This window comes from Parasteatoda tepidariorum, chromosome 3, assembly GCF_982258835.1.
Source record: "Parasteatoda tepidariorum strain Cologne lab strain chromosome 3, Ptep-v5.0, whole genome shotgun sequence".
NCBI lineage: Eukaryota > Metazoa > Arthropoda > Arachnida > Araneae > Theridiidae > Parasteatoda > Parasteatoda tepidariorum.
The window spans coordinates 14,685,520-14,829,698 of record NC_141757.1 but is presented as its reverse complement, the minus strand read 5'-3'; the positions used below and the strand labels follow the sequence as shown (position 1 = coordinate 14,829,698).

General features: G+C 30.4%; 5 protein-coding genes across 10 annotated transcripts in view; 2 read left to right on the top strand and 3 right to left on the bottom strand.

Annotated features, from left to right (window-relative positions):
• Positions 1-3,123, bottom strand: part of LOC147812970 (very long chain fatty acid elongase AAEL008004-like) — a 21,729-nt gene extending 18,606 nt beyond the window's left edge. The window contains exon 1 of one of the 2 annotated variants that reach the window (XM_087158843.1): positions 2,966-3,123. The gene's annotated coding sequence lies outside the window, so the exon portion shown is untranslated. The remainder of the gene's footprint in view (positions 1-2,965) is intronic. The other variant, XM_087158845.1, reaches the window with a different exon arrangement.
• Positions 3,124-31,616: 28,493 nt separating this feature from the next.
• LOC107439040 (very long chain fatty acid elongase AAEL008004) lies at positions 31,617-84,147 on the bottom strand. Of its 4 annotated transcripts, none has more exons than XM_087158839.1 (9): positions 83,913-84,123; positions 70,082-70,184; positions 61,108-61,174; positions 56,847-57,037; positions 54,256-54,336; positions 52,771-52,827; positions 50,108-50,213; positions 47,659-47,795; positions 31,617-31,867 (listed from the first exon to the last, which is right to left on the bottom strand). In XM_087158839.1, the coding sequence occupies exons 3-9, from the start codon at positions 61,157-61,159 to the stop codon at positions 31,634-31,636; spliced, it is 858 nt and encodes a 285-aa protein (XP_087014965.1). In that variant the 5' UTR covers positions 61,160-61,174; positions 70,082-70,184; positions 83,913-84,123; the 3' UTR covers positions 31,617-31,633. The 4 variants fall into 4 exon arrangements, with proteins under 4 accessions (XP_087014965.1, XP_087014966.1, XP_087014968.1 ...); XM_087158840.1 differs by having other exon boundaries at positions 70,082-70,180; positions 83,913-84,111; XM_087158842.1 differs by lacking the exon at positions 83,913-84,123 and adding an exon at positions 62,199-62,237 and having other exon boundaries at positions 70,082-70,107.
• LOC107439041 (Golgi-associated plant pathogenesis-related protein 1) lies at positions 63,426-82,164 on the top strand. The gene is made up of 5 exons (XM_043053628.3): positions 63,426-63,654; positions 68,272-68,367; positions 74,860-74,992; positions 75,131-75,217; positions 81,917-82,164. Exons 1-5 carry the CDS (start codon positions 63,574-63,576, stop codon positions 82,138-82,140), a joined length of 621 nt encoding a protein of 206 aa, XP_042909562.1. The 5' UTR covers positions 63,426-63,573; the 3' UTR covers positions 82,141-82,164.
• Positions 84,148-97,617: 13,470 nt separating the features above from the next.
• On the bottom strand, positions 97,618-125,594 carry LOC107439042 (solute carrier family 53 member 1). The gene is made up of 16 exons (XM_087158838.1): positions 125,360-125,594; positions 118,573-118,624; positions 118,389-118,490; positions 114,378-114,477; positions 113,557-113,716; positions 113,362-113,463; positions 112,335-112,415; positions 110,786-110,864; positions 110,509-110,696; positions 109,649-109,828; positions 107,319-107,466; positions 106,201-106,398; positions 104,862-105,031; positions 103,713-103,846; positions 101,370-101,552; positions 97,618-98,361 (listed from the first exon to the last, which is right to left on the bottom strand). The coding sequence occupies exons 1-16, from the start codon at positions 125,426-125,428 to the stop codon at positions 98,295-98,297; spliced, it is 2,013 nt and encodes a 670-aa protein (XP_087014964.1). The 5' UTR covers positions 125,429-125,594; the 3' UTR covers positions 97,618-98,294.
• Positions 125,595-125,802: 208 nt separating this feature from the next.
• On the top strand, positions 125,803-141,398 carry Pym (partner of Y14 and mago). 2 transcript variants are annotated; one of them, XM_043053626.2, is made up of 3 exons: positions 125,803-125,920; positions 136,103-136,196; positions 138,394-141,398. In XM_043053626.2, the coding sequence occupies exons 1-3, from the start codon at positions 125,869-125,871 to the stop codon at positions 138,863-138,865; spliced, it is 618 nt and encodes a 205-aa protein (XP_042909560.1). In that variant the 5' UTR covers positions 125,803-125,868; the 3' UTR covers positions 138,866-141,398. The 2 variants fall into 2 exon arrangements, with proteins under 2 accessions (XP_042909560.1, XP_042909561.1); XM_043053627.2 differs by lacking the exon at positions 125,803-125,920 and adding an exon at positions 125,980-126,040.
• The last annotated feature ends 2,781 nt before the right edge of the window (positions 141,399-144,179 follow it).

Here is a 144,179-nt window from a genome sequence, read left to right as displayed (position 1 = left end):
AAAAAAAAAAATTATTACCCCCATATACAAGATCAAGGGCGCCGGCAGCGGGGTGCACTTGCACCCCCCTGTTTTTTTTTTAAAAACAATTAAAGCGATACAGAAAAATAATTTTGTTATAAAAAAAATATTTTTTAAATTTTTTTATTCAAAAACAAACAATTAAATAATTGATACATAACAATTAAAAAATTGTTTAATCGAACAAGAATTGTAATCGTCTTGTTTGCTGTCCAAATCTGCTTATAACTTTTTAAATGAATTCTGAGTCATCTTTGATTCTTTTCTTATGCACACTGAGCATGCACTAACTTAGCAGATATCTAAGCTATATTTCTAAATTTCATTTAATAAAATATAAATTCTCAACTCAGACTCAGTTTCACGACAGCCCAAAGAGAGCCAAGGCCTACTGTGCCCATCTCAGTTTTCTAGACCTTGGGCTCCAGGATGCAGGAGCAGATGTTCCGTTTAGGTGGTCAGCCGAACGCGAAACTCCCAGTGTTTAGTTCCCAAGCATGCTTGGTACTCATTTATCGACCCACTGAAGGGATGAAAGGCTGAGTCAACCTTGCCCGGTCCGAGGATCGAACCCAGGACCTGTGGCACGGGAGTGCGAAGCGCTTCAACTCAGCCATCGGGCGTCTAAAATATAAATAATATTATGTTTTCTATTTATTATATAGTTTAACAAAGGTGTATAACACAAACTGATTTCTCACAACTGTAAAACTTCATCAACGCAATAAATACCAATCTTAAGCGTGCACAAACACGTTAGTATACGAAACTACTGTTTGTAGTTATTTGTGTTTCAAAATCAGTAGCTATGCCAGCGCTATCAGTACAGTTTCTCGTGGCAAAATTTGCAAGTACAATAAATTCGTACTTTTTTTTAAATATCTTCTATACGATGAAGAAATATATCTTGAAAAAAAATTAACAAATGAAAGTATATGTAATAACAAACCAAAATGCAATAACAGAACATTTGAATATTTTTTTTTTTGGTGGGTTGCATCACCTTTTACATTATTCTGCCGGCGCCCTTGTACAAGGTTAACATTAACTATGCAATCTACCGTAAATTCTATTTTGGACTTTTAAATAAGGAATTAATGAATTGTAAACATTTTAAGTTTAGTAATTTAAATAACAATATTATCATTAAAAAAATTTGTTTTCGTTTAGAGGTTAAAAATTTAAAATTAATTCCATATTTAATAATAACAATAACAGCAACAATTCAACAATTTTTTTTCTAAAACTGATCGAGCATTTAAGCATTCACAAAAAAAAAAAAACTTTTATTACCCCCGTATAAAAAGCTAACAATAATTACGCAATCTCTTGATTTTCAAGATTTCTTTTCCTTTTGATGTCATTTTGAGTTACTACTATGATTATAAACGTATCCTTAATTGCATCTCTGATTATTGGGAAATTCTAATTATATATGTCTTTTTAATAATTTTCCTTACAATGGAAAACATTTTTTTGTTCAAATAGATAGAATACAACAGGAATCTAATTTTTCGTCGCATCTAGCTTGCATATTTTTTCACTTTAATGAGAGAGAAAATAAATTATACTCTTAATATTAAATATGTTTTTAGATTTATTTATGATTTAATTAACCTTAATTTTCAAATTTATACAATTTTGTTAAATAATCTTTACCCCGAAGAAATAATCCCATTTTGTAATCGTGAAGATAATATTATTTTTACTATTTTGGATTGAAGTAATAAAAAAGAGGAAAATATATACACTGTAGACTTATTAGATAAAAGAAATGAATTATTAAATTTAATATAAATTAACTAATTGCATGAAATTCTAATGTTTCTATAAACATTCATTCAAGTACTATTTTTAATCAAATAAAGAGAATTAAAATAATTTGCAATAAGTGTAACATATCGACAAACTCTTCAAAAATTTATTTAAAGGCAATGGATATCCAACTATTGTAATTAAATTCTATATAAAATCATTGAGTTATTTGTGAGTTGTAATTATTAATGAATTCATTAACACAAAAAATTGCTATCTAAATTGATATTTTTCCCATGTGCAAATTCAATTCGGACAAATCCGTTGTTAAAAATTTTCAAATATTTAATAAAGGATTTTTTGAATAAATGTTGAACGTTAATAATTTCTTCAAATTTAGAATGTTGTAACCTTTTATTAGTCATGTTTTTACTTTTATTAGTCACTAACTTCGAATTTTCCAGTGTAATATAATTGCCTTGCGCAAATCCAGCTTCGGGCTGATCCAAGGTAACAGACAAATCAAATACGTTTCTCTACTTCAGTAAAAACGAGCTGCAAAATATATCCCTCTATTCCCTATTTACGTTCTAATTTCATAGTTTGGAATCTGGTTTTTCATATTTTATAATCTAGTTACGAATATATTTTTATCAAGTATTCAGTAAGTAAATGGATGTCTGACCTCGCTACTTGCTTTATTTATCAAATTTTGAGTTATATTCTGTAGTTTTCTTTAATGTTTGTTTTATTTTGTATTTTTTGCTTCATATGTTTTATTCCATTTCGATTTTTTTTGGTGCACTTCACACTATTATAATGATATATTTTGCTTTGGCTATATTAATGCTATATTAGAAAGCATACTAATTTACGTGTGAGTCGACCACAAATTACATCTTTTTGTTCGAAATTGTATTTTTTTTCAGAGGACAATAAATTTGGTAAATAATTACCTAATTCTACTCTTATCACAAATCATTTTTATGCATAAATGATATATTCTATAATGAAAATAAATAAATGCAAATACATTTTTTTTCATTATATCCCAGTCAATTTTTTATAAGAATCTTAACAATGTAACTCATATTGTCACGCTTGTCACATTAAGAAAGGGTTTAAACAGATATAATTGCATTTTTGCACAAGAAATAACGTCGAACATTGAAAATAAAAATCTAAATACCTTTCTGAATGCTTGTCCTAGCAAATATTGTTCTTTCTATTGAAAAAAAGATAACTTTCGACTGTTTTCAAGTAGGCCTTCACTGTTTCTTCAGTACATCGCTATTCTATTTTTACAAGTAAATGCTCGGATCCAAGCATTTCCGCCATAATTATGGCATCATAATCTTTAAGGTCATGCGCTTGATAAATATCAGCCCATCGTATAACAGAGGAAATAATTAATTTGAAAGGGAGAATGATTAAATACCTTAACAGAAGTAGTGATAGAAATCTAAAACTGACTTTGACTAACTAATTGATCGAAATGTAATACAAGTCCTCAGCTTGGAAAAATAATGTGTGTGTATTTCAGTAAATTTACAAATACTATTTTACAGTTTTTAAAGATAATTATAAGCAAAATATTTGACTTAACTAATTATTACTTTTATGCAAGAGCTAAAATATTCATATATATATATATATATATATATATATATATATATATATATATATATATATATATATATATATATATATATATATATATATATATATATATATATATATATATATATATATATATATATATATATATATATATATATATATATAGCACAATAAAAACAAATCCGAACAAAAACGGAAACAAAAAGAAAACGGAAGTAAGGTAATAGTAGATAATATCAAGCGCTAAAGCTGCTTTATTTTGCAGTAAGAACGTGCCATAAGATATCACTTTATTTATGCTTCTGTTTTCATATATTGTAATCTGGCAATCTTATTACGAAAATATTATAAATCATTCTTGAAAGATTCCGGTACGGGTAAGTTCATTTAATTCGTTCCTCACTATGTAGATTTCCTTTCGTGTACTGTTCTCTAAAGTCTTTACATTTTATTTTCAGTTTTTTGTTTGATATATTTGTTTGTTTTTCCGTACATATTTTTTACTTAATGTGTTCCAATTTCGTTTAAATTTTTTTGAGTGCTCCTCACACTGTTGTAGATCCTTGTGATATTCAATCAATTTGAAGAAAAATATCTTTTCCATTGTAATATATATATATATATATATATATATATATATATATATATATATATATATATATATATATATATATATATATATATATATATATATATATACATATATATATATATATATATATATTTATATATATAAGTTCAAAATGAAGAGTAAAACAATGAAAAATTATAGACATATGAAAAAAGGTGGGGGGGGGGGGAAATAATAGGTAAAAAAATAACAAACAACAGTTAAAAAAAAGGATGAAATTTTATTTAAAAAACCGGAAAAAAAAGATATAATCTTTTCATTAGCCCACACGATTATATCCGCAAAACAGAGTGCGTTCTGATATTGTATCAATAAAGCCAAAGTAAAATATATTAATACAATAGTGTGAGGAGCACTCAAAAAATTTTTTTATAAAAGTTACAACAAATAAAAAAGAACACAAAAAGTAAAAATAAGTAAAAATAACATGTAAAAACAGAAAATAAAGTAAAATAAAAAGAAAAAACAGTATAAAAATGGATTATAAAGCGAGTAGCGAAATCAAATCAACTTACATGGACGGGAAATTTTTCAAGAACGATTTAAAAATGTTTTCGCAGAAAGATTGCGAAACAATTGAATTAACATGTTATTTTTACATGTTATTTTTAGTTTTTGTGATTTTTTTTATTTGTTGTAATTTTTATAAAAAAATTTTTGAGTGCTCCTCACAGTATTGTATCAATATATTTTGCTTTGGCTTTATTGATACAATATCAGAAAGCACTCTGTTTTGCGGATATAATCGTGTGGGCTGATGAAAAGAGTATATCTTTTTTTCCGGTTTTCCTTCCGGTTTTTTAAATAAAATTTCATCTATTCAAACCTATTATTTCCCCCCCCCTTTTTTTTTCATATGTCTATGATTTTTCTTTGTTTTATTCTTCATTTTGAAATTATCTAATGAGTTATCTAATGAAATTATCTAATTATCTAATGCTTAAGCGGAATAAATGAAACTTATTGTTTTTCTTAACTTTCTTCGTGTTTTCTTGTATTTATTTATGTATATATATATATATATATATATATATATATATATATATATATATATATATGTATATATATATATATATATATATATATATATATATATATATATATATATATATATATATATATATATATATATATATATATATATATATATATATATATATATATATACACAAATTAACATGAAAAACATGAATAAAATAAAAAACTAAATGGTAGAGAAACAAGAATGGTAAAAGCAAATAGTCGTTATCAAGACACATCTATTGCTATAAATGCGATATTTCTGAATAAAGAATAATTATCCTAAGATAAAAATTATTCTTTATATGTGTCGATATCGCAAATAACCTAATGTTGTAAAAAATCATGAAATAAAAGAAAAATGTAAAAAGAAATCAAACTTACCGGCGTGAATTAAAACGCGGTTTAGGTTTAAAAGTACAATAATAAAACAGTTAACAAAAATCGCGAAGATGTGAAATATTGGAAGTTGTGCTTATAGCTTGAATCGAATAAAATAAAATTAAAAAATATATTTGATCGAAGAAGAAGAAAAAAAGTTTCTATCCGAAATATTAGTGCTGCCATCTATGAGAAACATTCAGTAAAAATGTAATAAAATTGAAATAATAATAAAAAATGTTAAACGGATTGATTAAATTAGCAGCTAAAAAAAATAAATAAATAAATAAAATAAAAATCATTTATAGGGAAATTAATTTAAAAATCAGTCAGTCAGGATAGAAAGCCGTTTATAGACTTATCCTTCATTCATAAATCATTACATAATTTTACAGAATACACATATCCATCTTTCATAGGGTGACTTATTTAAAAATCAGAGCCTGCATACAGGAATAGAAAACCGTTTATAGGTTTTATCCTTCATTCATACAACCTTACATAATTTTAAAGAATACACGTATCACCTGCATTCATTTGGGGTGGTTCTTTACGAACCAGAGCCCATTCCACTTATACAAAAATAATAAATAAATAAATAAATAAACTGTTTATTATACTGGACAATTAAAATTAAATTAATTTTAAGAGGCTACAAATATTAAAAAGTAACTAAAAAATATTTAACTAATCCAGTATAAAAGGTCATACATCCAAACTATTCCGTCCAGTGGCTTTAGGAATAGTTTATCATAGTTAGTTCCTACCTTGAAAAAATCAGAGCTTATTCTTAAAACAGAAAAATTAAATAAAAATTAAAAATTAATGTACCAAGTTTTTTAAGATATTTTTAAAATAGAATTTAAGAAATGAACTAGGAAAATGGCTATTAATTAAATCGTTTTTATATATATCAGTATCTAATAAAAACTCGTTATAGTTAGAATTATTCCTGTAAAATCTATGAATTTGATTGGCAATAATATTAGAAAAAACCTTATTGGCTAAGTTAGAGTTAAAATCTAATATATATATATATATATATATATATATATATATATATATATATATATATATATATATATATATATATATATATATATATATATATATATATATATATATATATATATATATATATATATATATATATATATATATATATATATATATATATATATATATATATATATATATATGTATATATATATATATATATATATAAATGTTAGAAAAAGAGTTTTTCTTTTAGTCCCAGAATTGTTAATGCATGACACATAACATATGTTTTCTGTAGAATTATTTCATTTGTTTTGAGTTTGAAAGAAAATTGCTTCAAAACGCTTTCCTTTGTAAATGTATTAAAACCATTGAATTTGGATAGTTCCCCAGAAAGTATGACATTTATTTCTCCTGCATTATTTAATTTATTTCTGTATTTTTATAAACTATTATAGCTGTCCAATTGCTTGTTTAAAAAGTAATTTTTTTTTAACTGTCCTATATTTTATGACTAACAACAGAATTCGAATATGTAAACTGTCACTTCTGTTTTTAGTCCTTATCCTTGTAGTCAGATATTCAAAACGAATTTTCAAAACAAATACAAAGCACCATGAATGCATATTATACAATGTCAGCATAACCCTTAAAATATGGGGGGGGTGGACGTAAAATATTTCAACCCTAAAAATGAGGGGGGTAACTATGGTCCCAATAGTTCGGTCAGGAAAGAGGTCAAAAATTTAGACCCCTTAATGTTAATTTTACTTTTTGCTTATTTCGTCAAATTTCAAGAACTTTTTGAGCTCATCCAAACATTTTTGCACACAATTATAAAATTCGTTTATAGAGAGATAATTCCATGCGAAAAACAATTTTTAATAATTATTTATTATTATCTTTTTAATAATAGTCGGAAAAATTTTGAATAGTGTGACGCTTATCGTCACTTAATTCAGAATCACGATAAAACATTTAAAATACATTTATCGTAAATTGCAAAACGTGACGCTTATCGTCACTTAATTCAGAATCACAATAAAACGTTTAAAATAGATTTATCGTAAATTGCAAAACGTGACGCTTATCGTCACTCAATTCAGAATCACAATAAAACGTTTAAAATAGATTTATCGTAAATTGCAAAACGTGACGCTTATCGTCACTCAATTCAGAATCACAATAAAACGTTTAAAATAGATTTATCGTAAATTGCAAAACGTGGCGCTTATCGTCACCTAATTCAGAATCACAATAAAACATTTAAAATAGATTTATCGTAAATTGCAAAACGTGACGCTTATCGTCACTTAATTCAGAATCACAATAAAACATTTAAAATAGATTTATCGTAAATTGCAAAACGTGACGCTTATCGTCACTCAATTCAAAATCACAATAAAACATTTAAAATAGATTTATCGTAAATTGCAAAACGTGACGCTTATCGTCACTTAATTCAGAATCACAATAAAACATTTAAAATAGATTTATCGTAAATTGCAAAATAATTGATTAGATCTAAAATACTGTGTACATTAGTACATAGAACCTTAGCAAATACAAATAAACACTCTTGATTAAAGTTAAGAAATACGTGTCGAAAAGGGTTAATCACAAGTCTATGGTCCAAGTTTGATCTCTTATGTGATATTTCCAGAATTTAGCAATAGTTTTTATAGAACTAATAGGGTAAGTTCTCGCCGTGCCAATTAGTTTGTTTTAAATCAAAGTATATTAAATTAATTTAATTTGTTATTTTAATTTGTTATTGATTAAATTATTATTAATCTGAGTATTTTAAATAGTTAAAGTACGTAAATTAATTCGACAATATATGCATAAAATAAACGATCACTGGTTAAAAATGATTAGTAGTAGTTTGTGTCTTTAAACCACCGTAAGAATAGCGAGATATACAAATTTATACATCATTTTAAAGAATGCAATTTTATATGGCAAAGTACAAAATTTGAACGAAATCGATTAAATAGCTCCTGAAAAAAAATCGAATTTTGAAATGCCACTTTTTTAAAATTATATAACTCGAGATTCTGCATGAATGATTTTAACTCTATTTCAGGCTTAAAATAGGGAGCTTTTTGCAAAAATGCAGTGTGTTGCATTAGCAAGTGCAGGGATACTTTTCAACGAATCCAACTCAGTGCATGCTCATGCAAACCAGCAGATATTAGGGGGACCGGAAAGTAATGCAGTTTCGGAGCATTTGATCTTTTTTTACCGAGATTTAATTTTTCATCAATAATGTATTCACCCTAGTTAGCAACAACCGGATCGAAAATGAATCGAAATGGATCGAAAAATATGAATTAGTTTTCAAGACTAACGAATATTTAATGAGCCGAAACGACTTCCTTTCCTTTCTTTCTTTTCTCCCTAATAGTTTACCCAAAATAAAGTACGATTGACGTTTTCTTTTGATACGGAAAATGACAGAAAAAAATGGACTGTGTTTTAATGACACCGCAGAGAAAACGACGTGTTTTGCATAATTAATGAAGACAGTCGTCATAAGAAAGTAAAAAAAAAACTCATTCTGGATTTTTTTTAAAAAAAAGAAACTAAGCACTTTTTTACTAACACTGATTGAAAAATAAACGCCCTTATTAGCTTTTAAAAAACGTAAACTAAAAATAAACCCTTTTAATCACTTCTTAAAAACCCTACGCGTCCTGTAATTAATCGACCAACGACCTTTTTGCATATTAATTTTTTTCTGATGTTACGTAACAGTTTTTCCTTTAACCTATGTTACTAATCTCATTTAATATCTAACGCCGTAGAAATTCACTAATTAAAATTTTAAAGCTTTTTATTTTTTATATATAGGTATTTAGCATCAGATCTTAGTAAATTCGTTAACCTCTTTAATTAGGAAGCACTGTCCCTTTATCAAAAGTTTCAAACCAGTACTCAAAACAAATTCAAAAGATTCTCATTGTTGTTCCTTTGTCGTTGGTGAGTCATTCGTGCTGACTTGTATTTCGGGAAATCATTCTTCATTCATATAACCATTACATATTCATTCACCTTATCATTCCAATCCATATATGATAATCAATCATTTAGAACTTTTGTGGAAAAATCAGAAACCACCACTAGATGGCATTGTAGATGGTAATTGTCAATTGTAACCGTAACTGCCATAAAAGATTCTTGTGAAAAGGCATCTACATCTTTTGTAGTAGTAGTAGTAGTAGTATCTATTGTCCTGTATTCATCATGTTGATATAATATATTCTTTTTTGGCACTTGCCCCTCTGACTAGTTAGTTTTCATTTGAGTAGTTTTCCTAAATTTCAAGAAAACGATAAACGATCCACTAATAATAGTTTAACAAATCTTCAGGGCAATTATAAACCCGATCGAAATAATTTGAAGTCAAAGTTTGTCTTTCGAATTCAGTTATTTCTATCGGGTTAACACTGAATATTGGTTAAACTATTGTTAAATACATCTCGTTTTCTTGAAATACAAGTTTCTGATTTTTCCGCAAATCAGAAACCACCACTTGATGGCATCATTAATTTTCAATTGTAACCGTAACCGTCATAAAAGATTCTTGTAAAAAGACATCTACATCTTTTGTAATAGTAGTAGTAATAGTTTATATTGTTCTGCATTCATCATGTTGATACAATATATTCTTTTTTGGTACTTGCCCCTCTGACTTTTTATTTTTCATTTCAGTAGTTTTCCTGTATTTCAAGAAAACGAGATGCATTTAATAATAGTTCAACCAATCTGCAGTGTAATTATAAATCCGATGGAAATAATTGAAGTCGAAAGACAAAACATTTTCTGTATTCCTTTTTTTTCTCTCAAAAGTTCGATAACATTCTAATTTTTATTTCCTCTTTCTTCGGTTCTTACTCTAAACTTCTCTTCAAACTTTCTTTTACCTCACAATTTTAAACTCCAATTCACAGTCGGGAAACTAAAGATATAATTGAGAAACGATTGGTAGATTCACAAATGATTTTAAAGCACTAAAGACAAATGTCACGCACTAAAGTTTTGATCGCTTTATTATATCGTCCCTGCAGTCACACTCGTAATTTTTACACTTTCCCTTTTCGGTATGTCCGTGTGGCACTCTCCCCTTTTCTTCGAAAGTGCAGGGACTGCAGCTGCATCGGCGCCTTTGAGGTTCAATGTGAGTTCTCTATTTCTACTTTTTCCTAACCGTAACTACTCTCAATTTTTAAAACACATTAACTTTTACTTTACTTACGGATTAATTTAATGTATAGTCCCTTAACGTTCTGATGCTGGAGATCCTGTTTTGATGCCGCTAGATGTATGTTCAACTACTGGTCAGAGATGGCCACTGCTGGCTCCGAAACATCACTTCTTCACGAGTATCGCTGTCTTAAAATAATATATATATATATATATATATATATATATATATATATATATATATATATATATATATATATATATATATATATATATATGTGTGTGTGTGTGTGTGTGTGTGTGTGTGTGTGTGTGACTGTTGGAAACACCTACATTTTTGGACTGATTTTTTATTTAATTGTTTTCTTTAATATTCGACGCAAAAAGTTACGTTTTTTAAATTTTTTTTTATCCTTTTTAGATTGTTGTAGCTCGCTGGATTATAATGATAGAGAACCATTTAAGGAGCGTCCGGCATCCTCTAAGACCAACAATGATTTGAGTTAGGCTCTACCACGCGTGCTTCGGATGCGGAGATTAATCTCCGACTAATGTCCTATAGTAATGTGTTAAATAATATTGCTTCCTCGCTTTATCTACCAATCGTTTTTCAATTATATCTTTTACTTCCCGATTGTGAATTGTAGTTTAAAATCGAGAGGTAAAAGAAAGTTTGATGAGAAGTTTAGAGTAAGAACCGAAGAAAGAGGAAATGAAAATTAGAATGTTATCGAACTTTTGAAAAAAAAAAAGGAATACAGAAAATGCTCTAAATGATTGATTATCATATATGGATTGGAATGATAAGGCGAATGATTATGTAATGGTTATATGAATAAGGAGATTTCCGGAAATACACGTCAACAAAAGTAACTCATCCACGACAATGGAACAACAATGAGAATATTTTGAATTGTTTTGAGTACTAGCTTGAAACTTTTGATAAAGGGACTGTGCTTCTTAATTAAAGTGGTTAAAGAATTTACTAAGATATGATGATAAATACCTATATATATATATATATATATATATATATATATATATATATATATATATATATATATATATATATATATATATATATATATATATATATATATATATATATATATATATATATATATATATATGTAAAAAAGCTTTAACATTTTAATTAGTGAACTTCTACGGCTTTAGATATTGAGATTAGGAAAAACGGTTAAAGGAAAAAATGTTTCGTAACTTCAGACAGAAATTAATACGGAAAAAGGTAATTGGTAGATTAATTATCGGGTGCGTAGTGTAATTAAAAAGCGATTAAAAGAGTTTATTTTTAGTTTACGTTTTTTAAAAGCTATTAAGGGTGTTCACTTTTCAATCAGTGTTAGTAAAAAAGCGCTTTGTTTAAAATTCAATAAGCTTTTTTTTTAATCCAAAAAGAGTTTTGTTTTCTTCCTTCCTATGACGACTGTCAGATTAACTACGCAAAAAACGTCGTTTTAGTAACGATGTCATTAAAACACCATCCATTTTTATTTTACGATAATCCTTCATATTTTACATGCTGACTTTGATTCAAGGAAAGTCACAAAAAATGCGTTTTAGTGTTTGATTTCTTAGCTTAAAGTATTGTCTGCGCAAATTAATTAGCATACTTGAGGTCATATCTTGAGTCCTAGAACGTGAAGATCCGATTATTAAATCAAAAGTTATTCAGTGTTCCGTTTATGTTTTGTACACCACAGATACACGAAGAACTTACAATAATAGGGAAAAATATTTATTGGTGAACTATTTTTTTTAATAGTTTAAAAGTATTTTTAGTGTTTGAAATGTGCTCATTTTTCAATTTAAGATTTGGGTTCACACCCTGAATTTGTCTATTTTAGAATACCGAAAAATTCCCAGAAATATGTGCCAAAAAATTTCATAGAGTGTGAACAATTTTAGCATTTCTTTCCATAAATCACTGATGGGAAACTTTTAATTTAGTAAAACTATTGCGATTTATAATAGATAAGTGTAGTCAAAGAATGCACTAAAACTTGAAACTATACAATAATTTATAATATTTATCATTTTCAATGAGTAATTTCAATGTGTTTATATATATATATATATATATATATATATATATATATATATATATATATATATATATATATATATATATATATATATATATATATATACATATATATATATATATATATATATATATATATATATATATATATAAACACAAATAATAATAATAAAATAGGAAACTATTAAGGGGAAAAAGAAAAAGTCTTCCTCAGAACACATCTTTTGCTATAATTTAATGTGACATTTCTGAATAAAGAATAATTATTCTAAGATAAAAATTATTCTTTATAATGTGCCGATATCGCTAAAACATTCAGTTGAAAAAGAGTATGAAATGATTGATTGATTTGATTTGTTCATTTACGTCGCACTAGAGCTGCACAATGGGCTATTGGCGACGGTCTGGGAAACATCCCTGAGGATGATCCGAAGACATGCCTTCACAATTTTGATCCTCAGCAGAGGGGATGGCACCCCCGCTCCGGTAGCCCGACAACCTACACGCGAAGTCAAGCACTTTACGGTAGAACAGTTTAACGAGTACCAATACCGCACACCCTCGGTCCCTACGCTGACTGATCCAAGTGGTCACCCACCCGCACACTGACAGCAGCCAGTGATTCTTGACTTCGGTGATCTGCTGGGAACCGTGTCTTAACGATCAGTCCACTGCGGGGCGAGTATGAAATAAGAGAAAGCAGAAACCAAACTCACCGGCTCGTAGCAAAATAAAATGAGGTTTAAAAGTAAGACACTAATTTAACCGTTAACAAATTTCGCGATGAAGAAAAATCTTTAAAGTTGTGCTTATAGCTTGAATCGTACAAAATAAAATTAAAAAATATATTTGGTCGGGGAAAAAAAATGAAGCAAGTAACATTTCAGTGCTGCCATCTATGAGAAAAACAAGTAAAAAAATTTGTTCGGAAAAATTATTTAACAAAACCCATAATAAGAAGAAATTTTTTTTATTTTTTTTATTACAATAATATAAATTTAATTTCAAACAAAAACATTCAAAATAGGTAATCGTTGTAATTTCAATAACAGATTTAAATAAGGAATAAAACATTCGTTGGTATCCCATCTTTCATAGGGTGACTTATTTAAAAGTCAGAGCCTGCAGATATGGATAGAAAGCCGATTATAGACTTAATCCTTTATTCATACATCCTTACATAATTTTAGAGCTACAGAATTTCAAATTTTTATCAAATATAACAGATATTGATTTTCAAATATTTTAAAATGAAGTCTGAAAGTTGCTACTTTATGATTATTAACTGTTATTTGTGTCTTAAACTTACAAGAAATCACAGATGATAGCATATACATCCAGTTGAATGTTTTGAAATGTGAGGTTCAGTTTCATTTATCAACTTATCTGAAATACAAATATGTTTTGAATGACCATTTTTATTTGAGTAAGGGACGGAGTGCAATCAACTGAATCACAACTTGGAGAAAGTCTATCGTTCGAATTTACTGTAACCGTATCTAAGCATCTGTGCCATCGTTATTACTGACCAAGTATAAACCAAGTATAATAAAATAAATTAATTAAAAAAATAAATTAATAAAAAAAGGTAAAAGGGGGCTCATGATACAAATTTTAAAAGAAAGTTTTCAGATTTAGTTTTAGTTTCTTTTTTTGTTTTAACCATTGAAATTATCAGCAAATGCATTAATAAAGCAAGCGTCTCAGGAACGTTAGCTTGTAATCTTTTTTTCTTCAGAATATACATATATATACATATACATACATATATATACATTCTCCTGCTACTTCGACAGCAGACGACTATAAGCGAATATACCGGTTGTGTTTTAAGAAAGAGCCATTCCTTCCTATAAACTTTCCCCTTTGGCGATCATCATTTGGCATATACTGGGGCGAAAAAGAGTGCCAATCTAGTAGGTAATAAAACCTAGACTTGTTTGAGAGTATGGTGATTGATCATCCCCACGCCCATAAAAAGGGGGAAGCAGAGACATTCGGTGAAACACCCCTGACACGTTTGTTACATTTGTGAAACAAGCGGATGAGCTTTCTGTGGAAAAAAAAAACACTATTGCTGCGAGGATGCGCGTGTAGTTGCTTTGTACATAATCACAAATAATTTTTATTCTGTGTCGCATAAAGAAAAGTTCAAAGCTTCGGTAGACAAATATTGCATAGAAGTACAGAAAAAATTTTAAATAATCATAGGAATTTTAAAAAAAAAGCCTCCATCTCAACTTCTATTGTTTTATTCTGCTCAATATAGTGCAAAGCTGGTATTCAGCGTCAAAATCTCATAGATAAAAAAAAATCTTATTTCTGATTCCTCTATTGCAAGTTTATTTGTTTATAGTCGCAGATGATACTTAGAACAATCAAACCCCGCTGTTGTGAACCTTCAAAGGACCGAAATTTCGGTTCACTATAACCATAGTAAAGGAACTATATTGCTGTCGTCGACCAATGAGGCAGAAAGGGGGCGACTGTTCCTGTTTACCAGTGTCGCCATCTATGGTCAAGAATTCGACTTCTGCCGCACCCTTACGTCACACCTGTAGATAGGGCTCACCCATTTATACATTCGTGCACAGATCTAAATTTTGATCTGAACCAGAGAAGGATCAATATAAAATTCAGTACCCCAGAAGTATTGATTTGTCATGGGAACATGGAGGACTTTGTGACCAGACGGATTTAACGTGCACCAGTCACCATTTACAACACAACGTCTTCGGCCGGCTGGATTCGAACTCCTGTTCTCACAAACGGGGGTCCAGCTCCCTGCCGATCTGACTATCCCTGCTAGCAAAGAAATTCTTCTAGGCAGATTAGGAAGCCCACAACGAGACAATATGTATATATATATATATATATATATATATATATATATATATATATATATATATATATATATATATATTTCTGTGTGTTAAATAAGACCTTCCTCATAGCAACTAAATAGGTGATTTACGCACGTGGATGATGGGAAATTCCACTTTATAACTATTAGTCTCTTAGCAACACCCCATTAGAGTCTCATTGGTTTTCGGTCATAGCACATGGAAGTTCTATGTTTCGGTGCTAATGACAAGAGCTTTTAAAATGAGGAAATTATAACCTTGCATATTGTTGGAATCACGAAACTGGAGATGAAGAATATCATTTTGTTGAATAAAGTATGTTTTCATGCAATTATCGAGTTATCCACAAAAAGCTAATGAATTAAACTGTATAAATGCGTGATTTACAATATTTAAAACTTATTTATAAAAAAAAAATTTGGAGACTGATTTCAACACAACCATATTTAACGTAATACCAAGTTGTAACAGATATGACTGAATGATGAAATGTATATAAAAATGTGATTGCAGAATTGAGTTCCGAGAACAAAACATATCAGCAAATTTAGGTTAAAATTGAAAGTTAAGAATTAAAGACAAATTACACAATTCCAGGGATTTTACAAATAAATGTATACATTTTAGTATATATTAGTATATATATATATGTGTGTGTGCTACGGTGAAACACCGAAATCTGGAGAATGTCGACATTCACGTAGTCGCTTGGTGTATGTCCGAAATATTTGCTAAATACCCTTATTTCTGACTCTCACCGGTGAATGTCAACAATCACATAGTCGCTTTGGTGAATGTCCGAAATATTTGTTATATCCAATTTTATATTATTCGTTAATATTATTATATATATTTGATATATTTATTCTATATTTTAATACTTACTGACGTTAGATTAGAAGAAACATCAGTGTTTGAAGTATCGGGGAAATATATACCGGGCAATGGCACTTGACCTTAAAAAATATCAGTGTAGGGTATACCGGGCAAATGTATACCGTGCAGTGGCACTTAACCTTAAAAAAACATCAGTGTAGGGTATACCGGGCAGTGGCATTTATTCTTAAAAAAAATTAGTGTAGGGTATACCGGGCAGTGGCACTTAACCTTAAAAAAACATCAGTGAAGGGTTAAAATATCGAATAAGTGTAACTATATCCACGAATAAATTCATATCAAATCGAATGTAATAAATATTTCGGACATTCACCAAAGCATATCTGTGATTGTCGACATATACCGGTGAGCGTCCGAATGTACAAGAATGTAATGAAATATTCGATCTTTCACCGACGTATTTGGTGTTAGTCGACATTCACCGGTAAAAGTCAACAACCACCGATTTCGGTCTTTCGACGTGACATATATATATATATACATACAGACATAATAGTCAACTAAACATATATAAAATGGTATTCAAAGTCTGAACTGAGAGAAATACCGTTTATTAACTACTTTCATATAATACGGTTAAGCAACCTGAATTTTACCGCACCAAATAGACCCACTTAAGGAGGCCTTTTAGTTCCTAAGAGATGAGAGCATATTATAGCCGAGAGGACTACTCTGTCAATCTCAGGGTCGACAGAGCGGGGGTTCGAATCCCTGCCTCGACACCACAATATTTCCTCGATTTCTCTCAACATAAGAAGTGTTCTGCATTCCCCAATTTGTGACGTACTTCCAGTGTCAGCAGAATTCTTTATGATTTTGAAACTAGGCTAGTTGTAAATCGTTAAAAAATGGTATAGATTCATGATTTTCCAATGGTATAGATTAATGTTTTCATGATTTTTTAACCATACTAGTTGTAAACGGTTTCAAAATCCTAACGGTTAAAATTTTATTTACTGTGAACTTTATGGTTGTTGTTGTTCATTTACGTCGCACTAGAGCTGCACAATGGGGTATTGGCGACGGTCTGGGAGACATCCCTGAGGATGATCCGAAGACATTCCATCACAATTTTGATCCTCTACGGAGGGAATGGCTCCCCCGCTTCGGTATCCCGACGACCTGCGCGCGAAGTCGAGCACTTTACGGTAGAACAGTTTAACGAGGACCAATACCGCACACCCTCGGTCCCTACGCAGGCTGATCCAAGTGGTCACCCACCCGCACACTGACCGCAGCCAGTGATGCTTGACTTCGGTGATCTGCTGAGAACCGTGTCTTAACAATCAGTCCACTGCGGGACTGAACTTTATGGTTAATTGGATAGACAGAATGCTGCCATGCCATTTTATCGTAATTTTAGAACGAAAATTCTAACAATCTGTGTGTGCATAAAGACACAATAAATACAATAAAGACAATAAGGATAAAAATGAGAGAAAAACGAGGAAAATTAATAAGCTTTAATAACTGTGCTTAAGCTGCTAGTTTATAAAATAAGTTTAAATATTGAGAAAACATTGAAAATAATAAATAATAATGAAAAAAAAGAAAAACTATTAAAATACAATTATTTTTTTTAAAAAAAACATTAGAACTTTTTTACGCAGCTTAAAAAAAGGAACATTTTAAAAATCCGGAAAACAAAATAGAGGGAAAGTGTTATAATCTTTTCATCAGTTCACACGAAAAAGCTCACACGATCCACGAAAAAAAGAGTGCTTACTGTTTATTGTTTTCTCAATATTTATATATATATATATATATATATATATATATATATATATATATATATATATATATATATATATATATATATATATATATATATATATATATATATATAATATATATATATATATATATATATATAATATATATATATATATATATATATATATATATATATATATATATATATATATATATATATATATATATAATATATATATATATATATATATATATATATATATATATATATATATATATATATATATATATATATATATATATATATATATATATATATATATATATATATATATATATATATATATATATATATATATATATATATATATATATATATATATATATATATATATATATATCTTTGTTTCTTTTGCTTTATTGTGTGGGCAACAAAAAATTTAAACATCAAGCAATGAGTCATAAAGGCCTGGGTTTCTTAGAACAAGCGCCATCTCTGGGCGTCAGCGGGAAGTTGACGTAAAGTGACGTCAACAAAATATTGTTTTGTAAACTCAGCGTGAGCAATCGTTCCAACTCAGACATTATCTCGCATTGCGCAAGCGTTAATGACGTAAACAAATATTTATTTTGATTTTGTAGCTAGTTACTGTAACTTTATGTGTTATTGCCGACCGGTGCTTTAGAGGGGAAAAAATGACCTTTTAATCTGTAACCGCAAATTGTTTTAAGCACGGAATCTTTGTATGATTTATGTCTTACATTATACAAATTAGATCATTTTTTTAAATTTCAGAAATTAATTTCTCCTCGAAATCAAAATCTTGCCCGATTTCGATGCTCTGTTGGTTGTTGTCCGCCATTGCTTCTGCCGTTAACGCTACGTCGTAATCCAATTACAGTTGATTCGGACTGCAGTTGTCGTTCAAGCTGACAGTTCGATGACGTATGCTATCTAAAGCACATATTGACCAATCAGAGGTTAGCTTTCGCTTCAAGCTAACGTTTTGTAACTCCGACCTGTCCTAAGAAACCAGGCCTTAAGCTTGAAAGCAGCGTGAACGTACATGTTTGCAAATTTCTGAATGATTTGATTTGTTCATTTACGTAGCACTAGAGCTGCACAATGGGCTATTGGCGACGGTCAGGGAAACATTCTTGAGAATGATCCGAAGACATGCCATCACGATTTTGATCCTCTGCAGAGGGGATGGCAACCCCGCTTCGGTAACCCGACGATCTGCACGTGAAATCGAGCACTTTACGGTAGAACAGTGTAACGAGGACTCATACCGCACACCCTATATCCTCTTTAATGAGACAGAGTGCTGCTCAGTTGTCACGAGTCGTAACGCTTAAATCACATCTTAATATTTCATCTATAGTAGCATTGGATTAATGTGAGATCATAGCATTTGCTCACACTTTGCAGTTTCAACCGTTCTCAGCCTTTTTCCCTGTGTTTCTCAATAAACTGAAAGCATTCAACTATGAATCACATTTACCTTCTTCCACTAAAATTATTGCCCCTGTACATTGTCAACCCTAGAATGTTACCTCAACTTTACCATAATTTTAACACTTCCATCGCAGCAATAGCGCACCTTTTAGCAGAGCTGATATTGGAACAAAACGCAGATTCCTTTAAAACTTATTTATTTTACTTCAAAAAAATCAGTTTCAATCAATAGCAACGCAATAACAACTTCTTTGTGTTTATAGACATAAAAATAATAATTAATAATGCGCATTAATTGAAATTAAAAGAAAATAACCGCTGTGCTAAAAAGCGAAGTTAATAAAGAAAAGATACTTAGATAAAAAGAAAAGATAAAGAAAGTTAATAAAGAAAAAAATAACCGTTGTACTAAAAAGCAAAGTTAATAAAGAAAAGATACTTAGATAAAAAGAAAAGATAAAGAAAGTTAATAAAGAAAAAAATAACCGTTGTACTAAAAAGCAAAGTTAATAAAGAAAAGATACTTAGATAAAAAGAAAAGATAAAGAAAGTTAATAAAGAAAAAAATAACCGTTGTACTAAAAAGCAAAGTTAATAAAGAAAAGATACTTAGATAAAAAGAAAAGATAAAGAAAGTTAATAAAGAAAAAAATAACCGTTGTACTAAAAAGCAAAGTTAATTAAGAAAAGATACTTATTCGCTTTGGAAAACAGTGAAAAATTGTTTTATTATTTGTGACAGCAATGCTAATTAATATTGGTAATATGTATTAATTGGAATTTAAAAAAAATTATACTAAAAAGCAAAGTTAGTGGTGAAAAGGTACCTATTCGTTCAGGGGAACTGTAGAAAACCACCATGCGCATAACTATGAACCATGAGTTGCTCACGAGCAATAGCATCAGGCCAAGTGGGGCTAAATACAGTTCATCTCTTTTCTTCTAGCATGAACTACAAAAAACGTGTTTTTCTTAATTTGATAACGTAAAGCTACCGGGAAGGGCAACAAATAATAAAATTTTTTAAACTTATTTTACCTTTTTTAATTGTGTCTGTATATGCCGTCCAGTTTTGCGCATGATTTTGTACAGTACTCATTGAATGTGAAACATGATTTCGTAGTGTTGTTCAGTACTGTTAACTATTGGTTATCTTATTTTATTTTCGTTCATACTGCACGAAGAACGGGTGTACATATATCTAGTGATAAAATAAAAGTACGATTACAAAAATTCTAGAAATCATGCTACTGTTGACGATGGGGGTAATAAATTGTCGGAAGTAAGAAAATATTGTGGACAAGATAACTCTTAAAATATTTATAAACAAATCCTTAGACACGTTGCAATAATATAAAAAAAATCTTGTGTTGAGGCCGAGTTATCTCGTTCCCCTAGCGCTCAGTGAATATTCCTGGAGGCCGAGTTATCTCGTTCCCCTAGCGCTCAGTGAATGTTCCTGGAGGACGAGTTATCTCGTTCCCCTAGTGCTCAGTGAATGTTCCTGGAGGACGAGTTATCTCGTTCCCCTAGCGCTCAGTGAATGCTCCTGGAGGACGAGTTATCTCGTCCCTCACGACTTAAGTTCTCTCAGATGATCTAGTTAATTAATTATAACTCAATTTACGATGCACTTCTCTTACATAAATTTATTAATGGAAATCTCCGCTAGCTCTACTGTATTTCTGTCACTGTCGCGCATGCGCACTTTTTATTCGGACTACTCTGATGCCATCAACTTGTAGCTTTTTGTTAAAAAAAAACCCGTCTACCTTCCTGTTTTGTTTCATTCAATGCATCATGGAAAAATAGATAAGGCACATTGCCTCATTTGTTTAGACGTCAGTATTAGTGATCAGTACGATCACAAAATTGTAAATTTTTGTACTTTTTTAACCCTTAACAACTTCTAAACAAATAGTCCGATCGTTTCAAAAGTGGTCTCATTCAACTTAGTGTGAAAAAATAGCTTGGAAGCAATGCATCCCTTTCACCTGTCTAAAATAAATTCAATTCTCCTTCTTAAATCCCATCATTTCCCCCCAAAAAAAGGAAGAGATGCGTACAGAGAAGAATAAGATATAAGATTGTTTTCGGATAACATTTTTAAAGACATAAAAATTTTAACGAAAAGATATCTTGGGGGGGTCGCGAAATTTCCACACGCCAGCACGCCATGGACGGTCGAAACTTAGGTGAGTAAGTTTTGTCTTAAAAAATGCCGTGTTTCAAATTAAACTGACAGAGCCGCGATGGCTCAGGGGATAGAGCCTTCACCTTCCAATGAGGCGAACCGGGTTCGAATCCAGCGATGGCTGGTCGATACGAATCCACAACCGGCTTGGACCGACCACAGTGCTGACGTGAAATATCCTCAGTGGTAGACGGATCATGGGTTACAGTTCCCTTGCCGTAAGGCTAACCGTGGGAGGTTCTCTTGGTCTTCCCCTCAATGCAACGCAAATGCGGGTTAGCTCCCTCAAAAAGTCCTCCACGAGGGCAAATTTTTCCCAATACTCGATCCAGGAGTTTCCTTTTCCTTCTGGATTGGGTTCAAAATTACAAGGCTACAGAGTTGAACATTAGTAGTCGTAAACCCATAAAACTAAGTCGGTTGTTCAACGACGGTTATAAAATATTAAAATTAAACTGACAAGAGCCGTTATGAAAGGGTATTGGGTTCAGAATTACGAAGCTACGGAGTTGAGCATTGGTAGTCGTATACTCAAAATTAGGCATGTTATTCAACGATGGTTATAAAATTAAAATTACACTCATGTCCATAAATTAAGGATAATTCAGAATCACACGGAAATCAAACTCTAAAATTATAATTTCACCTCTAGAATTATCACACACATCCTGAAGAAGAATATGCAAATTACTGGAAATCATTAGATGACGCTGGTAGTACGTCACAATGATGAGAGTGTAAGGGAGGGGTTTATAAGGAATGGTGGCAAAGAAGTAAAATTGTTCACAAGTGCTTTAAAAGCCTTTCAGTGCAATAATCGCATAGTTATGGCACAAAGGAAGCATTTGGATGATTTTTTACGTGGCAGAATCATCGGACGACAGGAATGTGAACGTACCCAGCTGGAAGTATCCGAGGAACTTGGAATCCCCCAGAGTGTCATCTCCAGGCTTTGGCAACGATTCCAAGGTGATGGTAATGTAAGTAGACGTTACAGCACAGGTCGCCCCCGAGTTACAACGCTGAATGAAGACCGGTATTTGGGAGTTACTGCCAAAAGAAACAGACGGAGCACAGCATCAGACCTGTCTCGTCAGCTCTCTTCACTACCGGTACGACAGTTTCAAGGCAGACCGTGTACAGACGCTTTGGGCAAATTGGTCTATATACTCGTAGGCTTGTCAGATGTGTTCCACTTACCGCAACTCACTGTCGCCTGCGATTAACCTGGAGTAGAGAGCATGCATTGTGGACACCGCAACAGTGGTCTTGTGTGATGTTTTCCGGCGAGTCCAGGTTTAGTTTGCAGTCTGATTCTCGCCGGACTTCCAGATGGAGAGCGCCAGGTACCCGTTACCACCAAGACAACACCATTGAACGACACAGTTACGGTGGTGCAGGATGGCTCGTTTGGGGAGGAATTATTCTTAGTTCCAGAACTGTCCTGCATGTTCAGAGTGTAACGATGACAGGCCACATCTATAGGGATGTCATTCTGGAGCAACATGTACGTTTGTTTCGGGGCGCCATGGGTGCTGAATTTCTGTTTATGGACGACAACGCCCGTCCTCACCGTGCAAACATTGTAGACGAATGCCTTCAATCGGAGGATATCACCTGCATGGATTGGCCAGCATACTCACCGGACTTGAATCCAATTGAGCATGTGTAGGATATGCTTGGCCGACGAATTGCAGCCCGTCAATCCCCTCCCACCTGTCTACCGGACTTTCGGAGGGCATTGCTTGATAAGTGGTGTAATATTCCCCAAGATCAGATTGATAATTTGATACTCAGCATGCCTAGGCATTGTACGGCCTGTATTGCATCGTCCGGGAGACATACTCCGTATTAACCATCATACAAACCATGTTATACTGTTTTTTTGTAAATAGGTTCTTTTTTGAAATTTGCTCCAGGGAGTAAAAATCGCAATTTTTATTAATTATGTCAAACATATAGCATCTTTTTTGCTCTTTACCTTTTGTTTAATACATAGACTTTACAAATAACACAAATTTGTCTGCCTTCTGTCTCTTTCTGTGCCTGAACTTCATTATCCTTAATTTATGGACATGAGTGTAAATCAAAATGCCCCATATTTTTCATAGAGTTTTGATTTTTCTGTCAACAAACAATAAAAAAAAACGTGTTTTAGAATTTAAGAGGGAGATTAATCAATATGCAAAGATGTGCACCACAGAAATATTAGGTGGGCCGGAAAGTAATGTCGTTTCGGCTCATTAAATATCCATTAGTCTTAAAAAACAATTCATTTTTTTTCGATCCGATATTGAAAAGTTGTTGCTATTAAGGTTGAATACATTATTGATTAAAAATAAAATCTTGATAAGAAATATCAAATACACCGAAACGACATTACTTTCCGGGCAACCTAATATTTCAGTAGATATGCTCACATCTCTGCCTGTTTAGGACGCCTTGTTTTGTCCTTCCAACGAAAGAAACTGTTAAATTCGAGATTGAGTCGATAAAATAAATTCCTAACGTATTTAAAGCCCAATCTTTTAAATGAACAAGTGGATGAAATTGCGCGAAATTAAAGTTTATGTTCATTTCATTGAGTTAGGAGATGTTTAACAGTAGGAGAATGTTAGGTGTTGGAGATGTTTAACAGTAGGAGAATGTTAGGTGTTAGAGATGTTTAACAATAGGAGAATGTTCAGAGAGATTCCCGCATGTGCTCCGGTTTAAAACATTTTCGTGCTATTGTATAGTTCGTTCACCAGGAGTTGGTACTTTGCTCCACCTACATCACGTGATATCCTGAACAAGGTTGCTATTTGGCGATCGTATGACAAAAAATATTTATTTCGCAATCTTGTTGCGCATTTTTTAACATTAAATACTTTATAAATTTGATGATATTTCTCTCTTTTGAGTGAATAGTTTGTCCTTTTTTCAGACATTTTGTTGCAATATATTTAATTACGAGTAGCTAGAGTAACGAAAGGTATACTAGCAGATGATAAAGTGAAGTAAGTGACTGAAAAAGAAATCACTGTTTGCGTTTGGGGCGTATTAAGGGTTGTCTCAATTTCAGGCTCGGAGACGTTTCTCATCTTACTCTCTCTCTGAAATGCACCGAGGAGGTGGAGCCAAGTGCCAACTGCTGGTGAACTAGCTATGCCAGTGATCGCAGCTATCAGTGAGAGAGACTTATTCTGTAACTGAATATGACAACTTACAGAAACTCTTTGAAAAGTGGAGTTCGACAGTTTACAAGAGGTGCTCGAAAGAGCAGCCACCAACATCGATACAAGATTCACAGCGACGGCGTATGGATCGGCGTACATTAGAAAAGACGTTAGGCATGTCGAGCACATGTAAAGCAGCAACACACAAGCGGGCAACAAGATCTTCTTGATGGGACTCTCGTACACCAGGCTTTTAATATGACCCCAAAAGAAAAAACCCAAGCAGGTTAAATCAGGAGAACGCGGTGGCCGGGGAACTTGACCACCCCGTCCTATCCAATGCTGGCCGTAGACAGCGTCCAGTTGATTTCTGACGCTCCCTGTACAGTCCGCAAAAAAAAAAAAAGATATCACCCTGAATAACTTTTGTTCTAATGATCGGATTTTCACGATCTAAGTGTCAATCTTAATGGTTCCCGGGGGTGACCTCAAATATGCTAATTAATTAGTGCTAACTATTAATTAAGTTACGAAATCAGACACAAAAACGTACTTTCTCTGAATAAACATGTATTTTTTTTTACATATTTGGAATCCTGACCCTTAAAATAGGGGGGGTAGACAAAATTTCGAAAAAAATGGATTGTAAATTAGGTCGCAATAGGGATTTATATATCTGGCGATGGTTTAAAAATATGCCAAATTACCTCGCCATAGAAGGGGAAATAATTTATAACAACCATAAAGAAACTGAATGAATGACAAGATGGGAAAAGATAGTGCTTCTCGTTGCTAAGCAACCAAAAGAATTTTTCACGTTGCTTTCTGGGCTTTTTTTTTTTTTTTTTTTAAATCTCCTTTAAAAAGGAAATTTAAATAAATTAATAAATTATTTTTGATTCTCCAAGATTATAGAATCTTTGAATTTTTATCTGACATTATTTATTTTTGTAAAGCTGTTTTAATGTAATTTGTATGACAGTTTTGAATTAAAACCAAATTTTCATAAGTTATCATAAATTTATGAAGAGCTGTAGGGTTAAATGCTTTTGCCCCGCACTTTGAGTTTCTTAGGAAAGGAAAAAAAAGTGATCAAGCAAAGGTGGACCTGAAAAAAGATAGCTATTCTGATGCATAATCGCAAAATTTTATAGAAATCACGGTATTTATTTTCGATAAAATTGTAAAACTTAATAAATGTTATAAGGCATTTTAAAAGCATTTTGATATATATATATATATATATATATATATATATATATATATATATATATATATATATCATAATAAATAAAAACAAAAAAAACACGAAGAAAATTACGAAAAATAATAAGTTTTATTTATTGCGCATAAGCTGCAAGTAAATAGAACTCATAAAATAAGTAAATAAGTTCAAAATGTAGAAAAAACTTGGGAAAAATTACGGAACAATAAAAAAGGGGGGAAGAAAAATAATAATAAAAAATAAAACAGCAAGAAACCGGAAAAAAAATTCTAAAAATATCCGGAAAATAAAAGATATAATCTTTTCATCAGCTTACACGATTATATCAGCAAAAAAATAGTACTTTCTATTATTGTATCAATATAGCCAAAGTAAAATATATCAATGCAATAGTTTGAGAAGCACTCAAAAAAATTTTACAGAAAAATTACAAACATAATGGAACACAATAAGTAAAAATATCAAGCGAAATCAGAAAATTAAGTATAAAGAAGAAACAGAATAAAACATGAAACGAAATCTATAAAGCGAGCTGCGAATTCAAATGAACTTATTACATGAACGTGAAATTTTTAAAGAATTATTTAAAATATTTTCGAAAAAGATAGCCACGTTACAAAATATGAAACCAAAAGCGGAAATTGAGCTAAAAGTTTAAATAGAGGGGTTTTGTATTAAAGTGCGTTCTTACTGCAGTGTTTTGGTTATACCTATTTCATATAATGTGATTATAATGCTTTTTGAATTTATTATTCTGTTTTTATCGGAGAAAATAGTAACTTCGTTAAATCATGAAAATTCTTGGAATTAGACATGAAAAGTTATGAATTTGAAAATCTAAAATGTAACAGATACCCTGTATTAAGGAAAATAAAATATTTCATTTGAAATCTATTTTTTTATTCAACATTATTTCATTTTATGCTTTACAGAATATTAAAACGGTGCGGAGATCAAGGAGGTATGTAATTAGGAAAATATATTAAAATCCATATCTTAAGTTCAGAACCTTTTTTCATGGCACTTGTTAACCAAAATGCTGTAATGATATTGTCAGCATTTCAGCATTTCAACAACAGAAAACATTGAAAACTTTAACAAAACAAATTATTTTAACACTTTAAAATTTATTCTGTTATTACTACGCATACAAGCCTATTTGCTCACTATTGCAACTGGAAGAGCAACTTTTCAACTAACACACCTGTTTTCAATGAATGAATGAAAGAAATGGTCAAAAGCTGACTCCCTACAGTTTCCCCAGATGGTCAACTCACAAAAAGGTTTAGATTAGCTTTTTACACTATTTCACCAAACAAGTGAAATATTAACATACATTGCGAAATGACAGAAAATTTTCTGAATTTTTTTTTTCTGGTCAATTTATGAGGGTTTTGGAATAGAATTTCATAATACTCCTAGACAAAATTAACTTATTTCAGTGGTCAACATACAAGATAGACAGGTGGTCAAGTTACAAAGGTTTTGCTTCTTTATTATGTAGAAAAATTTCCGTTCTTGATAATTGAGGTCAACTTATTCAGGTGTAAAACTTACAAGTGTGGTCAACTTGGCAGGTTTCACTGTATAAATAAATCATTAATATTCTTGTTTTTTTATTACGAAATATTAGGAGAAATTTGTATACATAATTTCTTCAAAACGTGTGTTAAAACTATGATTATAAGTTATTTAAGAAGAAAAAAGTCAAATGGAGTAAAAGAACAATTTTTGAGATGATGATTCTAAAAATAACATATTTTTCAAATCTTTTTGCAATTTTTTATTTTAGTAGTTGTTTAACAAAACAAGGCATATCGAACATTTTCCTGATATAGCAATATTTTTTTGAACTGTGCAAAAGTTGAGAAATTATACAAACAACTTTTAAAGAAAATATTTTCGACTTTTTAAGACAAAAGGGTAACTTAAAAGGGTTAGCGCACAAGATTAACTTTGAATGTTGAATTAAAATTGCATGCCCATAGTTTTTTGTTCATTTAAAAAACAAAACAATCTGTTAAATTTTTCCCCTGTGCGCACATACGCATTTACTTTTCATTAATCGAATAAATAAGAAGTAATAAAAAAAATAAAATTAATAATTTATCTTCATTTTTCGTAAACAATAGTATTTTTAGTAAATAGTCAGCTGTTCTGCTTCGAATGATATTGAGTGTGATCAGTAGAATATTTTTAATTTCTTAACAAGATTTAATTCTCAGATAGCTGGCAATAATTTTAAGTTTTCTTTCAATAAGAACTTAGCAATAATTTAAAAAGTAATTTTATTTTAAAGAAAAACATAAATTAAAGTACTTAAACAATTGATTAGTATATTATTGGAAAAAAATATACATAATAGAATTTTAAAAAAAATTGCATTAAAATTCAATAAAAAAGTTAGAAAAATAATTCTGCGAAACACGCATAGACAGGTAATTTACAAATTTATTTTAAGATTAAGGCGATATATAAGATGTAAAGAAGTTTTAAAAAACTCTACTCTAAACTCAGCTGCACGACAGCCCATGGAGGGCCAAGGCCTAATATGCCCATCTCAGTTTTCTGGACCTAGGGCTCTAGGTGCAGGAGCAGATGTTCCGGTCAGGTGGTCAGCCGAACGCGGAACCCCCAGTGTTTAGTTCCCAATCATGCTTGGTACTTATTTATCGACCCACTGAAGGGATGAAAGGCTGAGTCAGCCTTGCCCGGCCCGAGGAACGACAGGGCGAAGCGCTACCGCTCAGCCACCGGGGGAAGTTTTAAGATGATTAAAAATGTTGACTACGCATTCGTATTAATAATTATAAAATATATATTCAAGAAATTGATAAATATATTATTCCAAATCTATGCATACGTGTGTGTATTATTGAAATTGTATCAGTTATTGAAAAAGAAAATCAAAAATTAAAAAATAATCACATTAAGTAAGCACAATCTGGTGCGTAATCATATTCTATCAGAAGCACGCCTTTATAAAACTAGACATTCGTTGAATAAAGTGTTTTTTATTCAAAATGTTTTATTCATAATTTCTTTACTAAATTACAAATACATTATTAAATGACTAAAAAGAAACATCGTATTTTATAGTTTGAAAGAAATAAAAATAAAAAGATTAGCAAACGATTATTAGCGAAAAAAATATGAATGAAATTTTACACTACGCGCGCGAAGTCAAGTTCCTCGCAAGTTTATCACATTTTAATATTAATCGCCCCATTTAATCATTTTTTTATTGTCGCCAAATTATTTTTTTAAAAATAATTAATTTTAATTTTTTTCAGCTTCTAATAAATAAAAACAGTTGAAACTTTAGATTTTTCTATTGAAAAATATGTAGATTATTATGGTATAAAAAAATTCATACCTTATAATTCAAAATTTTTTCATCCTCAATTTAATTAAATAATAAAAAATAATTAATAATTATTAAAAATTATTTTTTTCATGAAATTATCTTTGGGTAAATGAGTTTTATGAGTGGGTGCAATTTTTTTTGAATTGCTTCATTAGTTTTGAAAATATGACTGAAAACGCAAAAAGCGAAATTAACATTAAGGGGTACGAACTTTGGATAGCTCTCCTGACCAAACTATGGGGACCACATTTCCCAGATTGCGGCTACCCCCTATATTTTGAAGGTTAGGAATCCAAATATGTAAAAAAAAATACATGTTTATTCAGAGAAAGTACGTTTTTGTGTCAGATTTCGTAACTTAATTAATAGTTAGCACTAATTAATTAGCATATTTGAGGTCACCCCCGGGAACCATTAAGATTGACACTTAGATCGTGAAAATCCGATCATTATAACAAAAGTTATTCAGGGTGATATCTTTTTTTTTTTTGCTGACTGTACATCCTCTGAGCAGCTAATTCGTTTCCTTGTGCAGCCCCATACATGAAATGCACGTCGGCAAGCTCCACATTGGTGAAACGATGCATGCTGTTTGAGATCCGTGCGGGAATCCAGCTAGTAAGCGCTCTTATACGCCGCAGTCGTCAGCGCTCCCTACCGGCTCAAGGCGGCATTACCGCACACACAATCCTATACGAAATATGCTTATTTAAGTCCCCTCTACCTACCTTTACATTTTTGACATATATTTTAAGACCACCCTGTATATTTTTAGGCTTACTGAGAATAAAATTTAACTGAGACTGCTAAAAAAATATTTATTTTAAACCCATCCGGATACCTTAACAATACATGCAATATCATTTAAAACGTGATATTTACTACAACTTTTCAATGGCTTAATAGATAACTTCAGTTTATCAATTTATTAGTTCTTGTTGAGTTTTCAATTATCAAGTTTGCAGAAATGCGCCTTTAAAGTCTCTGTATCAATATAATAATCACGTTGCTTCATATACCTCATAAAATACGAGTTTAGACACGTCACTCATACGTTGCGTAGTTACTACTTTTGATTTCATCTCCACTTTTTTTTTCATTTATACTTTCACTTATACTTTTACATGGAGAAAACCATGGACTTGATATCTGCCCTCTAATGTGTGAGAAATTGATTACTATGGCATAGAATTTTTGATAGAATGCACAGGTTGGATAGCCGGGCACTCATCCATGCATTTGAAAGAGGGTTTATGAGGGTTAAGGTCTAGGAACCCTATCTTATAGTCTTTTATGTGATACATTAGGTTACGATTCCTTTCAAATGAACGACAGCGAAGAATTGGGTGACTATTTTCTGGTAATCCATTCGTTTGCAGGGGTTTCCAACTTACATGAGACCGGGGTCCACAATTAAAAACACCAGTCAATTGACGGGCCGCAACTTTGTCAAAATTTTATATAGGACTCTTTTATGTTTGAAGGAACATTAAATATTACTGTCAGATTTTTATCAAATTGTTTAAAACAAAAGTATTGAATTACAAATAATAATAAATATTTTCTTGGATGTAAAACCTGAGAAATTAAATTTTTTTTCGCACCGTCGGTAAGTTAAATTTCACAGAAACGAAGAAATTAGTTTTTTTTTCTTCTTTTTTTTTAAGAAAAAAAAAGTATTTTAAACTTATATAGATTTTTTACGAAAATTGTCCGAGAAAATGTCAACTAATATCTTTTAGTTCGCGGGCCACAAAAAAAGCTTTACGGGCCGGATGCGGCCCACGGGTCGCCAGTTGGTAACCACTGGCTTAAAGGATTGGCCAGTCAGATCATTAGACCTGCTATCAGTTTTGCACCTACTAATTCTGCACCTACTACCTAAGTATTTAACACCTTCACCCTGGATAGAGTTTTTTTTTTTTGGGGGGGGGGGATGTTGACAATTTCTGAGTCATCTTTACTGTACTCTATGGGATCCTAATGAATATTTTGGCTGTGCCATGCAGAAGTTATGTCGGAAACATCAAAAATCAAGACATAACCAATAGATTAAATTTATTCCAGTTTCTGCAGCTCTTTCATTATTCTCTCCATATGAGAATTACAGTCTTGAACTATATTTTCCAAAGAGGTCGCCTTTCGACGATAGGAGACCAAGTAAAAATTCCAAAACATGAGAAAAAATATAGTGGCTTTGAATAAATTAATCATGATGAGAGTTTTTGACACGTGGCATGTCGGATACACATAGAGTTGAATCATATAAACAAACACAATAATGAACTGCACCTGAAAAAAATAATATTTTACTATTTAAAAAAGAAAAGGAGACATACAAGCAGTGATTAAAGTTAGATCTTACTCTCGTTTACCAACACATGTTCAAGTGGGCGGGTTTTATAAAACTTTAAAGCATAATTTGGTATATGGGTAATAATAAAACAAAACATTTCTGCGTCTAACAAGGGAAAGGGTGCCATCTAGACTAAAGCAAATAAAAATTTTAATAAAGCAACAATGAAAGTGCATGAATTGACTATAGTTTCAGTTCTGCAAACAAGAACCTTCCTCAGTCTCTAAACGTCTCAGTATCTAAACGTCTCTAGGGCTGTCGCGCCGCTGAGTTTTGTTTAATGCTAATCTTACTCTAACCGTATTTCACCATATCTCAAGAGCTCTTAAAGCGAATTTTAAAAAAATTTGCACACAATTAGAAAATTCGTTTATCCACAGACATTTTTAGAGAAAATATAAAGTTTAGTAAATTTTACTATTTTTTGGATGAAATTATCTTCGGACAAATGAATTTTATTAATTAAGAGCAAAAATCTTCCAATTCTCTTTAAAAGTTCTCGAGAAACTGAGAAATACGCAAAAAGTAAAATTGACAATAAGGGGTTCAAACTTTGGACCGCTCTTCTGACTGAACTATTGGGACCCTATTCCCCCCCCCCTATATTTTGGGGGGGTCAGAAATCCAAATCCGTCGGGGGAAAAAAGTATGTTTATTCAGAGAAAGTACGTTTTTGTGTCTGACTTAGTGATATAAAATAGCGTTTGAACTAATTAATTTGCATGTTTGAGGCCACCCCTACGTCATTAGGTCCGGTTTTTCGTAAATTATATTCATAATGTACCGCACTGTAACTTTTTCAAGAGATTAAACGTAATCACCAGTCTTGAATATTTAATTACCACTGGCCAGTGATAATTTTGTGCTCCGGAATAGACTAAGCACAGAATGTGAATATATATATATATATATATATATATATATATATATATATATATATATATATATATATATATATATATATATATATATATATATATATATATATAGGAAAAAAGGGGGAAAAGTAAAATAATAAATAAATAAAAATATTTTATAATTTTTACTTTTTATTTTTATTTATTTATTCATTTTTTTATTATTTCGTTTATAAAATAGAACGCAATAAGTGTTCTATTTTATTTGTTGCAATTTTTGTAAAAAATTATTTTTGAGTGCTCCTCACACTATTGTATTAATATATTTTGCTTTGGCTATATTGATACAATATCAGAAAGCACTCTTTTTTGCTGATATAATCGTGTGGGCTGATGAAAAGATTATATCTTTTATTTTCCTTTTTTTTTAAAAACAATTTCATACTTTTTTTTTATTTATTTTAATCAGCTGTTTTTTTTTTTTCATTATTATTTCCCTCCCCCTTTTTTTTCATATGTCTATAATTTTCTTTTGTTTTATCCTTCATTTTGAACTTATCTAATGAGTTCTGTTTACTTGCAGTTTATGCGCAATAAATGAAAGTTATTGTTTTTCTTGACTTTCTTCGTGTTTCTCGTGTTCACTTTTCTATCTGTGTAACACCAAACTGAAATTAGCAGCAAATGAAATTATAACGTAGGAGTCTAAAAACATTCTAAAACCAAAATATTTCCTCATTACTTAAGCACGCATGTTTCATTTAGTCACGCCTTCAAGTCATGCTGCTGTCTGAAAAAAAAAATGACATAAAAAACATTCTAGAGGAAAACTAGAGTATTATGTTTGATTTTCAATTTCCCCTAAGTTTAAATCACTAATTAATTTTTTCCTTGAAAACCGTCCTTCGCAAAACAATCCTTATAATAAATCAGCGAGAAATATAAGAGGAGAGTGATGTGCATTGCAGGAAGAAAAAAACCCAACACATTGAATAACTTTTGATCAAATAATCGGATTTTCACGTTCTAGAACTCATGAATCTCATTAGTTCGAGGAACTGACCTCAAATATGGCAATTAATTAGTACAGACGATACTGGTGCAAAACAGCAGAACCATGGTTAATATCGGGTTTCAGTTTTGGGAAACGTTAAAAAAAACATAATACTTAATTTAATTTAAATAATTTTGTGGATAGAATTTGAAAAAACTTACATAACTTATTAAAAAATATGCTTATAAGCATCTATTGGAAACTTAAATAAAATAAAAACTAATCAAAGTTTTATTATTAGAAAATAAAAGACATGATATTATTATTTTTTCAGGTTTTAACTTTCAAAGACGTGAAGAAAAAAACCCCGCCTAAATGGAATAATTGAGTGAACTAATTGTTATCTAATCCTTTACGATCTCAACAATACACTTTTACGCAGTTATTCGAAAATGAATGAAAATTATATATTTAGGTCAAAAATTGTGCTGGATAATTGCAACCAAGTTTTTAACTGAGGTATCAATTATTTAATTTTTTTGTTATTTTTTTAACTAAGTAAAACAATATTCGAAAATTGCACAGGCATCGCTAATATCGGATTTCAATTTTGAAAAACATTAAAAATATACAACAATTGAAATAATTTAGGGAACAGGATTGTTATCTAATCCTCTATAATCTTAACGATGCTATTCAAATACGAATAAAAATTAGATTATTAGGTCAAAAACTGTACAGGATAATTACCGCCAAGTTTTTAACTGATGTATCATTTATTTATGTTTTTAATATTCTTTAAGCAACTAAAACAATGGTCGCAAATTGCACAGGCATCGTTAATGTCAGGTTTCAATTTTGCGAAACATAAAAAATTTACAATAATTGGAATAATTGAGTTAACAAGATTGTTATCTAATCCTTTATAATCTCAACAAAACACTTTTATGCAGCTATCGAAAATGAATGAAAATTAGATTATTAGGTCAAAAATTGTACTGGATAATTACTGCCAAGTTTTTAACCGAGGTATCAATTACTTAATTTTTTTACTATTTTTTTAAGTAACTAAAACAATAGCCGAAAATTGCACAAGCATCGTAAATATCGAGTTTCAATTTTGAGAAACATTAACGAATCTATACAATAAGCGGAATAATTGAGTGAACACTATTATTATCTAATCCTTTACAATCTGAACGATACAATTTTGCGCAGCCATTCAAAAATGAATGAAAATTAGATTATTAGGTCAAAAATTTTACTGGATAATTACTGCCAAGCTTTTAACCGAGGTATAATTTATTTAATTTTTTTATTACTTTTTTAAGTAAAGCTAACAATGTTTTTTCTTAATCCCATAAATAGTATATCTTATAATCCAAGATACAAGTACAATTAATTTGGAAAACCTCATCAAAAGTGAACATAAAAAATTCATCTACATACTGATGTCACTTTTGGGCGTTCCATTGGAGAGAAAGAATCAAAACGCATTGTGTGCCAAGAACGACCGAACTTCGTGCCAATATATATCAAACACGCCCTGCTTTCACGTGCCAACGTTCTACAGAACAATGTAATGTGTGCTATAAATATATAATACCCCCTAACTGCATAATTTTCACCAATGATATGTTTCATGTAATAATTTAGCTTTCTGCGTAATAAGTCTACAAAGATATTCTTATTTAGATAAAAAGCCGAACAAAGGTGTGAAATGAATTAATTCTGTTTTAATGTCATTCCGTAATATTATCTATTCTATAATAATGTTATTGTACTTTCTAGTGATGTTGTTTAATTTTAGGAATATTAATACAATATTTTGACTTTTGCTAGAAATGTTGAGAGCACAAAATATTTACATTTAGATCAGATTTAGATAAAAAGCCAAACAAAGATGTGAAATTAATTAATTAATTCTAATAATGTTATTATAATCTATAGTATTGTAGCTTAGTTTTAGGAATATTATTAAAATATTTCAACATTTGCCAAAAAAGTTGAGAGCACAAAATATTTACATTTAGATTAGATTTAGATAAAAAGCCAAACGAAGATGTGAAATTAATTAATTCTAGTGATGTTATTATTATTTATAGTAATGTTACTTAATTTTAGGAATATTAATACAATATTTTTACCTCTGCTAGAAAGGCAGAGAGCACAAAATACGAAACGGTTCCATCTGAATAACTTTTGATCTAATGATTGGATTTTCACGTACCAGAACTCAGTCTTATTGGTTCGAGGACCTGGCCTCAAATAAGCGAATTAACTGGTACAAATGATGCTTTAAGTCAGGGATCTCAAACTGGGTTCCACTGAACCCTAGAGTTCCGTAGATATTCTACAGGGGTTCCCCGAAATTACTGCATTTTTGAAAATTTAAAACTCAATTTCAGCAAATTCTAATTTTTATATTGTTTATTCCCTCAGAATTTACTGTAGTGCGTGAAAAAACGGCATGTTAACTTTTTGATTAAAAATTCGTTCCGCATTTTCAGTTGCCCATCTTAGTGACCAAAGAAACTTATATACTTATATTAATACCTACATTAAAGGATATAAAATATTAAAGGATATATACTTATTTTAAAGTATACAAAAAATTTTAAATTTGGTTTATTTATTCTAGAACGAAATTCTTTGTTTAAAATTTAGCTACTTCGCATATGATGAATATTTAAATGTGAATCATTTTAAGAGATGCTAAACGTATTATAATTATGGAAATGTTATTATTAAATTATGATCTTTAATTATAATATAATTGGTGGAATCTGTGCCTAATATACGTAAAAAGTGATAGCGTTCCATTTTTTAGACATGAAATTTCTCAAATTAACAATTCATTCGTAAATACTAAATTATATTAAACTCATCAGGAATGAAAATATGTCTAGTTCAAAAAAATTTTTGAGCATATGTTATTTATCACATAATATTTTCATAAAATTTATATAATATTTTTTCGGGTAGTGACAAAATTCCAAGGGCAATTGGACTTACCGATTGTATACACTCGATAACAAAAAAATCGACGCACCAAGAGGCAATCATCCCATTGCTTTGATATTTCGTATGCATGAATGTTTTGAACAGATCAGGCTGGAATGATGCCGACTGGGGACGTATAGTCTTTAGTGACGAATCCCGCTTCCAACTGTGTCCTGACGATCATCGAAGACGTGTTTGGAGACGCACAGGGCAGAGGGGGGATCCTGCCTTCACTATTGCACGCCACACCGGCCCTCAACAAGGCATTATGGTCTGCAATAAATTATTCAACTGTTCTGAAATTTTAATCATTTACTATTCTGTACATTGTCTTCCTATCCACCAATTTTCGTTTCAATCGGACAACTCCTTCTTGGTGCGTCGATTTTTTTGTTATAGAGTGTATATATGTTCAAAAGACCGAAATTTTTTAATGGTTTCCCCTCCCTTAAATATTTTAACAGGAAGAAAATAAAGAAAAAGAAAATGATGTGCAGGACAATATTGTTGAAAATTCATCTCAACGTAACTGATAGAATAGGTTGACGTTCAGTTCACAAGTCAGATATTTAAAAGTTTGACTTCTCAGGAACTATTCGACCGACTTACTTTTTTTTTTTTTTCTTTTCTCCAAGCTTTGGACATGTACCTAGGTCATTATGGACCCTTTACCATATAGCCCAAAGCTTGGCTACTGGTCCGGCTCCACTCCAGCCTAGGAACGAGCCCATTCAGCAAGAATTTATTAAGAATTTAGATCAGTACAAAGTCACAATATTTTAAAAAAATACAAAGATTAAATATGGTGCAAGTTAATAACACATAATAACAAAAATAATAAAAGAAGTATAAAAGGAAAAAAAACTTAAAGGCCATAAACTATTTGTTATTGCCTTAACTAAATAAACAAATTTGAAAAAGATCCCCCCCCCTTCTCTTTTTCTTTGCTTTTTTGTATACAGAAACTGAGGTTGAATGCTATATCAAAAAAGTTTAAGAGGTTATAAACACTATCAAGATTACTTAAAAAGTCCGATTTGATTAAAATTTTAATAAGGAGTCATTTTCTGCTAGAAAGTTCATTACGTTAATTAATTTAGATTTTAATGTTTTATTTGTAAGAAAGTTTTTTTGCCAAATATATAAATTATTAATGTTTGGAAGGCGTGTATGCCAAGATATTGTGTAAAGACAAGTTGATAAATAATGCTCTGGTGTACCTGGATGACCACAGGTACAAAGGTTTGTATCCGAGATTTGCAGGTAATGAAAAAAAGAAGGGAAGGGACCGTGACCTGTTAGGAACCAGATGACTTGCTTAATTGGAATTGATTTGAAGAAGTTTACATTATTGATGATGCTAAACAGACGTCGTCCTCTATCGGAATTATTCCATTGGTTTTGCCAATTACTTGATAAAGATTTTTTAAGAGATTGTTTTAGGTGTGAAACAGGGAGAGGAAAGGAGTAATTTTTAATGTTTTCTGTTGCTTTTTTGGCCAATTCATCCGCTCTCTCATTACCTTCTCTATTGTTATGCGCTTTAATCCAAGAGATTTGAATGGCGGTGTCCATTAGTGCATGTTGAATGTCTTTGGTTATGAGGTTGGTTGATCCTGCGTCTTTAATTGATGTTATTGAGGCTTTAGAATCTGACCAGATTATGTATTTTATTTGTCTATTAAAGTTTAAGTTATTTTTGATGTGTTTTACACATTCTAATATTGCCAATTGTTCGGCTTGGAAAATAGAATTGTTAATATCCAAGGTGAAAGTTTTTGAATGGACTTTGTTAAGAAATGCGAATGCAGTGCCTGTTTTAGTTTTGGAACCGTCAGTGAAGTAGTTAGTTTCTTTTCTAAAATCATAGTTACCTTGTTCAGTTAAAGAGATTTTGTTTTTAATATAATAAGATGGGTGATAAATTGGCCTTTTTAATTTATTTTCATAGTCCTGATGATTATAACTAATATGATTGAAGATTGCGTTTTTTTTTATTTGAGTTAATGTTGTTGAGCATGACAAGAGCATAATCTGGTCTGGAAGAGGGGGAATATTTGTTAAAACATGAAGAGCTGCGGTGGGGGTAGAGTGGTAAGCTCTGGTAATATTCAAAAGGAATTTGCGTTGAATCGAAATTAATGTTCTAGATATACGAGGTGAGATGTTTTTTGCCCAAATATTGCAACCGTGTGCCAGAGAAGGGACTATTACTGTGTTATAAATGAGTTTTCTTGCTTTTTGATTTATTCCCCAAGATTTATTATTGATTTTGTAAAGAGATTTGAGAAGAGAGTTTGCTTTTTCTTTGAGGATATTGACATGAGGACCCCAATTTAATTTCTTATCGATTACAACACCAAGGTACCTAAAATGATTTGTTTGCTTAATTTTTTCGTTGTTAATTTTGAAGATTGCTCCCCTTTTGGTGTTGTAAAAATGTATATAGGCTGTTTTATCAATTGAGAGAGTTAAAGAATTGTTGGTGAGCCAATTGTGAATACGATTTAGAGTTAGATTCGATACTTGTTCTAATTGCCTCCTAGAGTTGGCATATGAAAGAATTATCAAGTCGTCTGCAAAGGCTTGTATTATGGAATCTTCAAACTGAATTTTCAAAAGGTTATTAATTACTAAATTCCACGCAGTCGGTCCTATGCAAGACCCTTGGGGACAGCCTTTTTTAATTGTTTTTGTTACATATCCCTGATTTGTTGCTAAGATGGCTTGCCTGTTCATATTGATGCTCTCTATTATAAAACAAAGATTGGATGGGATTTGGTACATTGATAATTCTCTATTAATTAGATCGTACTGGATATTGTCAAACGCCCCTTTGATGTCGAGCGAGATTGCGGCGACGTGTTTGTGATTATTTTTTAGATGAGTTAGGTTATCTTTGAAATTTTCTAGTGCAATATTGACTGATTTACCAAATCTAAAACCGTATTGTAAATCAGACAGTGCGTTGAGTTTCTCTAAATGAAAAGTTAGTCTCTTAATGATTAATTTCTCTAAGAATTTGCCCAAGCAAGGGAGTAAAGTTATAGGACGATAAGAGGTCAAGACATTGGGATTTTTGCCTTTTTTAAGAAAAAGTATAACTTGCCCTTTTTTGAAATGGTCAGGGAAGACTTCTAGGGTGAGGCATTTGTTGAAAAAATTTAGGATGAGTGGACCGAAAAATATGAATAAGTTTTTCACTATTATATAATCAATGCCATCTATGCCTGGTGCTTTTTTGTTGTTTAGTGTATTAAGTAGACGTTGAAGTTCGTTGTGGTTGAAGGGAGGATCTGGACTTTTATTTTGATAGTTGTATTTATTTTGTTGGATGACATTGTCATCCGGAAAAAGATTTTGAAGAACATTCTTGGCCTCTTCTATTGGACAGTTCGTGTCATAAATCTGAGTTAAGATGGTCGGATAGGAGTTAGTTTTAAAGGAAGATTTATAATGAGCTCCATGGGGGTTTTTAGTACTTTCACAGAGATATTGCCAACTGTCGTACTTTGCTTTGATAATTAGTTTTTTGTATTGTGCTCTTTTTTGCCTGTAAATAGTTTTGTATTTTTTTATTTCTTCATCAATATTTGATCTCTGAAAACGTCTTTTAATTGCTTGTAATTCTTTTTTGTGGATTGAAAGCTGTGCTGTCCACCAGGAAGTGTTTGTAGGACGATTGAAAAGTTTAAGTTTGTAGGAGTTTTTGCAGCTTAAGAAAATTTTACTTATGAGATTATTTGTGAAAATGTTAAGATCCATAGGATTTTGTACGTTGTTTAGCTCAATGTTTAGATCTGGAATGAAGTTCGAGAAATGTTTTTTAAATTTATTATGATTTCCAAACTTAGTTTTAAACCTTGTGAAAGAGGAGAACGTATACTTGTTATTAATTTGTAATAAGATATATTTGTGGTCTGAATTACTTTCTATATCCAGTACATTCCAATTAGAAAAAGTTAAAATATCTAGGTTATTAGTAAGAGTAAGATCTGGAAAAGATGAGCATAAAGTTGTTACGAAAGTCGGTAATGCTGGTTGTGAATTTAAAATTTTCAAGTTGTTGGATAGAATAAAATCTAATAATACATCTCCTCTTGCGTTGTTGTTGGAATAACCCCAAAAACTGTGATGCGAATTGAAGTCGCCACAAATTATTGTTGGATAATTGTAGAAGTTTTTATTACTGTAGTAAATTAGATCTTTCATTAGATTCAAGTCTGTATCTGTTGGAGAATTATAAAATGAGATTAGAATCAAGGGGGAATTATTTGAAGAGTTTATTGAAATCGAAACTGAATCCTGAAGAGAATCTATCTGTAGAGGGCTTATTGATTTATTGGGTATAAAAATGCCAGATTTTCCGTTTACTGATGAAAATAATTTCCAGGAACTTGGATATCCAATTATGGGGCCTTTTGGTTTGTATGGTTCCTGAAAACAGATTATGTCAATGTCATGATCAACAACAGTTTTTTGCAATAAAAAAATGGCGGCTTTGCTCCTTTGAAGATTTATTTGTAATATGTTAAGTTTATAAAGATCGGTAGAGATTGTAAATTGTTTAATTTCATTAACGTATGGATTATCCATTAACTAAATTTAAAAAGGAATTCACAAATAATATAAAGATTATAAAAAAAAAAAATAAAAAAAAACAGTACAGAAACATATTTTGAAAAAAAAAAATGAAAAAAATATTATTGACTTATGATGAGAGAAAAGAAAAGTATAATAGAATGGGAATAGCATTTTGAGTTATGAAAGTATGTGAGAAGTTATAAGGAGATGTTAAATATTAAGGCTCAAGGGAGAAATTGGAAAAGGAAAAAATAGAGTTAGAATAATAAAGAAAAAAGAAAAAAGAAAAAGAAAATGAAAGTAAAGTTAAAAAATAATTTGCTTGAAAGAACAAGAGATAAGATTGTACTTCTGAAAATATGAACTTTTAAAGAAAAGAATGTTAGAAGGAAAGGATTTCATCTCTTCCAGAGGATTAAATATAAATATGAACTTAGAAAATGGACTTAAAATATCAAGAAAGGTAAAAGAAAAGAATTTTTAAGGAGATTGCAGTTAATTAAACTATAAAGTCTAAAAAGAGAGAGTTTTTGTTGTTGACAAACTAATACAGATAATTACTAGATTTGTATTTCCGATGCTGTTGAACTTCGTGGATGTAAGTGGGGCATGCTGAGCTGGAGGCTTTATGGTTACAGTTGAAGTTCTGGTGATGATTTTTGTTGCTGAAGAAGCAGTTTATGCAGAATTCTGTATCTCGCGTGCATTGATGTATAGAGTGACCTTCATGACCGCATTTCTCACAGTATTTGATATCGTTGCAGTTGCTTTCATGATGTCCAAAATTTTGGCAGTTGCGACATCTGTGGATTGTCGTCGATGGGAGACTAGAATTTTCTTTCCGAAGTTGTTGTAGTTTTTGGAGGTAGGTAGGGCAAGTGGCACTGGAAGCTTTGTGGTTGCAATCTATGTTTAGGTTGTGCTTGTCGTTGCTTTCATGACAATTGATGCAGTAATCGAAATGTTCTTGACATTGTTGGATAGAGTGGCCCACATAGCCACATTTCTCGCACATTTCTTCGTTGGGGCAGTCATCCTGATGATGTTCTAAACGTTGACATTTGCGACATCTTAAGAGAATAAGCCTTTTTTTAATTATACATTTGAACATTCCAATGAAGATGGTGTGTTGTTTGAGCAGATTTAATGATAGTAGTCTGCTAGCTTTGAGAACTATGTGTCTTTTGTTTGCGTTCTGTCTGTGCTGAATATCTTTTACATATGTTAGATTGTCAGAAGTTTCATCGAAGTTTGTTGAGTCTTTGATTATCAGTAGGATCTCTTCGTTAGTGAAAGATTGAGGTGCATTCAACAGAATCAACGAGTATTGTCTTTGCTCTTTACTTTTGACTGGAAAACCTGAGGTCTGGAGGCTTGAGTAAGCTTGTTCTCTATTTTGTACGTTATGGAATTTAAGTTCAAGGTAGTTTTTGTTTTTGTATACACGCTTGACTTTGAGTTTAGGTTGATTTTTCTGTAGTTCTTCTAGCATTGAGTCTGTGGTTATTTCTGGTGTCTCTTCAATGATTAGTGGGGTTGGTGATTTCGGATTGTTATTCGTGGATATATTCATTGTTTCCAAAGTTTTTAGTCTGTTGTCAATGGTTTGTAATTTGTCTTCTATTATGGTTACTATATCTGGAATTTCTGCGTTTGGATGTTGATGACTGTCGTGTTCGATTTTCTGCAACCTTTTGTCTATATTTGATAATTTTTCCACTATCGAGATTAATAAGGACGATATTTGATTTGGATCTGTCGTGACATTAGATGATGGAACATTATCTCTAGGAATAAGGTTAGTCGTTGTCGATGCTATGTTAGGAAGATCGTATGTTGTCTGAGGGCATGTAGTATTCATCAATGTCCTTAGGTTGTTCAAGGCGTTTTTGCATTCATTACGAGTTTCAAATGGAAGGTCATATTTGGTTTGAGTTTTCCGCTCTATGAGTGTTTCCAATAAAATGATGTTGTCAATAAATGCTTGGTTCGATGATGGAGGTATGGAACAATGCTCTTGTTCTGGCTCAGGTGGTGATTCATCTGTTGAGTCGAGGTTTTGAGATTGTTGTTGGAAAAGTTTCATGATCGCTCCTGTTGGATTGTTTCCAGTTTGATGGTTTTGAAGTTGGTTAATTAGTCTAGATAAACTTGGTATTTTTGATGCGTTTTTCGTTGTAGTAGATGTCGATTGTTGAGTGCTCTCCTTATCGAGATGGGATTTTCTTTGTGACATTTGTGACGTAGTATGTGAGCGTGTAGATTTTGCTGGTGTAGAGTTTATATCGAATTCTGGTGTGTTGTCCATGATTTAGTTGATTGAGGAAAGATGAGTTCAATGGCAATAAAGAAGTGCCAGAAGTTTAAGTAATTTATTTACTAAAGAGAGGCTGTGGTGAGTCCACTCCGGGTCCCGTGAAAGAAACCATGTGTATTACGTTGAGTTTGTTGGAAGTGAATTGGAAATTAGGATGTTTGTTAAAGGTTGAATATTTAGTTGTGACCACAATATGACGTCCCATTGATTTGAGTGTAACCATCGTCAGTATTAGAAAAGAAGAAATTATTTAAAGAAGTTGTAGAATATTGAAGGAGAATGAATTGAGTTTTTTGATGGTTATTTTGATATAATCAAGAAAGTAATTTAATGGCGATAAAAGAAGTACCAGGAGGTGTTTTGGGTTTGGGGGTGTGAAAAAGTGTTAGTTTGGGTTATTTTTGGGGGGGGAGTGGGGGGTTAAGTGGGGGGTGGGGGGAATGAGGGTGAAGTTATATCGGTGGGGGTTTTTGGTTAATTCTTAAGAGTGGCAAAATTAAAAAAGTGAGTTGATCTATTTTTGGCAAGGAGACAAGTGCCGATTTGCATTATGATAGATATTTTGATAAGTAGTATTTTTTTTGGGGGGGGGGGGAGTGGGGGTTAAGTGGGGGTGGGGGGTGTGAGGGTGAAGTTATATCCGTGGGAGTTTTTGGTTTATTCCTTAAAATGGCAATAATTACAAAATATGTTGTTCTATTTTTGGCGAGAAAACTAGTACCGGTTTACATTAAGTTAAAGATTTTGATGGTTAGATTTACAGAATTTGATCAGTAGATTTTTTAGGGGGGGGGGAGTGGGGGTGAGGTGGGGGGTTTGAGGGTGAAGTAATAACCATGAGGGTTTTTGGTTTATTCCTTAAAATAGCAATAATTTAAAAAAAAAAAAAAAAAAAAAAAAAAATGTTGTTCTATTTTTGGCGAGAAAACTAGTACCGGTTTACATTAAGTTAAAGGTTTTGTTGGTTAGATTTACAGATTTTGATCGGTAGAGTTTTTTTTTTTTTTTTGGGGGGGGGGGAGAGTGGGGGGTGAAGTGGGGGGTGGGGGTGTGAGGGTGAAGTTATATCCGTGAGGGTTTTTGGATTATTCCTTAAAATAGCAATAATTAAAAAAAAAGTTGTTCTATTTTGGCGAGAAAACTAGTACCGGGTGGGGGGTTTGGGGGTGAAGTTATGTCAGTGAGGGTTTTTATTTATTCCTAAAAATAGCAATAATTAAAAAGAAATGTTGTACTGTTTTTGGCGAGAAAACTAGTACCGGTTTACATTAAGTTTAAGATATAAAAATGAGTTGAATAAATGTTGAAAGCAATGAAAGAGTAAAATCCCTTATAAAATCATGGTTCTATTAAAATCTATTGGTAAAGAAAATGGGGACTGACGATGGTTAAGAATTGTATGGTTATAAAAGAAAAAATAAACAAGAATAAATATTAGTACTGGTTAAATAAGAAATGACCATCTTTATAAGATTGCCATTGAGTATAAACAAGCATATTATGTAAAGTGATTATTTTCAGAGAAAAATTAACAAGACAGCTTATTGAAAAAAAAAGAGGTGAAGAATGGCGATAAAACAAGTACCACAGTCTGTTACTATATATTGATTAATACAGACATATGGAAAAAGCAATAAGGCTTGGAATAGCAAGGTAAGAAACTGGTGATGGTTACTAGAGAAAATTTTAAAATGGCGACAAAAGTAGTACTAAAAACATTATGAACATAATAAAGTAATTTAAATATTATACTTTTAACTCTGGGTGGCCAACGCTATGTAAGTATACAATAGAAAAATAATAAGCAAACCATTAGATGATAGTTGTGAATACTCTAAGATGATGACTTGGTACGATGTGGTCCACAGATGGTTGATGTTCAATAACCTAAGATTGTCTATTTGTTAAAGCAACCAGGAGATGTTTTTATTTATTGTTGATAATCGTGTAAATAAGTAAGACACAACAGTACACAAGTAAAAGATTTTAATAAATAAGACAAGCTTTTAATGATAAATGCATATAAATAAACAAGAGAAAGATATATAGAATGAAATGCTTAAAAATACTTAAAAATATGTTTATACTCTGACTCTGAGAAGATCGATTTTACCCATAGGAAGAAAAGCTAATAAATTTAACAATTGGTTAATTGAAATGAATAATAATTATTGAAAGCTGGGCGTAGCGTGATTGTAATAGCTTAACTGATACTGTAATCATTACTTAGGTTTGTTTACATAAAAATGGCTAAATTATGCATTGAAAAAGAACGCCGAAATTGTGAAAAAAGATGTTTATTAGAAAATCGATAATAAATCGAGTATTGGGTTAAAAATTTTGAAACATGTATTTGTACATTGAGCATGAGTTGGGGCATAACATATAAAAAAGTTAGAACACACAGTAACAATTAAGTCTAAATTAAAGTCACTCAAAGTCAGAGTACAAAATAAAAATGTTCAACATAGCGATGGCCTATACCCAGAAATGACTATAAAATTTAAAGTTGCTGAAAAATATTATTACGATCGTCTAAAATTAAAAAAAGTATAATGGCATTAAGAGAATCGCTTTTAGCATTGAAATGAACAAGCGTGATTAAGTTTAGACACATTAAAAAAATTTATAAATGCTGAAAGTTAGCGATAGAAATTTTTTGCATAGGAATACATGCTAAAATGGCGATCATATACATTAAGCCTGAATCAATGGAACGTCAATTTTAAAATATCAAAACATTAAAAATTGGGCTCCCAGGGCCCGGAAAAGACTCACCAGAGATGCCTTGAGGAGTTACATGATGGTTTTGATGATATTTTTTAGAAGAAGATGGATATTTGTTGCTTTTTTAGTTGGAAAAAAAACTCTGTTCAATTAGCACAACAACATGGGTAGTAGCTAGATCAGTTTTTCGACCGACTTACTTCTATTTTTTTTTTTTTTTTTTTTTTTTTTTTTTTTTTTTTTTACTTTGTTACATAAATTGCATTATTTTAAATGATGTAAAAATTTGCATACCTTACGATTCATAGTTTTTTTCGGCCATTATTAAATAAAATAATAAAACAATTAATAAACATTCATAAAAAATTAAAAAATTTCATGGAATTTTCTTTCGATAAAAAAAAAAATTTGTAACGGTGTGAAAATTTTTTCAATTCACTTAAAAAGTTCTCGAAATACGCAAAAAGTAAAATTAACATTAAGGAGTGCAAACTTTGAGCTGCTCTCCTGACCGAACTATGGGGACCATGCCTCCCAGATTGCAGTTTTTAGTTTATATTTTGGGGGGGGGGGGTCAGAAATTCATCGAAAAAATTAATGTTTTTTCAGAGAAAGTATACGTTTTTGTGTCTGATTCCGTAACTTAAAATTTTTAGAATAAATGTCGTCTGCACTACTTAGCATATTTGACCTTACCGTTTTGAACCATTACGATTCAGTCCTAATTCGTGAAAATGCGATCATTATTTGGCCGGGATAGCCTGGTCGGTAGGGCGCTAGGCCCATGTCCGAAAGTTCGTGGGTTCGAACCCCGCCGGCCGAAGACTCCCTATGTAGTAAATGGTGACTGATGCACGTTAAATCTGTCGAGTCGCAAAGTCCTCCATGTTCCCATAACAAATCAATACCTCTGGGAGTACTGGATTGGAGACCGATCGTTCTCTGATCCAGGTCAAAAATTACGATCTGTGGATGAATGAATGGATGTATGAATGGATCCGCCCTATAAACGGGTGTGACGTGTGCGTGGCTGAAAGCTAATTCTTGGCCGTAGATGGCGCCACTAAAAACAAGAAGCGCACCCTCTGCCTTAAATTTGCTCGGTTTCGCCAAGCAGGCTTGCTGTGTGGCAAGTGGCATTAGAAACAACAACAACAATCATTACATTAAAAGCTATCCAGAATTCTTTCTTTTTTTACTTTCTCCCTCTTTTTACCTTTTTTGTTAAAAAAAACTACAACTTACCATTTGTAACTTTGTCAAGTATTTCTTCCACCATAAATACTTCTGAAGTGAGGGTCCGAAAGCGGCTAACCCATAATATAAATACATCCAAACATGCACAAATGAATTCAACAAAGGAAAGATTGTGTTGTATCCTCCTGAAATAATATTTAACAATCAATAACATAATGAATTAAAGAAAAAGAGAATCTTTTACTATAGAGAGAAATTCTTAGAAAATTTAAGAAAATAGAGTACACTCAAGATCAAAATTTGTACACACTGTTAAAATTTTCATTCTAAAATTATGGTAAAATAACTGGCACCTGTCTGTCCATCCGATTAACCGTAAAGTTTACGGTAAAGAACATTTTTTTCCTCTTATCGTTTTGAAACCATTTATGAAAAGTATGGTTACAAAACCACGAATACTATACGGTTTTTTAACCATTCCCAACTAGCATTTTTTCAAAACGTAAATAAAAATTTAATTATTTAACTAGACATAGAAGCTCGGCTTTTCGTAAAGTAATGGGCATTGGAGAGTGTCGGACACTGGAAATTCTTCATGTGAAGGGAATGGAGAAAACATTGTAGTGTGAACACTAGGACTAGAACTCCAGTTCTGCCGATATTATGAGATTGACAGATAAGCCCGCTCGGCTATGATATATACGCAGTTGCAAAGAACTAAGTAGCTTTATTATGTGGTTCTAGTTGTTGCGATAAAATTCTGGTTGTTTAACCGTATTAGGTAAAAGCAGTTAATAAACAATTTTTCTCAAACTTTACAGTTTGATTACCATTTCATTTCTGGTTATTGGACTGTTTCGATTAAGTATGGTAAAATAACCATTCAATAAATTGTTATTTAACCATTTTTCACCGATGAATATCTAACAATGCAGAATTACGTGAAACACAGGGCCACTAAATTTTCCTACAGCGTAATCCACAGGAATCCTGCCATAAACTACATATTTGCACTTTAAACAATATTTCAGTATTTGACACTCCATGGTTTACTATAAGTTTACCTGAATTCACTTTAAGTTTTAAATTGGTTTTGAACCTTGTACCTGAATTTAGAATGAATCTGCAGTCAGCCAGTCATAATGGTTTGGCCTGGGTGCCTGAGGCGGAAGTGACCCTTTATCCATTCTTCATGAAATACAAGGACATGAGGTGACATAAAGAAGTGAAATTTGGAAGAAATAAGCACATTGCTCAGTAAAGTCTAAAGGATAGAAAGAAAATCTAGAAAAGCATGGGATGGGTGGCAGAGGAGAAAGAGTTTTGAGTAGTCAACAATACTGTGCTTGGTACAATACTGTACAGCTATACTTTGCTAGAAGAAAACATCTCGCTTTTTCCGGAGCTGTGCCTTACCGGAGTTTGAGCTCTCAATTTTTTCATGCTTCAAAACTATTTCAGTTTTTGAACAATCATTTAAAAAAAATTTCAGTCTTCTAAACTTTTCCGGCGTAGAATAAAATAATGAAATATTTTATGTGCTTTTAGTTTCTGATAATGATTCTACAAATGCAGATCATTTGAGTCTGGCTCTTTTGTCGTTAATTATGGGTTATGGAGCGTTTCATTTTTTTCAATCTAATATCAAATAATTATGGCTTACTAATCATACTATCGTGTGAGTAATATTATACAATTTTGTAAAAATGAGTAAACAATCTGCAGACCCAAAAAATTTCGGGTCTACAGATGGTGTTATAATTCTCCAAATGAAGATAAGGTACAAATTGTTTTAATTGGAGGTAGCTCGAAAATTTCAAGCCAGAACGAAAATATTAAAAGACACGTGTTTGTTATCTTGAGAAAGCCTGTTTAATCATACTAAACTCAAAATAAGCAAATAAATTAGTGATAGCCATATTTAAAGTTACGAAATCAGACGAACTATTTTATCACAATAATTAATTTCAATCATTTCTGAAAAAAGTAAAACGAAGAATGAATTGGAAACCCAATGAAGTGGAAATTTTTACAATAGTAATAATAATTTAAAGAACTTCTTCTTCGTCAGCGCAACAGCCCCTTGCAGATCTTGGCTGCCTCAACAGCTGACAAACGCCAGCTCCATCTATCCATGGCAACTCTCTTCCAATTTCTAATCTTTAGGGTTTTCAAATCATTTTCGATGTAGTTGAGCCATCTATTAGGGGGTCTGCCTCAGGTACGTGGCCCCTATGAGTTCTTAAAGGTGACTATTCTCGTGGCTTTCAAGAACGGCATTTTTAATAAAAGAGAACAAAAAAAAATCTAAAAAAAGTATTTTAAATCCCAAAAATTTCATATTAACATGAATCAAAGAAAGTAGTAAAAATTTAAAGGTAAATTTTTACACGGTTTTAGGAAAACTGAAGTTTTAATCACAAATATCAATTTAAATAGAGGATTGAAATTCTTTTCCTGTATGAAAAACCAATATGTAAGTTTAAATGATGATTACCTGCTCCATATTTAATGCCAATCCATACTGTTATAGGAACTAACGAATGATGAAACACGTGGAGCACACTAATATGAGAGTTCTTCTTTCTGAGCACAAAAAATACCTGCAAATTATTATCGAAACTGTTAAACATGTTAATACAAAAACCAATTCCTTAACTATTACTCACTTAATTATCATAAAATTAAATTTAAAATTTAAAATAAGATGTAGCACATAAGATATCAATTTTGTTAAACAACCTCTAAATGAGTAACCCATATTTTCCAAAATATAAATAAATAATAAAAATAAGCACACCACAATTTCTTTATGCTTCTAAAAATATTTATACGATGGAATCTTGAACATTTTCTGAATGAAATATTTTTTTTTAGATTTTTTATTTCACATTTACTGTTTTAGTAGCGAATATTTCCTTTTTCATGTTTTTCAAGTTTCTAGTTTTTGGGCAACAAACCAAAGCATGGCGGGAAGCAAGCCAGCTGAGAAAAATTTGCAAATAAAGCATTTAAAATTTAAATAACTATCGAATAAATTGGAATTTAAAGAAAAAAGCTCGTGTTACGAAAATCGCCGTATCTGCATGTCAAATTTCAATTCTATAGTTGCATTCTTGCTGTGAATTGAGCAGCTGACAGCGGGGTATTTTTTCCCGCAAGTTTAACAATTTACTAGGAGGCTTCGCTCCCTGCTCACTGGCGCTCGCCAATCCCCGGAACTGCTTTCGCAGTTCATTTCGGATTGCTTCGCAATCCGATGCTCGCTTTGCTCGCTCATTGGATACGTTCTTAACGTCTAGCTTTTGTATACTTTTTTGAACGCTGAAGTTCCGAAAACCTTTCACTGTAGAAAATTCTAAACCTGTGCATTTCAATATTAATTTGAAATTGCAAACAGTTCACATATTTTTCTTAATCACACTATTCTAAATTTCAGTTGTTGAGAAAAGTAACTGTTGTAAGTTTTGTTTTAAAGTCTTTCCCACCAGAAGGCTAAAACCATGTGTTGTAAACAATATGAAATAGTACTGAACGCCTGATGTAAAGCATTGGCTTCGATGAAGATAATTTTGTGAGAATTGTTTTGATAATTCGGTGAGAATTCACCCGATTAGACATATGATGCTCACTACGTGCTCTTGCGCGCCGAAGCCTATCAATTAAAAATGAAAACTGTTGCCAACGCGAGAAAAGAAATATCATCGGTTTTATTGATACATACGTATTAGCGTTTTATATAATATAAATCATTTTTGAGCAAAATATCGAAAATAAAATTTTTTTATTTTATCTATTTTTAATAAATGTAAATTTTATTTTATTTTATTATTTTTATTAATTTTTTTGTATTTTTTTGCGCAAGAGAATAAAATGAAATATTAAGTGCACCCAAAATAATTGCGGAGACACTTATGATTTTTTTTTATACCGAGACATGCGAAAAATTCTGTTATTTTTTTCTTATGTACTCTAATATATGACGAAACCATTATCGAACTAATACTCCGTCAATGTATAGATAAAAGTTCATAAGAGAATCTGCCATTCAGATGAAATTAAACTATAAATTCTGTGATTTTTTTTTCCTTTCAAAATTGAAATTTACTTTTCATTTTCCCATTGCTGCTAAGAAACAATTTCCCTGAACTCCGTATACAGGAATTTAATTTCTAGTACAAAATTTTAAAAAATGGTGTTAAAATTATTTGAAATAATTAATAATAGACAAATTAATTTAATTGCAAAATATTTCCCGTAAATCATCCTATTTCCCCCAAAATAGGGAGAAGTGTGCAGAGGAATGTTGGGAAGTTTTCAAAAATCACTAATAATGGCATAACAAGGCTTTCTATGACAAAAAACTTTGGGTAGTAAATTCTGGATTTATATTTATTTAATAATTACTCCCCGATACCACTTAGAACAATTTGAAATCTTTTTACACATTTTCAAGCAGTTTCAATTGAGTAAAAACCGGCATTTTCGAGGTTTTCATCAGAGAAAGCGTTTTTTTTTTCACATTGGCAAAATGGGTCTTGGTTTAGATTTGATGGCGTGCACACACTTTTCAGCTGTGTTCAAAAGTAATAGTAAACAGTGCGCATGCGTAGTCATTGCAAGCGTTGCTATGGCGACCACTGCTGTTTTTCTTTTTATTTTCGCTAACAGGCATTTTTAATGTATTTACATAATAATAATTTCAAGTATTTTTACATTCTTTTTATTATTTTATTAACGTATAATGACTGGCTTGACGGTGATTTCAATATAAATAGGAAAACTGAAGAAGGAGAAGTATTTTGTGACGTCTTGAAACACGTACATAGGCAGGATGTGAAAACCAATCCGATGACAAACATCAATTGAGACAGTTTTTGCAACCCATGATATTGAAATGTTTAACTGAGTCAATCCAGAAAGAAAAAAACATTTGACCAATGGGTATCCAGTGACCGTAATAAGACGATCACAACTTTTTTAGTTAACTTCACGTCGATGCAATATAGTACTGCCGTGCAAAAAAACACTAGACACTTTTTTAGAAGACATTTTACATTTTGTGTTGCGCGGAATTTGCAACACATCAACAATTTAAAAATCGAAGTTAAAAATTCAAATAAAAACTTGAAATTATTCAAAGCGAAAGCTTTCACTTACAGTGTCTAAGAATTCCAGAAACTTGACAAGGAAACATATCCAACACACTTCAGCAATCTATGGTAAAAACAATAAATAAAATAAGACTTTTTTCATAATATTTTAATTCAAATATATTATTATTGCAAAAATATGTTAATCAGCTTTTATTTTTATGGGTTTATTCAAAATAAAATAATTGCATTTATGCTTATTAAATTAAAATGCTCTCATATGCAAAATTTAAGGAACAAACACATTTTTTGCTAAAAACTCAAGATATTGTGAACCAAGTCAAGTGAATGAATAAACATATGTCAAAAACGATAATAACTAAAACTTAATTGCACGAACTCAAGATCATCAGTTCATGACCTCAAAGTAACATTGTTAAAAATTGATGTAATAAAATTAAACTAGTTTAGGGGCATTATGACAATACTGCCCTGTAATTGAAAAAATCAACGTAGGGGCAAAAAATTCAAAATTGAGATTTTTGCATATTTGATATCCTCATATTATAAGCTACATATGACAACAAAAAAAGTCATGAATAAATGTTGCTTTCTTTTTTTTATTTTCTATTTTAGCGTTCATTCATTAGCAATCGAAGGAGAGAAGATGTCAAGCCACTTTTCTCGGAATCAATCGTAAAGCACTTACGTTGTTTTTCGAGTTTTTTTCCACGTTGTTACGCACGGCAGAATACAAGTCCTATAAGTAACTTTCAGATTTACGTTTCGGTTAAATTGTCCATAATTTTAAAATTGTGTTATATCTCTTAGACTCTTAGAATACTATGTAACCATAATTTGATAAAATATGTGAAATAAATGAGAAAATAGCAATTTTCATAGCTATTAATTTTTTTTAAAAAAGCTTTACAACTCTTTAACCCTCTGAGCGTTAGTTACTACTTTTTCCGAACTTTGAGCTGCAAGCTTTGTTGCTTCAAAAAACCAGTTTCCTCTTTGCTATTCAATAATGTAATTCAGCGGTGAACTAATTATCCAGAAGGTAAACTTTATTAAATTTTATAACCGCCGTTGAGCAGACGACCCAATTTTGAGTTTACAACTACCGATGTTCACCACTATAGCCCTGTAATTTTGGACCCTATCCAGAAGACAAGCGAACTCCTGGATCAAGTATTGGGAGAAGTTTGCTTTCGGGGGGGGAGAGAGACATTTTGATGGAACTAACCAGCATTTGCGTTACATAGAGAGGAAAACCACGAAGACCTCCCATAGTTAGGTTAATGGCAAGAGGACTCTGTCCCATGATCCGTCTACCACTGAGGATATTTTACCAATGAGGATGCAGAATTTGAATCGACCAACCGTCGCTGGGATTCAAACCCGGTTCACCTCATTGGGAGGCGAGCACTCCATCCCCTGAACCACCACGGCCCCCCTCAATAAGTGTATTCTAAATGTTTTAACAGTAGAAGTGGCTAATAAATAAAAAAGAAATTGTTGTTAAAAAGTTTATAAAGATGTAACTTACCCTTACAGCTTCGTATCTGTTTGAATAATCAATAGACTCACATCTCCAATTATATTTCGTAAACCAACCTAATCTACCTAACTGAAATGTTTTTAAAAAAAAACAGTTGTTAAAGCATTACGCAACACAACTCATGCATTAGCAAAAGGTACACCGAAAAGATACATCGAAAAAGGTCAGTTTTAGCATTATTGTTATACACTATCTACCAATAAGTATTTGGACACCTATGAAAATGACTATATCTGTAGTCTTGAGATACGCCGCCGCGCCCTCCGCCGTTATACATCGTGTAGGGCAGTGGTGCGCAAACTTTTTTCGACCGCGACCCCTTTTGTAGAGAGAAAATTTTTGGCGACCCCTAGAGATAAATGTTCACAAATACGATGTATATTTCGAGCATTTCTTTCGTTTCATCGAATAAAAACATCATCATATTTTACTCATATTAATTTTATTTATAATTTTAAGAAAATACTTTTTGTATAACACAAAAATCAGTAAATTGCCCTTTAATGAGATGTATGTGGCTGCAAGTTTCTAATTATCTCATCGATGTTTGGATGTATGTTGCTAATTGCAATTCGCATATCATCTTCAGGTTTTAAATGCGAGTGGGATTTAGTTTTTATTGAAACTAGTTTGCTAAATCCAGTTTCACATAAATACGTTGATGCAAATTGTATTAACACTCTGATGACATTCTTGCATAAAACGGGATATTGTTTTTCCACGGATAGCCAAAATGTTTGGCAAGGCTGAGTCTTAAATTGATTTCCAAGAGTATAATCACTAATCAAATCTATCAATTGCTCTTTCTCAATAATTTGAAGCGTTGAACTGCATATGTCAAAGGAAAATGGATCTCGAATCCAGCCAAGATCGTTTTCAGGAAAATCCTCGAATCTTCTCGAAAAATTTTTCTTTAACTTTTCAATGTGATTGGAAATGATGTTTTTAAACGTAAATATATCTATATTATTTTCCTTGATAAAATCGTTAAAGCAAGGGAACATGTTGGTGTTGTTTTTATTCAGTTCAGTTTGCCAGAGACTAAACTTATTCTTAAAAGCTTGAATTTTACTGGCTGTAGTTATGATAGTTGAATTCTCACTCTGCAAGCTCAAATTTAAGTCGTTAAGTTTTTCGAAAATATCAACTAAATAGCTCAGCTTCCCTAGCCAAACTTCATTGATATAATAACTTGCCAATCTATGTTTCTTTTCGATTTAGAACATGTACACTTCATTTCTCAAATCAAATATCCGTCGTAGTATTTTCCCACGTGAAAGCCATCTGACTTCGATGTGTAACAGTAATTTCTCATACGTTGAGCCCATCTCATTGCAAAGTATTGAAAAGAGACGGCTGTTGTGGCTGTTGCATTTAATGTAGTTAATTGAACTAACAGCGTCTTGTAATACGTTGTGCAACTCTTCATCCATATCTTTTGCAACAAGAGCTTTCCGATGAATCATACAGTGATTAAATACCATATGAGGTGCCACCTTCTGAATTAAGCCTCTGAGCCCTTTATTCGAACCTGTTAATGCTGCAGCACCATCAGTACAAACCGCAACACAGTTTGCCCAGGTAAGGAACTTTGTTTCAAAATATTCATTTATTACTTCGAATATTTTTTCTCCAGTTGTTTTTCCTTCCAAATTTTTGCAACATAAAAACGTTTCTGTTATATCTTCATTAAAAATAAACCTAACGTAAATAATTAGTTGTAACATTTTAGTAATATCGGTAGTCTCGTCCAGTTGTAAAGCAAATAGAGATGAATTTTGTATGCGTTTTATGACTTCTGACTCGATATTTCGTGACATTTCGGAAATCCAATTGCAATTAAACAGTGAGTGATGGCGCTTCACTCTTTATATGTACACTGTATGGTATGCAGCATGCAGGGATAATGCATTTCATAAAAATTTGGCGACCCCCAAAAAACTTCTGGCGACCCCTAGTTTGCGCACCACTGGTGTAGGGAACAACATTGGCATTAGTCCCATGCAAGATGCCTACTGCACTATTTTGGATGACAATGTGCTTCCTACCTTGAGGCAGTTTTACGGGGTGGACCCCTGTTACTTCCAGGACGACAATGCCAGCTGTCATGTTACGAGGATCACCAAGGCTTGGTATGGTGCCAATGGGGTTAATCGAATGGACTGGCCTGCCCAGAGCCCAGACCTGAATCCTATCGAGAACCTCTGGGACGTGTTAGATGGCCGAATTAAGGGGTGTACTACCCGTCCAAAATCGGAGAAGGAACCTACGTGTCTTCTCCAAGCCGAGTGGAAGAAAATGCCACTAGCCGTCACACAAGGACTTGTGGAAAGTATTTCCCCGGAGGGTTCACGCTGTAATTGCCACTCGTGGAGGCTCTGCCCACTGCTGATTATGAAAAAAAGTTTGTTTTTCTTTTCAATCACACGCGTCCAAATAAATACTTATTGGTAGGTAGTGTATACCCTACCGACTCCCCTTAAGTGTAACAGTAGAGTCTAAAAATTTTTAATAGTGTTAAAAACTTTATTAAATTTGTAAAATTTAATAACGGACTGTAAATTTGCTGAAAAACTCACTTGTATAAATATCCATGAACTTATGATGACCTGAAAAAAATTGTATACAATCATAAGAGATTTCAGGTCAAACGGTTGTCTGTTTCTCATCCATGAGGGTCCAATGACTTTCACAAAGATAATGTACCCAGCTACTAAAGACACCGTCTTCCATGGTGAATCCATTAAAGGCCATTGCGCTACTCTGGGATCTGTAATGGGGAAAAAAGTAGCCTTCATATATACAGTAGGACTACTATTTAACGAACTTCCATTTTGCAAACTGCTCTATTTTGAGATTTTTTCGAGGAACGAAGAGCAATTAGGAAATTTCTTCGTTAAATAACTACCAAATAGCGAAGTGAATTTCCATTGCGCTACTCTGGGATCTGTAATGGGGAAAAAAGTAGCTTTCATATATACAGTAGGACTACTATTTAACGAACTTCCATTTTGCAAACTGCTCTATTTTGAGATTTTTTCGAGGAACCAAGAGCAATTAGGAAATTTCTTCGTTAAATAACTACCAAATAGCGAAGTGAATTTCCATTGCGCTACTCTGGGATCTGTAATGGGGAAAAAATTAGCCTTCATATATACAGTAGGACTACTATTTAACGAATTTCCATTTTGCAAACTGCTCTATTTTCAGATTTTTTCGAGGAACCAAGAGCAATTAGGAAATTTCTTCGTTAAATAACTACCAAATAGCGAAGTGAATTTCCATTGCGCTACTCTGGGATCTGTAATGGGGAAAAAAGTAGCTTTCATATATACAGTAGGACTACTATTTAACGAATTTCCATTTTGCAAACTGCTCTATTTTGAGATTTTTTCGAGGAACCAAGAGCAATTAGGAAATTTCTTCGTTAAATAACTACCAAATAGCGAAGTGAATTTCCATTGCGCTACTCTGGGATCTGTAATGGGGAAAAAAGTAGCTTTCATATATACAGTAGGACTACTATTTAACGAATTTCCATTTTGCAAACTGCTCTATTTTCAGATTTTTTCGAGGAACCAAGAGCAATTAGGAAATTTCTTCGTTAAATAACTACCAAATAGCGAAGAGAATTTCCATTGCGCTACTCTGGGATCTGTAATGGGGGAAAAATTAGCCTTCATATATACAGTAGGACTACTATTTAACGAACTTCCATTTTGCAAACTGCTCTATTTTGAGATTTTTTCGAGGAACCAAGAGCAATTAGGAAATTTCTTCGTTAAATAACTACCAAATAGCGAAGAGAATTTCCATTGCGCTACTCTGGGATCTGTAATGGGGAAAAAATTAGCCTTCATATATACAGTAGGACTACTATTTAACGAACTTCCATTTTGCAAACTGCTCTATTTTGAGATTTTTTCGAGGAACCAAGAGCAATTAGGAAATTTCTTCGTTATATAACTACCAAATAGCGAAGTGAATTTCCTATTTAACGAACTTTTCTTTGAAATCCGCTTTCCCTATTTCCCAAAATATTTCCAAACATTTCGAACTTGTTTACGCATTTTATGGCGGAAATAACCTCGAATTGATTTTTCGGAGCTACCTAACTTTTAGAGAAAACAGTCAAATCTCTTTCCCTTTTTGTTTGCGTCTCAAACGAGAAACTCAAACAAAATTAACAGATCTTATCAGTAACAATTAAACTCAAGAACGCATGAGGTAAAGCATGTTTAAAATTACTAGACCACTAGCATGATAGTATAACACTGAGTAATGTTTCGCTCTATTTTTATATTCCATGCAGATTTCTTCCATGGTTAAGATTTATAAAATAAATATTAGATTCTAGTTCGCAAGACAATTGCTATTTTAATTATGCCCAGTGTTCATGAATTTAAAACCTGTTTTGTATTGTTTAAGTATTTCAAAAGGTGATTTTCTATTTAACGAATTTTCCATATAACGAACTTATTATCAGGATTTAGGGACTTCGTTACATAGAGGTCAGACTGTATGTATAAAAAAATACCATATAAATCCAGTTATGCTTAAAAATCTAAAAGATAATCAACTGAAAACAGACGAAAATATTTTTACTCTGAAATAATATTTTTGAGATTATGTTTCGATCAAATTAATTAGCAATAATTCGAAATGCTGAATGTCCAAAATTGACCTACTTTTTATTAAAAAAAAAAAAAAATTTTAAGGGAGTTAACTGCATTTAAAAATACCGTTTCTTTTAAATATCTAATAATAATAAATAATTAATAAATTTTCTTATCACTTTAAGAATATTACTTGTACACCTCTAAAACTCAAAAATTTAATTTCTTTCATATGGAATACGATTCGCCCATCTCTAGAATATCTAGCCTATGTATTTAAACTATAATTTGTTAAATTTTCCCAGCTCTACAATATCCAGATTACATGCCTAACATATTATTTGCCCACATCTAGAGTCTCTAGAATGCATTTTTCTCGTCCTCTACAAAGAAATTTATCCACATCTAGAATCTCTAGATATCATAATAAATAGTGAAAGTGAAATGTACATAATAGAAAATGTATTAGTTAAGTTTATCTCTAGAATGCAAAATGTATTAATTGCTTGAGGTAAGCAATTAATACAAAATGTATTACTTTTGTTTACCTCTAGAATACATAATGTATTAATTGCTAGAGGTAAACAATTAATACAAAATATATTACTTTTGCTTATCTCTAGAATACAAAATGTATTAATTGCTAGAGGTAAGCAATTAATACAAAATGTATTACCTTTGTTCATCTCCAGAATAAAAAATTTATTAATTGCTACAGGTAAGCAATTAATACAAAATGTATTACTTTTGTTTATCTCAAGAATACAAAATGTAGTAATTGCTAGAGGTAAGCAATTAATACAAAACTTATTAATTGCTTACCTCTAGTATGTCTAAAGCATAATTTGTCTACCAATAAAATCTCTACAATACATCTTTAAAGTACAGTGTGCCAAAAAAAAAAAAAAAAAACGGACCACCATGAATAACTTTTGATCTAATGATCGGATCTTCACGTTCTAGGACTCAAACTTATTGGTTCGAGAGGGTGACCTCAAATGTGGAAATTAATTAGTGCAGACGATATTTTAAGTTACGAAGTCAGACACAAAAACGTACTTTCTCTGAATAAACATACCTTTTTTCAATATTCGAATTTCCGAACTCAAAATATAGGGAGAAGCCGAAATCTGGGAAATATAGCCCCCATAGTTTGGTCAGAAGAACAATCCAAAGTTTGGACCCCATAATACTAAATATACTTTTTGCTTATTTTGCCATATCTCAAGAACTCTTAAAGCATATTCAATTTTTTTTCCACGCGATTATAAAATTCGTTTATCTAAAGATGATTCCAAATGAAAAATAAATTTTGGTATATATTTATTATTTTTTATTATTTTATTTTGCAATAGTAGAAAAATTTTCAATTGCAAGTTATATAATTTTTTAAAGGCCGGGATAGCCTCGTTGGTAGAGCGTTGGGTCCATGCCTAAGGAGTCGTGAGTTTGATTCCCGCTTTGAAATTGGTAACTGGTGCACGTTAAATCTGTCGGGTCACAAAATCCTCTGTGTCTCCATAACAAATCAGCACCTTTGGGGGTACTGAATTAGAGATTAATCGTTTTTCAAAATACGCCTATTTAAAAAAATCGATTTCTCAGAAACTTTTCAACCTATTTCGCTCAAATTTTATATTTTGAAATGTAAAATTACATACTTTAAAATGATGTAAAAAATTGTATTCCTCACATCTCAAATTTATTTCGAGTATTATTAAATAAAATAATAAAAAAAATAATTACTATTTACAAAAATTTATTTTTTGCATGCATTTTAAGATGAACGAATTTTATAATTGTGAGCGAAAATATGGTCGCGAATTGCAAAATATGCAAAAAGTAAAATTAGCATTATGGGGTCCAAACTTTGGATCGTTCTCCTGACCAAACTATGGGGACCGTATTTCCCAGATTGCGTCTACCCCCTATATTTTGGAGGGTCAGAAATACGAATCCGTCGAAAAAAATATGTTAATTCAGAGAAAGAAGGTTTCCACGTCGGATTACGTTACTTAAAATATCGTCTGCACCAGTTACTTATCACATTTAAGGTCACTCCCTCTAACCATTAAGTTTAAGTCTTAGTACGTGAAAATTCGATTATTACGATCAAAAAATATTCAAGGTGGCCCATTTTTTGTTCTTTTTTTGCGCATTGTGCTCTTTAAATCTCTTCAGTAAATCTCTAGAATAAAAAAATTTGGTATGTTAAAAGATTTACCTGGCTTGCTAAGGAAATTATAAATTTCTACTTGGAAATGATCCAAACCCATGACTTACATTAAGTTCTGAAATTATAAGAAATATTACTAATCAATAATAAATAGTTAAGAGGAATAAAGCACAATATAGATTCATGTTTAAAATGCAGCAAAGAGAACATTTATTCTAATTGTCAAATTAATGTCGATTTTAAAAGTTATAAGAATTTTAAGAAGTTATACAACATTTTAAAGAAGTTATATACATTTTAGGAAGTTATACAACTTCCAGATTCAAAAACTTTTAATACTTAATGTTTAAAATTGAATAATTAGTTCAGGAGCAACCTCATATTTTTCTTAATATTGGTATTATTAATTTTACATAATTCGATAATTAATTGGTCAATTATTCTCAAAATAACTTCGGATCTAATGATTGAACTTTCACTTTACTGCGATGCAATTGTCATGTTTTGGGGGGTTGAACTAATTAGGGTGGTTATTAATTAGAGTGGACGATATTTTAAGAATAGAATTCGGACGCAAATACTTCCTCCTATAAAAAAATAAATAAATAAAAAATAAATAAATAAAAAAACTTTTCTTAACAAAAATTTCTTCCAATACTTGATCCTGGAGTTCTTGTCTGCTAGACTGGATTCAAAATTACAGGGCTACGGAGTAGAACATTAGTAGTCGTAAACTCGAAATTGGGTCGGCTGTTATAAAATAAACTAATAATTTGGCCGTGACAGCTTGGTTGGTAGGGCTATGAACTCGTGTTCGTGAGAATGGGAGTTCGAATTCAGTCGGCCGAATAATACCATGAATAAAATGGCGACTGGTGCATGTTAAATCTGTCGGGATCACAAATTCCACCAAGTTCTCATAGCAATTCAATACCTCTGGGTACTGACCCAGGAGTTCCCTTGTCTTCTGGATTGGTTTTAAAATTACAAGACTACGTAGTTAAACATTGGTAGTCGTAAACTCGAAATTGAATCAGTTTTTCAACGGTGATTATAAAAAAAAAATAATAAAAATAAAACTAATAATCAAATTGTATTTTCTTGTATTCTTTCTAACTCCTTGCATATTTTATACACACCTTCATAATTTCATGCTTCTCAGCTTTATAGATTTTGAGCTGCAAAGCGAAACGCAACGTAAAGAAAAAAAATTGAGAAAAAAGCTCATAAAAAATAACAAATACATATATTCAAAATTTATATACATACATTAAAAAAAATTCAAGCATTTCAAGCATTATTAGGCCCAGAAGAATAACTTAGGACAATTAGGCATAAATGGCATAGATAAAATAGTAAAAAACAATAATCTCTAAGATAAATTTCCGAACATTGATATTTCATTTCGAATTTTTCCGTCACACATGATAACTAATTTTAGTAGCGAACGTTCATTCTCCAGATTAAAATTAATTAAAAATGAGTTAAGAAATAGTATGACTCAAGAAAGTTTCAGTCATTTGTCAATTATGAGCATTCAATATGATGTTTTACAGGAAATTGATTTTGATGATGTGATAGAAGACTTCGCCTCTCAAAAAGCGCGAAAAGTATTGTTACCTTAAGTTTTCGATAAAAAATAATGTATATAATCTCTTATAATTAATTTATATGTTTTTACTCTTAAAATTTAATAATTTTTAAAAATTATGCAAAATTTTTTTCTCTAAATTTACTCACAAAGGGCCCTCAAATAATGACAGGCCCGGGGCCCCTGTGAACATAAAAACGGCTCTGCATGTAACTATTAAAAAACTACAGTGCGTCTAATAAATTCGACAAGGACTGTAAGTTATGATGTCCGATTTCGTAACTTAAAATATCGTCAGCACAAATTAGCATATTTAAGACGCATACCCCGGACGATGAAGATTGCGTCTTATTACGGGAAAAATCCAGTTATTAAATTAAAAGTAGATACATTCATAGTATGCATTCGCTAACATGTTTTCAAGGTATATTACACACGTTCTTGAACACCAAATGCACATGTATAAATGCGAAATTAACTAATACGAAAATTATTAGAATCGTCAAACATTAGAAATAAAAATACTCCTGAACAAAAATATTACTTTCATAAAAAAAACAACTCTTTTTAAAGTTATTTAAAACGTTAATAAGGGAAAAAAAGCAGCTGCGCTGGCGCTTAAATTATTTTAGTTGCGTTATATAGCTCCCAATGGATGAAAGATAAGCGTAAAAGATAACACCCATATTTCCAGTCAAGAGACATCTTTAAAATTTCGGTAACTTAAACACTCCATTTGGTATCATAAACAAACGATCGTGAGTAATATATGAATTTACTGATCCCTTCTGTAAAGAAAACTTGGGAAAGGTTCCAAAGAAAAGAAAAAAAGGAAAGCAACAATATTTCGACTAAAATCCTCAAACAGTGTTCGTCCCCTCTCTTTATATCAGACGATTTTTTTTTTCCTATCCTTGTTAAATATGCTAAATAAACGAAGAAAGTTCTCGAACTATTTAACTGCTGGAGAAGAATACATTTATAATGATTCTTTTATTTCTAAGGTATGAATTTATTTATTTATTTTATAAAATGTATGTATTTAGCTTTTCTGCAATGATTTGATATGATTTATCTATAAAATATAAAACGATAATTCTGTGAAACCGATTCTGGTTGTTGTTGGTGCATTCTTATGGGATAGAAAAAATTATATGATGAGATTCTTAATCAGCAATAAAGATTCGAAACTCTAAGGTTGTCATACGTGTAAAATTAGTAAAACTTATAAGGGTAAAAATATATGTTAGGATTCTTAATTACTAGATCCGAAAGTCTTCGGTTGTCAATTGACGTAAAATTAATAAAAGTTATAACGGTATTTGCTTGTTAAATTACTTATTTCGTCTTTTATTTAACGGTATTCTTGTTTTCTTCGATTTTGACAAATATATATTTTATTCATTACCTGCTCAAGTTTAAATTTAATATACCATTTATTATATTTTTTCAGCTATTTTTGTTACATATTTACTAAAAAGAAAAGTAACAACGGGGACAATTTCATTCATAATTGGGTACTTTCACTTTAAGAAGAAGATCACGAATACCCACACATGTGAACTATGACGTCAGCGCCCCAGCTGATCACTTATGAGCAAAATGGCGTGTTAAAGTTGAGTTTAGTTTCTCCACATAAGTTAGAATGTTAATTAAACGCAATGCTGTATCGCACATCAAAATTTTTTTTAAATTTAATTCTTACTCGTCTGCGTCTTTTACTTCATGGATTAGAGTCCCTTTGCCGTTAGGCTAACAGTGGGAGGTTTTTTGTGGTGTTCCTCTCCGTGTAACGCAAATTCTGGTTATTTCCATTAAAAAGTCCTCCACGAAGGCAAATTTCTCCCAATACTTGCACAGGAGTTTCCTTATCTTCTGGATTGGGTTCAAATTACAAGGCTACGGAATTGAACATTAGTAGTCGTAAACACAAAAATTGGGTCGGCTGTTCAACGACGGTTATAATATAAAATAAAATTGCTATGACAGTATGCGGCACCATCTATGGTTAAAATTTCTACAGCCATATGAGAAAGGATCAAGAATAAATCGAAATAACTATTCCGAAACTAATTGTTTATTTCTATAAAAATTAAAAATTATTTTAAATAAATTCTTAACGTATAACTAACTTTTCTACACTAATTAAACTATCACTTAAGTTTACCTAACAAAATGAATCTGAAAAAATAATTAACGCATAGCTAATTTAACGCTACTTAAACTATCATATAAGACTTCTTAAAAAGTGAATCTAATTTAATACTTTAAGTATAAGTAGTTATTTAACACTATTTAAATTAATCCGGTAGAAAATTCAGGTCATGTAAACTAAATTGCTTAAATCCACATCTCAACTATCAAGTAATTGCATATAAATATAAGATAATTTCCCAAAGTACTTTTTTTTCTTATCTTCATTCGATATTTTAAAATATGAAAAACACATTTTTTTGTAAAAATACAACAAAAAAATTAAATTTAGGGTAACTGAGTATCCCAAGTCTATACAAACAAACCCGGGACGTCAAAAAAATGAAGAAATAGTCATGTTAATCCTATGACATCAGAAGAGGACCTCAAAACTTCCGGTAGCGTATGTTTGTTTTCTTAGGATAGATGGTGAAAAACTAATTATTCAACACAATTTAAATTATTACTTAAGACAATCTGACAGAATAAATTATTATAGATGACGATAGTGTTGCCATTTTAGAAAAAGAAATACCCACGTTTTTTGTGCCACGTGAGAGAAATAAATATATAGATTACCTTATGACGCAACATTTTAAAACAAATTTACTGAATGAACGATTTACAATTATTAAACGGTAAATAAGTTACATAATTTTTGTGATATATTTTATACAAAACTGTTTGCAGTCAACGTGCACAATTAAAATAATTATTGCAAACTAAATAATTAAAATTAAAAAGAGATACTAGGTTTTGACTTTTCATTAAATATTCTTTTGCGCGAAAGACTCTAAGAAATTGTTTTAATAGTAAACAAAATTAAATATGAATATTAAAATCAAGTTTGTCAAAGAAGTTGCAATGGAAATCGAGCAAAATGAGTAGGATTAAAATTTTTCCAAATAGAATCCCTAATTAAGTTCTGAGGCACCTAATGTGTGTTAATAAAATATTTTGGAATATTTCAATTGGATAATTTTTCATTTTGATTTATAAATCAGCTTAACGTCAAGAAACAAAAACGATTGTAGAACAATCGCGGGGCTGTGAACATTAGGGCGAAATCTCTTGGTTTAACCTTATTCTTTAGTGAGCATATTTTTACAACTTATTTAGTTAGAAAGTATTCCGTAATAACCGCTTATAAAGTCTTGCATCGAGCCGCGATGGCTTAGGGGATAGAGCATTCGCCTTCCAATGGGTGAACCGGATGGCTGGGATACGAATTTCGCACCCGGCTTGCACCGACCGCAGTGCTGACGTGAAATATTCTCTGTGGTAGACGGATCATGGGTTAGAGTCCCCTTGCCGTCAGGCTCACCATGGGAGGTTCTCGTGGTTTTCCTCTCCATGTAACGCAAATGCGGGTTAGTTCCATCAAAAAGTCCTCCACGAAGGCAAATTTCTCCCAATACTTGATCCTGTCTTCTGGATTAAGTTCTAAATTACAAGGCTACGGAGTTGAACATTAACAGTCGTAAACCCGAAATTGAGTTCAACGAAGGTTATAAAAATGAAAAAAAAAATTAAAAAAAAAAGTCTTGTGAGCTGTACAATACAGTAGGCCTGTTTTGAAATCAAAATTATCAAATTACAGATCTTATTTCGCCAAACATGATATGAATATAATAAACAACGTAAGTTCTGCTCTCTATAAAGTTCATATTTTAACCCAATAAAAACGAAAACTAAATCTGCAGTTCTAAATAATCTAGTACTACAATGAAAATATTTTGGTTTATTTTATTTGGATGATTTTTAGTTTCGGCGTAAAAATTCTGTTTTAAGTATCAAAAATGATTGCAAAATAGTGGTAAGGGTTAATTTTGCAAAGCGGGTAGGGCGCAGAGAGAGAATAAGAAAAATGTCCGTAATGGCAAAAAAAAAAAGGAAGTATAACAATATTATAGTTTTTCAACTCATGGGATTTTTTTTTCTTTTTGTGTTACCCTTGAATAAACAGTTAATAATCATTGAAGGTAACTCTTAAAAAATGTATATTAAACATTCAATCGTAAAGAATACCACAAATTAAGAAGTAAAAATTTAACACTACATTGCCCAATGAAGTCATTTTGACTGCTTTTTAATTTCAATTAGAAAAACAATGATGAGACAATTTCTTAGACTTTTGTGACTTTTTGTACAACAGATAATTTTTTTAATTGTTAATATTTACTAATAACTTGTTATATAACAAAAAATAATATCAAAAATATTAAAAATTAATTTTAAACAAATTTCTTTATACATTAGTTATTCTTTCAAAATGCAGTCATTTTGACTACTTTTGGGCAATATAGATATTTCAGTCTTTCTAGTGTTAAAAAAGATTTCCTCATATACTTTGTTTGGGTACTTGCACTTCAAGAAGAAGATCGCGGATACTCACACATGTGACCTATTACGTCAGCGCCAGCTGATCGCTTATAAGCAAAACGGTGTGTTAAAGTTGAGCTAAGTTTCTATTTATAAGTTAGAATGTTAATTAAACACAGCGGCCGTATTATACATCAAATTTCTTGAAATATAATTCTCTCTCCTCTACTTATTTTACTTAAATTAGATTTATTATCTATTAATGCATTTTATTGTAACCAATTCGATGCATACTTAGTTTTTTTATGTTTTACATGTGTTAAGAACGAAATATATAGTCAAATGATTGAAATCTTTGTGAAAGAATCTTCGTGAAAAAATATAGAACATGTCATTTTAAGAGAATTGATACTTGAAGGAGTTGGCTTACTCGAAATAAAATGGAAAAAACAGTTGCTAATGTAAACAAGTACCACGTTTCCAATCAGGATCAAGATACCAACACTATGTCACTTGCAGGTATCCCATTAAGAATCCTAAGAATTTTTTTCACCCGATTGAACTCATCGACGACTCCAAAAAACGATTTACGAGAAATGGAAAAGACTATCATATTTTAACGCTTCTAATGATACTTAATATAGATATTGATAGACTTTATATAGATAGTGTTTTTTTTAGCATCATGCACTGCAAAACATTCCGGATTAAATTACAGTATAAATTTCCGACACATTGGCTGCATCATCCATTTTAACGTGAAATCAATTTTTACCGAAAAATCCATTATTATTGTAAAATATTATACGCAATTTTTAGAGTAATATTTATATTATTTGAGTGATTCAGTGATTTCAAGATAAATATTACTGTAAAAATTACGGTTTATCGGATTTTTTTGTTCCGCAACATGTTTCGATAAAAATGAATTTTGCGAAAAAAAGTAGCTGTACTTTGAGTACCAGTACCAATTGTAATTTGATTAGGAATTTTTTACAGTGCGATGAAAATTCTAAAAACGTTATAAAATAATGAAAGAATTACAAGTGCATAATTATGAGGTTTTAATGAAATTTTAGCAGTAATAAAAATACTTCTACTCATAGATTGCACACGGTGAAGATTTTAATGAAGAATGCCTCAAAAGTCATAATCATTACAGAGCTCAACATGGCTGTTCACCTTTACATCTTTCATCTCAGGTAAGTCTTACATAGAAGTTTGAATTCTAGAATAATTATAGATAAATTCTAATTAATTAGTAGGTTCCCTCGCTGACGGTCCTCAACTTCCGACGGTTTGCATTGCAAATCTTCGATGGCCCGCTTTAAGTAATACTCATTTGAAATGTGTTCTAGTGTGTAATCTGAAAAATTCGAATCTTTTATTTAAAGCTAATTCCTCTTTAAAAAACTAAAATTTCTGGTCAATAATCAGTTATTGAAATAATTAATATTTTAAATTGAAATAGAGGATAAGCAATAGAAAAAAAATGCTTTTAAGAAACAATTATTATTTATTGAAAACACAATTATGAATTTCAGAATTTAGAGCTATCATTGTAAAGCTGTCAAATAACTTAACTGTTAGGAAGTTACATTGAAATAGAAAAACAACGCAGACACTAAACATTCATTATGTTTTTAAAAAACAAAGCAGCTGGATTAATACTCATTTTTAAATAAATAACAATAATCTTGAATAAAATGAAACTGCTTAAGTATAAGTAAGACATAATGTAGAACACTATCTTTGTTGACATGAGCTATTCGATTCCAAACTTGTATTTCTTTTTGTTTTAACTTTTCTATGTTCATGAGCGAAAAAAGTAATTTTAATTCAAATTTTTTTTTATATTTACGTTTACGTTTTCATTACAGTTCACAAGATTGATATTTCAATTCTTTGTTATCAACACGAAAAAGAAATAAGGGCTTTCTTTGTATGCAGTGACACTATAGCGACTGCTGTTAGTGTACTCCGGTCTAGATTTGAAATGCCGTTGCTTAAAAATTTATGTAGCTTTAACTAAAAATGTTTTCGATATTTTACATTCCTAAAACATGACTAAATAAACCGATAATATAAGAAAAAAATTTAAACCTTATTTTAATTTCATGAAGCACACAGTTGCACCTTGGCGACTGTTGTTGGTGCAACTGGTTCTTGATATGATATGGGAGTACCTACAATAACCTTGCCTTGCCAGGTTGCACGAATAACAGTCATGGTATCATAAATGATACTTTGACTGTTGTTCGTACAACCTGGTCCTGATATGATATGGGAGTATCTGTCTAAAAAATTATACGATGCCTAACTACATTTATACTTCGTATAAACAGAGAGTACAAGAAAAAAAGTTAAATCGTATTTTAATTACAAGAGCCAGATCATGGCGCCTTGGCGACTGCTGCTGATCCAACTGATGCTTGACATGATATGGGAGTATCCACAATAACATCGCCTTGCCATGTTGGACGAATAACAGTCAAGGTATCATAGATGATACTTTGACTGTTGTTCGTACAACCTGATCCTGATATGATATGGGAGTATCTGTCTAAAAAATTATATGATGCCAAACTACATTTATTCTTCAAATAAGAGTACAAGAAAAAAAATTAAATCGCATTTTAATTACAAGAGCCAGATCATGGCGCCTTGGCGACTGCTGTTGGTTCAATTGATTCTTGATATGATATGGGAGTATCTACAATAACTTTGCCTAAATGTTTATAAAAATGTCAAAAAGCATAAGTTCTTAAAACATCGCCAAATAGACAGAGAATATCAAAAAATCTTAACGAAAAAGCGAATAAAATTATATATTCCTTCGTTATAAAATGTTCTAATAATAGACAGTAAAAACAGTTTAAGATAAAAATAAATGTTTATGAGTAAATTTTATCTTACCGTAATGACTGTATCGCATTCGAAAATACACTCCGCGAATAAATATCGAAGTGCTTTGAGTTAAGAAAAAGAAAACATTTTATCTTCAAAAGTGATAGCCTATCTGAAAAAAAAAAAAGAATTAGTTGTATAACATAGATTGATAACATCTACTGACGAAACATTTTACTCACGAAAATACTACTTACGATCAATGTTTTCTTTCTTTTCTTTTTTTTAAAAATAATTTTCAAAATATCGAATTATTTAATTACTAAGTTTTTATCAATTCGCTTTCGTCTTTGTAGATTTCGTAGATTTTTTTCAACCCCATTCCTAGTTGGGAAAAAAATGCTCAAAAACAGTCAAAATGATCGATTTTAGAGTAATTTTATTCGATTCTTGATCGAGAGAAGCAGAATTTATTGTTACTTTATTACCAAATGGAATTTATCATAAATCATAACTTCGACTAATTTAAGATTAACTAGAGCACTTAAATTTTAACTAAAGCTCTATGTTGAATGGGATTAAAAATTTCAACTGTTTTCTGATCACTGAAAATTGAATTTCTCATCAAAATATCACCAATTAGAATTATCGACAGCCGAATTCCGACCAGCTAAGGAGCTCAAATTATAAGTGATCATTTATACTTGATGAGAATATAAGTTGATATCGCCTTCACTTTCGGACTAGCTAGATTATGTCTATTTATGCTGGAGCTTTGTGGCTATACACCGTTTAAAGAGAAAGTTTCTGTTTAAAAAACTCAATTTTTTTTATCGTTTTCTAAAAATTATTTTTTCATAGCTTACAATTGGTATACTGTATCGGTATACAGTATACCATAGCTAGCAATTGGTATACTGTATTACATACATCAAGAAATACATATTTTCATCTAACAAAAGCACACGCTTATTAGAACAAATACAAAATGCATGTGTGAAATCTCAATGAATGATAATATTCACCCATCGAAGAATTTTGATCCACCAGTAACATCACTCCTTTTTAACTTATATAATTAAATATAAGGGGTGTCCAAAAATTTATGCAAGATTTTAATCAAATAGAGAACACACGTCTTGAATAGCACACCGGGCAAATGACCACCACAACTTTGCTCGCACATCGAAATTTCCCACTGAAATTTTGCATAAATGTGACTAAATTTCGCTGACGCAATGTTTAATCTTCCCTTTCAATGTACTAGAAAACGTGGGCTTGTTGACATAGACCATTCATTTTGAATAATTCCATAGAAAAAAATCCAATGGTGTCAAATCTGGTGATCTAGAGGGCCAATTCTGGTCAACGAAACGAGACAGTGAATACACGACCAGGAAATACTTCATGCAGTAACTGGATTATTTCACGGGCTATATGGCACCATCTTATTGAAATCACATGTTGTCCAATACACATGTTGAAACATTATTGGACGGCCAGTGTATTTAGCGTCCGCAGTTAATCGTTTACTTGAATTTTTCATTAACTCTCTTCACAACTGACAAGTAAAATCAATATTCCGACCTTATTTTGTGAGCCAAACTTTCATTATTTTAAAAATATTGCTCAACAATGAAAACGCTTTGTTCCTTCGCGTGTTGAATTTTTACTAACCCTAAATCGATATCGTTCTATAAGTTCTATTCGTTTCTTTTCTTGCCAATACTAAATTAATTTTCAATTTGATTCAATTCTTGCGTAAATTTTTGTACACCCTTTTATTAATTGTAATGAATAATTATACACTTGTATTGCTGTACATTTGCTGCTCCATAAGTTTTTCATCATTTAAAATACTGCTCATTTGCAATGTTCATACTGGACGTCCTAAGAATGACCAATTATTTTAACACTTTACCGACCGGCCGTCGATTAATCGACGTTTTGTTCTCAGCGCATACCGACCGGCCGTCGATTATTCGACGTTTGCTCCCCAGCGCTTACCAACCGGCCGTCGATTAATCGACGTTTTGTTCCAAGCGCTTACCGACCGGTCGTCGATTAATCGACTTTTGACCGATCTGTGGTGACTACGTTTTCCACCAATTCAGCATGCCCTGAAAAAAATTCAGCTGTCGTTTTCTCGAGTGCAGCTGGGTGCGACCAGATTTTCCTGAGAAAAGAGTCGGGATTTTTCATCGTGCAGCTGGGTGCGACTAGATTTTCCTGCCAGGAAAGTCGGGATTTTTTCATCGATATGAAGGTTGTATTATGCAAATTCCCAGCCTTGGACGGGGATAAAAGCCCACCAGCAGTTCTCCAAGCAGCGCAGTCAGCCAGCGGTTCTCAACCAGTCAAGCAGGCAGTTCCTTTAGCCCTTAGAAATGAATGGAAAGGATAGTCTCGGCGAGTGTTATCTCGACGACCTGTCAGATTGTCTTGACTGCCGTTCAGCAAGTAGTTCTGATGACGAAAGTGATAGCAGTAGTATAGTCATTCGAAAGCGACGTCCTGTACCGCTGATATACAGTGATTCAGAAGACGAGGACATGAATAATAATGTTGAAGACAACAATGATACATGGTCAACGAACGACAAGAGTATAATTTTGGAACTTTTCGAAGGCAGCTCTGGCGTAAAAATTATGCCAAGTTCCTCTGAAAGCGTAATGCATATTGTGAATTTATTCATTGGAAGTGACCTGATTGAGCACTTCGTGAGGGAGTCTAATAGATATCATTATCAAATTGTGGAAAAATATAGAATTACATCAAAAACGAAAAAATGGAAAGACGTCACGGTGACTGAAATGAAGAAATTTTTGGGCCTGATCATTCTCATGGGACAAGTAAAGAAGGACATTCTCTACGATTATTGGTCTACAGACCCATCTATAGAAACGCCGTTCTTCTCGAAGGTTATGAGCAGGAACAGATTTTTACAAATAATGCAAAGCTGGCATTTTTGTAATAATAACGATATTTCTCCCAATTCGCATAGGCTGGTGAAGGTCCAGCCTGTCATTGATTATTTCAAGGAAAAATTTAACAACGTATATAAACCAGATCAACAATTGTCTCTAGATGAATGCGTAATTCCGTGGAGAGGTAGACTGTCAATCAAAACATATAATCCGGCAAAAATTACAAAATATGGAATACTGGTTAGAGTGCTGTCTGAAGCTCGTACAGGATACGTATCCAACTTTTGTGTGTATGCCGCTGATGGAAAAAAATTAGAAGAGACAGTATTATCGGTCATTGGACCGTATAAGAACATGTGGCATCATATATATCAAGATAATTATTACAATAGTGTCAACATAGCTAAAATGTTTTTAAAAAATAAATTGCGATTGTGCGGGACGATTCGAAAGAACAGAGGTCTTCCTCAAATACTTCAAACGGTCAAGCTTTCAAGAGGCCAACATCAATTTCTTAGAAATGGCAATATTTTATTACAAGTATGGAATAATGGCAAAAGAAATGTAAACATGATATCGACAATACATTCTGCACAAATGGTGGAATCTAGAAACAGAAGCAGGACATCACATTGCCCCATACAGAAGCCTATTTCAATAATAGATTATAATAAATATATGAAGGGCGTAGATCGCGCAGATCAATATCTGTCCTATTACTCCATTTTTAGGAAAACAAAAAAATGGACGAAACGTGTCGTAATGTTCTTCATCAATTGTGCACTTTTTAACTCCTTTAAAGTATATACAACTCTGAACGGACAGAAGATTACATATAAAAATTTTCTGCACAAAGCGGCACTTTCATTGATAGAAGACTGCGAAACTGAAGAACAAGGTAAGGATCTACCTAATTCCGAACCCACAAGAACCACATCCCGATTTGATCATCCCGGAAGACTCGCAAATTTCGGGAAGCATTAACTAGTAAATATAGTGACCAGCGGTCAATGTAAAAAACCCCTACGACAATGCAGAGTTTGTGCAAGTAAAAAAAAACTAAGCAGAACAGGTTTCGCTTGTAAATACTGCAACGTCCCACTACACAAAGGTGACTGTTTCGAGCGCTATCATAGTTTAAAAAAATATTAAACAACCTCTTTTTTCGACAAATATTGTTATATGGATTATGGCATATTTTATGTAAATAATAAACTGAAAACGATTGTAATAGATAAAATAAATATTGTTTAACACTAATATGATTAAAGTAAAAGATTTTATTAAATTTCGTTACCCTACAATAACACGAAGCATACAATTTTACCAGAGTTTAAGAAAAGCACATATATTCCCGCGCGTCAGTCTAGGCCGAAACCGAGCCGGTGTCTCGGACGATCTGCAGCTGAGCGGACGGTGAAAGGGCATAGTATGTTCGAACCGCTACCGGTCGGTAAAGTGTTAAATGAAAACTTTAGAGGGTAATGGTTGGCTCAATTTCTTTAAAAGAATTAGGTATTTTATACTCGCTAAGTTATGAAGTTTTTTTAAAAAAATCGTCAACAAATTACGTTGCCATCTAGAATAAACTAAAAAAATATGTATTAAAAATATATAATGTTTTTATACTTGGCATGTTCTTTTTTAACTCTTAAAGCAGCGCCATCTGTTGAGGAGCTTTAATGACTAATTTTCAACTTTGACGGAAAAAATTCGTCGCTCTTTTTCTGAAAAGAACGCAGCAAACCTAAAACTTTTCTCTCCTTCCTTGTTCTTAAAAAAAATGTAAAAAATATTTCATCCACAAAGTATATTATCAGTTATTTGAAAAAGTTACTTCAAAAAAATATATCATCAGTTATTTTTTGTGTGCCGATACTTTGTTATATTAGTAATAATGTAATATTTTTTTCAACCTAGATTTCTTCATTTTCACAAGAATGGGCGTGCAAAATAGCTGCAGAAGATCATTTTCATCACAGTCATCACCCACAATATGGAGAAAACTTGTTTGTTGCCTATTTGAGCAATTACAGCATACCAGAGATAAAAGGTATTATTATCCATTTTCGTTTTCAGGATGTTCCATAGTCACCACCCTTATTTTATATGAAAGATTTAGTGAGAGACACGTTTTTTTTTTTTTTATAGTTATAAAAAAGTTTTTATAAAATCTGCATTTTGTTCTTAGGGAATGAAGTCGTGGAATCTTGGTATTCTGAACACATATTTTACCCTTATGATTCACACATTACCAGAGAAATTATATCTAAAGCAGGTAAGCATATAATTAAAAAAATATATTTGTGATTTTTAACCGGAATTACACTAAGTAAAGAAATAATAAATTAAAATTTTAGTTGCTAAACATATCATATAGTTCGTTCACCAGGAGTTGGCACTTGGTTCCACCTCCTGGGACGAAGAATTCATTTCAGCGCAGGAGTAGGAGGAGAAACGTCTCCGCACTTGAAATTGAGACAACCCTTAATGCGCCCCAAACGCAAACAGAGAATTCTTTTTCAGTCACTTACTTCGCTTTATCATCTGCTAGTATACCTTTCGTTGCTCTAGCTAATTAAATATATTGCAGAGAAATGTCTCAAAAAGGACAAACTATTCACTCAAAAGAGAGAAATATCATCAAATTTATGAAATATTTAATGTTTAAAAAATGTACATAGAGATAGCGAAATAAATATTTTTGTCATACGATCACCAAATAGCAATCTTGTTCAGGATTGTTCACATCCTTCCTCCAAAAATAGCGAAATAATATCGTCGAATATCACGTGATGAAGGCGGAGCCAAGTGCCAACTCCTGGTGAACGAACTATGGAATAATACAAAAATGCTATAAACCGGAGCACATGCGGGAATCTCGTTGAACATTCTCCTACTGTTAAACATCTCCAACACCTAACTCAAGGTCAATGAAGCGAACATAAACTTGAATTTCGTCCAATACATCCACTTGTTCATTAAAAAGATTTGGTTTTAAATACGTTTATCCTTGTTAACTATACCATGGTTAGTGGTCAACTGAGGATATCAATGAGATACTAAATCCGGAACAGAATCTTCAAAACTTACGGTGTATTCTTACGTTTACGTTATGTTAGGAGATGATTATTGAACAAACTTCATATTTTTAGAAGTTTTTATATAATTCGCAATTTTTTATATATAATTCATAATTTCTTTTTCCATATTTTATACGTATATTAAAGGGTAGTAAGCCATAAATCAATTTAAGGAATTTTATCTCGGTTTTTATGTTCTCAGCTCTTAAATGATTTTACATGTTGAATGAAAAAAATACCCCAAGTTATATTCCATGTAGCAGAAACACCCCGTTTGTCCGAGGAAACAGAGAAGAAGCTAAAAGGCGATTATCAAATAGTATTCAAGTAAATTTGAACCAAATTTCAATAATAGTAGTTTGAAATGACTGGAAAGGCATAAACGCCTTATTTAAATAGTTTCCGGAACAGTTTCCGGACGAAAGACGTTTTCGCGCCCCGGGCGATACTGAAAACTGCGCCATTAACTCAATCTTGGAAAATAAATCTTAATTTTAAAGGAAGAAAAAAAAAATTTTAATTTTTTTTTTTTTTTTGTAAATTGTTTTACTGACATAGTCTTAACGCTGTGGAAAATTGCTTTTGGCATTTTTAAATACAATATTTCGCCCGGAAAATTATTAAATATATATGTGCTGAGTTAAGAAACATATAAACAAAACAAATAACAATTAGAAACAGAAATTCTCAATACTTTATGCCCGAAGCCTTTTTTCACCATTATTAGAAGATCGTTTGCCAGCCCAAGTCTAAACTCCAAAAACTCAACCATACATTTATTTAGTTTTAAATTATTTTCCAAATTTTTTCTAAAATTAAAAGAGAAATGTTATTACAGGGTGCGTAGCCAAATTATTCAACAAAAAATAAGCACCTTTCAAGCACACTAATAATATTTTTAAGCACTTTAAGGAAATATCATAATTAGGCAGGGTTGAAAAGGTTTTATCTGGTTTTAACCGTTATGTCAACAAAAAAAAAACCTTTTGGCATTGTTTTTGACAATTGTCAAAATATTTTAATCATGTAAATCGAATGGCGTTTTCATATGCTACGGACTGACGATGTGCCGAAATAGATTGGGGTTGAATTAATTGTGAAAACGTTGAACAGAACAATGTGAACAGTGTCTTTCTGCATAATTCGTAGCGAAAATTAACAGGGTAAAGGAAAAATCTCATTTTTGAAAAGGGAAAATTAAGTACTTTTTAAAAACACCCAATGAAAAAAGTACCTTCAAGGGCTTTTAAAAAACGATAATCGAAAATAAGCACCTTTAAGCACTTTTTAAAAACGCTACGCACCCTGTATTAAAACGTGAATAAAAGTAGCTGTTTGCTTACATATGATGAAACTGAATATTTAACGTCCTGAGTAAAAATAAAAAAACGTAATTCACTTAATAGAAAAAAGCTCAATTGACATACCTGCACTGGAAAGAAAGCATTAGTTAAAATAGTCTGAAGTAAACAATAAAGAAAATGACAGTTTTTAAATTGAGGATGAGATTTATTTTGATATTCTAAAATAATTGTTTTTCAATTTTATAAAGTAAATTTATTAATTTAAAAACAACTTATAAAGAATATTCAGCCTCTATGCAAATAAATATAATCTCTATATTAACCAGAAGCGTGCCCCCTGTCCCACTATATAACTTACATAAATGAGAAAAATTCGGCACATTTTGACCAGCATTGCAAAATGTCCATTTAATAAGCTTCTGCAAATTTTAAGTGCTGTGTTTTTAAACAACGTTTTTCAAACTCTATAATTTAATAAATTTTCATGCGTTTTGGTTAAATTTAATAGCACTTTTGCACTCAACATAGTTTCCGCTGCACATGGGGTGTTTTAAATACTGTTTATAACTATACATACTTTAAATATTATTTTAAATGTACTTTTCATTCACCTTTTGACCACACCATGTCACCATTTTGTTAAAAATTATTTTCCTATAAAAAAATGAAAACTTTTTGTCGTTGACTACCTTAACGCAATTTATAGGTTAAAATTTTTATGCATTTATCAATTTATTCACTCATTTGACAACTCACTAAAATACCCTTTAATGACTAGCCCATAAAAAAATTCACTGCTATTTATTTTATTTTATAACCGTTCGTTGAACAGCCGACCCAATTTTGGGTTTACGACTACTACTGTTCAACTCCGTAGCCTTGTAATTTTGATACCTATCCAGAAGACAAGCGAACTCCTGGATCAAGCATTAGGAGAAGTTTGCCTTCGTGGAGACCTTTTTAGTGGAATTAACCTACATTTGCGTTACATGAAGAGGAAAACCAAAGAAAACCTCCCTGGCGGCAAGGGGACTCTAACCCATGATCCGCCTACCACTGAGGATAGTTTACGTCAGCACTGTGGTTGGTGCATGTCGGATGCGGAATTCGCATCGACCAGCCGATGTTGTGATTCGAATCCGGCTCACCTCATTGGAAGGCGAGCGCTCTATACCCTGAGCCAATCACGGCTCACTGCTATTTATTGCTGACTCGTTGTTTATACGCCTATTTTCAGATCCATTGATTGGATTTCTTTCATTCCTCATTCTCACTTTGTTCACTCGCTATTCTCTATCTAAAATTATTCATATTAACAGTTTTCACGAAGAGAACTTGCAATAAAATATTAATGAAGTATGCTATTTAAAAAATAGTTTAAAATAAACTAAAAATGATCTGAATAAAATATATCAAAAAAAGAAAGAAAGGGTATAATTATCGCTATTAAATAAATTTTGTGAATGATTATAGATATTCTCTACCCAGACTAATAAAAGGTTTATAAAACTATACACAAAAATAAAATAATTAATTAAATTGCAAAAAAAAAACTTTAAATAAATTAGACGATTTTAGTTTCCCCGAGAATATTTTAATAACTGTTTTAAAGATAAATCATGTTACAAAATATTGTAAAAGCTAATATATGTTTCTCGTTGTTAACATAAAATTTACTGAGATCTTAGCAATTATCTAATCTTTTCCAATTGTCTTGGAAACTTATAACCTTTCCTTCTTGTTTCTTAATAGTCCCGATTTCTCAAAAAATCTGCTATAACTTCGATATGAAACTTAAATTTAAAAATTACGTTTTAAGACGAAACAGGAGTACATTCTACAAGAATATTAAGATTTGTACCAGCGAATTCACGAATAAATGGTACATTTGAGACACAAGTTTGCGTGTACAGTGCTCAAATAAATAAATTAATAAAATAAAATACTAAATATGAATAATAAAATCAATAAAAAAGTAAACAAATAAATAAAAACAGGGGGGAATTAAACACCTGGACCAATTTTTGATCTAATTATCTGATTTTTACGCACTAGAACTCTCAATAATCCGAAGGGGTGAATTAAAAGATACTAATTAGATAGTACTGAGCAGACCATATTTTAAGTTACGAAATCATGTACAAAAGAGAATTTTCTTTAAATAAACACACCTTTTTTTTTTACAACGGATTATATAATTTCTTACTCCCAAAATAACCGTAATCTGGAATAATTTAGACAGGAGATAGTTTAGTCACAAGAGTGGTCAAAAGTACTTTTGCATATTTCGAGAAAGTTTTCTAAGCAAATTGAAAATTTTTTGCACAAAATAATAATCTTCCGCCGGGCCTTGTCGGGACTCCAATTAGTTCCTAATTCTTTCATGTTCATGCATGTCATTCCTAGTACACTTTAAGCTTATTTTCGCTTTCTAACAAACCAGATAAGATTGAAAAAACAAATATTCACATCATAGTTTTAAGTTCTGTATCTAAAATGAACAAAGGTGGAGTTGCTACACCGGGGAGATTTCCGTATCGTGATCTGCGGCAGAGTAATCGTCCAGTCTTGGAAACTTCCGGGCAGTGTCCCGAGAGAAACTAAAAAAAAACCTCACAGAAAGGTACTAACTCGAAAGGTATAACTCGTAGTCACCCCCCCCCCCCTGGACAAACATCTACATATCTTTTTTAAAAAACAAAATTGCAAGTTTAAAATCTATTTGGCACCTTGGCGATTGTAGTTGGCGCGACTGATCACGATACGGAAAAAATAGACTTTCATATAGAAACGCTCTTAAACGCTTAAAGACTGAAATACTTATAATGCCCAAAAGCAGTCAAAATGACTGCATTGTGAAAGAATAACTAATGCATAAAGAAATTTGTTTAAAATTAATTTCTGATATTTTTTATATCATTTACAGTTATATAACGAGCTATTAGTAAATATTAACAATTAAAAAAAATTACATATTGTATAAAAAGTCACGAAATTCTAAGAAATTGTGTCATTACATACATCATTGTTTTTCTAATTGAAATTAAAAAGCAGTCAAAATGACTTCCTTGGGCCATCTAGTGTTAAGTATTAAAAATACAGAGGGATTAGAATTAAAGTTTCATTTTCAAAAGATTTAAAAAAAAAAAAAAAAAAAAAAAAAAAAACTAGCCACTGTTCAGAATGATATGATATTTCATTTAAATGGAATTTGTATTGCTTGAAATAATAATTCAAAGATTAACCGATACATTGTTGTCGCCTTAAGATATTAATTAAATAACGTGACAGCGCATTCTACGCTACACTTGTGATAAAAAGGCGGCGAGCGTGCAATTTATGTTCTTCTGCATTTAAGAAGGTAATCATCATATCACGGATCATCGGACTTAGATTGTGCAACTATGTTACAAGAACGGTGATTGTGCATTAATGTCCCCCCCCCCCCCGCTTTATCACTAGCATTGTGCAATGCAAAGTCACGCCTTATAGCTTGCGTCTTAAAATTAGAGTATCTTTTAAAGCAATCATCTGTTAGATTTAATGAGGAGTGCATACAGCGCAATCTATCGGTTAACATTCGAACTAAATCTATCTTTAGTAAAATTAATTCCTATTGATTCGCGTACACTCAGATGAAATATCAGGTCATTCTGACCAGTGTTGATTTTTTTTTTTTTTATAACCGTCGTTGAACAGCCGACCCAATTTCATGGGTTTACGACTACTTACGTAGCCTTGTAATTTTGAACCAATCCAGAAGACAAGGATACTCCTGGATCAGTAACCCCAGAGGTATTGATTTGTTGTGGGAACATGGAGGACTTTGAGACTCGACAGATTTAACGTGCATCAGTCACCATTTACTACACGGGGAGTCTTCGGCCGGCGAGGATCGAACCCACGACCTCTTGGATATGGGCCCAGCGCCCTATTTTTTATATGAATTTCAGGGAAAGTGGCATTAATTCCTGAAGATAATTTGGTCACATACAGTCCTTGGCCAAATTATTAGACGCACTATAAGATTCTACGTAAAATCTTAATTATCAGATGATACTATACAGCTTTATTGTTTTTACGCGGCCGAAACCAGTTTGCACCTGTTTTCATTCGTGTATCAATTGGTTAACATTGTAATGCAATACGTTAAAAATAAATACAAACAGGAAGTATATAAAAAATCTCCTGAATAAAAACCTATTACATGTATGTTTTAATATAAAAGTATTGCTTATAAACTCGAAGCAAAACATGTAGTTATTAAAACACTACAGTGCGTCTAATATTTTGGTCTAATTATTATATACTAATATTATACCTCATGTAATAAATATTCTAAATTTTAATTATATATCGTCTAATTTATCAAATCGTTAAATTTATATTATATATCGTCTAATTTAACCAATACGATACACGAACGTAAACAAGTACAAACGGGTTTCAGTCTCGTAAAAACAATACAGCTGTGTAGTTTCACCTGATAGTTAAGATTTTACATAGAATCTTATAGTGCGTCTAATAATTTGGACAGGGACAGTAGTTGTTTGTAACTGAGTAATATTTGCCTTCTTTTTTATTTAACAGGTCATTTCACGCAGACTATATGGAATAAGTCGAGAGAATTAGGTGTAGGCAAAGCAGTAAGCAAGAACCATCGTGTATATGTTGTGGCTAACTATTACCCTCCTGGAAACATATTGAACAGATTTGTAGACAATGTGCCAAAGAAGATTCATGCTAACTCAATATACAAACAATACACCAAGAGAATTTCCAGCAGATCAATGTATTACCATTGCGCATTTTGAAATAAACTAGTTTTTTTCTTCTTCTTTTCCAGCTTTTAACTGCTGTTCAATATAAAATGATTATGTGCTTTGCAGCTCTTGGTCTTAAGAGCAAAAAAGTATGTATGCAAGAACCAATTGTTAGCCAAAGAGGTTGAGGTCTCACTATTTCAAGATACATGATGGTGATACTGAAGAAGCCACAGACGGGAATGATAGATATTCCGCGAACAAAGCAAGCTCATTGTCTTGACCAAGGTGCTATTGGCTGATCTCATTGTTTGAATACAACAAACAATGAGTCAAAATTGCGATAAAATTATTCTCTTAGTTTTGAATTTTCGGATAAGATTGATTCAAATAATCAATCTGAGATAATCTAAACTATATATGAGATCTAAATTTTGTTCGGATAAGCGGGATTGTATTACTTGTCAGAAATACCGCAACGATACAATAGATTGTTAGCTGGTGAACATGGTGATTGGTAAAGAGAGCTTAAATTACATACATTGCTATCGTTTTGTAATGACAGATTTTAATACATATATGATTATATTGTTTCGTAATGACAGCTTCTAATTCATCCATTGCTATTGTTTCGTAATGACTGCTTCTATTTCACACATTGCTATTGTTTCGTAATGACTGCTTCTAATTCACCCATTGCTATTGTCTCCTAATGACAGCTTTTAATACAACCATTGCTATTGTTTCGCAATGACAGCTTTTAATACATAATATTGCCAAGGTCGGTCAACAAATCCTAAGAGAGAGATGGCCTCAGCACGGATCAATTTAGTAGTCCGACGTAACGAACGTAAACTGCGTAGTAGAGGAAAAACTACTACGTTCGGGGGCTACTAAGCTGCGCAGTGGCGGAAATTACGAAAGATGTCATTACATTCATTCTACTAAAGGATCAAATTTCTTGTTTATGGTAACCCGTGCTGAGGCCTTCTCTCTTCTAGAAGGTATTGGACAGGTCAGTGCAGTAATACTTCCGGGCTACTACTTCCGAATGATTTTTACACCTTAAGTTAGAAAGAATGCCCCATCCAATATTATTATACTTGAATTTTTTCTGAACAATTAAGCATGCAGATCCCAAGAAAGGAAACAACATACCTAGGTGGAGGCTGAAACTGGACTAATATTTTATTTACAGATAAGAGATTATATTTATGACAGCACTACTGCCATCTATGTTCAAACATGTAAAACTAATATATTTAACATTTTCAATCTAAAGCGTTCTTTCAATTTAACAGTCAACGAAACAAAGAACAAATGAATTCGGAAGACTCAGCAAACTTGCTATGATACTACTCAAAAAATAACTAACGGTGTTATTTTACGCAGATATACCCAAATCAGGGCCCCCCACCAAAAGGGGGGGGAGGTGGGCGCACGATGCTCCCACTTACAGCTTTGGGGGGGGGAATTTTTACACTAAATAAAACGAATAGTTTTGGGGGGGGATGGGGGCTACTGACCCAAATAAGGGATGACATTCAGAACATGACAAACCTTACACTTTATTTATGTGGCGATGCTAATTTTTTAAAATTTGTTTTTGGCTCTCGACCTGTTAGAATTTATAAATTACAGGAAACTCTTATGAATAGTAAAATTACGCGTTAATTTAAATCACAATAATTAAACTTCTCAGAATATTAAGCCTGTTCACACATCGCCTCATAAGCGGAGGGATACACCGGGAATTTTCTAAATCTCCATTGGTAATCACGCACTTTTGTGAATAAAAGGTAGCAGAGATGAATATTGCTTACCTTTGTCTCGTGCATGTTCACTTGTGTTGTCTTCACTTTATATGTGTTGTCTTCACAGGAATACCTTTCAATGAATTGAGGCATTATTAATTCAGTAAAAAATTCGGATTGCTTTTTCGAATACGAGTTAGTTATTAAATAAACATAATTAGTAAATATAAGTGGGTGCTTCTACTAAGATGGAGGATAGATTCGTAGTGAAGTGAAACTTATTAAAAATTATACATTAAACAGCGCCATCCAGTGACTAAAATAACAGTGAATCATTGAACTGGAAGATTGATGAAATATTTATTTTAGAACAATTTCTTCCGGTTTTAAGAAATTCCGGTTATTGTTTACATTCAGTCAACCATCTATTTACTTAAATTTTTTCAATGTTTTTAAAAATATGTAATAAAAGGGAAGTCATTTCAAAAATTTTTGTTCATCAAGAACTTTAAAATAAAATTAGCAACCATTTTAAAGAATAAGTTTATTAAATTTCACAAAACAATCCAATAGAAAAATAAGATACAGATTCAATATTACAAAGGATGAAAGACAATTTACGATCTTGATTACTAAAACAAAGTTGCATGCTAAACTAAGACACAAATGTTCCAAGCAAATAAAATGCGTAAAAAGGTTAAATGACTTAGAATGAGATCATTAAAAACAAGAGTTAAAATTTTTCAAAAATATACATAACAGAATCGGGTACAAAAATCACCATTCATAAGAATCATACATTAAAAGAAAGATATATACAATCTTCAGAATCGTCAATACGAAAATATTATGTATTCATTACGATTTCTATAATTTTAAATTCACAAAATATTGCCTCTTAATAATTCGCTTTCATTCGTAATAATGTATGAAAGTTTTTTTTTTTTTTTTTTTAAACTAATTTCGTAGTTCTGTTTGAATATCAAACAGGGTATTTAAGTCATGTGCACAGCACATAACTAGAAATTAATGATTCATAATCTAATACTAATAAATAACATTTAATTTAGTAAAAGCTACTTAGGATAAAAACGACTCCACTAACTCCATAAACTCAAAATATAAATTGCACAGTTCAAATCTAGACGTTTTCGTTCAAAACTACCTCATGAAGCTTTTTTTATTATTTTTTTTTAACAAATGTTTCAATTCCTTTATTATTATTAAAAAGTTATTATTTTCAAGTAATGTGAGTAATTTTTAATCTCTTCCAAATATTCAGTAAAAAAATAGCTTCATTATTTGATTATGATTATTTTTTTCAAAAAATTGTATTGTATTAAATTTTTTTGTATTTTTTTGAGTGAATTCTTTTAAATTTAAAGTATTGGTAATTCTAACCTAACATTAAATCCTAGAGAAAACGATTTAAATATATATACAGTGGATTCTTTTTAATAAAGAAATACTAGAAATTTTAAATTAACTTTAAATCTTATAGAAAACAAATAAATTATAAATATCTGGATTCAGTTTATATTTGAAGAATTGGAAATTCAAAACTAACAGTAAATCCTAAAGAAAAAAAAATTAAAGAAAAAAAAATAACGTGGATTCTTTTATTTAAAAGAATTGAAAATTCAACGCTAACAGTAAATTTTTAAGATGATAAATTAAATATAATTAGAGTGGATTATTTTTAATTTAAAACATTGGAAATATCAAACTAACATTTAAACTTAACATTCAATTTAAAACTTCATTTTCAATTTGATTATTTTATTTTTCGAAATTTAAAGGTGAAGAAACTGAAATGTTTTCCAAACTTCAAAAGTGAAAGTTTTACAATATACGACTAGTTCAGATTAGGCTTAGTCACATATATTTTCAACATTGAACATGTGTAAAAGCTAAAATAAAGCACTTAAATTAAAATGAGTTATTGAGAATTTGTGCATAACATATTTTATAGCATAAATTGTGATTAAAACTTTTTTCTCTTGCTTGAAAAACATATTTAAATTAAATAATTAAAACTAAATTCAGTGGTGCGACAGCCCAAAGAGGGCCAAGCCCAAGATGTCCATCAGTTTTTTTGACTTTTGGCAGCTAAGGTACAGGAGCAGATGTTTCGTAAATTTAAAGGTGTTTTCGAAATTTAAAGGTGAAGAAACTGAAATGTTTTCCAAACTTCAAAAGTGAAAGTTTTACAATATACGACTAGTTCAGATTAGGCTTAGTCACATATATTTTCAACATTGAACATGTGTAAAAGCTAAAATAAAGCACTTAAATTAAAATGAGTTATTGAGAATTTGTGCATAACATATTTTATAGCATAAATTGTGATTAAAACTTTTTTCTCTTGCTTGAAAAACATATTTAAATTAAATAATTAAAACTAAATTCAGTGGTGCGACAGCCCAAAGAGGGCCAAGCCCAAGATGTCCATCAGTTTTTTTGACCTTTGGCAGCTAAGGTACAGGAGCAGATGTTTCGTTTGAGTGGTCAACTAAATATGGAACTCCCAGTGTTTAGTTACCAAGCATGCTTGGTACCACTAAAGTAATGAAAGACTGAAACAGCCATGCCTGTGGACACTCAGCCACCTGGCGTCAAATTAAATCATTAAATGCAAGTTTAAATTGAGTAAAAAATTAAAACAAAAAAATTGGATCGCAAATTAAAAATTTCTTTCACTAAAATAATTTATAAAAATTTATAAATTAACTTTTAATGAAAATCATTTAGTACAGTTCTGTTTCATTATTTTAATTTCGTTTCTTAATAATGCTAATTTTAATTTTAAATAACTTTGTTTCACTTTAAATTAGAATTAAAAAGAGTACAATGCATATTTAAAAACACTTTTAAAGAGGTATAAAAAATTTTTGTTTCTAAAAATGTAAAATTCAACTTCGAAATTTGTGATAAAAACAAATGCCATTTGTTTTTATCCTATCATAATACCATTTGCATACCGAATTCAAAATAAAAATTTCAAACAAATTAAATAGCTTTTAAATTTTGAATACTATATGAATAATTGGAAGCATATAAAATTAGTTTGGGACATATTTGTTACAAATTTCTTAAAAACATTTATAAATATTATTGTTTAATTGATCACATAATCAAGATTTACATCTAAATTTAAGTGTTCTTTTTTTCTCTCTCTCCTTTTTTTTGAAAAACTTATGCAAATGTAATGAGCTGGCTTTGAAACCAAACGTCTCAAAAGAAATCAACCATAATCCATTAATTTATAGCTCTCATAAAAAAAAGCAACAAAAATTCAGATATTAAGATTAGTATTCATTTTAAGGGTTTTAAAACATAGCTGTGAAATCAGAGATATTGACTGGACTCCAACATACTTAAATAAGTTAGGTCTGAAAACTAAAAGATCTCTAATCTAAAAGTCTTTGATCTTTTAAAAATTATGTAGGCAAATATTTTTATGATGCGAATAAATATAATTACTATTCTTTAAACTACAACTTATCACATTAGAAATTTTTGGGAATATGATTGATCAAATTATTTATTGAAAATTGTTAAATACCTAGTTATTACAGAAAATCGCAAAAAATATGAAAACGTGGAATTTTGATAAAGGGCAAAGTTTGGTAATTAAACAGAGTGCGCAGTCAAGTTTTTCAACAAAAAATAAGTACCCTTTGAGCACTCAAAAAATATGTTTAATCAATTTCCAAAAAAAAAAAAAAAAAAAAAACAATCATAATTAGGATTTGTGCAGTAATAAAAATTATTTTTTTCCCTACCGTTTAAAGTTCTTAATTTATAAACATAAAATAAATATAAAATTCAAAACCATTTTCAAAAACGTTACATAATCATGATAAAATAACTTGTTTTTGATAAATATTGCAGAGAAATTAAGTTTTTTTTCTTCGTAATTTAGAACAACAATCGACACAGCAAAGAAAAATATCTCTTTTTAAAAGACAGAAAATTAAGCACTTTATACAAACCACGAATAAAAAAAAGCACCTTTGAGGGCGTTTAAAAAACGCAAATCAACAATCAGCACCTTAAAGCACTTTTTAAAAACGTTATGCACCCTTTAAAAGTAAATGGAAATTAATCTTACATTTTGTAGAAATACGTTTCTTAAAACTAATTTCCCAGATTTTATAATACAATATATAATTTTAAATAAAATAGCTTTAATTCTTATAGAACATAAAAAATAGAAATAGATAATACTGAATTTATCTTTTACAAAGTAATAATATCAATACTATCCTAGAATTGGTAATTGTCGGAGTCAAATATTTCAACTACCTATTTCACAGCTCTGCTTATGCAAAAAAGCAAAAAAGGAGGTAAAAACTTCACAAACTAAGTACATAAATGCAAAAGGATGTAAATTTGTATTATCTTTTATTTTAAGTCTCCAAATTCTAAGCTGCTATATTTGTACTGAATGTTTTCATCAAGATAAACACACAATATTTATCCAAACTCAACTAATACAAATAAACCTATAGGATATCAATAACAAATACCATAATTAAATACACTAATAAAATATTACTACATTATGTCTAAAAATCGGGAAAAATAATGATATTAGGTAAATATTATTTTATGAAAACGAAACTATATATGAATAAGAAATAAAATTAGACTGTGACAAATGTAAATTTTAAAATATTTAAAAATAATATTTGGAAGTGCAATAAAAAAAAAGTTGATAGGTTTAGCTTAAGAACAATTTTAATTTTTAAGTAAGAAATCAGTCACATTACCTTGAATTAGAAGATTCTTTAATTTATAAATGCGTTTCCTCTAAATCTTATTGATATGAACAATTATTAAGTTAAAAAAAAAGCTGCATAGCAAGAAGTACATAAAATTTTCATGCACACACATATAAAATATTTCTTAATTAATCCTCATGAATAAACCACGTTTTTTTTTAACACTTAAAACCATTTTGAACACGGTTGTTAATTTAGTTATCCAATGAAGTTCATCTCCTAAAATATAGTGAAGTAGCGACTGCATTTTGAAAGTAGTTTGTTGTCATTACTTTTAAAAAAAAAGCAGTTGCAGGTAACTAATTTGTCATAAAGTAGCGGTGATTGTAGTTAACTACAAAAAAATTTAGTTTTTCCGACCACTGGCTTTTGCCAACCCTGCATAGTTCAGCTGCAGACTGGAATTAAAAGTACCCCACGCCACAAAAAAAAAAAAAAAAAAAAAAAAAAAAAAAAAAAAAAAAAAACAGAGATTTCAAAAGAAAGAAAAGGCCCAAATTGTTATTTGTTTTGTATAATTAATCAAAAGAGGACTTGCCTGTCTTGAGACAATCTAGTAACAGGCACAAACTGGCAAATTAACAATTTGAATTTTTGCCTTTACACTAAATGTTCAATTTAACCAAGCAAAAAAGTAATCAAAGACATTGTGAATGTCGACTGCAACTTTGAAGTGGTTAGCTAAACAACTCTATATTTACAGATGAAATTATTATTATTTTTTTGCACATGTTTCAGTTTTTCACAAGTTGTAAATAGCCCTGATCAGTTGATTGTAACAAAGCACGGTCAATTTATTTTACTGTCGTATTGATTGACCAGAATCTTTCTGGTCAATTTGCGGGGAAAAAAAAGAACTATATATATAAAAAAAAAACATCTTATAAAATAAAACAAATTTTAGATATATAGCTGAAACTGGTTCAAAAGCACATATTCTAACTGGTTATGCATATACTGATTAAGAAAGGTACTATAAAATAATATAAAAATTTAAAAAAAATATACTCTTGAGTATTGCCGCTTTTTAAAAAGAAAACTCTTTAAGATAATTTGCAGATGTGTTGTAAGTAGGAAACTAGTGTAACATATAGGTCAAAAAGAAGCGAAAAGTACTTCCTGTTTTATTAATTTATTTAATAATATTAATTCAGATGATTTGAATAAATAATAGTAAACTGATAAAGTTTTTATTTAACTCCCTAGGAGTTTCCAACCAACTTCCTCCCCCCTTCCAACGTTATTAACCATAAAATTTAAAGAGATCTGCTCAAAAACGAAAATATTATTTAAATACCTTTTTATACATTACTAATACTGATTATTATAACCAATACTGATTATTATGAAAAAAAAAATTAAATGCAATTCAAATAAATAAATGCATATAAAATAAATATTAAATGCACACTCTCCAAATATGCTATTTGCTCATGCAAGAGCACTCACACTTATGAACTACTTATACCCCATGGAGTACTGAGCTGAAACTATTATTCATATGCCTATATAACATGGGGCAGAGTTATGGCAGAGAGCCATAAGTTTCTAAGACGTTGAAGTCAAAAGCCGATTAAAATATAAATCATTGATAAGATACTAGCAACTATCATGTATTAGAATATGCATAAAATAATTTCCTGAATATTATGAATAATTCGCAAAAACACAATTTAGAAAAAGTGAAAAAAGTAATATTTTATGAAAAATTAAATATTGTAAATGCACTGCAACTGTCATCAATCCTCCTACTATTCTTAAAACAGGGAATACAAAATAATATAAACTTCTTAAAATGGTTGTAATTCCGGGAATATTTGGAATCATTTTACGTATTTTTTTGAATCATCAGCCACAAATAACGAGGAAAAAAAATTCCCTGATTTTCTAGACTGATTTTATCAAATTTAACTCAACTCTTTTAACCTTTGATGTAAATTTTATTATTTATGTTTTCAGTTATGCCCTATTCTTATAAATAAAATATAATACTAAGTACTTATACTTGTCATTAGAGTTGAACATAAATATTTTTAAAAAAATATCACAAGACTAATTTAAAGTAAAATAAAATATGGGAAACTTTGTGGGGACATACACATTTTTATGAGTTTTCTTATTTTGAAACTTTTTTAAAAAAAAATTTTAACACTTTTTTTAAACGGGTAAAAAAAAAAAGGGTTGAAAATTTCATTGAGAATAAAACTATAAAATGTGACTGACTTCATATATAAAGGACATGGAGTAAAACTTCATATTTTAATTTTGAAATTCAGCTTTTATAAGCTATAGTATGATTTTTTTAAAAATTTAATTCAGAAAATATTTCAAAATAACCAAGAAACGTTTACATGAAATGATACATAAAAATTAGCAAATAGAGAAAAAGCTCTTGTGACTGATGTTAAAATTTTTCTATCTAAAATAATTTTTTAAAAAAATTATGAAGTTTGTTAATGGAGGTATGCTGTTAATTTTTTTTTTTTTTGTTACGTTGTCTTTTGTAGCATAGTTGATAGATCAGAGTTGTCCTTATTGGACTTGTGAGTACCTCTAATTTAATTTCTTTTTCCAAATTTATTGCTAAATTAATTATAGTTTGTTCACCAGGAGTTGTCACCTGGCTCCACCTCTTAGGACGAAAAAATTAATTTCAGCGCGGGAGTAAGAGAAACGTCTCCGCGCTTGAAATTTAGACAACCCTTAATGCACGCCAAACAGTGAATTCTTTTTCAGCCACTTACTTCGCTTTATCATCTGCTATTATACCTTTCGTTACTCTAGCTAACGAAATATATTTTAAATTTAAAAGCTGCTTTTTTCCCCAGCAAAATGTCTCTAAAAAGAACAAACTATTCCCTTACAAGAGTGAAATAGTATCGTTGGATACCATGTGATGAAGGCGGAGTTAAGTGCCAACTCCTGGTGAACGAACTATACCTGACATCTCCCTGATTTTTCCAAATTTATATAATTCCCTTTTCTGTAGCTACATTAATTTTTGATCTAAGGCACAGAAACACATCTATTTTGTTTGGCAAGCATTCTTTCTACTACTTAGTTTATTTATACAGAAAAGAAAATTACTAGTTTATTTAAACAACAAAAAATTTACTAATAAGTAGACAAAATTATAAAAGATATTTTATAAGATAATACTTAATACTTAATTTAATAATATTTTCTTTAAGTAAAAATACAAATGCGAAATTAGGGTAAAAGTCACCCCAAATTGGTACTCCTAGGGTTTAATCAAAACCAGCTGATTAAAATAAAACAAAGATATTTAAGCTAACATATTTTTATATCCGCTAACACCCGTTTGTTTAATACTCCTAATTATATTGAAAATAAAAATTTATTTTGAATCTACTGGTTAAAAAATAATTACAGGCACAGTATTATCAGATTTTTTTAATATTAAAATATTAGGCTGGTTTCTATAGTGCTTGAGCAAAATTTATGAGTTGTTTCAAAAAGCTCATTAAGTTTATGTATTGCAAAGAAGATAGATATCATGAAAAGTTATAATTTTTTTTTCAATATAATCCTAATATTTTAAATCAAACAAAATTAAAATTATTTTAATTAAATTAATTGAAGTATATACACCATAAAAAAGCAAGTACTATATTATGACAAGAGAAAGAGTGATTAGTGACAAATTAACCATCATTGCATACTGCTTTCTGATAACCATTAGAATATATTAAACAATTTGTACTAATAAAAAAATTAATTCAAAAGCAGAATAAATGTGTTAACATTAGTTTACAAAAAAAAAAAACTCAATTAAAACCAAAATGGTTTTCTGTTTGAACAAATTTAATGGTATTTAATTAATATCTGTTTTAAAATATTGTCAATAAAAAATCTATAATCCAAATTTTATTTATAATTTAGTTAGTTTTTAGTTCATTACATTAGATACCCAGGTAATTGGGTAATGTAAATAACAGAAATAATTTTTTCTGCAATTAAATTTTCATGGGCTCAACCAAATAAATTCATCAAACAACCAGCACATTTCTGAGTTTCTATCTTATTGCAGTTAACATTTGATCATTAAACTTAATAAATCTTGAAAGATAGTTCAATGAATAAAAATATTTAAGGAAACAATTCGTAAAAAATTAATGATTATCAAACTTTCAATAGGAATTGAAAGTTATGAAGCAGACGGGTATATCATTGTCATTACGATTGGACAGATAAGTTAAAAAAGGTCGATAAATAAATCCAACTAATAACGGAAAATAATACACTAATATATGAGAATTAAAAAAATACATAATTATAAGTTAAGTTAAAAACCACAATAAATACAGAAATAAATAATATTAAATAGTAGAATGTATGGAAATATAAACAACCAGTCACAAAAAGTAATTAACATATTCACAAAAAAATTACTATAAAAAATTATAGCAAGTAAAAATTTAATACTGTGTATTAGAAATAAATAATAAGGCTCTAAAAAGGAAAATTAATATTGTTTCATGAACGAGAATTTTTAGCACTCACTATATCACTCAAAGATAATTACTATCAATTATTTTAGATAAGTAATTATCAGTCATTAAAATATTAATTATTACATCAGTGATAAAATATAAGTCAGTATATCAGTCAAGTATGTAATTCTGATAATAAAAAAAAAATTCAACCACCAGTCATACAATATGATGCATATTAAAATAAATTACTATAATATTAATGTACATAATGTTCGATTATGCATTGAAGCCAACTAGATATATTAAAAATAATGCTAATTGAAAATAGTATTACTTTAAAAGCAAATCAATCTTTAAGTAAATAGTAAAGAAAATCACCATTTTCCTTTAACAAAATGAAAAAATTTGATTTAAATGCTACACTTCATGATTTTAATGCGACCTAGCTTGTACTGATACCATAATAGTTATTGCCAAAACAAATTTGAAAAAGATGAAAATTGCTGATTTTTAAAATTTATTATATTCATAAAGAGCTAAAAGTATTTTGAACTCTATACGATAAGAAAAAAAAACATGCTTATTCTAAAAAATCTTTAATCATTGAATAAGAAATTAAGTACATGTGCTGCCTATGTCCTAAATACAGATAAGTAATGTAATTACAACAGTTAATCTTTAAGAATTTTTGGTAAACAAAAAAAAAAAAATTCATTTGAAATTACTTTATTGGCAAACTCTCAGTAACCATAATGTAATACACTTTAAGATCAGATTATTTATTGTTGCATTTTAATGATTATATCTTTCTAAGCTCTAGACAGAAAATTTAAGATTTTACTACGAAACAAAAGCTGTGATAATAAAAGAAAATAAGTTTAAAAAAACTATAAGACTTAAGAGAATATATGTCTTTCAGATTCAATCAAATCCTTTTAGTAAGGGTTACAATTTATTGTAAATTATTTTTAGCAAACATTTCAGAAAAGATACAGCGAATAACACTAAAATTTTTATGAGCTATATTAAAATTGTAAAAATAAATTTTACATATAATAATAATAATAAAACAAATGTTTTCTGCATATCAAATAGAATTATCAAAAAATACTACAAAGGATACTATTGATAAAGACTTTCACACAAAAAAAACGGTGGAGACAAAATCATTTTGGTATATAAATGCACATTTAATGAAGCAAATGAAAGTTTTATCATAATAAATGCTATATAAAAACATATAACAGAATAATTGAAGAACAAAGAGGGTAACGGTTTTAAAAGGAATTCAAGTAAATTAGCTTATAAGAAAAAAATTATGCCTAGACCTTATTTATTGTTTGCAATCTTTCAATTGGCAAAATGTATCAAAACACTCATAGATTGCTACTAAGTACCTTCATGAAATTTAATGAATTTGTAAAATAAATAAATGCTGTATTATTCAAAAAAAAAAGTTTTTCTTTAAAAAACTAATTTTTTTTCTTTAAATTTCACTTATAACTTTCATCCACTAATCCCCTCTCTAGATAATGTGCCACTAATATGAATTGAAGGAGCAATCAACTAAATTTTCTCAGATTTTCCCCCAACAGATTTTATAGAATTTTCCTAATTTTTGTAAAAAGTGACATACATTTTATAATTAATATTTCAACTATACCTTATTCTTATGCATAAAATATACAAGACTAAAAAAATATTGGACTTTTAGATACTTTAACTAATTAATTTTTCTTTACTTTTTGGTTATTTTAATTGAATTCTCTTGACTTTTCCAGACTTATAAAATTCCATGACTTCTCACAGGTTAGGGGCCACATAGTTTAAATAAAAACATTACTGAGTACACTAATATGAGTTTAAATACGATTAGAAACACTAATAATGTTAATAAAAAAATAAAAATACAACTTGATTATGTATGCTTCTAATAAGACAATAGAAAATTCTTTAACATAAGTTAAAACTCATTTACAAAACTTGGAAAAAAAACTTTTAATGTCTGAAACAAATATTTTCCAAAACTTCTGCCTTAAAACTCTAAGGGAAAACACCAAATGCAATTACTGTCTAGAGAAATTTAGTTTAAATTTAGAAATAAAATAATTAATTGAAACATATATATTTATATTAGAATTTGTTTTGAACTATATATATATATATAAAAAATCAATAACAGAAATTCTAAGTATTTTACTTATTGATAAAATAAATGTGCTTTCGATTACAAATATGTTTAAAGGGTGAACTAGATAAATTCTTAATTTTACCAGAATTTATAAATTAAATGTACAGCTCTTATATATTTAATGTAATTTAAGTTGCAAGTGAAACACATTAAAAAAAATACGATTAAAAAAAGTATTTTTTGAGCAATATAAATAACATTAAACAAGATGTTATAATAAAATCTAAAATATCATGAACTTCGTTAGTTCAATTTTTTCCTTATTCTTAACATTTAAAGTAAATCGAATCAAATAAACTTTATGGAACTAAATGAAAGCCAAATTTCCAAATCAACTAACACCATAAATCAAATCCAAATAATAAATAAGTAATAATTTGAATAAATAAATATTTCTGAAATAAATTATTTTCTATTCAAAAGCTAAAAAATCAATTAATTCAGTGGTGTTGATACATATTAATAAAGAAATTTCTTTCAAATACAGTTCAGAGCTAATAAAGAACTTCAATATTAAAATTTAAAAAGTAGAGTTTTGGAAATAAATCATTCATCTGTCAGGATGAAATATGCTGCTTTAAGAAAACACCATTTAAAGTTTGAAATCCAGTATATAGATGCCACCTCTATTCCAGATAAACTGTAATTGTCAGTTACGTGAGTTTCAGATCATGATTTACAGAAAATATTCTTGGATATAAATACAGTTCAATGAGATTTGATATATGTTAATATATATATACAGTTAAACCCAGCTTTAGTGAACATGGCTTATAGTGAACTCCCGGATATAGTAAACAAAATGTTTGCCCCCATGCCTTGCTATACACATATAATATTTTTTGTGCAAATATTGAACCAAAAGAGAGGAAATTGGATATTATGAACTTTTTTCTGTCTTCAACTGATTTTCTTTCTTTATTTTTCGGTAATTTTGAAATTTCTACATAAAATACATAAACCGATTTTTAAAACCATCTATTGAGCGGAATGTAGCCATAAGCACTTTTTCTGGTTTGCTTCTACTATCTCAGTTTCCCGTCCCTAAATAAAGGCTATCCCTATATTTTTTGTACGCAAGACGAAGAGTAACCAAAAATATAAGTCAACACTTTTTTTGTTACTACAGTGAAACCTGCGTATAACGATACTGTCTGTAACGATAAACCTGTCTATAGCGATATTTCCTTGAGGTCCCGGTGAAATTCCTATTTACTCAATGTATTTTTAACCTGTTTATAGCGATAACCACTTTTCAGTTAAACATGTCTACAACGATAATTTTTCCTCTTTTAATAGTTGATAGTTCTATTCCGATTTTTCCACCGTTGGAAAACGACTCCCCATCGAGCCTAAATGTGAGATAACAAAATGTTTTTTTTTTTCTTCATCTCTTTTGTATGTAATATTCTTTCGTTCTTTCTGAGAAAAAAAGCCACTTTTAGGGGAAATTAGAGCAGTAGAAATGGGTGAAGGGGTACTGTAGGAGGGAGAGAGTTTTGTCAGAAAAATGGGTGACACACTGACGAGACATCGATGCAGCAGCGACACGACAAGATTTCACCCGAGAATGCCATATTGCTAATTAACGCTTTGCAAGATTTTGTTGCAACATTACCAAATGTAACTGATGTTCATTTGAATTCATTAGATGGACTGAAATCTATGTGCATGGAAATTGCTTCCAAAAATAAGCAAACAAAACTAACCAATTATTTTTCTAAATAATTTCTGTTTTTATTCATAAAATTGTAAGTAAATTTTTCTTGTGTGCTGCTTCAGAATTCTAAGTAAAATTTTCATTTGGAGCCTACAAAAGAAGTTTAATTCATCATTAGTTTTAAACGTATACTTTTAAATTTCAAACCTGTCTATAACGATAACCTGCCTATAACAATATTTTATTTAGGTCCCTACAGTATCGTTATAGACAGGTTTTACTGTATATATTGTTTTTTAATAATTTTTATATTTCCTTTTATTGGTCATTCATTTAAATAATGTGTAATAAAAGGGAGCAGTTTAGAAAGATTAGTTAAAATTGTTTGCAGTACAGATATGGTGAACCGAAATTTTGGTCCCTTGAAGGTTCAGTATAGAGAGGTTTGACTGTATGTAATATATATATATATATATATATATATATATATATATATATATATATATATATATATATATATATATATATATATATATATATATATATATATACAGAGAGAGGAAATTTGAACAAGGTGTTCTCCCTTAAAGCTAATTATTATAAATCATATTGAAAAAAAAAAAATTCTTTCCCTCATTCTTAATCTCAGAAAACAAATTTCCAAAAAACATATTACTAAAAATAGATTTCTATTAACTTTTAATGACTTTGAAAAAACTTTGGCATAATTATGAAATTCTTATACAGTAACCTATAGCTACTCAGTCAATTCCGTATATAGAATAATAAAATTGATGATATATATTTCTATGAACAAACACATTTTCAGTGGCAGCCTGGCCTTTAATTATTAACCCCAAACGAAACTTAAATATCACCCTGGTAAAAAAAAATGACAAACAAAACAATACATACTACACAACTTCCTTCAAAATTTAAGACCAAACTGTTAAAACAGAAATGTTAACTCTTTTATCTGCATTGTTCAAAAGGCACAAAAATATTTGTTGCAAAAAAAAATTTAATACTGAAACAATAATAATGTGACAGAAAATATAATATAAAATTTGATTGGTGAAATATCACCTACTAAAATTACATGGACCTTGATTAATAAGTCTGATGAGTATACAAATATTTTTAGAAATAACCTGTGTAGTACATTTCAATTTTAATACCATTGAATAAAGACTACCTATTCCACTAATTTACCTATATGTGCTGCAGAACTGAAAACTACCTAGTGACCAAAAGTATAAAATATATCTTTGGATACAAGCTGCATTTCTTCTTGCACAGAAATGAAAGCATTCTTGCATACATGAAAAAATAATTGCATTCATCCGTAGGAAGTATTTACATATCTGGATCATCGGTTTCAATCTCGTCTATTAATACTCTAGTGTCCGACTTTTTCCTTCGGCTAAATAAAAAATATCAGAAAAATTAGTATGAAATAAATAAATATTTGTATTAACTAAAATAAATACACTAAAGCAACTGTTTCCAAAGAGGGTTCTAGCAGGGTGCGTAGCCAAATCTCTCAACAAAAAATAAGCACCTTTTAAGTGCTTTTTAAGCACTCAAAAAATATTTTTTAACACTATATGCATTACAAAATGCAAAATAATTTTCAAAGACTTTACACGATCATGATAAAATAAGTAGTTTCTGACAAAAAACTATTTTCTTAATTATATTATCCACCATAAAAAGATAGAGAGATTTTGCGGTTCAATTTTAGAGGGTGGAAAATGAAGCCTGAAATTGAGAATATCTTGCGAGATGCAGCAGAATTGCTCATGAGAGTGCAGGAATCTCACTGAAGCTCAGTAGATGCACATGCGGACTTGCAGGTGTTTCATCAAACATGTAACAAGATTGGCGCTTTCATATGCTGCGGACCGACGGTACGGCGAAATGGATTGTGGTTGAACGAATTGGGAAAACGTTAAATAGAACAATGTGACAACCACGCTTTTGCATAATAAGCAGCGAAAATCGACATAAAGAAAAAAAATCTCATTTTCAAAAAGGGCAAATTAAAAACTTTTTAAAAACATCCCATGAAAAAAGCACCTTGAGGGGCTTTTAAAAAACTAAAATCGAAAATAAGCACTTTTTAAAAATGCTACGCACCATGTCTAGGTCATAGGAGTTTCAAGAATTCGAATTTTTTTAAACCACTTATTTAATTACATTTATATCCAAACAATAGTTCATTATTCCTTTAATTTTGGTTGCTTTTTTAAATATTAGAGGGTGCTAAGTCAGATTTTTCAACAAAAATAAGCACCTTTTAAGTCATTTTTAAGCACTCAAAAAATATTTTTAATCACTTTCAAAAAAAAAAAGTTATAATAATAATTAGGATTCTGTGCAGTAATAAAAAAAAAATTCTTACCGTTTAAAGTTCTTAATTTGTAAAGATAAAATCAATAAACTTCAAAAACATTCTTAAAAAATTTACATAATCATGATAAAACAACTAGTTTCTGATAAATATTGCTGAGAAAATTGTGAAAATCATGCATTTTTTGTAATTTAGAACGACAATCCACAAGGCAAAGATAAAGTCTCTTTTTAAAAGAAAGAAAATTAAGCACTTTTTACTTCTGCATTCTTACAAGCAAAAAATGCATCTTTAAGGGGTTTTAAAAAACGTAAATCAAAAATAAGCACCCTTAAGCACTTTTTAAAAATACTACGCACCCTGCATTATTTGAGTAATATGCCAACGAAATAAGAAATAGCAACCCATTTTTTTTAAATAAAAAGTATGCCTATTATCTAATAACAATATATTGAATTAATTATGCATAGGATAGACATAAATATTTTATGATCTAATATATGATTTAAAAATAGCTAAATTCGACAATACACAAATATGATAACCGTTTCAATGTTTTCAAGTAGTTTACTTCTGAACTGCAATTCAGCTAATTTTATTCATTTTTAATGCATGCAATGAAAAAGAAATTCGAAACTAGATTAGATGCCACTCTTGACCTACCAATTCAATCATCTGACACAAGACAATTATTGATAAAGAGAAGAGATAAAAAAATTTCATTTTTCACATTAAATATTTTTTAAAAAATTAATTTTTCTTTGGTTAATAAGTCAACAATTGCTATTGAACTTTTTTAAAGAAGATTTATTATCAGAGTTCAGCCAAAAAAAGGCCAATCATTAAAGCTTCTACAGTAGAGCACCAATTATCTGGACTAATCAGGATTAGACAAGATAACATAAAATCTGAATAATTGCAATTATTCAGATTTTATGCTCTTTGGAATTTTGCTCTACACAGAGTGTTCTATAATTTGAATTTTGCATCATTAGCACAATAAAAACACAACTTATAGTTTATGATTACGGAATACTAAATAAAAGAATAATATATTTTATGTGATGAGCAATAACTTGAGGAGTGTTGTATTATTTCCTGACTACACAATTTCTCATTTTAGTGACTAGAATTTGGTGCCCAAATTCACCGCAGCTTTTTCAACTAATTTTTACATCAATAATCCCACAATCCCCCATTCCTTTAAAGAAGAAATTGAGCACTGTATAAATGAAATTCAGCTGCATTAATCCAAAAACTGTCATTGAAAATTTAAAAAAAAATTAGCCATGTACCAGCAAAACCATGGAAGCCATTTACCAGATAGACAATTTTATAAATTACCCTATACTTCAGGAATCGATAAAAAAATCCCAATTTTTAATTAAGAAGCTGTGTTATATTACAAAATTAACTCATGTACACATTTTGGGACACTTCGAAATACAAGGCTACATTACAAACTAAGCTCCGAATTTTGTGTCTCAATGCTTTTTCATATCAGAGAGTCATCCATTGAAACATAAAGGCCCAAGTCCTGATTAATCAGGATTCTGAAAAAATTCAGATTCTGAGAAAACAGATTTCTGAATTTTGTGTCGTACATATACCCACTAAAACATAAATGAGCAAGTCCTGATTTCAGAATTTTGTGTCTCAATGCAATTTCATATCAGGAAGCCACCAATTAAAACATAAATGCTTTCTCTGTAATATTTAATAAAATAATTACACAAAATTAACTCAAAAATGAATTAAAAAAACCTTTACGAAAGACTTTTTAATTTAGGAAAATAATAAAAAGAATTGTAAAATTTTGAGAAAACGCAAAATGTGTAAAAGCTATCGAAATCTAAAATTAGATGAAATTCCATGCAAGTTCTTACAAATAATCTTGAATGGAATTGCCTATTGCTTAACCTTCTAACGCAATCTAATTTAGTGTCTGAGCAAGACCATGACAAAAAAATTTGAGGAAAAAGTTATACTAAATGGCAATTCTTTTTCTGGTGATAATAATACCTCTTCTGAACTGAAAAAAAAATTAACTCTAACTTTTAAAGGTTCAATATACTTACTTTGGATACTTCCTCTCCTTTTTCCTTCTGTTAATGACACCATCTGGTTCATCCATCATGCAAATCAACAAAGTTTGGTCACTCGAATCGAGGGGCGCGACAGATATGTCACGCACTGCTCGAAATTTACCACAGTTATTGAGGTGCTCATTTTCCAGACGGAAAAAGTTCCATACAAATCTCCTACATTGCAATGACCTCATTAATATACATAGTCTTTTTTTTATTTTATAAAATCATACACAAAATTTAATCACTTTCCTTTCTAAACAAGGATCTTTAACATGTGCGTGTAAATGCAATACAATGAAAACATAGAACAAAACTGAATTGCAACCATCACTAATGCGACCTCAGCAAGTTGGCCTACAATGTGATCTACCAATGTGGCCAGATGTAGTAGGCCTGCCATGTAATTCACTAATGCCACCACATGTAGTAGGCCTAATATAATTCATTTACCGGGAGTTGATACTTGGCTCCTCCTTAATCACGTGGCACCCGACGATACTATTTCGCTATTTTTGGGAGAAGGATGTGAACAATCTTGAAAAAGGTTGCTGTTTGGCAATTGTATGACAAAAATATTTATTTCACAATCTTTATGTGCATTTTTTTTTAAACATTAAATATTTCATAAGTTTGATATTTCTCTCTTTGGAGTAAATAGCTTGTCCTTTTTGAAACATTTTGCTGCAATGTATTTAATTAGCCAGAGTAACGAAAGGTATAATAGCAGATGATAAAGGGAAGTAAGTTGCTGAAAAAGAATTCACTGTTTGCATTTGGCACGCATTAAGGGTTGTCTTAATTTCAAGAGCGGAGACGTTTCTACTCTTATTTCCTGCGCTGAAATAAACTCTTTGTCCGGAGAGGTGGAGCCAAGTGCTAACTTCTGGTGAACGAACTATACGTGATTTACTAATGTGGCCACATGTAGTAGGCCAGCCATGTGATTCCTTCTATAATCGATGGTTACTTGCTACTGTCTGGCAATCAGAAGATAAGCCCCGTATCTAAATGAGAGCTCATTTTGTGATTGCCAGAAAGTAGTGTTGAAAAACAAAAAAAGTGAGTTTTTTCGAAACTAACAGTATGTTGCGTTAGTGGATGAGCTAGCTAGTGGGCAAATAAGCCTATTCAAAATTCATTACCAGAGCAGAGGCAAAAGAATCAAAATGGCCTTAAAATAATTAATTTATAAAGTATAGGAAATATGACTTCTTTCCAATTAAATAATGATATTGCTGGCTAGGTCTTGTTCCTTAGGACATACTGGAGGAATTAGTGGGAATTATAGGGTAATTTTAATACATTTTATAATTTCATCCATTACATATGATTTTGGTATTCAGCATTTTATAGAATACAAAGAGTCGAAAATTTACTGGAAAAATATAAACCAATTGTTTCATATCTTGCCAAAGCATTCGATAAAATGAATCAGGAAACCTGACAAACATTCTATAAATGTATTAAATAATAAATATATTAAGATTTTCATATTTCATAATTGAGTAAACACATTTACAGTTGAATTATAAAAGCACTTCTCATTAAAAATCCAACATGCATTCTATAAATGACTGAAACATATAACAATTCTCATATTTCATAATTTGCCTAAATAACATTTCTTGTTCTATAGAATGCCTAGGCATTTAATACATTGACAGTAACATTTACTCAAAAGCAGTGATGCATCAACTTTTTAGGGGGCGGGCAAGGCAAATGGATAAAAAAAAAATTAGGCCATTATTAAACTTTTAAAACTTCAAAATATGATTCTATAAATAATAATATAATGACACTTTTAAGAGTCTCTTAAATTCAAGCTTGCACTGCAATCTTTTAATTCTAAGAAATTATTATAAATCCTAAGCTGTTAGTCCATTCCTTATAGAATGATTTTAATGTTGTAAGGTAAAAACTCATAGGGAACTTATTTTCTGAGTGTGAGACACTATAATTGGGAAACTTACGAAGTATAACAATTAGCAACACTCAAATCCTTGAAGATTTAGAAATAATAGTTTGAGATGAGTATGGGATATTAACATTAAAAAACAATTCCTTGAAATGATTGTCAGACAAATTTTAAGAAACAATTTGTTTCTTAAGGTCACAATCTGATTAGGTTAGTCAAATTTTAAAGATTACAAGCTAACGATTATGCTTGAGATAATTGTTAGTTTGTAACCCTGAGAAATAACTGCTTTAAATTATTGTTAAATAACAATTTAATAATACAGCTGGAAAATTCAGCCTCACTAATATAATAAAAAAAATATATTATGATCTTCTCATGTAAAATAACTTGTATAATGAAATTTGCATTTATACCTGAACACTTCTAAAGGTGCTAGTACAGTTGACATGATATCAACATGTATGAGACCCATCTCAGTCAAAGAAACAGATAATGTCCAACCAAATCTCAAAATTAAGTCTTCTATGACAGCAAAATAATAGTAGTTCTACAAAAAGAAAAATAATCTAAATTTTCAAATAATACATTTAAAATATACACATTATATTATAATACACATTTGTAATTTTTCAAAAATAAAATAACCATAAAAATAAATTTTTTTAAACAACATAACAATATTCTAAATCTTTCTTTTTTTTTTTTTTTCTAAATTAGACATCAGGTTGAAAATTTATTATACTTTACTAAAATTACCAATATATTTGTAAATGAATTTACCTTTAAACATAATGTTTATAAATTTATTAAAATTAAAAGTCCGAAATATATAATTTATATTTTTTTAAAAATATATTTTAAATGAAACTAAACAATATATTTTAGATAAAAGATATACATTTATGCTTCTATAAAAATATTTTTAATACTAGAAAAACATAAGCTAAATACTTAAAGTACAATGCACATAGGTATAAAATATTAAGAGTAAAAATGCAATATATCTTAATTATTTCTTTAAAAACACTAATTGAAGAAAATTCTTCCCTTCCTAATTTTTTGTTTTTTTTTAAATATCAACATCTTAATATGGTTATTCATTTAAATTTTTTTTTCTGTATTCAATCATCAAAATTCAATAAATATTTAAAAAATGTGTAAACTAAATTTGAAAAGCTTATAACAACTCGTTTTAAGGAAGACATACCAAAAATGAAATATGCATATTTATAAGCTTTTCTTCAAGACAAAATTCAACTTTCAAACTTCAATTGATTCATACATTTGCTCTCCATTCAAAATTTGTCAAACTATATTTATGGATTTTAATATAAATTTTGCGAGGACACAACTTAAGACGTTTTTTTAATACTAATTTGCTGACAAATGTTGTTGATTAGCAATTGAAAAGTGCGATATTTTGAAGTTATAATGACAAAATAAAATACCATATGTAGATAACATTAGAATTGTTGAACTTTTGCATATCATTTCATTAGTTGATCAATATATTTCAACATGACAACTTTTATTGACTCTCAAAATACTATCAAAATACTCACTGGAGATGAGTAAACTATTTCTTCTCTTAAAAAAGGATTTTCTCCAGTATTAGAATCAAACAATCCCCAATCCATTTTAATGTCCCATATGTATGTATAAATGGAACTAATGAAACCAAATACAATCCAGAGGTAGAAGAAAGGATTTTCCCATGTGGAGCCATAGTCATCTATGAGAAAGAAAAAAACAATGATGTAGAAGCAAGTTGATAATATATAAAAATAAGCACTATCGTAAGTGAATCTCCATTCATTGTCATCATGGGCCTTCTATTTAGGAAGGTTGACAACTTCTAATGCCAAATAAACCTATAGTTCCAACAAGATATGATTAATAATAATAAAAACTAGTACTTAATACTTTAATAAGAAAAAAATATTAACAAAATAGCTACCATGTAACTTCAAGCAAGTATCTTTCTCTCTAAATTTTTGTTTGAAAGTGCAAATTAGAATTTAATCCAAAAAGGGAAAACTGAACCATTAAATATTAATTAACCCCTTCCTTCTCGCTCTCGTGATATTCCCAGGCTGGAGTGTTCAGGAGTAACGCACCAATAAGAATAAAACTAATTCATTTCTTTTGCCCGGAAAACATTTCACACACCAGATGGCAGTACCAGGATATTTTTAAGGTAATTGTAGATAGTTAGTTTATTTTAAACTAGATGTCAGCACTAATCAAATACGTGTATAGAAAAAATTTATGACCGCTTTTTTGAAAATTAACCGATCATTAAGGGGTTGACTAAGATACAGTTGAACCTGTTAATCTCAAACCTTTTTATCTCGAAAAGCTCTACATCTCAAAATTTCTAAACTTCCTTTCATTTACTATCTAAAATCATTGTATTTTCCATGTCTATCTGGAATTTTTTTTTTTTTTTCTGAAAAAAACCCTGTTTCTAATATTTCTTACAATCAAGCACAAATACCCAAACAACATAACAAGAAAAGAAGGTTAGATGCCAAAAATTTTAAAAAAGATAATTTTCAGTGTTAAAGGTATGTTAAAAAAATTTTATGTAAATAAATAGATTTGGTATAATTAATTTGCAGAAACGCCTGTATTTTTCTATTAAAAACAATTAAAGCACCTTTAATCAAATTTCTTAAATAAATTTAATTTTTTAAAGTACCTGTATAACTTGAAACCTCTTTATCTCAAATTTTTCGCCTTTCCCGTGGGATTTGAGATTAACAGGTTTGACTTTATTACTGAACACAGAGGAACAAAAATCAGATAAATTGAATGAATAGAAATTTTTATGATCAACTTTAAAAACATGTTCTTGAGACAATGACTTTTGAAGTTATAGCTAAATATTGATACACTCACCCTTTGTAAGTACATATAGAGACGAAAATGCAACATTAAAAAATGTAGTAGAGTATTTTCCAGCATTTACGAGGTGAGGAAAAGCTTCTCTGGTATCTCTGTAACGGCGGAGGCATTGTGCAAAACGAAACCATGCTGGTAAGCAAGCTACAATAGGCCTTGATATTAATCCAACATCATCCACACATTTATTGGAATCTGAAAGGAAAATTAAGCTTAAAAACATCAAATATCCTCTGAAATAAATGTAAGTCGAAAATGATTATCACATCTTATAATTTAAATATGCATCTATGACAATTATGCATAGTGATTTTTATGTAATGCAAATTTAATATATTTATTTCCACATTGGATGCAGTATTGGCTTTAATACAGTAAATCAAAAGTTTATTGTTATTTACAACTAAATGCAATGCCATGAAAATTAGTTCTAAATTAAACGTAAATAATTGTTTTGACTAATACATAAAAATAGTTTATGTTTCATGAAATCAAACATATAAAATATTGTAATACATAACATATATTTTTGTTTTATAATCCATGTATATTAATTAATTTTTAAGATATATTTAATTACAATAAAATAAACACTTAATAACACGAAACAGCTCACTAGCTCGAATTAAATTGGTCGTTAAATCCATATGATTTTTAAAGCGAACTTAAGTCACTACTTTGTATGTCAGTTTTGCTTTGCGATTTAAAAGGTTTACTTTTTTTCAATGACATGATTTTCAAGATATCTCTTAAGTTATTTGTTAACCTGATTCCAGAACATAAGCTCCGTTAATGGAAACATGTTACAACTAATGATAACGATTACATGAAAAATATAATAATTTGGTGGAAAATTGCTGGAAAAGCCACCATATTTTCTGTAAATCATTTAATTACATTAATTAATTTCCATCAATTAATACCATTTTCTATTGAAGATTTTATAGTCAAAGAAATTTATTGAATCATAGTTTCAATTAAACACTTTTTAAAATCATTATAGGAACACTAGGAAGACAACATAAATTTATTATTAAAATATCACTAACTGATTTTTATAAATCATCAGAAAAGTTAAAGATTATTTTAATGACAAGTAAATTGTAAATATCTACCTGTATTTACTTCCCAGTTCACACTTGTGACATAAAAACATACAAAATACTGGAAATCTACTAATACAGGAACAAGACTGTTCAGTTGGTCTGCCAGCCAGAAATCTGCAAATCCCACATGAAAAAAAGGAGCAGCTACGATTCGCCCCTGCAAAAAAGTTCAATGACAGGAATATGTTTAGTATCAATGGTTAATAATAATATAAAATTGTTTTATAGTAATTTATAATACAGGGTGCATAGCCAAATCTTTCAACAAAAAATAAGCACCTTTTAAGCACTCAAAAAATATTTTTAAGCACCATATGCATTAAGAAAATGAAAAATAATTTTCAAAGACTTTGCATGATCATAAAAAACAACTAGTTTCTGACAAAGCTTCTAGCTTCTTCTTTTCTTGATTACATTAGCCATTATAAAATGATCAAGATATTTTTCTGCTCGATATCAGAAAGTGGAAAATGAAGCCTAGAATTGAAAATATCTTACAAAATGCACATGAGAGTGCAATAATCTCACTGAACCCAACTCAGTAGACGCATATGCAGATTCGCAAGTAATTCATAAAATGATTTGCGCTTTCATACTCTATGGGGCGACAGTACACCGAAATAGAATGTGGTTGAATGAATTGTGAAAATGTTGATAGAACAATGGGAAAAGCAGGCTTTTTCATAATCTGTGGCGTAAATCAACACGATAAAGAAAATAATCTCATTTTCGAAAAGGGAAAATTAAGCACTTTTTAAAAACACCCAATAAAAAAAACACCTTATCGGGCTTTTAAAAAATGCTACGCACCATGTAATAGATCAGATGTTTATGAAACTATTTTGTTTACTATATTGAATCATTATAGATAACAAAAGTTGCATTTAACTATATAGGAAGAATATAATAATAGAAAGAATTAATAATAATAATAGAATAATATTACAATAATATTAAATATATAATTAATATTATGTTATAATAATAATTAATAACAATATTAAATAGAATTAGCAATAGGAATGGAAGAATATTACTTAACAATTTGTTGCATGTGAACAAGTGTTTTTCAAGGCATTTTGGAATGTTGATTTTCAAACATAAAACTCGAAGACATAAAAATATTTTCTGACTTGTTTGCAGGCCTTTAACCCATTTCCAGCCAAAAGTGTGCAAATGCACCATTTCAATAAGTACTTTTTTAATTAACTTTGTTATATATATTTTTCACAAATTTTATTTTTCTGCTATTGATAAGGGTTCTAAAGAAATCGATAAAATATTAGTAATTCAATTGGAGTAAACACTTTCTGTTGATAAATTTTTAAATTACTCTAATTTCACAACTTGAATTTGTATCTGTCTTGTCCTGAAAATGTATAATGATTCCATTACAGATAAATCACATGGTTTTATGATAGATTAAAGATGCAAATTCTTTAAATAAAATAAATAAAATTTCATAAAAAAAACTAGCGTTCAACTAAATGATTTGTCTATTGATTTGGGTAATGTGGGGCATATACGCACCATTTTATTTCTTAAATTATTTTTAATGAACAAAACTTTTTTTTGTCATAGCGAACATAATTTATGCATATTTCAATGAAAATATTAAATTTTATAAAATTTCTATGCTTGGCCTAAAATAGATAAATGTATAACTTACAAGAAAATCAAATGAATTAACCGTAAAAGAACAAAAAAGATTAAAAAACGGATTTATGATGGTAACGGGGAGGATGAAAAGTGATTAATGAAATCCATGATTCGAAATTTCCATGCTCATAATATCAAGTAGATCCAACTGCAGCCTAATAAAAAAACAGGGTAAATATATTGAATTGATAAAATAATTTTCAGAAAGTCATTCAACATCTTTTCTAGATTTTGAAATTTTCTTTTTTTCCCACCAGAATAATAACATGAGATTGGTACACCTTGTTCTCCTGCCTTCAGAATTACATCATGATTTTTAACTATTGTAAACAAAGTGCTTTCCAGGATTTTGAATATTTTAAGCAATTGGTCTTCTTTCACTTGAATGTGAATGATGTTTAAAAAAAAGGCAAATTATAAGACAGATAATCAAACAAGAGGCAAAATAAATTCAAAGAGGAAGGTGGCAGTAAATGACTAAACAAGGCTTTCAATTTCGACTCTAAGCAATTAATAAACGATTGTTTTAGAGCCAAATTAATAATCATAACAAAATAACACAAAAAATAGCACACACAAAAATTACCATAGGTAAATTTTATACATTTTTAGTGACTACCATAATTAGAACATTTTAATTGTAAAAACTTATAAGTTAAAAATGCATATAAAAAACTTACCAGCACTCTCAGCAACCAAAATCTTGCATGATGACGAAGAGTTCTGGTTGGATTAAACAAAAACGCCAATAGAACTACAACTAATAATAAAGGATTGGCATATGCAGGTATTGATAATGCTTCACTGAATAGGAATGCTAGCACACTCAAGGCCCACATGACACTTGAAATAGCAGCTATCTATTAAAAAACAGAAATGAACTATGTCAACACTTAGCATAAAATTCTGTATAAATCAAATATTTTTCTTCAAATGGTATATGGTTTCAATGGTTTTCCAAGATTATAGCAGTTTTCAATCCATTTTTTTAACATTACTAATCGAAGCATAAATAGAATAGAATTAAATTAAAGTATTATAGAGTAAAGGAAACTTTGCAAACATCTAAAATTATAAAAGCCCTAAAAAATGTTACAAAAGAGTGAACAAAGCAAAAAAAGTTCTTTATAGACACTTAACATGTTTTTATCAACAATAGAGTTAGTCTAATTAACAGTTTTTAAATTAAGTATAAGTAATGGACATAAGTTGTTAGTAGCTTCAATATTGTTTTAATAAATTTAACTTAAATTAGTGAAAATGAATAAACTATATAGAAATTTGTTATGCTAGGTTTAATGAGCTTTGTTCCCAAAACAAAAATGAATACAGACACATTTTGGGACAAATATTGGGTTTAACAAAGAACCAGCAACGAGTAATCAAGTTCCTTCATTATAAATTATTCAGTTATGTTATGAATTGAAACTTTTGACAAAAAATCCATTAAAAGCTTAAGCAAGATATGAAACATGGTGTAGTGATATTAATTTAATCTCCTAATTTGCAATGGCAGAATGGCAATGATGTTGCTACTTACTTCCATTAAATGCTGCTCGGAGAGATGATTTCTAGGATCTAATTCGAATATTAACACATGATTGACACCTGAAGTACGCCAGCCATACACATTTATTCCAATGAGGAACATAAACAAAATGATTAGGAGGCTGCCTCGGTAAAGTCGGACAGCAATGCGCCAATTGTCAGGAGTATGAGTGAACACGGCTGCAATAAACAGAAGGATTTAAAAACATTTATGCTAGGTTTAATACAATCAAAGACTTAATAAGGGAAATGCAAATATAATGACAAACCTGAGATAATGACAGCACATACAAGAATAACAAAGGCACCAGAGAAAAGTCCAACTTTAAATGTCACCCAAGGAGATTGCTAAAAGTTAAAAGAAATACTGAGTAGGTTAAGTTTTATTAAAGTTCGCTGCAAATATGTACAAAATATATGGTAAATTCAGCATTTTCAGGTAATAAGGCAACTTTTTTCAGAAATGAACACATAATGTAATAAATAGGAAAGCCATTACAAATTTAAACACCAGCGTTAGACCAAAATTACACTATCAATTCTTTTTACTTTAACTATTTCCCTTATCTAAGAATAATAATCTGCACTTATTTTAAATAAAACATTCCACTCTCAACTATTTAATGGAAATTTTTAACAGCTTAATCATCCTTTTAAGCAATACAAGCTTTTTTATGGCTATTGTATTTCAAATTAAAAATTATTCCTCATTATGCTGCACCCTTGAGTCACAGACGAAACAAATGGCGCCATTTGGCAGTATCCTATTAAACCAATTTTCAACATCAGAATTTTTTTTTTTGTTGAACAGATAATTTTTTAAATTCATTTAGAATTTCTTCTGATGTTTTTGAAGGTTACATATCCCCTTACTTTGCCTACCTTTGAAATTAAAAGGGTGAATACCACGTTTTTATTTTAATTATTTATCAGTTTCGAACGAAAAAAGGTCATTTGCTATTTTCAAGTTTTTCATATTTTATCAATACACAGAACCGAAAAATCCTTAATACATGTCTATTTACTGAACCTATTAAGATAATTAGCTAAATTTCTCCATAAAATAGCATTGAATATTTTTTTTTACAAGAATATGAGTTCGTTAAGGTAAGTAGGTGGGTCAAGCGATAATTTCATTATTATTCTTTAATTTCATTATTATTCACAATTTATTTTAGTTATTTATAAATTTCTAATGAATAAAAATCATTTGCTATTTTCAAGTTTTAAATATTTTACCAGTACACAGAACTATAAAACCTTCAATACACAGCTATTTACTGAACCTATTAAGATAATCAGCTAAATTTCTCCATAAAGGAGTAGTGAATATTTTTTTTCACAAGAATATGAGTTCGTTCAGGTAAGTAGGTGGGTCAAAAAATTATTTTAAATAGTACTTTTTCATTTAACTAGTGCAAGTAAACATGGAAGTTTTATTTATTTACTTTATTTAAAAAAAAATATTTATCACCTATAAAAAAAAAACAGTTAAATTTACTTACACTTGGTGGCTTTGCATAGTCTACTTTATCACCTGTGCCGGCCAAAATGGAAAAGTACTTTCTACACCCACCCATCAATTGAAGAGTTTACAGAAACTTGGGACAGTTTACACAAACTTTACACTTGGGACAAACAATGTAAAAAGAAGTTCAGCACATTTAATTATCATCAACTTTATAATTATAATGCAAATTCACTCATTTTCCAAAGAGCTATGTGATAAAAAAAAATCTTAAGATATTTTTCAAACACTGCTAATGTAACAAAAAACCAATCACTTAAAAGGGAACGTTAATAAAACAAAACACTAACCTGATCATTTAAAGGAGGAACTCTGAGACGTTTCATAGCTTTTTGGCGATCACCACCCTCTAAATGCCTGGTAACTATATTCTAGAAAATAAAAATAATAGATGAAACTAAAAAGAAACAAATCATTAAAATATGTTATAATATAATTGCATCATAAATACATAAAAAAATTATATATTACTGCAACAAAACCTTCAATCCTAATTTGCACCAGCAGTAATAATAATGAGATAATTTAGAAAAAAAAGACAAATAATGTTCAATAATGCTAGAGAGTAGAAGATTTATATAATGAATTTCTATATTACACAATTGTATATCAGGGTGCGTAGCCAAATCTTTCAACAAAAAATAAGCAACTTTTAAGTGCTTTTTAAGCACTCAAAATTTATTTTCAAGCACTATATACATTAACAAAATGCAAAATGACTTTCAAAAACTAAACTTTCCATGGTCATGATAAAATAACCAGTTTCTGATAAAGAACTTATTATATAGTGATATATTATATTAGCCATTATAAAATGATCAAGAGATTTTTCAGTTCGATATCAGAAGGTGGAAAAAGAAGCTTGAAATTGAGGATATCTTGCAAAATGCAACAGAGTTGCACATGAGTGTGCAAAATTCTCACCGAACCCAGCTCAGTATATTTGCACATATGGACTCACAAGAATTTCATCAAACATGTAACATGATTGGCGCTTTCATACGCTATGGACCGACGGTACACTGAAATGGATTGAGGTTGTATGAATTGTGAAAACGTTGAATAGAACAATGCGAAAATCACGCTTTCGCATAATATATGGCAAAAATAGACACGTTAAAGAAAAAATCTAAGTTTCGAAAAGGAAAAATTAAGCACTCTTTAAAAACACCCAATGAAAAAAGCACCTTTAAGGGCTTTTAAATAATGAAAATCGAAAATACGCATCCTTATACACTTTTTAAAAACACTAGGCACTATGTCTTATGCATAATATAGAATATTAAATCATAGAAATTTTGAAACAAATTTACCAACCTCTGTGTCATGTATCAATTTATCAATATCTTTATTGACATAAAAAGGAGCAATATCAACCCATTGTTGCCGCCAATTGGCTCCACTGCCGGTTCCTAACAACTGGAAAATAAGACACAGACAAATATTGAATTTTGATGATTAACAAATATAATTTCATATGAAAAAAATATTTAAAAAAAGTATAATGATTACCTTATCATGCTTCTTTAATATTTTTCTAAAGCCAGTAAAATTTAAATTTTGATAGTTCTGTAATAAAATTAAGCTAAGGTAAAATTCACTAAATGCCAGCCGTAACTCATGCATTTTCCGATATTGCACATTTCTTTTCAACGCCTTTTTCACAGCAAATCTGAAAGAGAAATTTTGAATATAAATAACATAAAATGTAGATTCTACGAAGAAATTCTACAATTTGCAATAAACATCTTTACAGACTTCATAGAAATAATATTAAGATTAATAGCTGCTTTCAGCATTCATAATTTTAATGAAAAACACATTGGTCAATTAAATGTTCCAAAATTCACTAATGGAAATAATAAGAAATCTTTCCCATTAATTATTTTTTAAATCATGGTCTTTCTTATTAAAAATTTTTTTGAACAATATATATTTTCATAATTTTGTATAGAAATTAAGCTAAAGTAAAATTCAAGGAATATTAATTCGTATTAATCAAATTAATGCATTTTCTTAAATAGGACATTTTTTTAATAACTTTTAATACTGTAAATCTCAAACTTTGAAAAGCATTGCTTTAATCATTTCATTAAATCATGAACATTAATTAAAAATTATACTTTTGCAAATAATTATCAACAACTCTATAGTAGAACAGGAAAAAATTTTTGCTTATTAAATATATAATTTATAATATTTAAAAGCAAGACAAACTGTTTGAAAATTTTGAAATAAAAGGATAATTAAGGTAGGTGTAAAGTAAAAAAAAATCAAAACAAGTGATTTAACTTCAAAAATATAAATTATTTTTTTGCTAAAAATAATCTAACCTTTTACCAGTTCCAGTGGCAACAACCTCATCGCTATGTGTAGCATTGTGCAGCTCACTTTTGAGGTTCCCAGACTTGCGAGTTGCTTCAGCAATTTTTTCTACAGATTTAAGACAAAAATTTAATTAAAAACCAAGCAGTTTGAAATATTTACATTAATTAATAATAATATAGATTAACAGTTATAGGTAAATATATAAATTGCTGATAAAACTAAACAAGTATAATATGTAAAATACAAAAATTTTTAATGCATAATTTGTTAACATTCATATCTAACATTCTATTTCAAAACAATGCCAGCATATCATATAGTTCTTTCAATTTGCTCTTTCAGGGTGCATAGCCAAATCTTTCAACAAAAAATAAGCCCTATTTAAGTATTTTTTAAGCACTAAAAAATATTTCTAAGCACTATATACATTAATAAAATACAAAATAATTTTCTAAGACTTTACACAATCATGATAAAATAGCTAGTTTCTGACAAAGAACTCGTTTCTTGATTATATCAGCCAACATAAAAAGATGAAGAGATTTTTCGGTTTGATTTCAGAGGGTGGAAAAATGAAGCCTGAAGTTGAAAATATCTTGCAAAATGCTGCAAAGTTGCGCACGAGAGTGCAATAATTTAACTGAACCCAGCTTAGTATATGCACAAGCGGATCCGCAAGTATTTCATCAAACAAGCAAAATGATTGGTGCCTTCATACGCTGAGGAGAGACGGTATGCCGAAATGAATTGTGTATGAATGAATTGCAAAAACATTGAATAGAAAAATGTGAAAACCTCGAGTTTGCATATTGCATGCCGAAAATCGAGATGGTAAAGAAATAAAATCTCATTTTCGAAAAGGGAAAATTAAGCACTTTTTACAAAACCCGATTAAAAAAAGCACCTTTGGCTTTTAAAAAAAGAAAAATAAGCACCTTTAAGCACTTTTTAAAAATGCTACGCGCCATGTCTTTATGCTACGCACCATGTCATGTGCAGTGCCATGTTTATATTTAATCTTCGACATGAACTTAGTTAATGGGGAGCCGCAAAGCGTTGTGACTTTGAGGAAGAATCAATTATTCAGAGCAGTGCTATTGAAAGCTGCAAGGTCAAAGTGGAGCCACAAACAGTAGGGCTCATGTTGAATCTGAAGGAGGTCAGTAAATCAAAATATAAAACAAGAAATAACTGAAGAATATATATATTATACGTCGACTTGAACAGTGAAGTTACTTTTTACTAAACAATAGCTCTTAGGAAACCAGTTATCACAAATGGAATTTTAAATTGATAATTATAATTATTAATTTAATGATAATTAGATTTTTGAATTAAAAAATATTGTTCATTCATATTAGTCTTGAAGTGTTGTTTCATCACTTTAATACAAGAGAGACTTATTCAGAAGGTTAGCAAATATTTATTCACCATAGCTGTTTTATTTTTCATACAGACTGCTGCCATCCAACTTATAAGAAATAATTTATAATCATCTTGCTTAATGGATTCATTATCGATTAAGAATAATACTACAGTCTTAAGCCTCAGGCACTTCTGTAGGAAAGGTTAGGGTATGCAGATTTTTTTTTTTTTTTTTTTTTGGAAATATTAAGTAGGTACATTAAAAAGCATTTTGTACTTTGGTGGACAACCTGGTACATTTTACAACTTTAACATCATCGAAGATGGCAATTGCTCCACCACAGAAATGCTGATATTTATGTCTATATTTGACATACTTGCATAAAAGTTGAGTTAGTAAGCTTTAATTACTATGTATAAATTAAATAACAGTCTAAGAATATGTAGGTGCAGAAAAATCTTGCAATTCTGGTAACAGTGGCTGGTCTCAGCAGGTGCTAATTCTTTTGATTTGTTTCTTAGATAAAAACTTGTAATAATTATGTTCAAAATAAATCAGGGTTGGCAAGGTTTAGGACAGAATGGATTAATCCATGGTTTAAACCGTCCTGTCCAAAACCCTTTTACTCAAATTATGTCACAATTTTATCTGAACAATATTTAAGAGGTAAAATAAACATAGAACTAATAACATATTGATAATTAAATATACTAGAGAATATTTGTTTTTAAAAGTATAATGTTTTATTAATATTGTTTGACTCTTCAATTTAAACAAATGATGATTAATCAGCAATCAAGTTCAATTGGTCCTCTCATTCAATAGTACATAGTTAAAGTTTGGCCTTGCCGTACAGGTTAAAATATTAGGGACTAAGTGCTTGGCTCATCATAAACAGGTTTATTTATCTATAGTACTACTATTCAAGAATACTTTTATTTCATTCATGTTCAATTATTTTTGCATAGTGGTGATACATCACCAGTGTCAGTAACTGAAACTGATGTTATGCCCTTCAAAACTGTTAATACATTTTTCAGTTATTTTGTATTTTCAATTTAAACTAATATGTTCATATTTAAAAACAATTTTTTTTTAAAATAGATGTCTTTTTTATCATCCTGTGATGCAGAAATTAGAACATTTTTTAAAAAAAATATTGTGAAAATAAAAGGTTAATTTTTGAACAAATTTAGTATTTTGTTTAAGAAAAATTATTATTTTTTAATATTGCCATATTTATCCTTATGCAAAAATATTATTTATCAGTATTAAAAGCATATTTATATTTAAAGGATTAGGTATTCACTTTTGTTGTTCAATGAATTGTGGAGCTTCAAAAATCATAAACCTTTTCTTATTATATTATATTATTTTCTTTTAATAAGTTATAAATTGTATAAAAAATATCAAATATTTATTGATACATGTAATTATTATGTGTACAATGGTTACACCTATAGAATTTTTACCTTTTACCAAAGTTCAAGGTTTTGGACACTTTAAGACAGTTTAGGACAGTTTTACCCAGTTTAGGACGTCCAAAACCAAAACCCTGACATAAATAGATAAACATAACAGCCAAGTAGAATTCTTAAACTATTACTATTCGCAAGGAGAAAGCAATAGGTCAAAATGAAAATCAACACCACTCTTAAATCTTGTGAAGTCATTTCGTTTGTCACCAAATTATATAATGGATTGAGAAGTACATGAAATGGGTATATTTTTGCGAAATTTGTTTGAACACTGTTGCGTCTAAGCTTTGGGTTTTATTAAAGACTCTAGGAGAATGTTCAAACCTTCGATAAACCACAAACTGATTTTATTTAATACATGCTCTACCACACCAAATTTACTTGTTAATGGCTTGGCACCAAATTTACTTGTTAATGGCTTGGCACCAAATTTATTTGTTAATGGATTTTTTACACCTACACATTGTTATTGAACTTATAAACAGTAATTATACAATACTAACTAAAATTTTATGCAAGTTAATCAAGTATAAACATAAATATCATAAGCTCTGTGACTGAGAGACCACCATCTTTGATGACGTCATAGGCGTGAAATGTACCAGGTGGTCGATGTCCACAACCAAGTCTAAAATACTCTCTAATACACTTACTAAACATTTCTGAAGAAAAAAAAATTCTCTTCACTCAAAATTTCCTGCAGAAGTAGATCAAGGTCTTGGAGTATGACTTTATATAGTTTGCATATAATAATTTGAACATATTTTATATAGATATATTTAAAAAAAAAAAAAAGATAAAATATTTTTTTTTTGCGCGAATCAAAACCCAAGTAATTTTTTGAGAGTTTCATTTTATAAGTTGTTGTGATGTAAAATTAAAAATAATGATAAGAACAGTAATTAACTAAAGATTCAATAGATATGTAATGAAACTGGATAATAATAATAAAAAAAATGCGATTCAACACACAATTTAAATAAATTTAGGTATATCAATGTATAAGTATATAAAATTATGTTATGTACATCAGAGATTTTAAATATAAGAGTTAAGTTTAATAACTAGAATAATAGGAAGAAAAATATCAAAAAATAGCAAAACTGAGTAAAAACAACTCATTCATTCATTCGATCACTCATTCATTCACAATGATTCATTCGATGACTCACCAGAAAAGAAGGTATTGATTTTTCTAAGCTCTTTTTCACAATGATGAAAGAAATCTTCATCAAAATTTGCATAATATCTGGCAATATCACTTTCATCTACCACTGTAAGTGAAACACTTATGGTTTAAATCAAAGTTTACAAGTTATAATGCAAATAACCAGTAAAAAAAATTATTCATATTACCTTCAGGTGATGGAGCACGTTCTACTCCAGAATAAAGCATCTGTTTCATTTCCTGAAATTGATAAACAACTTTTACCAAATTATATTTGTTGTTAATATGCAAATAAAATCTCATTTTTCCTCTCCTTCTCAAATAAGTTGCGCGAGTTGCGTGATGTAATACAACGACTTCCCGATAGGGGAAATAGATATATATTTGTTGAAGAAGCTGACTAGTTGTTGGTTGATTCAGATGTGTAGCACTGTGTGTGCGAACTATTGTTTCCTCATATTATGTTTTAATAAATACTTTATTTGCCGGCATTAGCCTCTGTGTTATTCAAACAAACAACAGTGGTAGCAGAGCGTGGTTTACGATCATCATGGAGAAAGAATTATCTTTTGGAATTCCAAAGTTGACTGGAACTAATTATCATCTTTGGGCCATGAAAATGGAAGCAGTTTTGAACCTCAAGAAACTAATGTCGGCAGTGACAGAGGAAGCTCCAACTGACCCTGGTAAATTGCAAGTATGGGAAGCTACAAACCAAGATGCCGTATCATACTTGAAATTGTCTCTATCAGACGAACAGGCTTTGCAATATGCAGAAGAAAAGAATGCAAAAGCTTTGTGGACAAGAATTAAAACTACCTACACTGGGCTTGAGGAAGATAGAAAGATTGATGCGGGTGCCGAACTTAAGAGCTTAGAAATGCTGGATTCAGAAGCCGTAAACGATTATATAGCTCGAGCTACAGGATTATCGACTAAGTGTGCTTCCTTGGGACTGAAAATATCTGACAGAGAATTAGTGTTCTACACGGTCAGAGGTCTAGCTGGAAAATATGAGCGCATAAAACAAGTTTTAAAAACGCAACGAGAAAAGTCGATAGAAGAAATACTTGAAGTCTTAAGGGAAGAAGAAAAAGATTTACTACAGAAATCCCGTGGACATAGAAATTTGGAATCCGCATATGCTACTCAGAAGAAGAGTTTACCTAGAAAAATTTGCTACTCCTGTAGACGCCCGGGACATATAGCAAAGGATTGTTATTTGAAACATCAAGAAGTGGGAACAGATAGGGGCTACAAAACATCGACCAGCAGAGCAAAAGGTCGCCGAAAACCAAATTTTCAAGAGACATTGGTATCCGAAAGTGCTACTCCAGATGATTACGCCTTAGTTTCAGCTGAACAGAAAGGACAAGTGGACGAATGTTGGATCCTGGATAGCGGAGCCACGTCTCATATGTGCAAGGATGAACGCTGGTTCGAATCTAAAGATGCTTGCGACAGTAAAATATACCAGGCAGGTAAGACTTTTACATTAGATACTAAAGGAACCGGAACTGTTAAAGCTATTTCACTAAGTAATAATGCAAAAATTATAATTAGTAATGTATTGTATGTACCAGAATTACGTCATAATTTACTGTCAGTTACATGTTTAATGGATTTGGGGTTTAATGTAAAATCACATTCAAACTCAGTATTAATTATTTCTCCTAATGGACGCGTAGTTTTGAAAGCTTTAAATGTGAATAAAAAATTAGAAGTTAAGCTAAAACCTAATGTTAATAACGAGGTATGTCTTTCTGAGTGTAACAAAGTTAAAAATAACGCTGAAATGAATGTAATTTGGCATAAAAGATTGTGTCATTTAAATGCTGATTACATGCGTAAAATGTGTAAAGTGTTAAATTTAAAAATTGATAATGAATTGTCTTGTGAATCATGTGATATTTCTAAGATTACCAGAAAACCTCATTCTAGTATTTTAACTCCTCAAAGTTCAACAACTTTAGAATTAATACATGGTGATTTGTGTGGACCATTCCCAGTTAAGTCCTTAGGTAATTCAAGATATTTTTTAATATTAGTAGATGATTTTTCTGGCATGTATTTTACTTATTTTCTTAAGAACAAAACCGAAGTATTTGATAAAATTGTAAGTTTTAAGTTGAAATTTGAAAACTTAATAAATAAGAAAATTAAGAAATTCCGTAGTGATAATGGTCTTGAGTTTGTAAACAAAGATCTTGAGTTTTATTTCAGTGAATGCGGAATTACTCATGAAAAATCTGTGCCGTACAACCCAGAAAGTTTGGGTAAAGCTGAACGAGCTAATAGAGTTTTGTTAGATAGAGCTAGAACATTAATCTATGATAGTAAACTTCCTTTAAATTTTTGGGCTGAAGCAATAGCCTATGCAACGCATGTTACTAACCTAACTCCTCGAAAAGGTAAAACTGAAGTTCCAACAGAATTATTCTTTAATAAAAAGCAGAACTATAAATATCTATGTGTTTTTGGATCTACAGTATACTATCATGTTCCTAAAGCTTTAAGACACAAACTTTCTATTCCAGGTAAAAAGGGTATTATGTTGGGATATTCGAATGAAAGACGAGCTTATCGTATTTACGACCCTGAAAGAAATAAAGTAATCGAAGAGCGTTCAGTAAAATTTAATGAGAAATTATTAGGTAGTAGTAATTTGTTTAGTGAGGATAAATCTAATGACATCGATGAATTTTTTAATATTCAAACTAATGTAGAAGACCAAAATACAGGTTTTGAATTTCCACTGGATTTGAAAGATACCCGAGATCTAAGTGAAACTAAAACTCGCGGTCGTCCAGTAGGTTCAACTAAAGAAAAGATTAGGGAATTAAATGAACAACGAATAATTGAAAACGAGAACAGGTTACTAGACCTAGGTGTACGTCGATCAGATAGAATAAAGGAAAAAGCAAGTTCAAGCTTAGTAACTAATATTCCGGGTAACTTTGATGAAGCTAAACGTGATAAAAATTGGTTAAAATGGGAAGAAGCCATGAATGAAGAATTAAATTCTATTCACGAACACGATGTTTGGGATCTAGTTGATAAACCTGAAAATGTAAAAATTGTTAAGAGTAAATGGGTTTTTACGATGAAAGAAAATAAATACAAAGCTAGGCTAGTAGCAGCAGGTTTTAATCAAGTAAAAAATCGTGATTATTTAGAGTCTTATTCACCCGTGTTAAGTACCGAATCTTTGCGTTTGTTGTTAGCATTATCTGCCAAATTAAATTTAGAAGTAAAATTTTTAGATATTAAAACTGCATATCTTTATAGTAATTTAGAAGAAACTGTATATATAACTATTCCCCCAGGTTTTAAGCATTTGTATGGTGAAAATAAAGTATGCAAGTTAAAACGTAGTCTTTACGGATTACCCCAATCAGGTCGAAATTGGCATTTACATCTTAAACTGGAATTAGAAAAGCTTGGTTTAAAACAGCTAGCTTCGGATAATTGTATTTTCACTAGAATAGAGAATTCTAAGTATTTTTATATTGGAATATACGTAGACGACTTAATAGTTATTTATTCAGATTTGCAAATGTATAATGATATAGTGGGAAAATTATCTCGGATATTTGAAGTGAAAGAAAGTAAAGAGAATAAATTTCTAGGTATAGAAATAAATAAAAGTGAGAAGGGCGTAACTTTGTCTCAAACTGAATATATAAACTATTTATTGCAGAAACATGGTATGTTTGATTCCAAATGTGTAAAAACACCAATCGTAAGAGGTGAGGATAGGAGTTTTAATTGTTCAAACGAAATGATTAACCAAACACAATATCAAGAATTAATAGGGGAACTTTTATATCTCTCGAACAGAACACGACCAGACTTAGCATTTGTCATGAGCTACTTATCTCAATTTAATCATAAACCTGAGAAACGACATTTTAATTTAGCTAAAAGAGTGTTAAAATATCTCAATGGTACAAAGGATAAAAAATTATTTTTTAGTAACAAATCAGGACTTTTGAATGCTCATGCCGATGCAAGCTGGGGAAATGTTGAAAATGGGAAATCATTTTCAGGAGAAATTGTAATGTTAGGTGATTCTTTAATTTTATGGAAGAGCAATAAACAAAAAACAGTTGCTCTATCTACTTGTGAAACGGAACTTGTTTCTTTAGGTGGTGTTTGTAGAGAACTAATGTGGATATTAAATTTATTGGAAGAATTGCATTGTTCTATATTTGTAAAGAAACCTGTGACCATTTCGTCTGACAATCAATCTGCAATTGATTGGTTGAATAGTGCAAAATCATCTTCTAGAACGAGACATATAAATTTGAAACTTCATTACGTAAAGGATATAATTGGCAAAATTATTAAAGTAGAGTATGTGCAAACGGACGAAATGATCGCAGATTTCCTAACTAAAGCTGTAACTTTTGACAAGCTCACTTGGACTGTGTCACAAATAAATTTAATTGATTAATTATTAATAAGTTTAAGTTGTATGAGAAATTAGTATATTTATGTTTTATATTTTGTGGAAAAATGTGTATTTATTCGCAGGGGGAGTGTTGTTAATATGCAAATAAAATCTCATTTTTCCTCTCCTTCTCAAATAAGTTGCGCGAGTTGCGTGATGTAATACAACGACTTCCCGATAGGGGAAATAGATACTGTTTGTCTACGATAGGTACTCTGTCCGCCACAAAGTCTGCGGCAGTCTGGTGCTATGGAAACAAGAAGAGAGCATTTTAGGGAGGGTGGCTTCGATGAAGAGGTCTCCTTTTCTTTCGCCTTCGATGATAGCTTGTATGGGGAGTATACCAGATTGGCTGACTCAGCCACCAGTAGGAGACTTATTTTATCTGATTCAAGAACTTTTTTAAGATTCGCATGAATATTTCTTTCTTACTTAAAATAATTCTCTCGATTCAATCAGTTGTTATTTTTTAAATACAAAGGAAAAAAAGTGAACAAATTCTGACATTAAGGGTAGTACAGGTTTTTTTAATATTACTTTTTAATTTTACGATATTTATTATGAATGTTCATTGATTGTTAGATGGTTTAATTTCTAAACTTGCACATTTTTTAAAGCAGTTAATTTCTTTTATTACTTGAATTTTCTGGAAAAAGTGAAGAGCTTAAACTTAATAACTCTGATTTTAAAATATAAATATAAATAAATAAAATAAAAATAGTTCACGTTATCTGTGCCGGAGAAATATTAAATATCTTTGTTTTGATTATTAATTTTTAAATATTTTATTTATTTATTTATTTATTTTTGAAACTGAAAGCAAGTGACCGCAACTAGGATGAAATCTAAAACTATCAATGATGATTTTTATCAGCACCCATCAAACCATCTGAAATTATCTGAAGTTTTTTTTGCTTGTTTACGTTTTCTTATTCATATTTTATTGTAACCTGTACAGTTTTTTTTCACTATTTATTAAAAACAGTTTTTATTAGCAAATTTATTTTTTTCTTAATAACCAATTTACTATGTATGATAAATTTATAGATGAGTTATTTATTAATAAAACATTGAGCTGCTTTAAACAATTTTATACAATTTCCATACATATTCCATACATACATATAAATTTTTTTAATTTTTTTTTCTAAAACAGAAGCTTTTGAAAAAGAGAAAAGATTAAAAAAAAGGAATCACACGCTCTAAACGATGTTTCAGGCGCGAATGCTCATTTCTCTTAACTCTAGGGCTAATACAATAGATCGAACAAAGTAGTCTCCTTTTCTCCCACCGAAACCAGTCTTAAAGAGGGACCCCGCACCCCTACTTGAAATAATCATACCTCGTTACCATAGTCCCCGCCACCCCTCCAGACGAATGGCGGACAGAGTACCTATCGTAGACAAACAGTATATATTTGTTGAAGAAGCTGACTAGTTGTTGGTTGATTCAGATGTGTAGCACTGTGTGTGCGAACTATTGTTTCCTCATATTATGTTTTAATAAATACTTTATTTGCCGGCATTAGCCTCTGTGTTATTCAACCAAACAACAATATTGAACAAAAAAGAAAACTTCTTTTATAAGTTACAATTAGATAATATTTAAACCAACAGGGTTCCCATTAATTTTGATAAGCAAACTTAGTTTTCCAGAGATTTCAAAAATTTTTTGACAAAACTCCAAACTATATTTAAACAATACAGTGCAATTTTTATCAGAAAAACATTAAGTTATATAAGCAAAATTGTTTTAATGAAGAAGAAGGTATTGTATAAAAGGATACTGCCATAAAGTATGTTTACAAAAATACTTAAATTGATCCCAGATATATATTTAACCTGAATCTTAATGAGTACATTGCTACCAATATGGATACGAAAAAATCCAGTAGACTTTACGAAATAAATATAAATTTCATGACAATTGTAGCATAATGTTCTAAATATTTTACACATAAGGAATTTTTACAGTCATCAAAATAAAAAAACTGCAATATTTTGCAGTTATGATTTCACATCATATTTGAAATGTTATGTATTATGTTAACCCATAATTTTGAATATTAATAGGCATTTAATTCATCATAATTAGATTAAGAAGGTTTTTTAATTTAATTTAAAAAGAGTTCCGAATAAAAATAAGCTGAAAATTCTAGAACAAAAAAGTTTTGAACTGTTATCTGTAAATAAGGTCCACTTCATTATGTGTCAGAAGTACTTATTAAAACAATTAAATAATTAAAATAATCAAAATCCCCTATGCCCAAACTTTTAAAGTAACGTTTCTTAAACAAATTGTTTATTATCTTATGTTCTTTACATAAAGTATACAATGATTATAACTAAAATTACAAAAACTTTCACGAGAGATAAAATTTTTTAAGACTACAGTAGTTCTAATGATTCACTCTAATATGCAAGAATAGTTCACTGCATGCTCCAATATCCGAAGAAAAAAAAACTTTATTAATATATGTAGACATCAGTTTCTTAGGGATACAAATAAAAATATACATTCACCTCATATTGAATATATTGTTTTCTCCATTCAGGAGTAATGTGCGCAGCTAAATGTTCTGCAAACTTCATCTTCTAATTCTAGACAATCTCCGTTTTAGAAATTTTATTGTAATGGAGTTCATAAATATCAATTTACGTTACATAATTAACAGATATTATCAATAACATCCATTCTGCAGGTGGATCTAATGTTACTAGAACATCTTCTGCTCTCAGAGTGATTGAAACTGAAAACAAAATAAAAATAAAAATCCGGTACAGTTTCGGTTAGATTAAATTGTGATGAATATTTTATTATTAAAACATTTTTACTCAAAATTTATAAGTACAAAAAATATCTTATATTTAATAAATTATGAGGTATTATTTTCTACATTTAGTTTTGTAAATCTTTTCGATATTAGTTTATTACAATTTTAGCGCCCTCTAACCACCGAGAACGTATTTTTTAGAAACTAAAGTTGAAGTTATTTATTATTTTGTAACAACATAAATAAAGAAATTTATAGATGGATAACGAAGCCATGGCGACTGCTAATTCTTATGTACAGGACGGTACTGGTGAGTTAATTTACTATTAAATTTTTTATATTAAATCTAAACTTTTTCAATAATTCCCATCTATTGCTTATTTCATGAGGGAATTATGCAGATTCTTATCACTTGCTTTAAGATGTAAAAGTATGCCGTTATTCCTTGCTTTGCCTTCAAAACATGTTATCTAAAAAAACAATTTTTTTAAAACTATGTATATTTTGTTTAATTTTTCCGTATAAACAAAATTAAATATAATTTGTAATTCCTTTTAATCTCCAATTATTTCTCTGTTTGGAAGAAGAAATGTTTACTTAAATTCTAAATTATGTGTTTTTTATGAGATTGTTATGTGCTTAAATGATGTATTAAGTATATTTTTTTATGTTTAATGCAGGACCCGACTAAGGTGAAACTGGGGCAAGGGCCTGAACTTCGGTTTTGTGCCCTCTTTTAAAATTGACGACTTTTTAAGTTAAAAAATATCAATTCAAAAATTCATTAATAATGATTAAATATAAATCTAATAGAGAATATTTCACAAATGCTATTGTATGCATTTCAAATATTAATTAATCAGAAAGAGAAATTTAAAAAAAAATTCAGTTACTTGTGCTGCTGCACAGAAGTTTCCAAGACTTAAAGATTATTCTGCCTCAGATCGCAATATAAAAATCTTCCCTATAGTTTTAAGTTATATGACAGAAACTCAAAGATATTTAATCTAATTTTTTTTTATAGAAAATTGTTTAAAAAATTTGAAAAAATCACTAGAATACTTAATGAATAATTACTAGTTAATGAATAGAACAATAAATTACAAGAGCTTAAAAGTTTGTACATTATTTTTGGGGTGACATATGCATAGCAAAAAGGGCTTTTTTTTTATCAGGGTATCTGCCCACCTGGAGAGTCATTATATTTGGTATTGAGCAATGCTATTTTTTAAAAAAAAATCATGGAAAGTCATGGATTTAGGTCGCCGAAATTCAAATTTTTGAAATGGTATTTACCCACCCAATTTCATGGTGATTCGAATGTCTGAATTTGTTGCAAAATCCCTCACTCACAGTCATATTTTATTAAAATATAAAATGTTTGTGTCATGTTCTTTAAAAATAATGGTATTCTTTCAAAAAATGAAAGAAAAAACATCATTTCTAGAGTGAAATATCTTTTAAACTTCTGTGATTTCTGAATTTTTGTTGTTATTTTTTATTTTTATTTTATCAATTTAAAATTATAGCTGAAGCAAGCCAGTCATTGGCGAATTTTTTTATTCCAAAATGAGAACAGAAAAATCAGGAGTGTTTCTTTCCTTTCCGATGAATAAGAAAAGTATCTTTAGAATATTGTTGTGTTTTTGTCGGAGAAAATAGTAACTTCGTTAAGTCATGAAAAGCTCTTGAAATTAGTCATGAATTTGAAATTCTAAAATGCAGCAGATACCCTGTCAGTGTTCAAAGTATTAGATAGAGATGTACAACCTACAGCCCCTCAACTATTGATGTGCCGTCCGCGGGGCTTCTGATTACAATTAAGAAGAAAAAGAAAAATTTAGAAATATAAAATGGCAAAAATTTTGAACTGTACATTTCAGTCATCACTTTTTGACATGCTCAATTTGCATAGATTCTATTATATATTTATGTTGTTTCTAGATCATCTATTCGACGGTTATTCCTGCGAAATTCTGCATGATTTTAAAAATCCCAATATTTTCATACAATATTCCGATGCACAAATTTCAAATTTGAGACTGGCTTTCACTGACTTTTGAGATTCACTTTCTGGCTCGCTTTATTTTTGCCGATTTTATAAGTAATCTAATCTATATTTCTATAGTTTTTTTCTTTTCTTTTTAGCATTTCTAAATATCAATTCCTGTGTCTTTTTTAAAATCCAGACACATTTATTGCGATCTCTTGAGTTATAAATTGCGCATGTAATTTATCACTTTTTGACGTGCTTTATTTGTGTTGATTTCAATGTAAATTTTTACAGCTGTTTTCTATTTTGCCTATTTCATTGCAAATTTTTCAATAATTATTTTGCTGTTTTGCGATGTATTGCCTAATGGTTTTAAAAATTCTGATTTTTATTATGACATGTGAATTTTAAATTATGCATTTAAATAATTACTTGTTGACGCATTTTATTTGTACTGTTTTGATCTTAAGTTGAATCAAATTTTTTTTCGATTGTTGTTATGTTTTTCCACGCAATTTTGAAAACTCCATTACTCTAACTTCGATGTCAATGCAATGGGCTAGTTTCTTAGCGTGCATTTAAATAATCACTTGTTGATACAATTTATTTGTGTACATTTCATTGTAAATATAAGTTCTTTTTCCATCGTTTTTTTCAGCAGTTAGCTTCATGCATTTGATACCCCGTTACAATGTTTTTGTATAACATGAAAAATTTGAAGAGTGGAGTAAAACACGAATTTTTAAAAAACTGTTTATAATTTATTTTGTTTTTAAATTGTTTGTAGCTTAGGTGATTTTTTTTAGGAAAAGAATTAAACAAAAAAAAAACATTTCCTATTTAAAATTCATAAATCCTCAAATAATTCAAGAAATATAAACAATGTCTAAACTATAATCTATATACACAGTCCAGTCACATTAATGTGACCACAACCTACTTTTGACGTCAACGTGAAATAACCAATCACAGAAAGCAGGTGGCTGCACATCACAGTGGAGTGTAGGATGTATGAGTATAGGATGTCCTAGGGCATCGGAAAGCATTTCTATCGTTGACGTAATGCAGAAACGTAGCAATTTATTAGACGTCCAAAAGGGCATGATTATTGGCTTTCCGGTCAAGAGTGGAGGCATTTCGGAAACGGCTGATTTTATGAACTGTTCGCATGCCACCGTGGTAAAAGTAGACCGTGCATGGCAAAATGGCACTGTACAAAACAAGCGTCGTGGCGCATGTGGTGCACCACGGCCCATAGATGACAGAAGCGCAGCCAACTGGGCACTCCGGAGCATTATCTTACTGAATGTATTTACACTGCCTCTTGGCATACCCGTCCGCCAAATCAATCTAACCCAGGGATGGGCAAACTTTTTTGGTCGTGGGCCAAAACTCTAGAAAAAAAAGTTTGGTGGGCCTAGTAAAAACTTCTAAAATAAGAATTTCTAACTTATAATAATAAAGTAATAATAATAAATAAAATAAAGTCAATTCATCATTGAACGCATGGCATTCTACATCAACTTTGCGTTTTTTAGTTGCCATTTTGGGGTTAAAAAATTTTACAAATAACTCAAAAAAGCAGTAGCCATTTTATACATTTAATAATTTCACCATTATTTACAATGACGTTGTATGTGTGCAATCTTTCCATGCGCAGTAAATAATGTTAGAACTCGCCCCGGCAGAAAAATCCGCTCGTTGGAACTTAAAAATGTGTAGTCTACCTCATGTGAAGTACAATTCACCTATATTAGATTCCATATGTCAGCTCCTCGAGAAAGACAAACACTAGTTGGAGCTTATCTACGGCTGTTCTATAAGGAACTTCTGCTTTCAACATTTTACTAATTGAAGCTGTCTGTGCTAACTATTTCCATCAATTTATGTCTTGTCAAAGAAAAATAGAGAAAGTAAAAAGGTCATCAGTAGGTACTTTGTTAAAAAAGAAAGAACAAAAATAGCTTTAAACAAAGTAGACAAAAAAATGGACGTATAATGTATATTGTTTACATTCGCCACGGATCGGCAAGTTAAAATTCTGTCCGCGGGCCGGATAAAACCTTCCGGCGGGCCACAGTTGGCCCGCGGGCCGTAGTTTCCCCATCCCTGATATAACCTATAAAAATGGCAGAAAAACTTCCTAACTAAGACTTTAAATACTAAACTTAAAAACACTATGCATTTTTTATCCATTAATGATAAATTAATAAAATTTTAATGTTGACCTCATTAAGATTATGGTCTGCCTACAAAAAAAAAAAAAAATTTTCTTAATAAAAAATATATATATTCACATATTTAAAAAAAAAAATTTTTTTTTTTGTCTAACATGATACATTATATTTATGTACACTTTCTTTTTCTTTTTTTTTCTCTTTTTTAAATTTTTATGTATATAACAAAATTCATTTTTTTTTATTGTTCATGTTCTTTTTTCTTCATTTATTGTTTCAGTCATTGTTTTTTCTGAAGCAAATGTGTTGCACTTCATTGTCTTCTGCAAGACTTTCAGTGTTGTTTTTTATTGTAAAATTTTTTATATGTATTATGTAATATGCAAAATTATTTTTAAATAAATTCTCACTGATCAGGCTAGCTCGCCGGGTTGTGGCGAGCTGGACTGGTAGCCAGACTTGGACTATAAGTATAAGGGTAAGGGTTTTGCAAACCTAGGTACGTGTCCACGTCTGGAGGGGCAAAAAAAGATGACAGAGGCGAACGAAGGTTACGGAGATGCGTTCAGGCGAACAGATGTGCAACTGTTGAGCAACTGACCGCCCAGATGAACCAAGGGGCTACCAAGAGTGTATCCTCAACAACTGTTCACCGAACGTTGCTGCGCATGCGCCTCCGTAGCAGACGCCTGGTTAATGCACCTATGCTGACTGCTGTTCACTGGCGACGAAAGTTGGATTTTGCACGCCAGAACCGCAACTGGACGTCCACAGAGTGACAACCGGTACTTTTTCCAATGAATCGCGTTTTATGCTCCATCGGACAGATGGACGTTGGCGTATAAGGCGTGATACGTCTGAAAGCAAGTACCCTGCAACAATTGCCGGAAGGCTGGAGGAGGGAGCATTACGGTTTGGAGAATGTTTTCCTTTCATTCACTGGGTGCACTCATCATTGTGGAAGGCATGATGGATCAGCACAAGTACGCATTTGTCCTTGCGGACCATGTCCACCCCTACATGCACATGCGAATGATTTTTCCTCAGAATGATGGCATCTACCAGCAGGACAATGCGAGGTGTCATACAGCTCGCAGTGTATGTGCGTGGTTCGAAGAGCACCAGGATGAATTTATTGTACTCCCCTGGCCACCAAACTCACCGGATTTAAACCCAATCGAGAATCTGTGGGACCACCTCGATCGGGTTGTTCGCGCCATGGATTCTCAACCGCGTAATCTAGAGAAGCTGGCAACGGCACTGGAGTCGGCATGGCTTAACATCCCAGTGAACACCTTCAGAAACCTGATTGTTTCTCTTCCTGCACGTCTCACAGCGGTTCGCTCTGCCAAAGGTGGTTATTCTGGATTTTGACAGGTGGTCACATTAATGTGACTGGACTGTGTATATAAAAATGAATATCTGTGGATGTGTGTGTCCTATATAGACTCTCAAACCATCCAACTGAAATTGATGAGACTTGACATACAGATAGTTTGAAGCACGAGGAAGGTCACTTTTGACATTAGAACATTCAACAACACAAACCCTTCGATCGGGATGAGCAAAAACGAAATGGAAAATTTCTGATTGGTTAAGCTTTAGCCATTGTTTTAAATTTAACGATCCATTTTTACACATATTTTAAGGAACAGTATCATCAGTAATAATTGCTTGCTTAAATAGCTCTGTTTTATCAAAAATATAATTTATTGCATATATTTAACCATTTTATATTTTCTATGTCAGATAAATTCAATGAACATTGTGACGTGGTAGCATGCATGGTCTACGTCACCAAATGAATACATTGTCTGATACCACACGATTTTACTTTATTTGTAAAATTTTTTTAAACGTGTTTCTAAAAAATTATTTATTTAAAACCAACAGTAATGAAATCGGAAGGAAAAAAATATTTATGTATTCAAAAGCACAAATTAATGGGAAAGTGGTATTAATATTTTGATGAATTAGAATTAAAAGAACTCAATGCTAAATATACTTATATAGGTATAAAATATTATATTGATGTATTTGATGATTATTAAAACTGCACCAATCAGTTTTAATACCTTTTGGAATTAATCGTTTTGCAGCCCTTAGAAAAAGATGTGTACCAGAGAAAATCACTTAATAGTGGTATATTTTATCTTTATTCCAATAGTATGAATTACAAAGAAAGAGCTCTTCTTACTTCAATAACGTAAAGCATACCTGCCAAGTCTCCTGTTTACCTTTATAATCTCAAATTTCTTCGTATTTGTTGAAGAAATTTTAAAAAAAGAATTTTGGCGATAAAATATCCACTGATGGCAAAAATATTTCTCTTATTCCTCAGCAGATGGTGCTTTTACTAGTACTGCAATATGTTGAGTGTTAATAGTTTAATTATAAATGATGGTTTAGCAGAACTTCTTTAGATTAAGATTTATTTACATATATTTGACACCGACTAAATGTAAGTGCTTATTTTATTTCCAGTTTTGAAATTCTCTCTTTGATTTACATGATTATGCATGATGTATCAAAACTCATAACCCAAAAAATGTCGCTTGTAAAATCTCCGTTATTTAATTTCTCCATTGTTGGCAGGTACGAAATTTAAGAAAATCCTTAGGTCATCTCAGGATTTCTATTATATACTTCACAATTTCATATTACCATTTACTCTGTCATAGCATAGCTGCCAACTGTTCAAAATTTTTCGGTTCCTAATTTTTAAATCAAATCCAAAAATCTGATATTTTTATTTTAAAGAATCCGAATTTTCGTAAAATTGCAGTATTTCTGCTTTTAAACCAATCCCTTGTTCTGATCACTGCAAGCTCGCTTCCTGTGATTATTGTGCATAAGTAATTTTTAGTAGCTTTTTATTGGAGAATACTATTCCAATAGCTATTGCTGATCATTTCACTAAATTGAATCTTAAAAAACTATTATTATTTTTAAAAAAATGTATTGTATTTAAATATTTGTTTATGATGTAGCTTATTATTTACCTGTGTTTTATAATTTGGAGAATAATAATTATATACTAATAGGTAATGGTTGTTTTTAAACTATTAAACTGGTATTCCTAATTATAACATATTAATATTATAAATTTCCCACAAAAAAAAGTGTTTATAGTCTTGTTTTACTGATTTACATAAGATATTTAAATATATGTCTATTAATGTTATTATTTAATAGTTAAATTTTTGCCTTACTCTCGTAATTGGTGCGTATAATTTTGTCGCATACAGTCCCTACAAAAATCTACTTTTTGACAGCACATATTAATAAAAACAAGAAAACGTATGCAATATAAAAACTTATTTATTTTAGTAAGCAATGTGTAACTAATTATAAATTGTTCAGATAATATAAAAAGCGCATGACAAAGTAAACAGATAAATAATTTTTAAAACAACTTTATCAAAAATAAGTAAATTAACAAAATGTAACAAATGATAAAGAGTAGACTTTTACTAATAATTTCAATTGCTTGTAAAGTGGCTGTCTTTTACATCAATACAGAGAAACTGATGCTTATTAAAATTTTCGGCAATGGGTCGCAAGTCTTCAACATTTAACCCTCCGAAGCAAGCTCTATTTCAAAATGAACCAAACTGCAATCTATGGGACATGGATTACTGCATAATGAATAATGTAATACATCATTCATTACATGTAATCTATTGATTTTGCTTGACATGATGAGAAAAAAAACCAAAACATAAACTAAAAGATTTATTGTAAAATATTTTATAATTAAAGTGATGGATAAAAAGAAATGAACACATTAATTAAAAAGAACTTAGTTAACTTCTGTCTTAAGATGCAATTATTTTCTCTGAGTTTTTTCACTGCAACCTTTTAACATTTTAAATGCATTCTTTAGATGGGCTTCAAACTAATTGATGTATAAATACACTATATACCAAAACTTAGTGTAGGTTGAAAGAAAAAATTAGACACATGTGGAAAAAAAGTTGTCGTGAAAAATTCTCAGAAATAGCTTTGTAACTAGCTGTACCATACCTGCCAAGAATCCTGTTTTTTACAACTATCTCCTCTTCTAATTTCTCTGTATTTGTTGAAGAAATTTTGAAAAAAACAAAAAACAAATTGGTGATAAAATATCCACTGATGGCAAAAATACCTCTCTTATTCCTCAACAGATGGTGCTATTGCCAGTACTGCACTATGTTGAGTGTGAATTGTTAATAAAGTGCAGTTGTGATGGCTCACGGGATAGAGTGGTTGCCTTCCAATGAGGTGAACCCAGGTTCACGAATACGAGTTCTGCATCCGACTTGCCCCGTCCACAGTGCTGGCGTGAAATATCGTCAGTGGTAAACAGTTAGAATCCCCTTGTCGTCAGGCTAATCGTTGGAGGTTTTCGTGGTTTTCCTCTCCCAGTGCCTCAATCGCCGCTTATTTCCATAAAGTAATCCACAAAGACAAATTTCTCCCAATACTTTATGCAGGAGTTCCCTTGTCTTCTGGATTGGGTTTAAAATTACAAGGCTACGGAGTTGAACATAAGGGGAATTATAAATCAACTATGTCAACCTTCATCTATCAAAAGGTCCCTCCAAATAGATTCAAGTGAACTAGTCTTATATACTAGTGAATTGGTATTCAATATGGTGGTAGTGCCACAAACATCAGTAATCGTAAACCCAAAACTGGGTCAGTTAGTAAAGTCTTCGTTATTTTATTTCTCCAATGTTGGCAGGCAATGTTGCGTATGTGTGTTTGACCACGGATATTGTGGGGTTCAGATCGTACCTAAACAGTTCTTAATTTTCTGCCTTCTGTGGATATAGAATTTTTGATTATGGTTATGATTATTTTAACCAAGATGAGCCTTTTTTCAGAACATTATGTTTGAAAATCACTTTCTGAATGTGGAAAACCCACAGTTTGGTGTAAAAATAAATTAGAGCATCCATTGAAAAAGAAATCAACTTATCTTGTAATTCTATTACTATTTGTTTTTTCTGTGACAACAGGGTTAGGAATAATATTTTCAATCTTTGGATTTATGCAATCCTAGAAGTGCAATCGATTAGAGACTAAAAAGGCAGAAAAACTTTTGTTTTTGCTAATATTTTATTCTATAAAAAATTGTGGTAAATGTAAAAGGGAATTAAAAACATATTATAAAATGAATTTTTTTTTTTATGTTCAGTGTTAACTTTTTTGGGAATATTTCCATATTGTGATCTGTCCCGCCAACTACTATCGCCAAATAGATTTTAAACCTGCAAAAAAAAAAAATTTTTAAAAACAAAAAGCGTGTAGATCTGCCGGGGGACTTGGCGATCATTCTGCCACAGGTCACGATATAGAAATCTCCCCACTTTTTTAATTAAAATATCAGGTATAAATAAAAATATTTGATTTAGTATCAAAATATTGGATATTTTTGAAAATATGATATTTACAAACCCTGTGAATAATATATTTCCGATAACAGTACTACTTTAAAGATAATGTTTCATATTTACTTCATCAATGCTAATTAGTATAAAGCAACCAATGGGCTATGCAAAATAAAAGAGAGAGAATATTTTTCATATTTCATTCATATTTTTTTCATTAATATGTATTTGAAAATGTTGTTTACAGTCCCTGGCCAAATTATTAGACGCACTATAAGATTCTATGTAAAATCTTAGTTATCAGGTGATACTATACAGCTTTATTGTTTTTACGCGACTGAAACCGGTTTGCACTTGTTTACGTTCGTGGATCAGTTGGCTAACATTGTAGTGTAATACGTTAAAAATAAATACAAATAGGAAGTATATAAAAAATCTCCTGAATAAAAACCCATGACATGTATGTTTAAATATTGCATATAAACTCGTGCAAAACATGTAAGTATTAAAAAAGAACAGTGCATCTAATAATTTGATCTAATTATTACAATATAATAATATTATATCTGGCATAATAAATACTCTGTATTCATCTAATTTATCCAATCGCCAAATTCATATTATATATCTCCTAATTTAACCAGCTGGTACCCGAACGTAAACAAGCGCAAACAGGTTTCAGTCGCATAAAAACAATAAAGCTGTACAGTATAACCTGATAATTAAGATTTTACATAGAATCTTATAGTGCGTCTAATAATTTTCCAGGGACTGTAGGTATGTGGAATATATTTAGCTGTAATGCACGATAGAAAAAAAACTCCTTCCAATTAGCTCTTTAGAAGGTAGTGATTCAATGAGATTCATATAAATAAGGTTTTAAATTTATGTCTGTTGTGTTGAGTTCTTTATGTTTAAGTATGTTTTATTGATATATTCTTCTATAGGTACTTATATCCCAGCTACTCAAAGACCTGACGGTTCATGGAGAAAAGCACGAAGAGTCAAAGATGGTTATATTCCTCAAGATGAAATGCCTTTGTATGTTTTTTTCTTTCTTGCTTGCTTTAGTTTCTACTGAATAACCACTCGTAGATAGGTTAATTATCAGGGGTCTGTTAAGAAGAAATTTGGGTCCGTTAATAAACCCTTCACAAAATATCTTTTCATAAAAACAGACCCTTCACAGAATATCTTTTCATAAAAACGGACCCTTCACAAAATATTTTATCTTAAAAACGAACCCTTCACAAGTGATTTTTCTTTTAATCGGACCCTTCACAAATTTGTTTATCTTCATTATTGTTTTGTTAATTGAATAAACCCTTTCCAGGGCAGAAAACAAGAAAGATGGATGTCAGCGAATTAAGTTTTGTCTTCGGCAGACGATACTTCCACTATTCGTCCGAAATGAATATTCTGCGTTCAGCAGTATCGACTAAATACCAAATATTTGTATGTTGTATCTCTAATTTAGAAGCAGCAATTGCTGTTCATTTTTGAAAATTTAATTTTTTTATTATAATTTAATCATTTAATTTAAGCATTTAATTTAATTATTTGTGCTGAGCATAATCTTGTATCTATTTACAATTTAAAAACTCCTTGAAAAAGTTTTTTTCAATAACCGGACCCTATTTGCACAAATTCATAAAAGCAGGACCCCGGTTGATAGAATGTGAGTTATTTTTTCACAATTTCACAAAAACCGGACCTTTCACTAAATGTCTGGACAGACTCCTGATCATATTCTAACTTGGTAGGTGTAATTGAGTCTTCGAAATTAATAATTTTGAGTTTATTATTATTTAAAAAATTTAAAAGTTAACCAATTTTTATGCTCAGAAATTAATGTTATTTATTTACTTTACAAAAATTATTTACATCTTTTAATATTTAAATAAATTGTTGAACTCTATTGTTTCAAAGCGGCTAAAAGATTTTTCACTAAAAAATATTTAGAGATATAACTTTTTTTAATTGATTGATGTGTATTTTTGGCGCTAGAGCCATGTTTTGGATATACCACGCCAGAATTGCAGCCACACAGCAACATTATTGCAGAACGTTACAGAGATTTGCAGAAAGATTTTTCTTTTGAAAAAAAATTGCTTTTCTTTTCTACAGAAATTTACATGTAATATTTGAATCATGTATTTATATCACTTTGTGAGGTGCTCAATTTACAGCGATAATCGATGTAATGTTTCGATTGTATTTTCGGCTGTTATTGATAATGATTTTCACATAGATTTTAAATATCCCGATATATTTCAAATAATTTGGAATATTCGAATCGTGCATTTGAGTATTTACTTTTTAAGGCAATAATTCTATCCAGTTTTTGGCAGTATTTTTTTTTAATTTCTCCTTAGTTTTTAAATCTGATATTTTTTATGCAATGTAAATTATTACAACGACGTAATCTCAAAACGAAACACGAATTTGAGAATCACGTAATTTCGTCGTCAATCTTTTTTCGGCAATTACTGCTGCGGATTTCATGATTTTTAATTTTATATTTTTTATTGTGATAATTATTTACAAAATGCAAAGGAAATAATTTGTCCCTCCCCCCAAATATCACCCTTAAAATTAGAATAAAAACATTATATAGTTTGTTTGTTTTTTGTAAGCACAGCGCTTTTGTCATTTTAAATTAGTAACATATATGTTTGTTATTATTAAAAGTATCTTGCAAAAAGATGTTAGTGCTAGAGTGTTTTGTTGCAGATAGCTCGAAAAAATTCTGCCACAGGGACTGCGTCTAAAACTGGGTTTAAATAGTAACTTGGTTAAAACTGAAATATCTTGTTTAAAATCAGCTCAGTAATGTTTTGAAAAACTATAGTATGCTAGATAAATAAAAGGCAAAAGTTAATTAACAGTAAAATCAAATTTTCATTTTAAGTCCATGGTCTTTAAGGTATAATAACATAAAGTTAAAGTATATAAATCTTTTTAAACATTTTAGAATTGAATCATAAAATTTCCTATGGTATTGATGTGGTTCAGAAATTATTTTCCAGGATTTGAAATAATTTCCGGTTGGAAGGTAAGGGTCAGCAAAGTGTGCTAAAATGAACTAATTTAAAATGAGTACTAAAGTACTCATTTTACGTCCTTAGTATTTCCAATTGGATTTAAAACTCATAATTGTCTACCATTAATTAGTTAAGTTCTTATGAATTTACCTTATGAATATTTTTGATACAAAATTTGAAAACTTCTCTTGCAGGTATGAAAGTAAAGGAAAGCAGTGGGCTAAAAATCGGCCAGGAGTTCCTGTCGGGTTAGATCCTGCTTATGTTGCACCCGTCACTACAAAGAGTAAGAAAATACCCGGCCTGTCTGAAGCGAACACTAATGAAACAACTACAAAATCAACGAAGAAGAAAAAGAAAAAGAGTGACAGTCAAAAAAGTGATGTGACCAATAGAATGGGTAACTTGGACATTTCGTCAAAAAATTCAAATGATGACAAAATATTAACTACAAACAATATTCAAAAATCTCAACCAGTTGCTACAGATCCCGCAAAGAGAATTAGGAATCTGAAGAAAAAGTTGAGAGACATTAATGCTCTTAAACTGCGAATCGAATCGGGAGAGCTAGCCAATCCAGAAAAAGACCAACTTGAAAAGATAGCACGTAAAGAGGAGATAGAAGCTGAAATAGAAGAATTGGAATTAGAGTTAGAAAAAGTATAGAAAATTTTATATAACTCCTTTTTTAGAGAAAAATTCTTTTATGCTACTTGCTGAATCCGATCTTTGCCTTCGAGGTATTTACATTTACTACAAGAAAAACTTTCCCGAAACTTAATGTTTAAGATTTTGAAAATTGTGCCATTTTCATCTACGATTTGAGGAATACTCCCATCTTAGAAAGTTTTAATTGCCATATTGGTACTTAATAAACATTGTATTTTACAAAGTTATTCATCTGTGTGTTTTGATGCACAAAATTAGTAGGTGATAAGTAAACTTCAACAACTTGAGTCAGTCAAAGAAGCTAAGACTTCCAATTACCAAAATAAATCCCAAAAAACAGGAACAGGCGTATCCTAAATCTATACCTAAATAAATTTACATAGCTGCCATCTCTACTGGATTTTGCAAGTTTCTCCTAGTCTACTGGTTTAACAAAAATTCTCCTAGTTTTTACATTTTAAAAAAATTCCCTAAAATTGAGTAAGTGTTCTTAAAAAAACCCTATTGAAATAGAATTTTTGTGCAGGTCATTGCTTACTTGAATATTTAAATAAGTGTCACTAATACATAATAAGGCGAGCCTCATTTATAAAATTCAATTAACTATCTTAGAGGAATTAAATGCCTATAACTATTCAAAATTATGAATAAACATAATATGTAACATTTCAAGATCATTTAACATGAAATCATAAGTGGAAAGTATTACAGTTTTTATTCTCATGACTATAAAAATCGCCTATGCATAAAATATTTAGTATATTTTGCAACAATTATCATGAAATTTATATTATTTCATAAAATCAACAGGATTTTTTTCTATCCATGTTCGCAGGTATGAATTTATAATTTCATATTATATTGGGATAAAACTTTATTAAGTTTTTATGTAGAAAAATAAACTTTTTTCAGTACATATTTTGAGACACTTCAGTAATAAATGTAGTGTTTACACTGATGATTACATGAAAAACTCCTGAAACATAGTGTTTAAGATTTCCAAGATTGTACTTAATATTGATGTATTTTACAAAATTATTGAACTGTATATTTTGTATCAGAGTTGGCAAGGTTTAGGACAGAATGGATTAATCCGCGGCTTGAACCCCTTTTTTTCAAAACTGTCTTGAACTGTCCAAAACCCTTTTATTGAAATGATGTGACAATTTCTAAAAAAAAAATATTGTGAAAAATAGGAGGTTAATTTTTGTACAAGATGCAAAACGAAGACACGTTTTTGTTTTATTATAAAAGTTTATTATTATTTTTAAAATTGCATTATTTTTCCTTATGTAAGAACATAATTTATCATGTATTAAAAGCATATTTAAAGGATAAGGTATTCACTTTTGTTGTTCAATGAATTGTGGAGCTTCAAAAGTTATAAATCTTTTCCTAATATATATTATTTTCCTTTAATAAGTTAAAGCAAATTGTATAAAAGGTATCAAATATTTATTAATCTATGTAATTATTATGTGTACAATGGTTACACACAAAGATTTTTTTACCTTTTACCAGTTTTCATGGTTTTGGGCACTTTAGGACAGTAAAACCCACATGTCCTGCCTAAAACCAGTTTAGGACGTTTAAAACCCCAACCCTGTTTTTTACATTAATAGGCAGCAATATAAAACTTTAACTTGAATCAATCAGGAATGCAAGCTGAAATACATCAAGTAATCAAAAATGTATGTTATCAAATATTGAATGCTAGGCTCTTTTGTTTAGGGGTGTGCCTTTTTTAAAACATTTCTAGGACTTGATGTACTCTTTTAAAATTGGAAGATAATTTCATTGTTAAAAAAAATAATTTGCCTTTTTTTTTTCTTAAGAAAGCTGACTTGCTTTTGTTAACATACTTTTCTGTTAAAGTATCCAAATAAAATATTCAAGATTAATACGATAAAATTATGACTGAATGTATTATAAAATGTCCTTCAGTGTTAAATGTTTGGGTTTTAGAAATTTAATTAATTGAAAATAAAAATGAATTTTCTTTGTTTTTGATTATCACTTCATTCTTGTGTGGTAAAAAATCAAAGTGAAATTTGTGCATTTGTTTTATAAAATGTCTTGTAAATCATTTATTCAAGATATATATAAAAAACTTATGTTACATTTTGACTTTCATTTGTATCTTATGGTCTAAAAATTCAGAAGAATTCATCTGTTTACTTTTTGAATTATTTTACATTTGTTTTGATTGTCCTTCTGGTTTTTATGTGGTTAAAAATTAGGAAAATACTCCTTTACTATAGATTTTTATAATAAATGTCTAGTAAATAATTTATTCAAGATAAGAAAAAAAATGGATTTTTTCTTAGATTTTATTTGTTTTGTATTGTAAAAACAGAGCAAACACTTAATCTAGTATTTGAATTTTAAAATAAGTAATTGTTTAAAAACAAATTACTGCACTTAAAGAAAACATTGTTGCTCTTTTATATAATTAAAAAAAAATCAGGGAAGTTAGTCTATGCATTGAATATTCAAAATAAGTGTCTAATAAATGATTTATTGAAAGAAAGATTTTTCTTCTTCTTTGTAACTGGGTTGACTATTGAATATGAAAAACTCTATCGCAATTGTCTTATAATAATAAAAATTAGCCTGGCTCGATTTTTATACTTTTAGATTTATTCCTTATCTGTTATAAAAAGGAATAATAGGCGAAAGTTTTTCTTACCATCTTTGTTCCTTTTTTTTACTGATAGTATAAAAATCTGAAAATTGAATCTGAATTTTTATAATAAACGTTATTTCATTAAAGTTATTTCATTTCACTATTCAACATTTTGGAGGGAGTGGATATCATTTTAAAAATTAAATTAGAAGCTACAAGTTTTTTTTTAAATGTCAAAGAATTTTTTTAATAGACATTAAATTTTTTTTTTGTATATTGGACACTCATCTATACTTTAATGTAACCAATAGACCATATTTTATTCATTAAAAGTTTACCTAATCAGGAAGGCTATCACTAGACCTTAAATATGCCTATGAATAATTTATTGGGTATAGTTAATAAATAAAACGAAAGCTATTAAACCTAGACTATGCTATTTAAAAAATGTAGAATGACCCGAAATGTAATTACTGATGTGGTGAAAAGCATTCGCTTGTTGGGTGGCTGTCAGTCTGCATACATTCCGTTTCTACAGGCGGCACGTGTTGGAGGGGCCAATCAATAATTGCCCATTTTCTGGTGCTAGGGTCAATGTTCAGTAGGACTGGGCTTTATACCGATGTAAGACAATATATCGATTTAACTCCAACATCGTAATACCGATTTACCCATTTCATCTTCAACAAAATTCCGGAGTGAGCATTTCGACTCTACTAAATCGATTTATTCATGACAGCAAACGCTAAATCGATGTTGCTCTCTCCGATGTAGTGAAACACCGGTTTAATCATTGCGAGAATGTACAGAGCAGAGTCCGATCTGCCGTAGCGTAAGGGAAAGATTCAAGGTCAACTATCAACTCATTCTCTTGGTAACACGTGCGCTCAACTTCTTTGGCTATTTGCCAAAATCACATCTGGTGCAGGGGTTGGTATAGTTAAATCGGAATGGGCCATTGAATCTCTTCATTCAAAACTAATTCACTAGGTTATATCGATATTTGGCGGTTGAAAAAAAACTCCGATATAGCAGGGATCGGTGCGGTTGAATCTCCTCATTCAGATTTCAAGTTTATATCGATATTTGCGGAGGATTTTTTACCACCAAGTGTATGTGATTGTCTTCTCTTTAGAATTCCGATTTTAGGATATCTTGCTCGTGCAGGAGGGAAAATTTACATCTTCAATTTTACATATCCTGATTTCTGAAATAGGTAACTGTTATATTTTTTCTCCTCTTTTGCATTGAGAATTTTGTTTTTAAACTAATCATTTCAAACTATTTAAAGAAATTTCTTACAAATATAGCGTTAAAAAATTAATATTTTTCAAATATTATATATAAAATCCTTATTATCTAATTGAGATATTTATCTTTTATGGCACATGAAATCATTATCTTTTATGGCTCGCACTAACTGAAAACGCAAAATAAAATTGGTGTTTTGATTTACTTAAAATAAATTGTTAAAAAATATTTAGTGACTTGTCCGGAAGGAGTTAACGAGTTTCACCTTTCGAATTAAACTCTTCTTGTGATGTTTTTATTTATTATTATTTTGCAGTGTCTCGCGTGTGTATTATAAAATTTAGAGATTTGTCTTTTTTAAGGCACATGCATTGTGGAGTTTCTTACCGTAATATCTTTAAATATCTTACCGGGTTTTCTTTCAGCGTGTATGTTACATTAATTCTTTCCGTACCGTTCGGTTTCTGTTTGCTCGCGCTAACTGAAGTCGCTAAATAAAATTGGTGTTTTGTTTTAATTGGAATAAATTGTAAAAAAATTTTTAGGAAATTTACTAATTTTATCTTTTGTAACTGCCTTTTTTTGTGATCTTTTTATTTATTGTTATTCTTTTTCGTTAATTTCTTGCGTATTTATTATAAATGTTGGGAGATTTATCTTTTTATGGCGCATTACGGGGCTATTTCCGTATCGTTCGGAAATAGCCCCGTAATGCATGCGCAGTTAAAAGATTTCACCTTTCGAATAAGACGTGTATCGTGATTTTTTTTTTTTTTAATTTATTATTTTTTTTTTTGTATTTTCTCGCGTGCATAATGTTAAGTTTAGAGATTTATCTTTTTAAGGCATGTGCATTACGGGTCTATTTTCGTATTGTTCGGTACCTGTTTTCTTGCGTCAACTGAAGTTGCAGTTTTGTTTTACTTGGAATCAATTGTAAAAAAATATTGAAAGGGGAAGTTAAAGATTTTTAACTTTCAAATTAGCCTTTTTTTTGTGGTGTTTTTATTTAGTTTCTTGTGTGCTGCTGCCGGAAGTCACCGATGCTTAGCGATTACTTTGGTGCTGATATGGAAAATCTTACCTTAAACGTATTTTACTAAAAAATTAAGCCCCGCAGAGGACTGATCGTTAAGACAAGGTTCCCAGCAGATCACCAAAGTCAAGCATCACTGTTTACGGTCAGTGTGCAGGTGGGTGACCACTTGGATCAGTCTGCATAGGGACCGAGGGTGTGCGGTATTGGTCCTCGTTAAACTGTGCTACCGTAAAGTGCTCGACTTTGCGCGCAGGTTGTCGGGCTACCAAAGCGGGGGTGCCATCCCCTCCGCAGAGGGTCAAAATTGTGATGGCATGTCTTCGGATCATCCTACGGGATGTTTCCCAGACCGTCGCCAATAGCCCATTATGCAGCTCTAGTGCGACGTAAATTAA

What these genes read in the sequence shown, in the direction of transcription:
- LOC107439042 (XM_087158838.1), bottom strand. Translation starts at nt 125,428, where the DNA reads ATGAAGTTTGCAGAACATTTAGCTGCGCACATTACTCCTGAATGGAGA. An exon ending in AATTGATACATGACACAGAG is followed by an intron (nt 112,416 to 113,361) that starts GTTGGTAAATTT and finishes TTTATTTTCTAG; the next exon opens with AATATAGTTACCAGGCATTT. An exon ending in CCGAGCAGCATTTAATGGAA is followed by an intron (nt 109,829 to 110,508) that starts GTAAGTAGCAAC and finishes GTTTTTTAATAG; the next exon opens with ATAGCTGCTATTTCAAGTGT.
- Pym (XM_043053626.2), top strand. Translation starts at nt 125,869, where the DNA reads ATGGATAACGAAGCCATGGCGACTGCTAATTCTTATGTACAGGACGGT. An exon ending in TTATGTACAGGACGGTACTG is followed by an intron (nt 125,921 to 136,102) that starts GTGAGTTAATTT and finishes ATTCTTCTATAG; the next exon opens with GTACTTATATCCCAGCTACT. An exon ending in CCTCAAGATGAAATGCCTTT is followed by an intron (nt 136,197 to 138,393) that starts GTATGTTTTTTT and finishes CTTCTCTTGCAG; the next exon opens with GTATGAAAGTAAAGGAAAGC.
- LOC107439041 (XM_043053628.3), top strand. Translation starts at nt 63,574, where the DNA reads ATGCTAAATAAACGAAGAAAGTTCTCGAACTATTTAACTGCTGGAGAA. An exon ending in ATGATTCTTTTATTTCTAAG is followed by an intron (nt 63,655 to 68,271) that starts GTATGAATTTAT and finishes TTCTACTCATAG; the next exon opens with ATTGCACACGGTGAAGATTT. An exon ending in AGAAATTATATCTAAAGCAG is followed by an intron (nt 75,218 to 81,916) that starts GTAAGCATATAA and finishes TTTATTTAACAG; the next exon opens with GTCATTTCACGCAGACTATA.
- LOC107439040 (XM_087158841.1), bottom strand. Translation starts at nt 61,159, where the DNA reads ATGGGTTTGGATCATTTCCAAGTAGAAATTTATAATTTCCTTAGCAAG. An exon ending in TAATTTCCTTAGCAAGCCAG is followed by an intron (nt 57,038 to 61,107) that starts GTAAATCTTTTA and finishes TCCCCATTACAG; the next exon opens with ATCCCAGAGTAGCGCAATGG. An exon ending in TTCTGGAATTCTTAGACACT is followed by an intron (nt 50,214 to 52,770) that starts GTAAGTGAAAGC and finishes AATAATTTGCAG; the next exon opens with GTATTTTTTGTGCTCAGAAA.